Here is a 144,179-nt window from a genome sequence, read left to right as displayed (position 1 = left end):
CATATGGTATTTCTATTCATAATTTTTTGAGGAACCTCCACACTGCCTTCCATAGTGGCTGCACCAATCTGCATTCCCACCAACAGTCCTCATACTTTTCAATGTTTGTATATGAACTAAATAAACTAAAAGCTTTAAAATGTTTGAAAATTAACCAGAAAGCATGTCTGTAATGTATTCAAAGTGTTGTGATTATACATATTTATCAAGAGTATTAAATGAGTAGATTTAGAAGAAGAACAATCACATTACCCGTGAAGTTAATAGGACAGTTCTACTTCCCAACATGAAATCACAGCATGTTATTATTGGTTTTTTATTCCTGACCATAAATTTTCAGTTTTAGTCCATTTCTTTCCTCAGCTCCTCCCCTCTTCTCCCTTCTCTTTTTCCTTAATCTTCTCTCCTTTCCCTTCCTCCCTGTTCCACCCTCCTTCACTTCTCTTTCCTTTCCTTCCCTGCCTAGAGAGAGTTCATGCTATGCACTGTGAGTGTTGTTCTAGCTGTGGGACATGTGCAACACAGACTTAATTCCCACTTTACGGCAATTTTAACTTCCAAGTTGGAAGACTTAGATGAAAAATTGGGAAACTAAATGGGAAATTACAATGGTATTAAATAATAACAGCAATAATAATAATAATAACTAGCAAATGTTCTCTATGTGTCGATGTTGTTCTAACGTTTTACTTGCATTTTCAAATTTGTCCTCACAACAACCCTATGAAACTAGTAGCATTGCTTCCCCTCCTCTACAGAAGGTGTAACTGAGGGCTGGAGAAAGTCAAATGATGTGGCGAGGGGTGCAGAGCTAGTAAGTGGTGGGAAGTGCGACTCAAATGCAGAAAGTCTGACTCCAGAACGTGTAGTCCCACCCTCTAAACTGCACTACACACTAGAGAAGTTCTTTAATTGAAGAGAAGGGAGGAAATTAAACAGTTTGGTTGGCTTATTTTGATCATAAAAATTAAAGAATAATTTTTTCTATGCTTTTTATGTAAACATAATTTTAACATAGGTTAGCAGTTTCATCTTGATTATGTGATTACTATTGGTTGTTTTACTAAAGTTTAGTTCATAGTAGTTACCTTTTTACATATGGAATCCAATTATGCTTGAAAATATTAATATACTCCAAATTTTGACTGCAGGTGCCTCAGCTGCAAATTAGATTGATCAACTAAACCTTCCAAATGAATGACTTTTTAATTGGATTTGGCAAAGGACATGTGTATAGTGAAGATAAATGTCATGTCTAAGCATTGGTAGTGTTCCCTGAGGAGAGATGGTCAATATTGTACAACTACCATTTCCCACTCCAATTTTGAGATAAATAAGGGAACCCTTCAGTTTGGGAACTGATGTGCCATCTACAACTACAGCCTTATCTAATAGCTCATATTTCAGATTCTAAACATAGATGCTTAATTTATAGTATATGTGCGTTATAGATGTATCAAATGGTTTCTAACATTTTTCACATGTAAATATGCTAAATAATCCTACAGGGAGAAAAAGACTTCTTTGTACATTTTGGATAATCATCCTTTTTTTTTTTTTTTTGAATAATCATCCTTTCTTAGATGTGTCTTTTGCAAATATTTTCTCCCAGTCTGTGGCTTGTCTTCTCATTCTCTTGACATCGCTTTTCACAGAGTATAACTTTTTAATTTTGGTGAAGTCCAGCTTATCAATTATTTCTTTCATGGATTGTGCCTTTGGTGTTGTATCTAAAAAACGTCATCTTCATACTCAAGGTCAATTAGGTTTTCTTCTATGTTATCTTCTAGGCGTTTTATAATTCTGCATTTTACATTTAGGTTCATTATCTTTTTTAAGTTAATTTTTGTGAAGGGAATATGGTCTGTGTCTAGATTAATCTTTTGCATGTGGATGACCAGTTGTTCCAGTATCATTTGTTGAAAAGACTATCTTAGCAGCATCGTCAAAGACAAGTTGACTTTATTGACAATATTGAGTCTTCTTATGCATGAATATGGAATATGGAATATGGAATAGTTATTCTTTGATATCTTTTATCAGAGTTTTGTGGTTTTCCTCATATATATCATATAAATATTTTGTTAGATATATATGTGGTTCATTTTTGGGTTAATAAATGGTAAATATGTTTTTAATTTCAAATTCCACTTGTTCATTGCTGTATACAGGAGAGCAATTGACTTTTGGATATTAACCTTGTGTCCTACTATCTTGCAATAATTGCTTTTTTTTTTTTTTTTTGATCTTTTACATAGACAATCATGTCATCCCAGCACTGGTTCCCATGGAGGTTTCTGCTCTGGTAAGTTGTGATTCTCTGTATCTGCCTGTCTGTCTCTCCGATTTGTAGGGCAGTGGTTTGCCCTGTGACTTCACTTCTCTGAAGAATCTAAGAAGAGTTGGTAATATCTCAGTTTGTTCAGCTTCTTACTTGTTGTTAGGACAAAGGGGTGATTTCTTATCTCCTCACATACTGGACCAAAAATCTAGGTTTTCTCATTATTATCTTTTATTAGTTGACTCTTTCTCATATTTCACTGGAGTGGGATTTTAGTTGTAAATATTTTCAAATCATTGCATTCTTATCATTATCAGAATTACCTGTTCTAATAAATTGCTGCCATTACTTATTAAATTCAATTTTAGTGACTCTACTGTTAGAGTGATTTTTAGTACAGACATTTGTGCTGGTGGGACCTATTTGTACTCAAACGTAAGTACAAAATCACATTGTCAGGCTACACATTACTTTGAAGAATCTGTCAACTTTGCTCTCCTATTTCTGTGAACTTTGAATTCACTATAAAACGTTTAATCAATAAGGTCAGATAAAATAATTATTATTCTGAAGTGACTGGAAATAAATGAAGTCTCTCTGTGTTTTTTCTCCTGCCCCTAGGAATAAAAAAAAAAAAGTGGGCAGTATTTTGATATTACTTGGTTATCTACTAACAAGCAGATTTTATTTTAGCAGCAGAAGAAAAATGGCTAGTCAGAAGTTCAAACTACCTGTTTAAAAAATATAAAGTAGGAGTTCAAAATATGCTCCTAAAACTTTTTTAAATGATATCTCTTTTTAAATGTTTGCATAGATAATAGTAGAAACATGCAAAAATCTCCAAAGAACATCCAGTGTAAGCTTTGTTTTCCGATGCCCTTGCCACATCTTTGCTCAGTAGAAACCATTGTAACCAGTTTTCTTACATATTTTTCCAAAAATAGTCTATGAATATTGTATTTTCATAAATGGTGGTAATGATGATGATCACAAATGACAACATTTCTGCAAAACACTCTTCTAAGCATTTTACATAAACCTACTTAATCCTCACACTAGCTGTACAATATGTACTTAACCCCATGATACGTAGACTTTTTAGAAATAAAGAAATGGAGGAACAGAGGTTAAGTAACTTTTCCAAGGTCACATTTTTTTATTGATTTGGTTAAGCCCTTCTGTTACTTGGAGTGATAACACATCAAAATTCAAAGCTGACTTTCATTTACCTAGTAAACATACTGGTGATTCAGAATAAGTTCACCATCAGAGAAAATTGGGCTCTCCTCATTTCCATTTCCCCTTAGGTAGAGAGGACTGACCCGCCTGGCCAAATCTCCTGTTCCTTCCAGTGCAATTTAAGAAAGCTGCCAGAGTGCACCTTCTATGAAGATAAATTAATAATTTCCTAATGAAGTTTATTTAGATAATTTTTATTTTTTATTTTTCCAAAGTAACAAATGTAATTCAAGTTTGTGGTCATTCAAATAATACTGAAGGATATAAGGAAAAAAGTAAAAGCTTCTCTTACTGCCTGACCTATTCCTATTTCCTAAAGATAATCACTATTCAGGATTTATCATAGAGCCTTCTAGATCTGTTATTTATGTATGTGCAAACATCTATGTATATAATATATTTATTATAAATACACACATGTACTATTTTTTCCACAACAATGAGCTCAACCTATTGATCTAAAACGTGGTTTTCCATGCCCACTGGTGATGCATCGGTTTATCATAGATATACTCCAAGTCAACCCAAACAAATCTAACTCATTATTTTTAATGACCATATAATATGTTATATGTAGGTACACAAAAATTATTTAGCTATTATCCTATTGTTGGTAATTTAGATCATCTCCAATTTTTACTATTAGATAACACAGCAAATGGCACATATATGTTTACACACGCCTGTAATTACCTCTTAAAGATAGCTACCAAGAGATGGATTTGCTAGGTCAGAGGGTATGTGCATTTTATATTCGATAAGTATTGTCATAGCATAAGAGTGCCCATTTGCCCACAGCCTACTAAAAAAATTGGAAAGAATTATAAATGATTAATAACAGAGCCACAATAATTATGGTACTGTAACAGATGAATTACACAGATATTAACAAATAGGTGGATTATTGTATAAATACTAAAATGTTAAGTATGAAGGAGGTTTTACAACATCAAAATGTTTATAGCATAATGCCAAGAATAAAAAGTAAAATGTTTTGTGTGTAATATTATGTATGTATAGGGATAAGAAATGAAACAGTACATGAAAAAGTGAAAGCAGTTTATTTAGGTGGCAGAAGTAGAGATTATTTGTTTTTCCTTTCTTGTTTTCTGTTATTATTATTATGTTATTTGTGCAATAATAAATACAATAAAAATCGTAACCTTTAAATAATAAACAGGAAAGGTCAGTATAGAAATAAAACCTTAGATTTATTGGCTTTTCTTAATTTAGCTTTGATTGACTATTTATCCCTTTAAATAGTCAATTTATATGTGTGTTTATGTTGTTGAGACTAGATGCTTTAATAGAGACTGCCATATGCCGAAAAAAAATCACTGGCACATCACTTAGTGAAAATTACTGGTATGGTGCCAACCCTACAGATTTAGCATAGTCTCTTGCATTTGAACAAATGTTCATACCATGTTTCCCCAAAAATAAGACCTACACAGAAAATAAGCCCCAGTTAAGATCGTCAGCCAGATGGACGCAGTTAGTACGTTATGATATTCCAGAAGAAGATGACATGACTGTATTTGAATAAATGTAGATTGTTGTATATGAAAAAATAAGACATCCCCTGAAAAGAAGCCCTAGTGAGTCTTCTGGAACAAATATTAATATAAGACCCGGTCTTGTTTTCAGGGAAACATGGTATGTTTAAATTTTCATTTTGCCTGAAAAGGTCGTACAAGATGTCTTTTATTCAATTTTTTCTTCTATAAGTAGCATTTTAAGATTTAATAATAAAAATAAAGCTCCCAAGATGATAAAATAGCAGAATTATGATAAGAAATGTCTTTGCCAATCCTCAAGCAGGTTTTGAAGGACAAGAAGGCCTTGCCCAGGTATAGAGAAGATGGGCCCAGGTATTCAGGTAATAGCTTGACCCAAAGGATCAAAACAGCCATGGCCTAGGGTATGCATGGTTCTAAGAGATTCATCTAATTTGAACAGAAGGTGCCTGTTTTAATGTAATGGAAAATAAGGTTAGATAGTCTGAGGGCAGGGGAGAGAAAGGCAGGCACTGAAAGCCAGGCAGTAAAGAGTCGTCAGATACTCTGAGTTCCATTTTGAATTTATTTCCAGAAGCCTTTGTTCTCCTGCTCCAGTCTTGACTGGTTGCTTTCTAGACCCATGTTATGATTTGTCGTTCTGTCACTTTCTTTTGCTTTTATCCTGGGAAATCCCCTCATTTCTCTCTGTTGTATTCCTTGTTTCCTGAATTGTGTTTTCTTCTTTATTGGTTTTCTCCCTACTTGTTTGAGACTTTGCATGCCTGAAAATGGCTTTGAATCTGCAGAGTATTCTCAGAAGTCATTCAGTTTCTGCACAGAAAGACACTCAAGTCTTGTGTTTGGGGACTTGGAGAGAGAAAGAGGGCTGGTGAAGGGCTGGAGTGTGCTTCTCTGATAAATATATAGACTGCCACTTAATTTCCCTATTTTCAACCCCGCACCTCCTCTTGAGCTTTCTGTACCTGCTGTCCTTAAGCCCTGGATCTTTTTGACTCAAGGAATCAATCTCAAGTCTGAGAATTTGGGAGGGGACATCATCAGGCTCTTTGAGGTCTTTCAAATGATTCTTTTAATTCCAGACCTCGGCCTCACACTCCGTTTCTGCAAAATCCAATTCTTGAGACTTTGCAGAACCTTCCTTGTTCCAAAGAAACTTAGGTTCAGTTTCCTCTACTCTCCTAAGTCATCAGCTTTTCATTCTTCAAAATGTGTTGATATTTCCTATTCCGTGTTGTATTTTCTACTGTTTTTTTTCCCTTTTTTGTCCTTTAGGCCTATATATTTCAAATATATATTGTCCTTTTAATAGGCATTCAAAAGAGAATGGGAATGATACATCTATACAAATTCACCACATTGAATCAGAAATCCTTATTTCTATTTAAAATCCTGTGATAGTAGTGTATTATTTTCTTCCTTTATCTTTTATTGTGGAATTTATTTTTCAAAGATAATTTTGGCAGAAATATAAGTAATGAATTGAGTCACCCTCTTCCTTTTTCTTAAAACAATGGGGATTAAAATAAGAGTACCATTAGGGGCGGCCGGATGGCTCAGTTGGTTAGAGCGGGAGCTCTGAACAACAGGGTTGCTGATTGGATTCCCACATGGGCCAGTGAGCTTCACCCTCCACAACTAGATTGAAGACAATGAGCTGCCGCTGAGCTGCCAGAGGGGTGAGCCAGATGGCTCAGTTGGTTAGAACGTGAGCTCTCAACAACAAGGTTGCCGGTTCAATTCCTGCATGGGATGGTGGGCTGCACCCCCTGCAACTAAGATTGGAAACGGCGACTGGACTTGGAGCTGAGGCTGTGCCCTCCACAACTACATTGAAGGACAACAACTTGGAGCTGATGGGCCCTGGAAAAACACACTGTTTCCCAATTAAAAAGATAAAAAAAAGTTTAAAAATAAATAAATAAAAAAGTAGCATTATAATTCTTTGAGCTATCTTTGAAAATGTGATTTTAAGTTTATCACAAGTGATTTTTTTTATCATTCTCTTGAAAATCTTTTGCTTTCACTAGTGCCTCCTCATAATCAATTTGTTATATTGGTTTAAATACAACAGTCCTATGTCTCTGTATCATCTCTGTCCATATCCTTCAGTTCCTTTCACATTGCATTGCTCAGGAAATTTACATTAGTATTTATTATAACTTCTCTATATAATTACATTTCTGGAGAACACAGTGGCTGATGTAAAGCTGTCAAAGTAAAAACAACACAATGGTTGTGCTACCAATTCTTGTAGCACATATAAGTCTAAGAATTTTATAGTGAATTTCTTTTAAAATCCGAAGAAAGAATGGATAATACTGTCTTAATGAATATGTTTCATATTGATATAAATATACGGTGATGATAGTTGGTATATAATGTAAATAATTAAAATTTAAGAAATTAAACACTGAAGCAAATAACCAAAAGTACTTCCCATAGTATAGTGGTAATATTTCTAGTGTCTTAGCGTAAAAGATTGTCTTTGTATACTATCTATATTGAAAAACATTTGGGGTTTGAGATGCCAAAAAAATGATATTATTTATTTCCTTCACCGAATTGACTGTTAATAAAGTATAAGCATCATTTCATTTGTTCTACTGTTCCTTCTTTTTGAGTTTAGTTTCATGTAGTATGGTTTTAAATTAGCTGTGTGTATATCCTAATAAAACAATTAATACTGAAAAATTAAATTTTTAATCAATTGTTGTTTGGCTTCTAACAGCTCCTGTTACAGCCCTTACAGCAGAACTATCCTTGAAGGAAGTGGCTGCTCAGTACATATTTACTTGTGGGTTTTTGGGTTTTTTTGGTGTTGTTATTGCTTTTTCAGTTTCGTAATTTGTTTAAGTTTTTTTGGTATATAAAAAGTAGGTCAAAAAAATAGGTAAACGATAAGGGCATTTGTCTAAACTAGATGTATATACTTGTATATCACGTAAGAACTGTTTTTAATTTGATGCAAAAAGAGTGAGAACAGATTCCCTTATTCTCTGCTGAAAAATCATTACAGTGCTAGGTGTGCTTTCATATAGTTTCTAGTCAATCTAGTAAATTATCAGCTCACTTTGTATCTTACATTTCTCCTAAATGGTCTCTCCTTCCTCAAAATTTTAGGTAAAAGAGAGTTTACTGCCTAGGCAGGATGCGCTCTGGCCAGTTACACCTGCCTCACTCCCAGCAGCCGTTCTGCTCCACTGACCTTCCTCTAAGACCTTCCAACATAAATTAGCTGTTTTTTGCCAAGTCTTACTTCCAGACTATGGAATGCAGCTTGGGAAAAACACACAAAGCTCATTGTATCTATAACTATGTGATGATTTCCAACATTAGCTCAATTTCACTCCTTAGAAAACATCCCTACCAATTGACCACAAAGATATTCTAAACCTCTATCACACTGCGGATGTACTCCTCTAATCTCTGCCCTCTCAGAGAAAATAACAACAGCAGCTGCCACTTAATGAGCCCTTACTACTAAGCACTTGACAACAAAACTAACAGTAGATCTTGCATTCCCTTTATATAGGTGAGGAAAGTGAACCTCAAAGACGAAAGGGAACATCCTCAAGGGCACAGAGCTCATACTTACACATAGCTCACTGGAAACATTTGATTCCTGCCTTATTATCTCTTTTCTTTGTTTTTCCATTTATTATCATTTAAAATATAATATTTTATATGTACAAAAATATACATGTAATGTATATATGATTGTTAAAGCTAAATAATAAAATGAATGTCTACAATTCCATGATCTAATTTAGGAACTAGAACATAATCAGTATTATGTTTTCCTCCTTCTCCCACCCTTTGACCTCCCCTCACTCCCAGAGGTAACCACTGTTTTCGGTTTTATTTTTTATCGTTCCCTTGCTATTTTTTTAGCTTTCGATTTCAAAATAAAGCATAGAAAAGCTTAAAGAATAGTACCTGTATATCCTTCACCAGATTCAACAATTTTTACCATTTTGCCACATGTTTTCTCATTCTTTTTCCCTATCCTATGCGTGTCGTTATTTCTAAACCATTTGAAAATAAGTTGCCGATATCATGTCCCTTTTCCTCTAAATATGTGAGTGTGTATTTTCTAAAAACAAGAATATTCAACAATCAAAATCAGAAAATGTAACACTACTACATTATTATATCTAATCTGTAGTCCATTTTCAAATTTCACCAGTTGTCCTAATAAAATATCCTCTATAGCCATTCTACTCCTTCCCTCCATGCCCCACTCCCCACCCCACTACAGTATCAAATCCAGGACCACGTATTAGATTTAGTTGTCTCTCCGGTCTCCCTTAATCTAGAACAGCTCCTCAGTCTATTTTTGTGTTTCTTGACCTTGACATTTTTTAACATTTCAGGCTAATTGTTTTGTAGAATTTTCCTCAATGTGACTTCATGATTTTCTTCATGGGATGTTTCTTCTCAGTTAGATTTAAGTTATAAATTTTTGACAAAAAATACTATGTAAGTGAGGTTGTGTCCTTTTCAATGCAACACTCAGAAAGCATATAATGTCGGTTTTCTCCATGTTTGGTAATGTCAACTTTGATTAGTTGATTAAGGTGATGTTTTCCAGTTTTATGCACTCTAACAGTACTATTTTTCCCTTTTTAATTGATAGGTAATTTGTGGAGAGATACTTTGAGACTATGTAGGCATCTTGTTCTTAATAAAATTTCAACCCAATAGTTTTGGCATCCACTAACAGTTTTGTCTGATTCAATTATTACTACGATGGTTACCAAATAGTGATTTTCCTACCTCCATCATTCCTTCTGCATGAGATTTTAATGTAAGAGAGAACTTTTCATTCTTCCTTTTAATTAATTAATTTATTAATTATCAGTAGAAACTCATCTATTTATTTAATATCAGTATGAACTTTCCTTACTGATCAGCCTTACCACCTCTGTCATATATCAAGTTTCCATATGTTTTGGGGTCTTTCTGGGATCTCTTGTTCAATTGGTCATTTGACCTTCCCTGTGACAAAACAACACTATTTTAATTATGGTTTCGTCATTAGTTTCAGCGTCTGGTTGGCCAAGTTTCCTCTTTTTTGTTGAGGAGTTCCTTGGATATTCTTGCTTTTCCACAAAAATATCAGAATCAACTCTCATATTTCACAAAAACCTCTGTTGATATTTTGATTGGAATTACATTAGTTCTGTAGGTCAATTTAAGGATAATTCATTTTTTTAAATTGAGTCTTTCTTTCCACGAATATAGCATATTCTCCATTTACTTAGGTCTTCTGAGTATCTTTTAATAATGTTTTACAGATTTTTCTAAACCAGTTTTATACATCTTTTACTAGATTTAATATTTCAGATATCTTACTTTTGAGTTATTAATATTTAAATGAAATCTCTTTAAATTATGTTTTCTATGTGCTTAGTTGTTATAGAAATGTTTACTGAGTACTTATTAAATTTTATAGAAAAGCGTGGAATCTAAAGAAAAGAATAAATGAATGAACTAATCAGAAATAGTTTCAGCGACATAGAGGAAAACTGAGGGTTGCTAGATGGGAGGAGGGGTGGGGATATGGGGGAAGGTGAGGGGATTAGAAAGCACAGTCAGTAACCACAAGATGGCCACGGGGATACAAAAGTTAATTTGGGGAATGTAATCAATAATGTTGTAAAGATTTTGTAGGGTATCCGATGGACACTTGTCTCGTTAGGGAGACCACCTCAGGGATGATGTAGATGCCTGATCACTGCACTGTACACCTGAAGCTGAAGCTGAACTATAATGAATGTCAACTACAAGTTTATATGTGTGTATATATATGTGTGTATATATATATATACATATGTATGTATATGTGTATGTATACACACATATATATGTGTATATATATGTGTATGTATATACCCATGTATATATATGCGTATGTAAGCGGAGTACAGCATTAGGAATAGAGACAGTGGAGAAGTAATGGCTGTGTGCGATGTCAGAGGGGTAGTGGACGGGGGGAGTTGAAACAGTGTGAGGGATATAAATGATAAATGTCTAATTATTACATTGTTTTGTGCACCTGAAACTAATAAAAAAATTGTGAAAAAAAATTTTATAGAAATGCAACTGAATTTTTTATATTGATCTTATGGTAAACTTATTATTTCTAGTAAATTGTCTTTTAGACTTTTTCTTATAGACGTCATCACTTGTGAAATAATGAAGCCCTTTGTCTTCCTTCCCAACCTTTTGTCTTTGATTTATTTTTCTTATCTTTCAGTAGGAGATTAATAAAATGAGTAGGAGAGCCTGCACAGTCATGGGGCAGTTGCTTTGCTAGGTGAACCCATCCTGGTCCATACTAGAGTTTGGCACCATCTGGTGGTGATTGTCCATTCCAGCTTACATAGTGATGGGAACCACTCAGGGTCTCAGGACGTCAGGAAAACATAAATGATTCCAGGAAATTCTTGGTTATTTAGCGCCAGTTTTGTTGGCCCAGTTTGAGAATATTGAGTTGGGAGATTACTGAGCAAGCAGGATTCAAACTCCTCTTCTCTTCTGGGTTTTGTGTTACTATCCTGCCTGGCTCCCCCTCCACCCTGTCCATTCTCCAGCCTCAGAAGGTAAGAACTTTATCCTCCCTCCATTCCATTTGTGGGGTTGGGTGGTAGATGGGAGTAAATCACCCATTCTATAATCTCAGAATGCATGATGTCCTGGGTGTATTTTCACAGGATTTTATTGTATTTATTTGTATATTTTTCTCTCTCCTTCCATTATAACCTGAGCTTCCAAATCTTGAGGATTTTTATGTTTTATTCACAACTGTATAATAAATGCGTAGAAGAGTTCCTAGTATGAGGGCACTCAAAAATATTTATTGAATAAAATGGGTGAATGGATATTGAAATCTTCCATATATGGTAGATTTGTTAATTTCTTCCTGTAATTCTATCAACTATTGCTTTATATATTTAAGTCTCTTTTATCAGATACATATAAAATGAAAAGTATTGTAGCCTGTGGCTTAACTTCATCTTCCTTAACAATATTTTGAGGTTTTTGTTTGGTTATGAAACCTATTTCAATACTAACATGCCACAAGCTTTCTTTCAGTTACTATTTGCCAACTATATTTTCTTACTTACTTTTACTTTCAACCTTTATATGTCCTTATGTTTTATTTTTGTTTCTTCTAAATAGTATTTAGTTGGATTTTTAAATATAATTGTACAACCAGTCACTTAATTGGTGAGTTTAATTCATTTATATTTATGTATCAAATTTATTTCTATATTTCTTTAACATCTGTTTAACCTGGTCATTGATTTTTTTAAAAAACTAACATTTTTACATTTCTAAGAAATCCTTTTGCTTCTTTTACAGATAAGGTTATTCCTGTTAGTATTGTTTTACCTGCTTATTTTTACTTCCATTATTTAATTCAATTGTAATTTAAATAATTCCTTTGTTTATTTCCATAAATATTCTATTCCCAATCCTCCATTTTATGGTAAAGTTTTAACAGTTATGCTAGGTAACATTTCTATAATGCTAGCATAACTGTTACATACATTGGATAAACACAAATGTGCCAGGCACTCTTTTTTTAAAAAAAAAAAATAATATATTTTATTTCACCCTGAATACCCAAAGTATTATCAATACAATAAGGAACTCTTTTAAGAACTTTAATTGTATTAACTCTTTTTAACCTTCATTTTATTGATTAACCCATTTTTCTCTCTAACACTCAATATTGGGAGAGGGTGAGGGGTTGGGGAACCAACCATTGTTTTTGGCAAAGGTAATTTTTATTTTTGCTTTATAACATGTTAGTGATTTTCAACCTCCTTCATGTGGCTTTGGCATTTTTTCTTTAGCTTATTATTCATATCCTTTGTCCATTCTTGTCTTAAAGTCTTAAAGGATCTTTTGTATTAAAAGTTCTTTGCCTTAAGTACAATAAAATGCATTTTTATTTAATAAAAATTTTACATGCTACCAGAGATGAAGTCCCAGTTAATATTTGAATTTCCTAAGGAAAATTAGAAGATCTATACAATACCCTTTTCAAAGAAAATGGACCTCTGCTCTCTCTCATCTGTACTATCAGGAAATTCTCAAATTCTCAGCTATTATTTTCCAATCCCTGAGCTCAAATTTCCACGAAGAAAACATGAAAAAAAGAAAAAAATATGTATCTTTCTGTTGTATATATCATGTAAAATATCATTTCTGTATCTATGTGAAGTTAAATGAAAATGTATTAATTATGTCAAAGAACTAATTCTATTTAAAATGTCACAAACATTCATATCAAAAAAGGCACACACAGACTGAAAGTAAAGGGATGGGGAAAATATATTTTATGCAAATTGGAAAAAAAGACTGAGGTAGCAATACTTATACCAGACAAAATAGACTTTAAAACAAAGGCTATAACAAGAGATGAAGAAGGACCCAGTAATCCCACTTCAGGGTATTTATCGAAAAAAACCCAAAATACTACTTTGAGGGGACAAATACATCTATATGTTCATTGCAGTATTGTTTACAATGGCCAAGATGTGGAGGCAGCCAGGGTATCTATGGATGAATCGATAAAGAAGAAGTGGTACATATATATAGTGGAATATTGCTCGGCCAGGGAGGGGAATGGGTTCTTGCCATCTGCAGCCACATGGATGGACCTGGAGTGTGTTGTGCTGAGAGGAGTACATCAGACAGAGAAAGACAGATGCAATGTGATTTAGCTTATATGTGTAATCTAAAGAACAAAATAAACAAAACAAAGTCATAGATACAGAGAACATTTTGATAGTTGCCTGATGGGAGAGAGGTTGAGGGTGAGTGAAAAAGGAAAAGGGATTAAGAAGAACAAATTGGTTGTTACACAGTAGTCATGGGGATGTAGGGTATAGCATAAGGAATATTACAATAATATTGTAATAACTACGTATGGTGTCAAATGGGTACTAGATTTATCAGGGTGATAGATGGGAAACGGGTTGGGGGCAAGGTGAAAAAGGTGACGGGATTAAGAAGTACAAATTGGTAGTTACAAAATAGTCACAGGGATGTAAAGCACAGGGAATATACTCAACAATATGGTAATAACTACGTATAGTGCCAGATGAGTACTAGACTAGTCAGAGGGATCACTTCTTAAATTATATAAATTTCTAACCAGTATGGTATAGACCTGAAATTTATACAAAATAATATTTAATGTCAAAAAATAATAATAAATAAAATATATAAAAAAAGAAATGCCACAAACAGAATTTGACATAATTAATAAATAGACACAATTTATACTTCTGTTATTTTAAGGAAACAAACAACATTCAAAAATAAAAAAGGTAAAGATTATTCAAGTATAAAAAAGGAATACTTTATTTCAAGAATGAGCCACTATACAGTTATTTTATGGAGAGATCCAAAGGCTTATTTGATTTTTAAAACTAAAAAACAAAAAATTCAAGAAATTAAAGGATCATACACTTCTATTTTGAATCTCTCAGCTATCGCTATGATCGAAACGTCTTAGGAAAACAGGACAATTTAAGAATATTGCCATCTAGTGGTCCCCTTTAGTCTTGGCCCCATTAAATTACTGTAACCTAAGCAGATTATTTCAAAATGTAAAGATCTTGACTCTTGGAAACTGGAGCTACAGATCGAGAGAGTTTTCTGAGGTAACTGCACAGTTTTTAAAATTAAGAAAAGAAAGGAGGCAGCTACTAAAGATATATGTGTGCATACATGTGGGGACAGCAATGAATGAGGATAGACAGTAGAAAGAGAAAATGGTAAATACACAGGATCCTTTAGAGTGAAGAAAGAACATGAGGGCTGGCCCGGTGGCTCAGGCAGTTAGAGCTCCATGCTCCTAACTCTGAATGGCTGCCGGTTCGATTCCCACAGGGGCCAGTGGGCTCTCAACCACAAGGTTGCCGGTTCAACTCCTCAAGTCCCGCAAGGGATGGTGGGCTCTGCCCCCTGCAATTAAGATTGAACATAGCACCTTAAGCTCAGCTGCCTCCCGGATGGCTCAGTTGGTTGGAGCGCATCCTCTCAACCACAAGGTTGCCAGTTCGACTCTCACAAGGGATGGTGGGCTGTGCCCCCTGCAACTAGAAACGACAACTGGACCTGGAGCTGAGCTGCGCCCTCCACAACTAAGATTGAAAGGACAACAACTTGACTTGGAAAAAAAGGCCTGGAAGTACACACACTGTTCCCCAATAAAATCCTGTTCCCCTTCCCCAATAAAAAAAATCTTTTTTTTTTTTTTTAAAAAAAGAAAGAACATGAGAAGAAGGTTGAATCTTTGAAGTGTTAGGAAAATAGTGCAATTGGTCATAGAAGTGTATTGGGTGGGAAATTAAAAAATAAAATATTGCACGTTTACAACTTTTGAAAGATTTTTGTTTAGGAAAATAAAAGCTACCATTTGTTGAGTGTTGAGTGAGTGCCAGATATTCCAAATGCTTTGCATGTAATACATATTTGACTTCTCTAAATACTCTGTTAGTTATCCCCATTTCAAAGTTGAGACAATTGAGATATAAAAACGTTACAGAGCTGGTAAGTGGCAAAACTGTGATCTGTCTAAATCAAAAACGCTGGTTCCAATGTCTGTTCTCTTGGGCCGGCCAGTGGCTCAGGTGATTGGAGCTCCAATGTCTGTTCTCTTAATCCATATGTTACACTTCCTTCTAAATTAAATACAGATCTTAGGTTGGAGTCAACATATAACATTAAATAGAAAGTTTACTCAATTATCCAAATAATTTTGAGCAAATTTTATTATTTTTATTGTCTGGATCTGGTGTTTGCACTGATAAAGTTATCTAACAATTGCTGTTTTCCCTCTGACATCTGTACAATGTTCTTGATAAACTCTAGTACACAAACCAGTTTTTCATATAAAAATATTACAGTACTCTGCTTTCATATATAGAGTGTGTATATTAATTTCTTCATTAGTAGTAATGGTAAATTTCTTCTCTTAAACTCTTGGTCCTCTTTCTGATCACCAGCACAAATATGGTAACTATTATGAGTTGAGTTGTGTCCCACCTCCCCCTTCATTTGTTGCAGTCCTACCCCCCAGTACCTGAAATGTGATTGTATTTGGAGATAAGGTCTTTAAAGAGATAATTAAGTTAATATGAAGCCATTAGGAAGGGCCCTAATCTAACATGACTCATGCCCTTACAAGAAGATAAAATTTGGACAGAGACAGTTACAGAGATAAGACTGTGTGAAGACACGGGAAAGATAGCCATCTTCAAGCCTCCAAGAGAGAGGCCTCAATAGAAACCATCCCAGCTGACACCCTCATTTCATACTTCTAGCTTCCAGAACTGTGGGAAAACAAATTTGTTAAGTTTCCTAGTCTGTAGTATTTTATTATGACAGCCATAGCAAACTAATACAGTCACTGTATCAATCAGGGTGTTAGTTTACAAAAACAACAAGAACAAAATCAAGAAACGAAAGAACCCCACTCTTGCTAGTTTAAGCAGAAAAAAAGACATTTCTTAAGGAATATTAGATAGCTCAGAGAATCTTTGGAGGAGCAAAGAGCCAGGTTTGGAGGCCATGTTAGAACCAATACCCAAACTACGTTGTGAGATTGACCCAGTAACTGCTCCAGTGAAACCAGACACTGCAGCGCCCACTGCTCACGGGGGACATGAGATGCCAGGACTTCCGTCTTCTGAACATGGAAGATAAAATTTCAGCTGCTTCCTTTGCAATAAGTAAGTGAAATAAAATAAAATGGATTTTCTGCAGCTCCTGCCTTGTCACGTAACTCATTTCTGGTTTGCCATCTCACGTGGGTGTGTGATTGGGGGAACCTAGCTAGGTTCCATGCCTGTAGCTGAGTTGTGCGTGAGTATGGGAGAGTGCATTTTCTGGCTTCTGCCAGGGAAGGTGGATCAAAAGGTAAGAAATTGCCTAGACAGGGAAAAGGTGCTTGAAGGGTAGTGGTAACCCAGAAGAGTCCGAGAAAGAGAGTCAACTTTAAAACTTCAGCAGAATGAGTCCTTGATGAGCTGCTCTGATGGTACATTTCTCTGAGACCACTTGTCATTCCCACAGTCCTTAAGCTTTTCTTGAATCTACTTTTATTTTCATTGGATAAAACTCTCCCTTGTCTAGAATTCAAGTGACTATCAAGAACAAGTACTTGGACTCGTCACTCCACCTTATTGTTGTACCTTTGTAAGAAAGAAATGAAGCAGCTGAATAGGAAGATGCTGCTTGCCAAGTATTCGTTCCTTCTTATGCTGGTAAAAGAACTCCCAAGTTTCCTCAGTGAATCATCCCTTCCCCCGTCTCTCCTACCCAAGTTCCAGAAGACTTCTGGCTCTACTTGGCCAAGCAGAACACACACACACCATGCCTTCTCCCCAGCCCTGTTCTAGAAGAGGTAGGCACACTCTCCGGAACACACTAGCGAGACTCAGCCCAGGGCACTTCCTAGCACCACAGATTTGCCTCTCTCTCTGGCTCTTCTCTTTCCGCTGTGGTTGCTTGGCTAGGACGTCAGCCTGGAGCTGCCGCTGCCCCAAGTGATCCTCCTTGATTAGAACTTTCCCAGAGAAAAGCTGACACCGAGAAAAGTAGAGCCAAGAGATAGTTAGACACAAAATCGTCATATCCCTTGAGCATGTGGGACCAGCTACGCTTGAAGCTGCTGCATCTGGATTTCTCAGTTACCTATGCCAAGAAAATCACTTGCAGCTTACATCCATTTGAATGATTTCAGTCACTTGCAGAATCTTGACTAATTTTATTGTTTAAATAAAATACGTATAAATTTACCCCCTAATAATTCTGCTTTAACAAACATTTATAGTACCTCTAACTTGATGTCCAAATGAAAAAAACTTGGACTTGTGTTTATACAAGTGTGTCATACCTGCCCCCCTCCCCAAACACACACACACTAAGGAAAAATGGAATAAATATATCAAAGATTTGATTCATGTTGGTTTTTTTCTCTTTAGATAAAATAACTTTTTTAAGGATTTGGTGAGCGATAAAACATACTTGGATATATTTCTTTGTATTTTTTGCTGTATGCAGCCTTACTCCTGAATATAACCGAGAATTATTCTGCTGTTTCCTGTGTACAAGTGCTTGAAGGTCAGCATAGGGTTAAATGCATTTATTTTGTTCTTTTTAACATGTGTGGCTTCACTGTCCTCAAGTTTGACCTTTTAATCTCTTTCGTACATCTGACTGTTTCAGGTTAAATGCTGGGGTGTAAACACATATTTAATAGAGGAGTATTGTAATTTCAGGCTGACTTGCAGCTCTCTGTCTCCCATAAGAATTTATAAGCTCTATCAAGTAACAATAGTACTCTACTTTATTGTGTTTCATATTTTAGCTTGCAGTGCCTAATTTTAACTTCTTTCTCTTCTAATCATAAATTACACCATACTATACCAATCCCAAGAGAAACTGTCTTATCAAAGGAAACAGATCACTATCACAAATTTAAATCCTGGCCTAAATATGGCCTAACACTTGCAAAGACCTCATCTCCAAAACCCATCAACTTTAGGGGTTAGGATTATGACACACTGGTTTGAAGAGCAGAAGCTTTGTCTCTGATGTCCCACAATTCCTTCCTTTCTTCTCGTTCTTCCATTAACAACATTAACTTTGTGTTTTATTGGACGTAACGTCATTTAATGTGTCTTTTCATATAATCTTGAAATGTGTTCCCATAATTCCAAAATAAAAACTTACTCTTAAATATTTAAGTTCTTATTTTACAACTCTGTTTTAGTGAATTTTATTTACTAAAACATCCACATGGAGTAATTTCCAAGTGAATATCTGGAAGTCATATCCAATAAAGTTAACCGACAATACAGCTTTTAACTAAGGATTCTGTGCACCTTATGCCTGCTAGATTGCTCCACCTACAAGGGGGAAAAATCTAAAACTGGGGAAAATTTCTCACTATTACAACATAGTAATGCAACATCTTGGCTACTGACTGGCTATTTTGAAGTGAACCCATGGGTGTCTCAGAACCCTACCCCACAAAAACTCGGACCCGTGTGACCTGCTTAGTACTCTGAACATCTGTACTAGGAGAAAAGGATAAGGGTGGGGGAAGGCTGGGCAGAAGGGAAGTGGAAAGGAGGAGGAGGAAAAAGAACTGTGTTTAACTGGTGCATTTTGCCTTCTGTAGGGTAAATAATTAGCATTCCCAAGCTTGTAAATAGCAGGAGAATGTTCCCTGACTGAAATAGGAACTTGTTTTTATGTTAGGAATTTATAATTTCCTGATTGCTATTGATATTTATTGCAGGTGGAAGGAGCAGATGTGCTTTTAAATTAGATTTTCCTGTTATAAACAAATGGATGTCTCGAGTGCAGTCCAATTTTTTCTTAGTTCCTCATTGTATGAAAGTATTTTAATTGGGTTTACTGAAAGACATATGTACAATTGGCTTCTCTGTGATTAAATATTTCATAATGTTGATTTTTAATTTTTCACTGATAAAGTGGTTATTTTAAAATATAAATGAAGGCAAATGATTGTAGTAAACAGTGAAATTATTTAAGTATTTATAACTAAATATCTAATGTATTTCCTTGTGGACTAAAAAGGGGTTCTACAGAAAGTAACCTCACAGGGTGATCTGATCATAAATTCCTAACTGGGCAGGTCGTGGTAGGTAGTCATGCCCCAGGCACGTAATTTACTTAGTAAAAGGTTATCTTTGCCTTAAGCAACCTCTGTCATTGTTTCTGTGCATCTAGGTTAACACACCTTTGAAATGCCCCTTTTCAGAAGTGTAACCACCCTGAAGAAAGCACATAATCTTGTTAACTGTCCTGTAATCTAATCCCACCTTGCTCTCTCCCATCTTCATGCAATCTTCCTTATGTTCCCTGCTTAATTCCCAATGCATAAAAGAAACTGCAAACTGCCATTCTGAGAAGCATCTTCCTCAGTCTGTTGAGATCTTGTTTCCAGGTATATTGTGAGTTTAACTAAAATATAATCTTATAAAAACTCTTTACAGGTTTAGACATTTCTCACGTCGACATCCTCTAAAATAGGTCATTTCTGAGACAGACACATGCATTTATAAGTATAATTTAGGCACCATGTATGAAGTTTATGCAATAACTTCTCCAAAACAGTTCATATATTTTTTGTTTACACATTGCTACTTAACAAACTACTTGAAAATTAATGGCTTAAAACAACAATCATTTCATGACGCCTCCCAATTCTGTGGATTGGGATGTAGCCATGGCTTGTTTATGTCACTACCAGGCCCGGGATATCCAGGATGGCTTCTTCATTCACACGTCTGCCACTTCAGCTAGGATGGATTGAATAACAATGTCTGGCTGAAACAGTGCTTCTGGGGTCAGATATATGGGGCTTTGGCTCTTCCTGTGGGCTCTTCCTTGTCTTTTCCATGTAGTATCAGAGCCTCTCTGTGTCGATGTGGCTTCTCCATGTAATTCTTTTGGCAAGGTAGCCAGACTTAAGTTGTCAGACTTTAGCCTGAAACTGACGTCCCTTCTGCCACATTCTGTTGGCTCAAGTATGTCCCGGGGTCAGCCAGGATTCAGTGTGGGGAGGACGACACAAAGGTGTGAACACCAGGAGGGGTGGTTCACCAGGGGTGGGGTGACTGGGGGAGACTAACACCACACTGCATATGCCCCTTGACATCATTTCCTAGATCAAGAATAAAATCCAGTTTCTCAGGATGCATCTTTTGTATAATCTGAAGCTTAAGAAGTGCTTTTCAGAAAAAGAGCACTTGGTTTAATAAATTTGGGATTGAAGTATAAAAACCTATTTACTTTGTTTAACCTGGCATTTCCCAAATATTTAAGTGCATAGAACAGTGCCTGGCACTTCCTTTTTATAAGTATTTGTTGAATAAGACTTATCACAGGACGCTTTTTCACAAAACACCACTGACATTAAAAAAAAGTGATGTTTCCAATGGAAGGAACTTTGGGAAAAACAGGTCTATTATGTAAGAGAGGGGTGTGCCATCTGAGTTTCTTCCTGACCTACAACTCCCATCGAGGTGCTCCCTAATGAATTAATTGTTGTACCTTAGACTACATGACCCTATCTCATGGTCACAGGTGACTAGACTCCAGATGGGCACCTGACCTAAAGGCAGCTGTCTATAGGCTGGCCAGCAACTTAAAAGATATCCTGACATGAGAGCTTTTATTAACGGGTAGCCTAAATTATACTGTGATAGGCAGACCAAATTAGATCCTGTCACTTGGTTTGTTTGAATGTCACAAAACCAGACAGTTAGGTGGTAGGGGTAGAAGCAGAAACAGAGAATAAGTGAGTTTCCATTACCTGGAGCCCTAGGTGCTATTTCTTCATTATCATGGTGTGTGGCTGCTGAAAACGCTTTCTTTTTCCCTTTCTTCCCTCATCTTTAGAACAAAACCCCATTAACGGAGGTAGCCTATGTATGTCTCTATTTCTTACTATCTGAAGAGTCTCATTAATACATAATATCAGGAAAAGAGGCCTATGCTCTCTTATTCAGATTGAGAAAAGACTCTATTCAATTGTCCAGCCAGGGGAGAAGTGCCCCTATGACATGCCCTTTCACAAGCAGACAAACTCAGTGGGAATTCCTCCTAGGGTGCCCAGACAACAGGTAGGACAGGGTAGAGTAGGCTGACTGACTGCTCAGGCAGTTTTTTTCAACTGTTGTAGGAAACTCTTTAGTCAACAGCTGCAGAAGAAACTGGCTATCAGCGAGAATTTTTCTTTCAAGGATCTCAGAAATTTATGCTGGACGTTCTAGTCCTGAGCATGTTATTTTTCCCCCTTGACTACCAGAAAGGAATAATGAGGAAGTTAATTATGGAAGGAAGGTGATAGGTGGAAGGAGAGAGCACATGGACAGCAGTGAAGCTGAAATCGTTGTGTCACATTTTGCTAATTACTAAAGCAGAGCTGTTCTCGGCAATAATGGAAAACCAGGAGAAAGGTCTGCAGGCCACTAGTCTAAGTGAATGGGGGAGTCAAAGATGGAGTCACTCCCTAGGGTATTTATTAGGAGAGGGTGTTGAGGAGTGGGGAACAGCATCCAGAAAATTCAGTTTAAGTCCACAGAAATGCCAGGTCTAGAAAGTCAGTGAGAATAGACAGAATATTAACATCCAAACACTATACACTATATCAGAAGCTTGATAAAGAGGAGGAAGAGGGAGGAAAGGAGGAAGATATGACCCATAATGAAAAAAATGAATCAATATAAAGAGATGTAAACACAGATAATAGAATTATTAGATAAAATTATTAAAAGTTATTTTACATGTATTTAAACAGGTAGGGGAAAGATTGCTCATGTTAAGTGGGGACATGGAAGATATACATATATATATATATTTATTTATTTATATACCTATTTTTATATATATTTTATATATATATATTTATATATTTTTTAAAGACCCACAATGAACTTCTAGAGATGAAAAATAAAATGTGTGAGATGAAATATATAGAGAATCTTTAAAACTCATTAATAAGAGAACAAATAACTCAGAAAATGGACAAAAGATTTGATCAGGCCCTTAACCAAAGAAGATACGTATACAGCTAGCAAAAAGGCACATGACAAGATGTTTAACATCATTGGTCATTAGGGAAGGATAAATTAAAACCACAGTGAGTTACCATTGCATACTACTACAATGACTAAAACTAAAAAGACCAATTATATCAAGTGTTGGCAAAGGAAATAGAACAACTACAATTCTCATACACTGCTGGCAGGAATATAAAATTGTACATCCACTTTGGAAAATGATTTTTGGCAGTTTTTCAAAAAATTAAACATATGCCTACCATATGGCCCAGCCATTCCTCTTCTAGTTATTTACCTTGAGGAAAGTAAAGCATTTGTCCACACAAAAACTGTGTATAAATGTTCATGGCAACTTTATTTGCAATAGCCCCAAACTGAAATTACCCAAATATCCTTTAACAGATGATATCCCTATGCCAAGGGTTCAGCTAAGCTACATGGTGTTGCTGCCTCAGCATCCATTTTGTTTGCCCAAGTAGCCTTAATCTGACACTAGTCCCTTCATGCAAGTACATAGCCTAGATAACAGGCTGCAGAGTAATCAGCAAATAAAAGTTCCCGATATGACTTCCCCAGCAGCCTTTGTGATCAAGAATCCTGCCTCCCAAGACTCTCCCTTTGCATGCCCTTTAGATAAGACCCCCATGAAGTTTATCAAACCCCTACTCTTTTTGGTTTGAACTGACCAATCTGGACTTAGACCAGGAAACCCAAAGCAGTCTACCTGTTGACCCTAATAAAGGCCCCACATTTTCTCTCTCTGTCTGCACTCTACCTTGACCTCCCATATGGCCCCTTGAGATGTGCCGTGTCTCTCCTCTAGGACCTGTGGCTAATAAACTTCTTTATTTCAATTTCTCTTGTGGTCTGTTGTTGAATCGCAACTCATTATCCAACACCCTGTGCTCCACTTAACAAATCTTAATTTAACAAAATCATAATGCCATACAGTGGAATACTTGTCATCAATAAAGTGGAATGAACTATTGATATACAAAACAACATGGATGAATCTCATCATAATTATGTTGAAAGAATCTAGGGAAAAAATAACATATGCTGTGTTTGGTGCTGCTTCCCATTAGTTATGACTTAGCTACTTTAGGGACAATAAAGTCAGTCAGGCTTCCCCTAGCCAGCTGGTGACCCTGACCTGGCGGGTCCACCAGTCCAATAAGATGGAATGTCACGCAAGCACCGTCCATCCTGAAGATGTTTGTGGATACGCTATGTAAGCACCTTGGCTCTGTGTCTCTTTTGTCTCTGTATGGTACAAAGAGGTCCGGCCATTCTAGGAGACACAGTAGAGACCACGGGCTGTATTGTACGGGGCTGTTCAGAAATGGGCCTGTGCGGGCCGTGACCAAGGGCTGCTGAGAAATAAGCTGCTGAGTTATGAGGCTGCTGCTGGCTGCAGGTTGTAACCTAAAAATGTCCAGCTGTGTACAGTGAGAAACTCTGGCTGTGTCCAGAAAGCCTGTAAATAAAATATGTCTGCTCTGCCTTCGGCTCCGCGCATATTCTTCCAGCTCCCAGAGTTGCAGACACCTTACACACAGGACCACCACCCACTTGGACATCGACGTGACAGCTACTTTAACATACAGAATTTTTTTTTTAATTTTTATTGGGGAACAGTGTGTTTTTCCAGGGCCCATCAGCTCCAAGTCGTTGTCCTTCAATCTAATTGTGGAGGGTGCAGCTCAACTCCAAGTCTATTGGCCATTTTCAATCTTAGTTGCAGGGGGCGCAGCCCACTATCCCATGTGAGAATTGAACCGGCAACCTTGTTGTTGAGAGCTCCCGCTCTAACCAACTGCGCCATCTGGCCGCCCCTCCAGCAGCTCAGTGGCAGCTTGTTGCCTTTAATCTAGTTGTGGAGGGCACAGCTCACTGGCCCATGTGGGAATTGAACTGGCAACCCTGTTGTTCAGAGTTCGCACTCTAACCAACTGAGCCACCCAGCCACCCCTAGAAAATTTTAACACAATGTTTTACATATGGTAAGGTGCTTAAAGATAATTTGTGGTTTTGATTATTATTCAGGTATAAATGACACCTAAATTAAGAACCTAGAATAATTTTAGAACTGAAAGAATCTTTTGAGATATATTTATCCAACCAAGCCCCACCTCCAGAAGTTACATTAATTGAGATCATATAATTAGAAAACCTAGAATTTTAGCAAGTTATTTCCATTCATTGTGAAGAAGATCTCCTTTGAATTATAGACAAGATCTCCTTTGAATTATTTAAAAATGTAACAATTTTTAGTAACTGGTTTTGTGAAATTCATTATGTGGGGGCTTTTTTCTAGGGGAAAAAATGACAATGATAACCACAAGGAAATGCTTCAGAGGAAATTTGGTAAGTAATGTTTCAAGGATTCTTTCAGCCCTATTTCTCTTATCTTGTTCTTGATTCAATGAAATCCCCTAGATGGAGAAGATATGCCTTTATGTAACTTCATATGTCTTTTGCACATATGCAAAATGTGGAGAAATGGAACTGCCTTGAATATAGGATTTATTTTCACTGCAGACTGACTTCTGGTAAGTCCCAGGGATTTGAAGTGAGTAGGAGGAAGGGAAGTAATTCCTTCCATCAAATACCTCTGCCTGTTTCCAAGTCATCCCAAGTTTCTCAGCTGGTGGGAATCTAACAACAGGGAATGTGGAGGGTAAATGAGATCTGAGTGACCGTTTACCTCTGGCTTGTGAGGCATCTTTTTGATTCTGAACTTCTGAGAGAGATGCTCCAATATTACCTAGGTAAGTAACTTACAACATTATCAAGCTTTTTAACTTAACTATTACTATCTTACTGAGAATACCTGTGTACCTGAAGGATTAAAATACTCTTTGCTCTGGGTTTCCTAATTTTTATAGCTCCTCAGGTTAGCTTAAACTATTTAATTTGCTCTTTTCAGTTTTGATGAATTTTGGAATATACTGGTAAACTATGAGGGAAGAGTATCTCAGTGCCTAAGCTTACTTAGTTATAAATACCTAGGAACGCCCATTTGTTATTTAGAGCAGTCTCTCTCAAAGTATGGTCCTCTCTCATCAATGGCCTTGCCTCATATTTAAATGAGAAAATAAAAGCCCTCAGTGGAAATTTCCTGATCCTCCCACCACCTATACAAATGTTTTGGCATCTGTACCCATGGTCTTTTACTTTCTTTTGCAAGAATTACCTACTTCTCATCAAAGTCCCATCTTCACTTGTGCTCTGGATTCCAACCTTCCAGACTTCCATTCATCTATTACTGTCTTGCTCCCTGTTGGATCATTCTCATCAACATGTGATTTGCTTGAGCTTCTCCTTTCTTTTTGAAATATCCTATCTTCAGGTCCTCTGCCCATTTTTAAATAGGATTGTTTGTTTCTTATTGTTGAGTTGTATGAGTTCTTTATATATTTTGGATATTAGCCCCTTATTGGAGATGTTGTTTGCAGTTGTCTTATTCCATTTGGTTGATTGCCTGTTTGTTTTGTTGATGCTTTCTTTTGCTTTTTAGTTTGACATAGTCCCATTCATTTATTTTTGCTTTTATTTCCCTTGCCTTTGAGGTCAAATTTATAAAATCCTAAGACCAAGGTCCATAAATTCAGTACCTATGTTTTCTTCTATGTATTTTATTGTTTCAGGTCTTGTATTTCGGTCTTTGATCCATTTTGAGTTAATATTTTTGTATGGTGACAAATAGCATTCTAGTTTCATTCTTTTGCATGTGGCTTTCCAATTTTCCCAGCACCATTTATTGATGGGGATTTTTTTTCTCCATTGCATACTTTTGGTGCTTTTGTCAAAAATTATTTGCATGTATGTATTTCTGGGTTCTCAATTCTGTTCCATTGGTCCTTGTGTCTGTTTTTCTGCCAACATTCATGCTGTTTTGATTATTGTTGCTTTGTAGTATAATTCAAAGTCAGAGAGTGTGATACTGCCAGCCTTGTTCTTTTTTCTCAGGATTGCTTTGTCTATTTGGGGTCTTTTGTGGTTACATACAAATCTGATGATTTTTTTTGTTATATATTTTTTAAAAATGCTAAATCAAAATCAAAACCACAATAAGATACCACCTCACACCTGTTTGAATGACTATTATCAATAAGACAAGTAATAATAAGTGTTGGATAGGTTGTGGGTAAAAGGAACCCTCATACACTGCTGGTGGGAATGAAAATTGGTACAGCTACTATGGAAAGCAGGTTCCTCAAAAAATTAAGAATAGAATTACCATATGACCCAGCAATCTCTCTTCTCGGTATCATCCCCCCAAAATTAAAACATTTATTCATAAAGATACATATACTCCTATGTTCATTGCAGCATTATTCAAGGTAGCCAAGACATGGAAGCAACTGAAGTGTCCTTCAGTAGATGTTTGGATAAAGAAGAGGTGGTACAATGGAATATTACTTGGCCATAAGAAAAGATGAAATACTACCATTTGCAACAACATGGATCTTGAGAATATCATGCTAAGCAAAATAAGTCAGACAGAAAAAGCTGAGAACTGTATGATTTCACTCGTATGTGGGATATAAAACTGAAAGCAACAAATAAACAAGACAAACAAACAAACAAAAAACCTCATAGATAAAGACAAGCAGCATAGTGGTTAGAAGGAAAGTGTGGAAGAAAGGAGTTAGAAAAGGGTAAAGGGGGTCAAATATATGGTGATAGAAAATCTGACTTTGGGTGGTGAACACGCAATGCAATATACAGATGATGTATTATAGATTGTATACTTCAAACCTACATAATTTCATTAACCAATGTCACCCCAATAAAATTAATTTTAAAAAAGGGAAGTAAAAAAAAAAATATATCCCAGGTTGATTCTGTATTTTCCTGCAGCTATGTCTCATTTCTCTGCTCCATTTTGAAGCCAAACATCTTAAGGGTTGTTCTTACATGCACACCTCATTTGACCTCTAATTCATTCTTTTAAAAAAGGTTTTCACTTGTATGTGCCAAAATTATATATCTGAATAGCTTAGAGTCAAATAATTCTACAAGGAATTTTAAATGATGAAAGAACGAAGCCCTGGTCATCTTCCCCTTTTGCCCCAATTTTCCTTTCTTAGAGGCAACCACTCTTAAATCTTCTAGTAGCTAATTTATTTGGTATATATCTTCATATCTTAAAATAATGGGCATAATGCTTTTTTTGGTCTTTATGTTCTTGGCAATATCTATTGGTTTCTTACTATGGAAAAATGAGGATTTATCCCTCTTTCTTCTCCTAACACCATCACACACACACACACACACACACACACACACACACACACACATTTTTCATACCTTCAACCTCTCCATCCAGCCATACTGCAATTCTGTTGAGGTTTATAGTCATAGTTTACATTATTATGACTAAGTATGTGTGATCTAGAGCTAAGCCATGCAGTAAAACTATTATCATCCTTGATTTTCAGCAGGATATTTTTCCTCTGGAGGAAGTGTCTCTCTCTCTCTTTCTCTCTCTCTCTCTTTGTCTTTCTGCCTCTCCTTTGTGTGTTGTTTTCTTCATGGAATTCTTGTTTTTTCTTTCCTGATAAAGAAGTACTCTTTTACATGAAAAGAAAGAGTCAGAAATTCACCAATGCTTTTTTTTTAATTAAAAAAGAATACTTCATAAATACTTCTAGTGCCCCACCATATCCCCTCAACTCTTACTATTGTGGAGTATGCCATTCTGACTTCCACTTGTGAATATACCTCCATCATTTTCTTTGGGCCCAGTGTCCTCTCTACCTGTGTGCATTGCAATCCAAAGTACCAGGGAACGAACACCTCTGGGATTAGTCCTTAAATAATGACTGAAGGAAGTTGTATAAATACCTCAGCTTGTCCTTTCAGGTAATCTACTCTGAAGCACATGTTCGACACTGTTTCTCAGAGTTTCCTGGTAGGATTAAGCTCAATGCCCACCACGGCTTCTTGATAACACACTCTTTACTAGCTTCCTTCTTGGTCCTGTATTGCTTTCACACTCCACTAATGGTGCTTCTTGGGTCACCTCCTAAATTAATGACTTGTACTCAAACCCTTCTTTCTAACCCTGCCTCGGGAACAACCCAAAGTAAGACAATTAGTGCTGAATGTTTCTTATTATATCACATTATAAGACACGTGATATCTGGTATCCCAGTTTTAGAGATGCTAAATTGATCAGCGGATGCAGCTGGTATCTGCCTGATTCCTCCATTATGAAATTCCCTTTTCTACCTGTATTAGTCAGGGTTCTCAAGAGAAATAGAACCAATAGGACAGAGATTTATTATAAGGAATTGACTCACGTGATCATGGAGGTTGAGAAGTCCCAAGATCTACAGTCAGCAAGATGGAGACCCAGGAGAGCTGTTCCATTCTGAGTTGAAGGCCTGAGAACCAGGAGAGCTTATGGTGGAAGTTCCAATCTAAAAGCCAACAGGTTTAAGACCGAAGAGCCAATGTTTCAGTTGAGTCTGAAGGCAAGAAAAGACCAATGTCTCAGTTTAAGGCAATAAGGCAGGAGTTGTTTTCTCTCACTTACAAAAGAGTCTCCTTTTTGTTCTGCTCAGATCTTCAACTGATTGGATGAGGACCACCCACATCAGGAAGAGCAATCTGCTTTACTCAGTCTATTAATTCAAATGTTAATCTCATCCAGAAACACCCTCACAGACACAAGTATCTAGGCACCCTGCAGCCCAGTGAAGTTGACACATAAAATTAACAATCATCATACTACCTTTCACCTAATACGTTCAGCAGCCACTAATGATTATTTCCCATATCATTTATGTCATCAGGTGTTAAAATGGTGATTTTTAAATGTCAATATTCCTTCTGCATTTACTACCCAAAATTCTGTCAGTAGGAACTTTCTCTCACCAGCTATTGATTACCCAGAAATACAGTTTGTAGAGAAAGGATACAATCAATATGTCTTTTTTGATGACTTAGTTTTCTAAGTAGTTATCACTATTTTAACCCCAAACTCTGTCAGTTGTCTGAAACATTTTCGATATGGTCACTCCCATCAGCTGCTCTATTGATTTCATCTTCCTTAAAAAAGTTCTCCAAGGGCTTTCCAACCTCTTGGAGAGGTATCTGACTGATTATCCTCTAGACCCGGGACACAGCATTCATCCTGGGATCTCCCTTCACCATCAATCTGGGAATTCCCTTTGGCTGTCTCCTGTGTGTAAACTGCTTTTTGGATGCCACGTCTTTCTCTTTCCATTTTGGTGGAGCGTATCCTCCAATGTTTCCTAGAGAAAGGGTGTATGATAATTCCAAATTCTTGGTTGGAAATACTTTTCTTTGAGACCTCTGAAGATATCGTTTCATTTGTTTTCTAGCTCTCAGTGTTTTTATTGAGAACTTCAGTTCATTTTTATTCTTGGTTCTTTGTAAATTTTCCTCCTTGGGAACTTGTAGTATTTCCAAACAATTTCAGAACACTGGGAAACAGTATTGTGAACTCTTATGCTGCTATGCTTTGTGTGTTTGAGTTTTATCAAGGAAGGACTCAAATCCTTCAGTTCTATGAAATTTTGTTGAATAATTTCTTTCATTATTTCCTCCTGTGACTTTTCTCTTTCTAGAACTCCTAATTTTTGGATGTTGGATTTCCTGGACTATTATTTAAAAAAAATTCTCCTCAATTTTTCATCTTTTGGGATTTTTGCTCTGCATTCTGGAAGATCTCTTTACCTTTACTTCCATTCCTGCTACCTTGTTTTTAATTTCCAAGAGCTCCATTTTGTTTCCTAATATTATGGCCCTGCAATATCTTTGATAAATCTTTTAGCATGTACCTCTAAATTTATTCCTTTAAAATGTATAATGACAATGTTATTATTACACCAAAAAAAGCAAGACTTTAATATCAAGAATCCAAGCACTTCCTCAGGAGGCAAAAAAAGTTCTGATGTTCTTTATTTTTATATTAGCAGTCATTGAGGATCATTGTTTTTATCCATTATTTCGTTAGAAGGAGTAAAATGGTAATATTATAATTCTATCTTTCCTTCTTTATTTTAGCTGTACTTCTACAAAGAGAAACTTCCCCTCATCAACTTTTTCATTACATGACATATAGTTAGCACACGCAGTGCAGAGTAAGTGCTTAATTATTTCCCTTTACCAGTTTTCAAAATAGTAAGCTGGTTCACCAACATCTTCCAAGGGTAAGAATGAGTTCTTTTTAAATTATCATTATTATGAAAACCTATATTTGAACATTTTGATTTAATATCTTTGTTGTTGCCCCGTAGCATTCTAATTGTGTCAGCTTAGATGTGGGAAAGCTTCTTCAAGTTGGCTCCTGAGCTCTTTTGACACAATCCTAGTACTTCTTGATAATTTACTTGTTTCTCGTTTGACAAGATATTTCAGGTTCATTTGCATGACCCATGTTTGGAATCATGAATTTCAATTGATAGTATCAATGACTTATAGTTTACCTTAAAAAATAGCCTTTCACTGAAAAAGTCTAGTAATATGGACCAACTCACAAGCAATGAATACTCCTAGAGTCCAGATTTTAATATTAAATACCATTCCCCTCTAAGAAGAACCAGGACTCCTTCGAGAAATGGCTGATTGCAAATGTGGTGCTATGTTTTCATCTGAAGCTTAGAATCCTCTTCCTAGCTCATTCCTGTTATTGGCAGAATTCATAATTATACTGTGATTCCATTCTATATAAAGACCCCTGGTTAAGAATCCTCTAGAGGGGTTTCCGGTCAAGATGGCGGAGTAGGTAAGTGCTGTGCTTTTCTCCTCTCACAACCATATCAAAATTACAACTAAACTACAAACAACCATCATTGAGAATCGTCTGAAGTCTATCTGAAAAGAAGTCCTACAAATAAGAATACACGGAAGAAGCCACATCATACAGGTAGGAGGGGTGGAGACTGGGAAAGGGCTGAACCCGTACCTGTGTATGGCAGTTAAAAACCAAAGGGGATATCTCAGCTGCAGAGGTCCCCCCTGAGGATCAAGGGGTCCAACCCAACACCAAGGTCCCTAACCCAGGGTTTGTGCCAGGAAGAGATGTCCCCATAACTCTGGCTGTGAAAACCGCAGAGATGGTAGCTGAGTGAGATGGAGGGTAGCTGGAGTCCCAGGTATTCCTCTTAAAAAGCCCATGTATGGACTTACTCGCTGATGGACTCTCTCGCTCTGAGCTCCAGTGCTGGAGCAGCAGCTTGAAAGGTGCCAGGGATATGTGGGTGAGGAACTGAATTGTTGGGATTCAGGCCAAAGGCTGGAGGAGCAGCTTTTTCCCAGAAACCATTGTTTCTTGGTTGAGCCTTCCCCCATTGCTAGCGTGCAGATGCAGGTGGCCACCATATCTGAGCCTTCATCAATCTAGCCCTGCCCTGTTGATTCCCTGAGAACACGCCCCACCAACTTTCAGGCCCTCCCAAGCTGTTTCCAGTGGCTTTTCTATACAAAGGACCTGTCTTAGCTCATGCTGCTGACTTTCCTAAACTCTCTCAAAGGTTCGCAAACCTCAAATAAGCAGCTTCTGGCCTTGGTGTGCCCGTACCTCTTGCTGAGTCACTTCAAGCCCACCATTGGTGGCAGCCAGCCTCGGTTTGAGGCTTAGTCTCTCCTAGGCACTTACACGTCTAGCATGAGTGGTGGCTTTCCGTGGATTGCTTTGTAACGCATGCCAGGTGGCCCCAGGCAGGGCACAGATTACGACTGAACTTGGCCTTCATTGGGGCCTCTCCCAGGAGGCTGCAAGGCCGGCATGCCTGGTGGCCAGCTTTGGACCTAACCAGAGCACCACCCAGCCACTTCCAAGGACAACACAGCCAAAGGGAAGACTGGGCAGGCAACCGAGCCTTGCTAAAATGAATCATGCTCCATGGAGTCAGCCCCTGCACAACAGTTACTCCACTGTAGTCACAGCCAGTCCTCACAAACAACCAGCCCAAGGGTCAATCTCTCCCAAGGACATGCAAACAGCAACCAAGGCTCATCTACAACAGGAGGGCAATATAACCTACACAAGGGACATACCTGGAGCACCCGGCTCAGGTGACCAGGGAGACTGCCATTGAGCCCCACAGGAAACCTACTAAGGCCACTCTAGTGAGACCAGGAGACATAGCAGCTCTACCTAATACATAGAAGCAAACATAGGGAGGCAACCAAAATGGGGAGACAAAACAAACAAACAAACAAACAAACCATATCCCAAAGGAAAGAACAGAACAAAGCTCCAGGAAAAGAATGAAATGGAGACAAGAAATCTACCAAATGCAGAGTTCAAAGCACTGGTTATAAGGATGCTCAATAATCTCAGTGAGAAGTTCAACAAAGAGACAGAAAACATAAAAATGGAGATAGAACACATAAAAAAGAATCAGTCAGAAATGCAGAATACAATAACTGAAATAAAGAATACATTACAAAAAAATTAACAGTAGATTACATGAAACAGAGGATCGAATCAGCAATTTAGAAGATAAGGTAGCAGAAAACACCCCATCAGAACAACATAAAGAAAAAGAATCCAAAAAATAATGAGAATTTAAGGGGCCTCTGGGACAATATCAAGCACACCAACATTCACATCATAGGGTTCCCAGAAGAAAAATAAACAGAGCAAGGAATTGAAAACGTATTTGAAGAAATAATGATGAAAAACTTCCCTAATCTGGTGAAGGAAATAGACGTAGAAGCCTAGGAAGCACAGAGTCCCAAACAAGATGAACTCAAACAGGCCCACACCAAAACACATCATAATTAAAATGCCAAAGTTTAAAGACAAAGAGAGAATCTTAAAAGCAGCAAGAGAAAAGCAGTTAGTTACTCACAAGAAAGCTCCCATAAGACTATCAGCTGATTTCTCAACAGAAACTTTGCAGGCCAGATGAATTGGAATGAAATATTCAAAGTGATGAAAAGCAAGGACCTACAACCACTATTACTCCATACAGCAAAGCTATTATTTAGAATTGAAAGACAGATATGTAAACAGCTTCCCAGACAAGAAAAAGCTAAAGTTCATCACCACCAAATCAGTTATACAAGAAATGTTAGAAGGACTTCAAGAATAAGAAAAAAAGATAAATAATATGAATAATAAAATGACAATAATTACCTACCTATCAACAATTACTTTAAATGTCAATGGATTAAATACTCCAATCCAAAGACATGGGGTGGCTGAATGGATAAGAAAACAAGACCCATACATATATTGCCTACAAGAGACCCACTTCAGATCAAAAGAGACACAGAGACTGAAAGTAAAGAGATGGGAAAAGCTATTTAATGAAAATGAAAACAAACAAAAAAGCTGAAGTAGCAATACTTATACCAGACAAAATGTACTTTAAAACAAAGGTTATAACAGGAGACAAAGAAGGACCCAGTGATCCTACTTTCTGGGTATCTGAAAACACTCAAAACACTACTTTGAGAGGACAAGTGCATCCATATGTTCACTGTAGCATTATTTACAATAGCCAAGATATGGAGGCAACTTGGGTATCCATCAATGAATCAATGGATACAGAAGAGGGGATACATATAAACAATGGAATATTAATCAGTCATTAAAAGAATGAAATTTTGCCATCTGCAATATAATGGATGGACCTAGATGGTATTGTGCTGAATGGAATAAATCAGACAGAGAAAGACAAATATCATATTATTTCACTGTATGTGGAATCTGAAGGACAAAATAGATGAACAAACAAAATAGAAACAAACTCATAGATACAGAGAGTATTTTCATGGTTGCCAGATGGGTGGAGAGTTAGGGGGACGGGTAAAAGAGAGGATGGGAGTAAGTGGTACAAATTGGTAATTACAAAATAATTATGGAGATGTAAAATATAGCATAAGGAATATAGTCAATAATATTGTAATAACTATGTATGGTGTCAGGGGAGTACTAGATTTACTGGGGTGATTTATTTATATATTTATATATATTTACTTATATAAATGTCTAACCATTGTGTTGTACACCTGAAACTAATGTAATATTGTATGTCAACTGTAATTGAAAAAAATGTTTTTTAAAAAAGCATCCTCTAGAAAAAGCTATAGGGAAACATTGATATTTTAACTGATCTAATAACAAGATCTAATTTTCATTTTAGAATTACCACTCTGACAGAAATGTAAGAATGTTGTGGTTGGCAGGTGTATAGAGAGCAGCTGCACCGGTAGGTATTCAGTTAAGGAGCTTAGTTGTAATTCAGGCTGAATACGGGAAAGGCCTAATTTAAGACAGTAGCAGTGTGGTAGCTAAATAGGGAACCCATTTACTAGTTATCAAGAGTTAGCAACTTCAAGTTTTAGAGATTGGGTGTGTGTATTGAGGGGAGAGGTTATTGGGTTATGGAGGAGCCGAGCTTCAAACTACTATCTTGGTGCCAGGCCCAAGCTGTGGAGAAGAGCTCAGTGTAATGGAAACGGGAAAAGAGGTAAGTAAGTCATGGAGGAAGCTTCCCCACCCCCCACCCCCAGCTCATCCTCCTATAATTTAGCCCTGGAATAATGAGGTGAATTTGAAAATGTTGTCCACAGGTGGGCATTCTACCCTGTGTGGTACCAGCTGGCCTCCTAAGCCTCAATTCCAGTCCTCTAAGGATTTCCTGAGGAGCAAATCATATAGAAGCCCCTTTTCAGCTGACTCAGTGAAAAGTACTAGACAGAAATCTCCTGACCTGAAGAAAAGTCTACAAGTGGGTGTTAACCAAAAAGGGTTAGCTTGTAATACAGAAAAGTGTTACTTTGAGCAAAAGAATTGCACTCTGAGGGACTCAGATTCAGGTGACAATCTAAAGTGTGCTCTGGAGAGAACAAAGAAAGGCAGGGTTTATAAGGGCAAAAACCACTGTGTAATTCTTCCATGCAAATGAAAGATTGCTGGCTAGGTTAACAGGGATTGGTTAGTTCCAATGTGCACATGAGGGAGGTGAAAATTACAAGAAAGGAAACAAAGTCCATATTATTTCCATGCAGCATTTGTTGTTCTAGGATGTTTATGGCTCAGCCTCGAACGGAGTTTAGCAACAGGTTAGTGACTTAATAGCAGCTCTGAGAACTGAGCGACAAGATGTGCATAGGCCCAACTTCCTTAATAAATAGCCTTCTGACTCTTCAGTGACTCTCTTAGCAATGCTTATTCTATTTTATTTTCTCCAGTACCATGTGGGAGAGGCACTTTGCAAATAACCACTAAGCCCAGCCGAGGTATTAGTCACTGATGTCCAGAGATGGTACATTGTCCTTTTAAAATTATGCGTCGAGAATTTTAAAGCGAAGGTGAACGTGCGCAAAATGAGTTGTGCAGTAAATCAATTCTTCCCTTTCCAAGGATGGAGAAATCCCATTTTTAAACGTGACCAGGATAACATGGGCACAGACTAAGCCGACACAGGACTGGTGGACGGGTTCACGGAGGAAAAGCAAGAAGGGCGGAACTCCACATCAGTACCTTCTCCTCACTAGCATTAGCGCGAAGAGCCAGGAGTCCGTCATCTTCCTTGCCCTTCACGCAGAGGCACGCGCCTGGGACTCCGGCTCGGCCTCCACGCATGCGCAGCGCAAAGCAGCAAACCCGGCCTCGGTTCCACGATCATCTTCCCAAGCGGCGTCTCTTCCTCAGAATTAAGAAGGAGGGGGAGCGTCGTGGGCGCTCGAAGCCCCGCCCTCAGCTCGTCCTCGGGTTCCTGCCTGCCGCTTCGTCCCTCCCCACATACTCCCCTTTGGGGAGACCCGGCAGACGCACCCGCAGCCGGAGTCGCGAGCACGAGCCCGTGCGTACGTCTGCGCGTGCCGGCCCCGACGCGAGGAGACCCCGCCTCCTGCCCCGCCCCCGCCGGTCCCTCCTCCTCCTACGGTCCGGGAGCTGAGAACCCCTGTCGCCCAGCGCACTCTGCAGCCATGGAGGTCCCCGGGAGCCTGTGCAAGAAAGTCAAGCTGAGCAATAACGCGCAGAATTGGGTGAGTGGGGCCAGAGGAGGCTGGGAGCCTCTGCAGCTGGTTCCAGAGCCGCTGCCTGCCTCCCGCCTCCTCTGCATCCTCCCTAGAGCCCCGGGAATGGGTACCCGAGGCCGCGGCGCCTTCCAGTTGAGGTGGTGGGGGGGATTTGGGGTTGGGCCGCGAATGCGATCCGACCTACCGTCGATGGGAAGGACTCCCCCTTCCCCAGCTCCTCGACTCGGATGAGGCCTCGAGTTAAAAATCTTTCTTGAGTGAGCTGGCGGCTGCCGGAACCTGCACCCCCAACGGAGGAGCCGCACGCATCCCCTGGAGTGGCATGAAGGTCTGCAGAGGAGGCGGAGGCGGGCGCCTTCCGTGTGTGGCTGGTTTTTCTTGGCTTTGCCAGTGCAGTTAGCTCAGGTTTGGATCCGTCTCCAAGTCTTTCCATTTCTGAGTTTCACTGTGAACGGAGACTACCCAACAATGTGGCCATTCATGAGTTGAGACAGCCCTGAACTGAGGTTCTTTGTGGCTCCGTGTTAAATTGGAATGTCTGACAAATAACATGGAGTTTTAAGACTCGATTACTAGAGACTGGAAGGTGTGGGAAAATTAATGGTTTATAACGTTTAGTTAGTAACGATTGCCAGCTGATTTTGATGGTCAAGTGTGTCCTCATTTAGGTTCCTCTTCCTTTCTTAATTGTTCCTTTGATAAGAAACAGCCTTAAGGTAAGATCATAAGTACCCATCAGGGTGGGGGTGGGGTCCAAATTGGCAGTCTGGAAAGGAGCTGGTTTTAGGTTTCAGTGGACATTTTTATTGCACAGTACAACAAAATCACTAGGTTTAAACGCATCCTTGCAAATCATTACCCTTGGTGAATCAAAGAAAAAAAAGTTACTTCAGGCAAATGTTCATTTGCAGTTATTAATTTACCATATCTGTTGCCAAGGATTCTCACTTGATTCCTTTTCTTTCAGTTATTAACTCTTAGGTGACAAGGGAAGGGAGGTACAAGGTGAATTAGAATATTGGAAAGAGCACGGGCCTAAGTGGCCTGGTCTCTGGTTCCAGCTGTGTGATCTTGAGGAAAATCACTTCTTTATACCTCAGCTGATTAGGGGTATGATAGTGTGTACTGCACAGGGTTATTTTAAGGAGTAAAGAATATAATGAATTTGAAAGTGCAGTGAAGCCACTGCCCTGAAACTATTGATACTGCTTCGGCTACCATTAGTATTTCCTGGTTAGGGTAATACGGTGGACTAAATTAAGGTATGTAAAGGTAATTTCAGTTATACCATCCATTGCTCATTTATTTACTATTCTATGTGCCAAATAAGTGCATATTCTTTGTAGAGACCTGTGCTAGACATGGAAAAAATAAAAAAATGAGGGACTCAGTGTGGGGACAGAGCCAGGAGTGCAGTTTCCAGTGGAAAGGTGCTGGCTCAGGTAGTATTAAGCACCTTGACTGTGAGTCGCTGTTGTTCCAGCACAGTACCCTGAGAGGCCCAGAGAGAGTGGCAGTGCCCTGAGAGCCCTGGCTGAGTCCAGAAAGTCTGGCTGTGCCCAGAGAGAGTGGCAGTGCCCTGCCCTGGCTGAGTCTAGGAAGTCTGGCTGTGCCCAGAGAGAGTGGCGGTGCCCTGAGAGGCCCTGGCTGTGTCCAGAAAGTCTGACTGAGCCCAGAGAGAGTGGCATTGCCCTGAGAGGCCCTGGCTGTGCCCGGAGAGACTGGTGGTACCCTAAAAAGCCCAGGAAGTCCGCTGTGCCCAGAGAGTGTGGCGGTGCCCTGAGAGGCCCTGACTGTGCCCGGGGAGACTAGTGGTACCCTAAGAAGCCCAGGAAGTCTGGCTGTGCCCAGAAGGACTGGTGGTGCCCTGAGAAACCCGGGCTGTGCCCAGAGAGCCTGGCTGTGTCCAGGATATTGCATTCACCTCCAGGTTCCTCGCACAGGGCCCCTCGCGGAAGACGCTTGTCGTGTAGATTGTGAGGCGAGACTCTGTAGGGGTGGAGTGTGGGGACAGAGCCAGGAGTGCAGTTTCCAGGCTCTTGGCCTCACGTGGAAAGGTGCTGGCTCAGGTAGTAAATGGCCATCAACTGTGATTGGATGGCCATCAGCTGTGGCTAGCTGGCCGTCAACTGTAACCAGTGAGCCATTGGCCACTAATATAACTGCTGTGGCTACGCTAGCAGCAAATGGGGGCTGGCAAGAAGACGGTGGCTGAGCCTGCAAGCGCGGATTGCAGTTAGGATGGCGGATTGCAGCTAGTGAGGGAAGTGAAGGAGAGTCGAGGAGAGTTGGTCCGTTGGCAGCAAAGCGGACAGCAGGTCGCAAGTCTTGTGAACCCAGCCTCCAGTGAGACCATAGTGGTATGACTCCCCTACCCATGGCTCCGTGGGTGTTCCTTTTTGGCCTCACCATATCCTGTGTTCTTATGTGGGGAGCGGGAGCAGAGACCCCGCAGGCCGCCGTGCACGACACTCAGTGCTTTGCATTCTCGATGCTCATGGCCTGACTGTTGTAAGTGGCATTTGCCAAGTGGTGAATTTATTATCATTATGACCACAGTGAGTAGTCAAGACAAGTTTTTTTTTTCCTAAGTTTAGAGGAGAGATTAATATAGCCTGGGTGTTTTTTTGGGGAGGGTTTACGGAGGAACATGTGCTCAGATTTCTGAGGCAGAGGAGATATGTGTGAGTAAGTGTTGGAAATAAGAATTGTTATTTTTATTCCAGGACCAAGTAAGAATTGAACTACTTTGGAGAGTTTTTGTTGAAGAGTGGAGATAAAATTGGACAGGGTGGGGCTAGGTTATATAGTTGTTAATGTTTGCCTGCAGAGTTAAGACTTGATTCTGTGGGAGAGTTTTGATGAGGCTACGATTTTTAATTTTTTGGGCCTTGTAAATCTTTCTTTCCCTCAATAGGGAACACCCACCATTTTTCCCTTTCAAATACATAAATCAACGGATAGGCACAAGTGTGAAGAACCCATACACCTTTAATATTCCCATTACGTGATAAAATTGGTGTTCCAGGAACACCTGTCTTTTGAAGAAGTTAGACATTTTTAGAGCCCAGATGTGGAAGCCCTGGAGAATAGACAGGGTTATAGTGAGGTTTCAATGAGTTACAAGCATACTTCATTTTATTGCACTTTGCAGATACCGTGTTTTCAGCAGTGAGGCAAGATTCTCCTCCAGCAAATAGATTACGACTCTGACTCACTGAAAGCTCAGGTGATGGTTACCATTTTTAGCAATAGAGTATGTTTTAATCAAGGTATATACATTGTTATTTTTAGACATAATGCTGTTGCACGCTTAATAGAATACAGTATAGTGTAAACATAATTTTTATGTGCACTGAGAAGCCAAAAATTTTTGTGACACACTTTATTGCAATATTTGCTTTATAGCTGTGGTCTGAAACTGAACCTGCAATACCTCTGAGGTATGCCAGTAATAGATTTGAAGCATACCTGGCACATGCCTTTATTCCAGGTGCTGGGGAAGCAGTGGTAAAAACAGAAGAGTCCTGCTCTCATGGATATTACATTCCACTTGGGAGAGAGTTAAATTAAAAGCAAACAAAAAGGAAATAATTTTCCCTTTTATCAGTTCTATCGTTTCTGAACAGTTTGTCCCTTACACTGTTAGATGCCTTTCATAGAAGGATTTTGGGGAAGACTGTAGTGGTCCACAAATGAAAGAAAGATGTAGAAATGGAACACACAGCATATCAAAAGACAACCAAGAGGCCAGTGTATTCATTCTTCAGAGCATTGGTCTGGCTGTGATCAGGGGCAGGTATTGATCTTACTACCCTACAAACTAGGGAGATGCTGCTGGAATTGTCCAAAAAAAGGGAAAAGCTGGACTTTTACTAAGAACGGAATCATGATGTTGACTAACAACAATAAGAAGAATGATAGCCAGGTCTAGATCTGTGTTGTCAATCTGGTAGCCACTAGCCACCAGTGGCAACTTAAATTTAGTAAAATTAAAAATTATTTTCCTTCGTTTCACTGGCCATCACATTTCAAGTGCTCTATTGCTACATGTAGCAAGTGGCCACTGTATTGGAAAGCGCAGTGGAGAAGTTTCATCATCTCAGTATGACGCTCTACTGGACAGGACAGGCCTAGATGGTCACTTTGGTATGGATGCCAACATTTTTTTTCTACTTGTCTATGTATTTACGTATTCACGTTTTTATTTTTACTTTCTTCCCAGGGCAAGGAAATTTTGAGAGATAGTGGCTATCATCACTGTTTTAGGCAATTCTGCAGCCCTGGCTTCTTGAGGGTACCCAGCAATAGTAGCCTGCCCTTAGCATACTTGCTTCTCTAAATGTGAAATAAGCTTCCACAGCCTGGCTCTGTTACATTGAATTTGAGGAGTAGTTCTCTACTCCAGTGGTTCTCAACCTGGTAGAATACCCCCACCCCCAGGGGGCATTTGGCAATATCTGGAGACATTTTTGGTTGTTAATTTGTGTATGTGTGGTGGGTGGTGCTTCTGGCATCTAGTGGGTAAAGGGCAGAGTTGCTGCTAAACATCCTAGAGTGCGTAGGACAGCTCCCATAAAAGATGATCTGGGCCAGAAAGCCATTCATGCTGAAGTTGAGGAACCTCGTTCTCTTGGCTTTGAGTAAGAAAAAGGGGGTAAAAAATTACACAAATCTGAAATGCAAAAGTAGTAATTTAAAATAAATCCAGTTGATAATAGCATTTTCTCTTCTGCCATCTCTTGCTCTGAGATGGGTCAATTACCCCTAGCATACCAACAACAAAACTCCAACTCTGATTTGTTTTAAAAGCACATTAGTTCAAATGAAGAGAACAGTGTTTCTTTTTGGTATTCACCTAAGTGGTAATCATTTTAGTGAAATATCCTTTCCTAAGGACATAGTTCTTTACCAAATAAGTTTTAGCTGAGTAAAATAGTGTAAATATTAGACATTATTTTATAGAAGTCTATTTGCTAACTAGATACTTTCTGAATTTATTTTTCTATTAGGTTTAGGTGTCTCTTTTCTAACTTTAGATGAATGCAGCCATTTATTCAGGCTCCTTGCTCTCCTCTCTAGTTCCTTTGATTTTTGCATCCCTTCTCTTTGTTTTTATCTCTCTTGTGTTAAGTGTACAATTCAGTGTTTTCTTTTGTATATTCACAGAGTTGTGCAACCATCACCAATATCTAATTTTAGATATTTTCATCACCACCAACAGAAACCCTGTACCCATTAGCAGCCTTTCCCTACCTTATCGCTTCCCTGCTTCCAGACCCTGACAACCAATAATACACTTTGAGTCTCTGGATTCCTTCTTCTAGACTTTCCTGTAAATGGAATCATATAGTATGTGGCCTTTTGTGTGTGTCTTCTTTCACTTAGCATAAGTTTTCAAGGTTAATCCATGCTGTCGCATGTATCAATATTTTATCCCTTTATATAGTTGAATAGTATTCCATTGTATGGATATACCACCTGTTGTTCATTTATCATTTGATAGACATTTGACTTGTTTCTGCTCTTTGGCTGTTATGAATAATGTTGCTATGATCACTCCTGTACAAGTTTTTCTATGTACTCTCATGGTTTTAATAGTTAATTTCAACCGTAGAGGTAGACATTAGTGTAGTTTTGGCTGCCCAGCCTCTGAACTGGCCCCACTGTCACTGTAGTCGAGGCAGGGGTCTGTCACAGTGCAGTGATTTCTTTATCTGTTTGTAGTCAGTGCCCTTCCCTGAAGCATTTTGTTCCTTAGCCCCAGTGTCTAGAAGGGATCAGTCAACAATACTGAGTGAATGAATAGGTAGTTCCAGACTCATTTCTATGACTTCTAGGAATCTCTGAAGGCTAGAATCCCCATTTGGAGGTCCTCCAGTGGCTCTTCAATTGAAGGTATTAATATTAAAAAAAAAAATCTGTTAAGTAAGTATTCTTTAAATACTCTTTAATCTTTAAAACAGAATAGTTGGAGAGGCAAAATGCGTATGCAGAGTGTGCATGACAGTTGTTGGCGATCAGATAAGCATGCTGGTAACTTAGATCTGATTCAGGTTTGGGGTGAGCCTGAGGTTTGCTTCCTGCCAAGCAACCAGTGTAGCTGGGCATGCTTTGTGGTCCTGTCGTCCTCCCAAGGTTAAAGTGTAGCCTTCTCAAGTTGTTTTCTCAACCTCCAGGAATTTAATGTCTCCGCTTTTGCTATATGTCTTTGGCTTGCTAATGTTCAAAAGATTAATTTCAGTTATCAGAAACTGAACTAAAGGTTTCAGTTATCAGTAACTGTGAACTTAGGGTTTCTTCACATTGCATTTTATCATCTCTTCAGGTTTATTCAAATATGTCTTGGGACATAAAAGAAATGTGCCTGTTACCATTTCAGGGATTCTCTTTGGAGGGATACACTGGCTTAGCAGTCAGTTTAAGGTGGATTGTGGGATGGGTGGTAGACGTTGAACTCCAGAATTATGCTTGATATTTGATGTGCTCCGTGCCTTTACAAATTTCGCTTAACAATGCAGAGTTCTTAAAATCATAATAAAGTCATAAAGCATGAACTTCTCTAAATAACATCATAGGAAAAGTTAATTTGCCCCGTAGGGAAGTGGATCAAATAACAAAACAGCCATGTGGAAATTAAGGTTCAAACAGGGGCGCAGGGCCATTTGTGTGGATGATGAGGACAGAAGTTTGTAAAATGGGTAGAAAATGTGCAGCATGAATACCAGAGGCCATGTGACTAGCCTAGTAAATAGAACTGATAGTCATTTAGTCCCAAACTTAGAAAGTGAATGAGTTCTTTTGAAACAAATTATCCCAGTTCTGCTAGACTTAAGATTTCTGAATGTCAGTCATCATTTCATTTGCAAGTTACACAGAGAAAACATCATACTTTAAAGTAAATGCCTTGTATATAACTTGTAGTGAGTGCTGGCTGGGCACAAGAAGAAAGGGTGGGTGTTGTGGGAAAAAACAACGGTAACTCATAGTGCTTGACCTGGCTCCCAAGCAAGTCAAAATGTATACACACAAAAAGACAAAGTATAAAACAATCCATAAGTAACAAACAAACAATATGGACAGGAAATGTTGTAGGGACTGTAACACGTAACCAGACCATTGAAGACTGAGAATAGGACTAGCTTCAGAAGGAAATACTGACTGACTCTTGGTCGTCAGTGAGTAAGTCACTCTTGTAGTGTTTTCCGGGCAGAGTTATAGAAAGGATTTGGCTAGAGTGGGTGGAAAGGAAAAGAAAGGGGAAGGGGAATGAGAAGAAGCTTGCATATGAAATTGGCCTTCAGATGCTTATAAAGTTCAGGCATATGCCCACCCCTTTGCAGTTCCAGTAGTTTTAAAAAGTGCTCTTTGATTTACTCTGAAAAACTGGGAGGGAGGAGAATGTGGCAAATCCTTTTGTTCCCTTCTGCCTTTTGTACACCACCCCCCACTCCGGTTCGAGCCGTTGTTTCTCAGTCTAGTTATGTAGGACACAGCTCCCTGGCCCCCGCTGGTATTATGAGCCTTGCGGGGGAGGGGGAGGGGGGCCCCCCCCCAGGCCGTGGGTCACTGGTTGTTGGTCCGCCGTTCACAGCAGTTCATGACAGCCCTCGCCGGCTGCTGGCCACTCACGCTGGCTGCCGGCTGCTCATGCTGGCCACAGGCCGTTCCTGGCAGCACTTGCAGCCCATGCCAGCACACGGTAGCCCGCAGCAGCACGCAACAGCCCATGGCAGCTCACGCCAATCTCTGGCTGCTCACGGCAGCCCAGCTCCAGGGATAGCTCTTGTTCACAATCTTAGCTGTAGGGGGCGCAGCTCACTGGCCCAAGTGGGAATCGAACCGGCAACCTCGGCCTTGGGAGCACAGAGCTCTAACTGCCTGAGCCACCGGGCTGGCCCACAAATCCATTTTTTTAAGTTTATTTTTTTATTTGAAAAAATATCAAACATAGATAAACAATAAGCCTCTTTATATTCAGACTGCCATATTTGCTGCCAGAATTTTTTTAAATGTAGGAGGCGAGAAACCCCAAGGGAGCATTCTTTTCTAGTGATTAAAATAGATGATGTCAGCTTATCTGTATTTTCTGTCAGCCATAGCCTGTCAGCTAATTTTTATACATTTTACTAAATTTACTAAGAAAATCAGAAGACATGTTATAGGGCTAAATTGAATTAAAATTCATCAGACACATGTTTTTGCTTGCCCAGAAGCAAAGTAGCTTGGGAGAAAAGTCCCCAAACAAAATGACTAAGTCAAACCGGTTCTGCAAATGTAGGAAACTAACTTGTCCAGCACAGTCCTCTCTGCTTCCCACATTTCCCTTTTTCAGACTCGGATCCCTTCTCCGCCCAGGCAGCCTGGCTGGGAGCTAAAACTAGTCACCTCAGGGAAGAGATGCCCCTGCTTCCCCAGAGATGCAGATGTCTGTGGCCGAAACCCTGTTTTTTGTTTAAGATATTGGAAATGCAGAACTGGAAAGTTATGTTTGCTTCATCAGCTTATTGAAAAGAAATGGCTCAGGAGACCCATGTTACAATTTTCTTAAGTGATTATTGAACATGTAAAAGCGTAATTTTATTGGAAATACATCTATACATGAGATGATTAGTTGGGGTGGGTGGCTTCTGTGGTATGCCTATTAAAAGAATTGTCTAACTGTGCCTTTGGCCCCAGAGGATTTTCCACTCGAGGGCAGTGAGTGATATTAGTAAGTAATAGATAGTAAGCCTCAGATGGGCAGAGATGCCTTTCTCCGGTACACTGGGAGGCTTGGGAAGCAGGAGGTGTGAGGAGCTATTCTGAGCCTTAGGCACCTTCTCCGGCAGACGCTTGTAGAAGAGACTACCTCGGGAAAGTGAAGGTCTGGATGGGAATGCGTTCCTGTATAAAGCCCATGCTTACATACCTACAAGGGTGTTTGTTCCCCATTTTGAAAACCTCTGGGCCAAACCACAGCCCTGGGTGGATTCGTATCTGAATGTTCCATGCCTCCCCTTGTGGCTGTGGAAAACAGGGTCACAGTGACTTGTTCTTGCTTTAAATTTATGATTGTTGACTTCACATGAGTCTTTCAGGCTGCCCACAGTCATTCGAGATTCCCTAGTCACCTTTCCATTTTGTGCTTGATGGCCTCCTTGGAAAGTGCTTCCCCCAAGGGTCTTAAATGTCATCAGAGGTCTTAAATACCTTCTGTTTGGTGAAGCCTTCGCTGGCCATCCTGTCTAAACATCACTCCTCCTCTGATATTTCTTCACATTTTTTTGCATTATGTTTTCCTCTTTGAGACTTAATCCTGTTTATATAATTTACTTATTTATCTTGGTGTTTTCATTTTCTTCATCTCTCCCCTTCGTCCATTGGTTTTCAAATTTGAACTTACATCAGAATCGTTTGGAGGGCTTTAAACTCAGATGGTTGGGCCCCAGTCCAGTTTCTGACTTAATAGGCCTGGGGCAGGACCTGGGAGTTTGCATTTTGAACAGTTCCCTGGGGATGCCGAAGCTGCCAGTCTGGGGTCGCACTTTGAGAACCGCTGCACTAGGAATGAGAACTAGATAACCCCCATGAGGAGATTTTATTGGTATTGTTCGCTTCTGTTTCATCAGCACCTGGAAGAATGTCAGACATGTAGTGTGGATTCAGTAAATATTTTTGAATGAACAATGAACATAACTGTCTTGAAAAATAAGAGCTGCAAGCAATATAAAATATAAATACCCTATCAAAAGAATGCTGACACCTATTTTATAAAGACATAGTTTCTTGCAAAGAACCTAAAGTATATTTTTGCTCCATAGGAAGAGAAAATGGAGGCTATGTAATTCATTTGTTTTTAGGAAAGCAGCATTATTGAGATATAATTTGCATATTATTCAAATCAATTCACCTGCTTAAAATGTACGATTCAGTGGTTTTTAGTATATTTACAGAATTGTGCAACAATCACCACAATCAGTTTTAGAGCGTTTTAATCAGCACCCCAAAAACCCTGTACCATTAGCAGTTACTCCCCATTCTCCTCTCCCCCAACCTCCCAGCCCGAAGCAACTACTAATCGATTTTCTCTACCTGTAGATTTGCCTATTTTGGACAGTTCGTATAAATGGAATTACAAAGTATGTGGCTTTTGTGACTGGATTCTTTCATTCAGCCTATGTTTTTGAAGTTCATCCTTTCGTAGCATGTATTAATACTTCATTCCTTTTTATTGACAAATGACAAATGATGTCCACTATGTGGATATACCATGTAATGTTGTTTATATCTTGTTTATCTAATTATCAATTGATGGACACTTTTTGGCTTTTATAAATAATGCTGCTGTGAGCATATGTGTAGGCTTTGTGTCCACATGTTTTCATTTCTTGTGAGTGTGTATCGAGGAACTGAATTGTTTGCTCATGTGGCAACTCTGTGTTTAACATTTTGCAGCCCTGCTGTTGTCTGGAGTGGCTGCACTGTTTCACTTTCCCACCAGCAAATGTATGAGGAGTCCAATTTCTGTCCTCACCAGTGCTTGCATTGTCTGTCTGTTTGATTATAGCCATTCTAGTGGGTGTGTAGTTGTAGTCCACTGTGGTTGTGATTTGCATTTCCCTGATGGCTAATTACGTTGAACATCTTTTAATGTGCTTCTTTGCTGTTTGTATTTTTTCTTTGGGGAAATGTCTGTTTGGATCCTTTGAGGCCTATGTAATTTTTGTCCTTTTTGTTCAAGAAGAAGAAAGTATGAGAGAACCATTGCATTTCGCTTTCTTTTTTTGTGGAATAACTACAAATAATAACCAATGCATTCCACTTTTTTTCATTATACATTTCATGATACCTGTGGACATCGCTTTGCACACTTATTCAGGAGGCTGCTCAAATGTCACCGTCTCAGAGGCCTTTCTTGATAATCCTGTCTAAGGAAAGAGGCGCTCATCCCCTATGTCTCTTCCCAGTCTTACCCTGTTTTGTTTTTCTACAGTGTAGTTATCCCTCTCTGATATTATAATTAAGTTGTATTGGTTTGTTTCCCCCAGTGGAATGTAAGCTCTGTGAGGCTGGGACCCTGTTTTGTTCACTTGCTGTTCTAGTAGGGCCTCAGAAAATGCTGGCTGAAGGTTAGTGGTTACAGAGGGTAAGGAAGGTAGAAGAGGATAAAGGGGGTCAAATATATGGAGACGGATGGAGATTTGACTTTGGGTGGTGAACACACAATGCAATATATAGATGATGTATTATAGAATTGTACACTTGGAACCTATATGATTTTCTTAACCTATGTTCCCCCAATAAATTTAATTAAAAAAATAAAGTACTGGTTAAATGAATGACTGAATGAATGAATGAGTGAAAAAACGGGGCTCTGCAGTCCACCACTTACTAGATACGGGAGCTTAGGCAGGTTATTTAACTTTTCTCAGGTTTAACATCATCTGCAAAATCACAGTCATAAGAATTATGTCCTTGGGTATCTGTAGGATTCAATTGTGAATGGAAAGCACTTAACACTGCCAGGTACTCCAAAGGAAAAAAGTTCACTGTTAGTTTTAATCTTTTTCCTTGTGTTTAGCATGTTACATACAGTAGTGACTAGAGTTTGCAAGGAATTTGTGTGTTTACATTTTAAAAGATACAAGTGAACAATAATTCTTTCTTTTTTCCCCCTTTTCCCAGGGGATGCAGAGAGCAACTAATGTCACCTATCAAGCTCATCATGTCAGCAGAAACAAGAGAGGGCAGGTGGTGGGGACCAGAGGTGGCTTTCGTGGCTGCACAGTTTGGCTAACAGGTACAGTCAAAGAGAGATAAACCAGTTTATTTCAAAAGCCTTGAACTCGGAGTAAGCATATTTAAATATTGAGCATAGTTCTTGCATCTGGAATGTCGTAACATGTAACTGACAAAGTTGCTTAATAACAACGTATTTCCTTTTGGTGATTGCATTTGTTCTTTATAGAATTGCTGTTGAAATAAAAGGAAAAACCAGAATGTATCTTAAAACTACCTTCTAGTTGATAACTACATTACATTCTGTAGAGTTTTACATGAAAATAAGACCTGGATTCTGCCTTCAAGAAGCTAATAATGTAAACTACATGAAGGGAAAGAATGAGTGATGAAGAGAATCCATTTCTATATTTCAACTTTTGCCTCTCATTGGTTCTCGTGTTGGTTTTCCCAGAGTCTCTCTTTGGGCTTAGTCATAGCAGGCTGGGGAGATGGTAAATTCGTGCAGATTCTGACAGTAGGTTTAAAAATGATGGATCATTTCACTTCTAGGAATTGTATTTAAAATTTAGATACATCTCACCAAATTGCCTACTTAAATTTTTTACCCACTTAATCTCCTACCTATGGTGTGGGAAGAGGGTCATTTCCAATATCTTTGTCAACACTAGATACTACCAGTCCTTAAAATTTTTGCTGATTGTTAAGAACGACATTCCTATTTTTCATTTTAATATTAAAAGTTTTCTTTTTGTTTCTGTATGAGAGAAGATAGCACTCTCACAATCTTCCATCTCCTCATTCTTAAGTCTAGGTTGTTGTTAAATTGTTGCTTTTACATTGTAATACTTAACATTCTGTTCTCAAATTTTAAATGTCTATAATTGTTTATATTTGAATTCTCTGAGTAAATTCACTACTCACCTCACCTTCAGTTCATTTATTATGGCATACTCACTTGTGAGCTCTTTCTTTGAGTCAGGTTTTGTCTGTGTTTTATTGTTAAGTAGTTTTGGTAAGCTGGTTTATTGTTGTGTTCTGAATTCCCTGAGTTTTTTGTTTTTGAGAATGTCTGTCTTTTATGACTGCTTGTCTAGGTAAAACATATATTTGGTTCATACTCTCTTTGTCTGGAATTCTTAAAACACTACTCCACTGTCTTCTGGTATTAAATGTTGTAAAGAAGTGTAGGACTAATCTGATTTTTTTTTTGTTTTTTCTTTTCTGAAGAGGAGCTTTCCTTTTTCATCTGGATGCCTGAAGAATTATTTCTTTTCTTGTATTTTCTTTTAGAAGTTTGCCTTTCTCATTTAGGCCCTTTATCCATCTATAGTTGATTTTTGTGTATAGTGTGAGGGACAGATCCATTTTCTTATTTTCCATATGGATAATCAGTTGTCCCAAGAGCATATATTGCTGAGGGTATCCTTTGTCTGTGATCTGCAGGGTCAGCTATCATATATCAGGTTTCCCCTTACGCGTGGATTTGTTCCGGGGCTCTCTGATCTGTTCTACTGGTATACTTGTCGATTCCTCTATTATTACCACATTATCTTAATTATTGTATTTCTATCAGTCTTGAAATTCAGTGCAGTAAGTCCTCTTACCTGATTCTTCATTAGAAGTAAGACTTTTTCTCTCGTTGTTTTTGCCTCTTTGCATTATTGTATAAAATTTTAAATCCATTTAACCAATTTCCCCAAAACCCTGTTAGGATTTAGTTTGGGATTATATTATATGTACAGGTCAATCTGGGGGAAAAATCGATCTGTAGAATACTGGATATTGGGTACTCCTTTTCTTGAACATGGTCTAGTCCATTTATTTTACCACTAACAATGCTAATAAATACTATTTATCAGATTTTTTTGCTGCTTTATGGTCCTGTATGTATTCAGTTTTCATAATTGTGTATTTGAAAAGAACGTGTTTCCCTGATGTGTACAATATTCTATATATGTTCATTAGCTCAAGCTACTTAATTATGGTGTTAAATCTTCCATTGCCTTCATTGATTTTTTTTTTTTTTGATGATGTTGGAAATGGAAGTCAAGATTTCTTTCTTTTTCTTGCAATTCAGTAGTTTAACCAGGATCTGTCAAGGTATTGAGTGGTTTGTATGCCGTTTTCCTGGACAACGGTTTGCTTTTTCTCAGATTTTATTTGAGATACATTTTCTTGTTTTGTAATTTCACATTGGTTTGTATATTAGTATCCCAGGACTGCTGAGGCAAATCACTACAAACTGTGTGGCTTCAGACAACAGACATTTGTTCTCTCCTAGTTCTGGAGGCCAGAAGTCTGAAGCAAGGTGTTGGCAGGGTTGGTTCCTTCTTTGCACTCTGACGGAGCATCCGTTCATGCCTCACTCCTTGTGTGTGGAGGTCTCTGGCAATCCCTGGAGTTCCTTGAGTAGTAGAGGCGTCACTTTATCTGTGCCTATCCTCCCACCACACTCTTCTCTCTGTGTCTTCATGTGGCTGCCTCATGAAGACCCCAGCCGTTGGATTTAGGGTCCACCCTCATCCTGTGTGACCTCATTTTAATTTAATTGCATCCACCAAGACCGTGTTTCCAAATAAGGTCACATTCTGAGGTTCTATGTAGACATGAATTCTGGGGGGACACTATTCAACCCAGTACGGTTGGTTTCTCTTCTTCAGGTATCCCATATCTTAGTTTTGGCTTGTCTATCTTGTATTACCTGTAGATTTTCTTTAACTGCTTTAAAGTTTTTGCATTTTTGTCCATGTTCACTGTAATCATTTCAGTGAAAACGTCTGTGTCAGTAATTCAATGTCAGCAATGTCAATTCTGTTTCAAATCAAATATATACATACAAATATATGTACATGTGTATAAACAGACACTTTCGGTGTAATTTAGGTTGTCTTTGTTGTATAACAAGTTGAGATTTTTAGGTTTCAGTTTTTTGTTTTTCTGATACTTGTGGCTCAACTGATAGTGAAAAACAACAACAGTAAACCCGAGAGCAACGCACTGCTCCCCAGCCTCCATCTCTTTGTTCCAGTATTATTGCTGTCGAACAAATTCCCCAAAACCTACTGGTGTAAAACAGCCATTTTAATATGCTTACCATTTTGTGGTAAGGAATTCAGAAGCGTTCCACGGAGCAGTTTTCACTGAAGTCTTGCTTGGTTGAAGTCATGCTGGTGTGGGCTGCGGTCATCCGAGGCTCAGCTGGGCAGGGGTCTGCCGTGACTCACTCAGTTGATGCTTGTCAGCTCGGAGTTCAGCTGGCGGGGCTATTGGCTGGAGCACCTGCTTGAGATCTCAGGGGATTTAATCGCTGGCTTCTCCCAAAGTAAGGGTCCAAAGAGAAGCTGCATAGCTTTTTCTGATCCAGCCATGGAAGTCACAGATTGTCATTTTCACTACATTCTTTTGACCACAAGTGAGTCCTAAGGCCAGCCCAGCAGGGAATTAGCAAAATCTCTTGATGTTATGGCAGCAATGTCACATTGTAGAAAAGCTTGCAGGAAGGGAAATGTCTGTTGTAGCCATCTATGGAAAAGATAATCTATACTCATATTAATGACAGTTTTTAATGTGTAAAGCAGCTAACACTATATTGATCCTCAACCTCTATTCTCTTTTCTATTTTTTTTTCAGTTAGCCTTCTACCATGACTTCTGTAGAGCATAAGTACATTGTACATTAGACGTCAGTGTTTTTCCTCTTGCCTCATACCTACCTTAGTTATGAATTCTGTAATTACACATTCACCCAGGTGGCAAGTAGTAGTGCTCTTGCCTTCTCGTTGTTTACTGAATCAACATCATTGATAGAGGAAAGTGAATTGAAATGAGGATATTCTTTCAAGGTCAATTATATCATAAATTGGATTCCCAGGTACTTTAATCTATGAGAGGAAATGAGCCTGGGCTGTAGAAGTTACTTTCTAATATTTCATTTACTTTTGTCCTTTTATTTCCTTCTCTTGTCAGAAGTAATTTGGGCATATAACTTTGTTTTAAATTGGCATGCGTTTTAGAATAGTGGTAACAAGAAGACAAAGTGAATAGCTACCCAGGCTTGTCTAATATTAAAACTGGTTAAGGCCTTTGAAGTTCATGGGTCATACCGAGGATGACTTTGGGCCTAGATAGGAGTAATTAAAAACATAAATGCTGATTATATTTAAACTATAGATGTTTTTCTAGCTTAGAGGTAAATGTTATAGAGAAATATTTTTACTATTATTACTGAGAGACTGCTATGAATAATGAATGTAATTAAGCCTGTATTAAAATTCTTTATTACTAAGTAGTTATCCCTCTAACTTTACATATGGAATCCGCGTGGACTCTTTAATTTTAGGCTTATCTGGAGCAGGGAAGACCACAGTGAGCATGGCTTTGGAGGAGTACTTGGTTTGCCATGGTATCCCCTGCTATACTTTGGATGGTGACAACATTCGTCAAGGTCTCAATAAAAATCTTGGCTTTAGTCCTGAAGACAGAGAAGAGAATGTTCGACGCATTGCAGAAGTTGCTAAGCTGTTTGCAGATGCTGGCTTAGTATGCATCACAAGTTTTATATCACCTTATACTCAGGTATGCGGCTTTTGTGCTAATTGTATTTATTGAAAATATGGTATCAGGCAAAGCAAATAGTTTAAATGTTAACATGTGCTTTGAGGTTAAATCCAAATTAAAATAATTAACCTATAGCATTTTTGTGCTGCGACTTCCTGAGTAAATTCATTTGGGATAAAACCTGCTGTGACCCTTCCCCCCCAAAAGTGTAACCAAAGTTGTTAACCTTAAAGCAATGGCCAAATTATTTCAAGCTGACTTTTCAACTCAGTAAGTATATAGAAAATACTCAGTCTCAGACACCAGGGAAAATCTTAAGTTTCTTCACATGTGTCCTGCCATGGCTTCTTTGCTCAAAATTCTTGAGTCTTGTCTCTCATCATACTCTTCCTCTTATTTCAGAGACCATAGCAACACAGATTCACTTTTTTGTATTTCTCTGAAAAAATCATATTATTTCCCACCAAAAGATTTTTATTTCCCCATCTGAAAGGCATTCTTCTCCTTCTTGCTACACCCCCTACACAGCATCCTTGACTCCTGTTCATGCTTTAAGACTCAATTCAGTATCTCCTCCTCCTGAGCACCTTTCTTTCCCCCCTCAGGCTTTGTTGGTACCTGTCTTTGGTGTCCTTGTTATTGTACCTTAACGTATTGTTTTATTATATATACCAGTTCATTGGTTGTTGGTGGTAATAGCAGCAGCAGCAGCAGCAGCAGCAGCAGCAGCAGCAGTAAAAATAATAGTGATAATAGCAGCTAACATTTATTGAACACTTACTTTGTACTGGTAATTGTTTTGAAGTGTTTTTATGTGAATTAACTCATTTAGTTCCCATCACCCAATGAGGAGGAAGATGGAGATGAGGAAACAGGTGTAAATTACCCAAGGCCACACACTGTACATGGTGGAGCAAGGATTTGTACCCAGTGTCCCTGGAACACTTGCCCTTGCCGGCTGTGCTTTGCTCCTCCTTGAGGGCTGGGGCCATGTCTTATTTATCTTTGTAACCTTGATGCCAAACCCAGTTCTGGCAACACAACAGGTGTTTAATGTTTGTTAAGTGATAGCATAGTCACTTAGGGAACACAAATATCAAAGAATAGGCAAGTTAGTTTAGTGGTTAAAGGCGGTGGCTTTGGAGTCAGACACAGTGGCCTGAATGCTCAACTCTGCCAATTACTGTTATGACCTTGGCCAGTTCACGTAACCTTCCTAAGCTCAGATAATGCCTGCCTCAGGTTGCTCTGAGCATTGGGTAAGGCATGCGTGCAAACCTCACAGCATAATAGCCTGGAGTGTAAAAAGTGTTCAGTATGTGTAATAAATAATAGCGAGTTCTAGTACTGTGTCATAAACAAATTTGGATGGTGACTTAGACTTAAAAAAATGAAATTTGAGCTGTAAGAGTTATAGATAAGTATCAGGTTTAGTGTTAGTCCTACGGGTTCTCTTAACTGAACCATGGCAGGAGTCCTAAAAGGTTCTGTGAGGAATAACTACTTTTTATTTTTCTTAAATGTTGGGATCTGTGTCAATACATCAGTTTAAAGTATATTGATAATGAAGTGTATAAGCAGATGAGAAATGTTTAGAGTTCCTGAATCCTTGGATATAAACAAGTTTCTTAGATGTAACAGTGATGTTCTTACACATTCTGGGAATCTTTGCAACCGTTGAAAAAGGAGAAAGTCAGTAATACCTGATTTAGAGAGTTGTCAGCTGAGACCTGGTATTTGAAAGTATGTACTGATCTGCTTTCTGGCCCCATTTCCATAATGTGGAGTAAATCTTTTGTTGATCTCATCTCTAAGAGTACTAAGAATGAGGTTTTTACTGAGCTTAGGGCAGATCAGAATCCATGATACTATTTGGATTGAATCATATAATACAGGATATGGGTACTTTTCTGTGTCACCGCTGAACTTGAGCATCTTGGTTCTAAGATAAAACTGACTGTTCTATCCTTAAGGAGTTGGTAGTTTGTTTGGTAGGAACATCTAGATGTGAACAGTTATAATATCTTGAGGCATGTGATTAGGTAAATGTGTACAAAGATGTTATGGAAGATTCAGAGGAGCTGCTGCTTGAAATGAATCAAGAACGATGAATCCGAGTATACCAGTTAGATCTCAGGGAGAAAGCTATTTCGGACAAAGTATTTACAGAAGCATGGAAATGTGAGGCCATTTGGTCTTTGGAGGACTGTAGGTAGTTTGGTAAAATTACTGTGCAGGGGGAGTGCGAGGAGAGATGAAGCTAGAGCGATTTGCAGAGGTCTGAGGATGAACTCTGCACTGCGAAGGATTTCGCCCCACAGGTAGTTAACGGTTTGAGATTGTACCAGGGGGTAGATGATATCATTGAGTTTGCACCTCAGTGAGATCACCCTTGAAGCCTGGACTGAGAATGGCATGGAGATAGAGGACTGTAGGAGTCTTTTGGAGTGGATTCGAGCAGCAGCAATGGGAATAGAAAAGACGGGATACGTGGAAGGACTGTTGAGCTGGTAGCAGCAGCAGGACGTGGGGCCTGGTTGGTTACTGGTTTTGGTGGGATGGGGGCTGGGGACAATAAAGGATAGTGCTTTCTGCATAAAGATGAAGTGATTGAGTTAGAAAATACAGGATGGGAAGGGAGAGGTTGAGTATTTCATTTAGGTGGGTTAGGGTGGAAGTGCTAATGGAGTATCCAAGTGGAGATGACCACTGGGTCGTTGGAATTGGTTCCGGAGCTCAGGAAAGTTGAATGGACATACAGACTTAGGAATCATTCACTGTATTAGTTGAAGCCTAGATGGAGTATACAGAAGAGTGTATGGAATGAGAGGAGAGTCACTGGTGGGAACTTGGAAACACCTTCATTTAAAAGGATAGCTGGAATAGTAAGATCACGATTGAATCACTCTGCCAGACACTAAGGTTATAGAGCTAAGGAAATAATTTCAATATATTTGAATAAGATCTATGGCAGAGGTATGTGGGGGTTACTCTTGAGGACCCAGAAGAAGCAAAGGCCCTCATTCAGCCTGGGCCTGTGTGGAAGGCTTCCTGGAGGATGTTACCATGGAGCCAGCGTCTTGCCGTAGCTAGAAGAGGGGGGCAGTTTTCTGGCAGGGAGATGGCAAAGGCATAAGCCCAAACAGCCAGGTAGACCAGGCAAGCTTAATTATGAATAGAGCGTCAGGTGTACGTTTGAGAATGGTGGGGCCACGTGTGGAAGGCCTTATGCCTCGCCGTAAGAAGCTTGGGTTTTACCAGATGTAGTGGGCCGTTTCTGGAGAGTTGAGTGACATGTCATATTAGCGTCTTCTGTCATCCTGGAGACATCGCAGAGCAGGGCTTTGAGCAGATCAAAGCTAGAAGCCAGCAGGCTGACTTTTATAAGATTGTTACAGCCGTCCAGACAGGAGAAATGAGGTGGAACCTCACAAGTAGGGACGAAGCAGGCATTGGGTTGGTATACTATTGAGGGGTAAAATCTGAAGGATTTTGTGACAGAATGCATGTAGGGCCAAGTGCACGTGGGAACCAGACGACTGTTGGGATTCTGGGTGAACAGTGTTGCCATCGCTTGATTTGGGCAGTATGGGGAGAGTGCAAGTTTGGGAGGAAAGAGGATGGATTCAGGTTTGGACGTGTTAAGTTTGAGGACCTGTGGAGTATCTGGGTGGGTATATTTAGGAGGAAGTTGGAAATGTGTGTTTAATTTCAGGAGAGGAGACAGGGCTTAGACGTAAGTGTCGTGTGTATGGTGTGATTTACAGTGTGAAGGCAGTTGAGAAAAGGGCTCAAGGGCTGCGTAATGTGAGCAGTGGGCAGCACCAGTGTTTAAGGGAGGGTGAAGTAGGAGGAGCCAGAGGGGCCGCGTGGGAAGGATCAGGCAGTGACATTAGAGCAACGCATGGGGTTGGTGGTGTGAACTGCAGCAGAAAGTCCTGCAACTTAGATTGAAAAGTACCCATGATTATGGGAATTTTTGTATAATTTGTTAGTTCATTTGTTTTTAATGAATGAGATTGACTTATACTTGTTTGTTGCCCAGGGCAAAAGCCGGTGGAAAGGGGAGAGGCTGAAGGTTTCAGGTGAGGTTGGGATCGTGGGTTCAGCAAGGTCCTTTAGAAGGAAGGGGATTTGGAATCTTTGGAGAGAGGAACAGCAGGAGGAGGGGAAAAAAGTTTGTTGGGGATGTGGATACATGTCTGTGGCAGAGAGGAGATTGAGAGCATTTGTGCCTGGGGTTTTTCTTTTTGAAATAGGAAGTATGGTCAATCAGGTAAGAGCGGAAATTGGCATGGTTTGTCAGAGGGACCGTAAGAAAGGTGGTGAATGATAAAATTAGCTCTAGGGGAGTAGGATGTCAGAAGCTGCAGAAAATGTTGGCACTGTCTTAGCATATAGAGTATGACCATGGAGCTTGCCCTGGACAATGGCAAGATGAGTGGTGCTCAAGGGAGAGCTTGATTTTAGTTAAGGCCAGAAAGCAGAAGAGGTTGACTTACAAAGGCAACTGTTCCAGAGGACAGGGTGGGGACAGTTTAGACTGAGCCATGAAGGTGATTACCAGAGAGTTCCCCAGCTCTCTGCAGAAAAGTCTTTTGGGGAATGCTAGAGGTGAGAAGTGGCTGCGGGGGTTTGCATGGGGCAAGTGAATAAACTATCGAAGTTGCTTTCGTGCCCACCCAGGCTGAGGTTGAACATTCTTAGTGAGAGGCCTGATGACACCTGCATTTGAGCTGGGTTCTGGTTCAGGTTCCTCAGAAAATTTAGGTGAATGTCTTTATGGAGCAACCATTGTTTTCCCTCCTAAAAATAGTATCTCTTTTAAAACTGTTATGAAGAGTGGATGTGTCAACCTAATAATTTATTGGATTTTTTGTTTATATTTTAAAGCTATACATTAAATTTCGTCTAGTATATTTTCCACTATCTCAATGGAAAGGCACGTTTACTCATCCTTGATATTCATATAGTCCCATTGTTTCTGTACCTGTCTTTTCTAAGGATCGCAACAATGCAAGACAGATTCATGAGGGTGCAAGTTTGCCTTTTTTCGAAGTGTTTGTTGATGCTCCTTTGCATGTTTGTGAACAGAGGGACGTCAAAGGACTGTATAAAAAAGCACGGGCTGGAGAAATTAAAGGTAAGGACTGTGTTTTTTCCTCCATTTCTCTTTGCTTAGATGTTTTATCTTACCGTATCTGAGCCTGATAATCTTTTCTGAGAGACTGGAGTAGTCAAATGACTTGGAGCTCCTTGAGAAGTGAACGTGGGTCTCATCACACTGGTGTAGCTCCAGGCCTAGCAGCCTCTGTGGCACTGTGTACACACAGTATCGCTGCTTGGATCGGAATCCTACTCGCAAGGCAGAATTTTGGGGGCTGGTGCAAACCTGCTTGCTATAATTAGGTGCACAGCAGTAGAGAGGATTATCAGGGGCTTGCAGCTCTCTTTGCTACACTGATTATGTGGGAATTTTCAAAGCCAGTGGGGAAAATGCTTGAATTATAAGCATCTTGAGAGCAAGGACAGTGTCTTTTTTTTTTTTTTTTTAAGATTTTTTTGTTGGGGAAGGGGAACAGGACTTTATTGGGGAACAGTGTGTACTTCCAGGCCTTTTTTCCAAGTCAAGTTGTTGTCCCTCCAATCCTAGCTGTGGAGGGTGCCGTTCAGCCCCAAGCCGTTGTCCTCTCAGTCTCAGCCGTGGAGGGCGCAGCTCAGCTCCAGGTCCAGCCGCCGCTTTCTAGTTGCAGGGGGCGCAGCCCACCATCCCCTGCGGAGTCGAACTGGCAACCCTGTGGTTGAGAGGACGCGCTCCAACCAATAGCCATCCGGGAGCTCAGCAGCAGCTCAGACAAGGTGCCGCGTTCAATCCCAGTTGCAGGGGGCACTGCCCACCATCCCTTGCGGGACTCAAGGAATTGAACTGGCAACCTTGTGGTTGAGAGCCTGTGCTCCAACCAACTGAGCCATTTGGGAGGCAACTCAGCTCAAGGTGCCGTGTTCAATCTTAGTTGCAGGGGGCGGAGCCCACCATCCCTTGCGGGACTCGAGGAGCCAAACCGACAACCTCGAGTGGTTGAGAGCCCACCGGCTCATGTGGGAATCGAACTGGCAGCCCTCAGAGTCAGGAGCACGGAGCCCCAACTGCCCGAGCCACCGGGCCAGCCCCCAAGGACAGTGTCTTGTTCTCATTTCTATCCTTGTGCTTGGAATGGTCCTTTATTCCATTCTGTGTACAATTGTTGAATTAGATGGAATTAACATAGCACTTATGCCATCAAAATATATACACCTTGCTTTTTAGGTTTTGTGGTTTGCTCCCAGAGTTTCAACTATGATGAATATTTGGACATAGAAGGACCTGTCTGTCATGGCCTTTGATACCAATCATATTATTTATCCTTTGACATTAGTCCTGTTCTATTAACAGAAACGGAGGACATTCCAGCGTTTAAAAAAAACTTCAAAGATAGATTACTTAGTCCACATTGTTTAGGAACCACTGATTCATGGCAGTAACTTTGCTTTCCCATCAGGGAGTGGGATAGCCTGGGACAATCACAGGAGCTCCAGGAGCTCTGTGAATTGTAGATTTTGGCATTCAGCTTCTGGCCCTGAAAAGGATGCTTTTGGCATTCGTTGTTTCCAAAAGGAAAAGGTGGAATGGGAGGGAAAATGCTCGTTACTCTGGGCTCTTGTATTTGGACCTGGGAAGGCTTTAGCAGTTGGGTCAAGTTCCACCTGCTGTGGTGAAATCTGGATCCTTGGGCAAGGCTGATATCCAGTCATGCCCCCATCAGTTTCACTCATTAAGCTGGCACTTTCTTGGCTCAGAAAGAACAGGCTGCCTGACCTGAATAATTTACGACAACGGGAGGCAAACCCATGTAGCCTTTAGCCTCTATTATCACCCTCTCTCTGTTGATAGGTAGTTTTCACTTCAGTTTTTTGTACTAGAGATCTGGCAAAGAGAAGCAAAATGCTGTTCCAGGATCCTGAAGTCTAAATCTTTTACTTATTTTAATTGTAGTTGGTTTTGTTGTTTTGGCAAAGCTGGAACCATGACAGAGGTGGATTTGTCGGCCTGGCTGGTGTGAGCTACTTGTGAGCGGGCACAACACCTTGAACATTTTTTCTTTTTATTTTAAGGAGGGCACAGCTCACAGCGGCCCATGTGGAGATCGAACCGGCCACCTTGGTGTTATCAGCACCACGCTCTAACCAACTGAGCTAACCGGCCACCCGAACATTTTTGTATTGTTAGAATTTAGCACAGTGCATGGCCCAAAGTGTAATACTTGGCACATCCAGGGTAAATGTTTGTTAGATGGGTTGGAAGGGGGAGTGGAAATTGAATCCTCAACACACATTTAGTAGTATGTTCTGTTTGCAAGGTACAGGTTAGGTGCTGGGGATGCAAAGATGAAGTCTGCATCCAAAATACCTTGACTCATTTTCAGTTTGCATTCTGTATTTGAGAGTGTGTTTGTATTAGTTTTCCATGTGTTACTTGTTTAATTTCCTAAATGTGTCTAAATTCCTCTGAGGAGGTATTGATAAAATATTCCTCAGGTTAAAATACTTGTGTGTGCGTATGTATGTACACACATTTATTTTGGGTTTGCCATGGTGGTAGAGTTCCTGACTGTAGAGTTGTTTGTCTTTAAAAATTATTTACTTGTCAGATGGTGCTTAAAAAGTTCTCTATCAATACTGTTTCTGAGCCATGATGGTAATTATTCGAGCACAAATGAGATTGCATGCAGTCAGCAGACCTCAGGCTTTTATAGGCCTTCAGATGGCATTTACTAAACTAGAAAAGTATCCCTGTGTCACCCATTCTAATCCCGAGGTTATATGAGCATATATATGCTGCTCATATAATTATTATCTACCTAAATATAAATGTTTTTCTTAACAGCATTTGTGAGTTTTAATCCCTTATGAGATAAATAAGTTAGGAAGAGAATTCCTTGACTTTTAAAATGATAAGCCAAGTCTTCTAACACAGGGATTGTCAAACTTTGCTGCACATTAATTAACATTACCTGGAAAACTTAAAAATCTGGCGCCAAGGCTGTGTCCCCAGACCAGTGAAACGAGGATGTTGTGGGTGTGGGACCCGGTGATTCAGTGTGTAGCTACGTTTGAGAATCAGAGCTTAAGGACTAGTGATTTAACCAGAATTATTTTCCCCCAGCTATTTGGTTGTGACTCACCACTAAATACTGTTGGGAATATTGGTAATGCAGAAATTTCCTTTTGGGTTCGGGGCTTCATGGGATACTTAGAAATATGAAGTAGAAAAAAATGAATAAATAAGAGGGCTGTAGAATTGTAGTGTGTATTTTAGAACTCTTTTGAGGACCGTATCTCTTAATAGCAATGATCTTAAATTCATACTTACCATCCCAACCCAAGGGTGACCTAAGCATTCCAAGGCAGACAGGCCTGGAATGACTTATGCATGGGGATCCTGTCAGGAGTGTAAGACAGGAATAGCACATCTCAGCTCGCCTAGCTCGTTCTGGGGAAACATGTCTTCTTTTGTTCTTGGCAGTTACGTGGCAGCACATATGCAATAGGGAAAATCTAAGTATTTAGTAGTTAATATCTACATTGGTTATATTTGATTGCTCGTAGATGTTAATTTGTCTTGCTTGAACATTCACTCTGGTGGCAGGAGAAGCCTGCCGAGCTTCATTGCAGCCCTAGATAATCCTTGTGACTATAATGGACAGACAGACTGACTTGGTGTCAGTGTTTGCATCGAGGAGGCGTAGGTACTATATCTGTATTCCTGTGGAGAAATGAGATGCTCTGGAACACTTGGTGTCAGTTCTTATGTCTTCACAGGCAGTGCAGGCATTTAAAAGGAAAAAAAACAAAGGTGACAGAAGTATAGCTGATCCTCCTTAATTGGGGGTACCATATTTGCAAATTGGCTAATTAAATTTTATTTGTAATGCCCACGTGAATACTTACGGTGCTTTGGCAGTCATTTTTGGACATGTGCAGAGTGGCGAAAATTTTAGTAACCCAGAGCACACGCTTCGACCTTGTTGAGGTCGAACAAGGTGACTTGCCACTTGACCTTTGTGTTTCACCTGTCATACCGTAAAGAAGTGTCTTTTTTGGGGCTTGATTCCATAGTTTTTGCTCCCCCCCCGCCCCCCCGCTGTTTGTTGATGATTTTGCTCTTTAAAATGGCCCCCAGGCATAGTGCTGAATGGTGGCCCAGTGTTCCCAGTACAGGAAGGCGGATGTGTGCATTATGGAGAAATACGCGTGTTAAATACGCTTCATTCCTTCAGGCATGAGTTCACTGTTAATGAATGAACAATGTTTATTAAATACTGTGCTTTAGACAGAAACACACGCAAAACAGTTATATATTAGTCAGTTGAGAAAAGTTTTGTTGCCAGAGGCTCACAGGAACCTAACTCCATATTTCCCCTATGAGCCGTGTGGCTCAGTATTCACTAATTTGGTGTTTGCAACAACTTTATGGAACACAACTACTGCAAATAATGAGAATCGACTGTGTTTAAAGAAGAAACAAGTTTAGTTAGAAGTCTTCTTCAAGAAAGAAGTTTCACTACTCTAAGCCTATACCTTAGAGGGAGCAGCATAAATATTAACTTCAACATAGCAGAAACTTGCACTGAAGAAACAAACCTAATTTATTTTTAATTTTCATTCTCCTTTCCTGCATGGTACCTCCTATAGGTTTCACCGGGATTGATTCTGAATATGAAAAACCAGAGGCCCCTGAATTGGTGCTGAAAACAGACTCCTGTGATGTAAATGATTGTGTGCAGCAGGTTGTTGAACTTCTGCAGGAACGGGTAAGAGAAGATCAAAGAGGGAGTTACAGACTTTTTCTTTTAGTACTTTAGAGATGTGGCTCTGTGATCCTCTTGTTTGCATTGTTTCTGATGAGAAGTCTGATGCAGTTCTTTTCTTTGTTCCTTTCTTTGTCATGTTTCTTGTTTGTTTGTGTTTTTCTTTTTGGCCCAAATTCAAGATTTCTCTTAATCTTTGTTTTTTAGCAGTTTTAGTGTGTTGTGTCTGGTTCTTTCAGTATGTTTGGGTCTTTTTTCTTCCAGTTTAGTGTTTGTTCTCTGATCTTCTTGGGTTAGTGGTTTGTTCTTTTATTTATTAGTTTGTGAAAACTCTTGGTCATTATCTTTTAAAGTATTTCTTTTGCCCCATTCTCTCTTCTTCTGGGACTCATTGCACATGTGTTAGACAGTATAATATTGTGCCACAGTTTTTAGATGCTCTGTTCTTTCACTCTTTTTGTTTTAATTTTTCAGCTTTGATTAATTTGTATTCACTTATTTTCAAATTTACTGATTCTAACACATTCTCCAGGAGTGATATACTTCAGCTGTGTCCAACATATTGATGTGCCATAGAAAGAATTCTTAACTCTGATAATCATTAAAAGTAATTCTGTCATTATTTGGTGCACTCACTCTCTCTCTCTTTCTTAAATATAGTGTACATATCTATGTTGAAATTCTCTTATCTGTTCATGCATGTTATCCATTTTTCCACTAGATTCTTTAACATAGTAATTACAGTTATTTTAAAATCCTACCTGGTGGTTCCAACCTCTCAGTCATTTCTGGGTCTGGTTTTGTTGATTGCTCTATCTCTTTACAGTGGGTGGTTTTTCTGCTCTTTTTTGGTGTATTACAATTTTTTATTGAATGTTGGAGGAACAGTAGAGATTGGGGTAAATGGTATTTATGCCCTAGGTATTTATGATCTTTTCCTATTTATGCTCAACTGGATATGGACTTCCTTATTCTATAGTAACTCTTAGTGAATACCAGTTTCAAATTTCCTCAATGGTGGGCTGTCCTACCCTGTGCTTAGTGTGGGGCCAGGCCTGCTGGAGGGTGTTGCTGTGTTTCTGCTCCAGCTTCAGCAGTCAGCATTCCCTGCATGCTTCTGCCACAGAGAGAAAGGGTCTCTGTCCACGCGCTTGCTCCTCTCTCCTCAGTAAACCGCTTTGTGTATTACTCGGTGCGAGGCTTGTGATAGGGGGAGCAGTGGTGGTTCTTGGTTTGCTGGTCCTTCAGTCTTAGGCAGCACCTATGCTCCTGGATCTTGGAATCAGTCATTCTCAATGTCCCTTCTCCTCCCTCCATGGTTGCCAACCTCTGCTTTGTACCTGGGAGGCCTTGGAGGTATGTTTTCAGCTGCTCATGTGCATTAGCAGATTCCTGGTTTGTATCAGTTCAGGATCCTGCATCCAGAGAGTTTCCTCCACCTCTCTCCCTTAAGCAGACCATATTTGCAGTGAACTTTTGGAGACTTTCCTGTCCTTCCCTATCAGCTTAAGGCTTGTGTTCTGTGAGCCAAGGATCCACAGAGTGGGCAGAGTTCGGTGCCTGTGTACCACTCAGGAGAGCTCGCTCTCGAGTCTCCACACCTGCTCCTGATCTGAGCACCTGTCCTGGGCCTGGCTGAGTGAGTGCAGAACCCTTTGTGTTTAGGCTCCCATTATATGACTTGTCACACTGGTCCTCACTCAACTTTTCAGAGTGTTAAAAACATGTTAGCTGTTTTTTCTTTTCTGCCTTTATTGCAGCCTCCTCTTCCTTCCATGCACTACGAAAGGGAACAACAGTCATGTGTCTTGTCTTTTCTTGGTGGGATTTGTCACTTTTTAGAAGCAGTTCATGTCACTGCTTTAGGACATCAACTCTGTGATGGGCTTAAGAAAGTTTATGACTTATAGATAAGCTGGCCTTACCTCTTGTTATATGATGTTCTAGTGCAGAATCTTTTGTTTTATTTTCAGCAAATTGTCTTTTTATTCTACTTTTTTTTGGTTGGGGTTGTTTATAGTTTTTAAAATTAATTTGTATGAAATCCATATATATTAATTCTGTGTCATTTTCATTCAAACTATGTTTCCAGTATTTTTCCTTTTTATTTTGATAGTATTTTTGTTTGCATTTTTTGTACATTGACCCTATCTTATTTTACTTGAAATTTGTCATATCAGTGTTAGAAAGTTGTACATACTTTCATTTTCTGTTAGTTTAGATTATCTATTTTTTATGTCTAATTAGTGATTCATAAGTCTTTTTTAACAAAACCTTGGAAAAATACTCTTTAAGAGGGTCATGAATCTCTGAAGCCATTTTATGGACTACAGATAATTCCGGATAATTCCAGATAGTTCAGAGACTTATAAGGGCTTATTAAACTTAATGTGTAATGGGTACCACAGGTCCCTCCTTCCTTTTTTCCTTTCCTTCAATTCCTAATCATTTCTTTGGGGCCCTACTTACGATAGCATTCTATAGAGTATTTTTTTTTTGTTTGTTTTGTTTTTTTTTGGTTGGAGGCAGATGATTTTTTAAAAAAATTTACTTTGAGAAAATTTTGCAACTTTTCGATAAGTCTAGAAATAGTACAGAGCATTCTCATATATCCGTCACCTAGCTTCCTTTATATTTTTATATTACCATCTTACGTGACCATAGAATATTTCTGAAGATTAAGAAATCAACCTTGGGTATGATACTATAAACTAAAGCACGGATTTATTTGATTTCACAAACTTTTTCACTGATGTGCTTTCCTGTTCCAGGACTCAATCCAGGATCCGACAGTAGAGAGCTAAATTGGTTTTTAACCATGATTCTATAAAATGAAAATACAGACTCATGTGGTATCTATAATGCATATGACACTGCATCTTGGTTTGTTCCCCACCCCCTGTGTGGTTAAAAATTGAGGGTCAACTTCCACTGTACAAGTTTAGGCTCATACAACCCAATGTTCCCTTTAACTGGTCACCCAACTTCCAGTTCTGTGTGCCCTTTATTCCATCTTGTATTGTTTGCAGAATTATCTTTCTAAAGTGTAGTCTAATTTTTTTTTAACTTTAAACACATTTATTGATTTTCCCATTGTTTATAGAATTAGGGTGATTGGTGTTCAGGGTTCTCTGTAGAATGGTTCCAAGTTGCATATTTTAGTATTATCCTTATTTAATGTATTCCACCATGGGATTGTCCTTCCTTCTTTCTTTCCTTCCTTCCTTCCTTCCTTCCTTCCTTCCTTCCTTCCTTCCTTCCTTCCGTCTTTCCTTCCTTCCTTCCTTCCTTCTTTCTTCCCCTTTCTCCCCTCCTCTCTCCTGGTGCCATTGCTTGCCTTAGTGTCTATTCTTTAGTCTTAATTAATGCCTTGTTCCTAATTAATGATTATACTAATTGCCGTTTTATATAGATATTAGTCTATACTACGCCTGCTAGATAATCTAATGTGATTGGATAATTTCATTCAAGGTTTGAAAAGAGAGAGAAGAAACTATTAGGTTGGTGCAAAAGTAATTGCAGTTTTTGCAACAATTTTTAACCTTTTAAACTGCAATTACTTTTGCACCAATCTAATAACATTTACTGATTACTTACTATAATGGACATATATGTAGGGCTTCTTGTCTTTTAAAATATTGGTTATGATTGTTAGAATGTGGGGGAAAGTGGCTCTTCTCCTAATTTAGTTCGTATGGCAGGTCCTTGAGTAACACCATTTCGTTCAACATTGCTTTCTGATAACACTAATGCAATGCCGTAGGAACTTAACCCTTGTGTACATCAATTAGCCGAGGATACAACTGGTTTCCTTATATGTCCTTTCACTTCAAGTCTCAGAACCTATTGACAGTGTTAAGTGAGGACTTAACTGTAACCACCTCTCACTTGAATTACTGTGGTAGTTTCTCAAGTGGCCCTTGTGCTGAGTACTTTCTTTATGTTGTCTAAATTTATTCCCATAGTAGACCTTTGAAGTATTTCAGAGATACTAAGTAACTTGCTCATGAACATACTGCCTTCTATACTTAGGATTCCAGGTATATGAATTGCTAGGACACATTTTCGTATACCTTTGCCTTTTACTTTCAAGAATGTTCTCATTCTACTTTAGAGGCATTGTCATTAAATCTACAAGCAGAAAAGTGTTCTGGTTAGATTAGTTTAAGACAGAGAAATTTTCTTTTGGAGTATTTATTTTTATCCTAATACCTTCTTAATGCAATTGTTTTCATTTGGTACCACCTTCCTTGGGGAAAACATTTCAGTTATATGTTTTCCTAAGTAAACAATCTCACTTCCTATTGAAAGTATGTATGTCTGTGTTGCACATGTTGATCCTGTTAATTTAACAAATATTTAGTGCCATACACACTAGGCACTACTGTAAACACTGGGGATGTGGCAGTGAATTAAACTGTAAAAATTCCTGTCTCATGGACCTTGATTTTTGGTCTTTACAACCATAATTTATAGTGACAAACATGACTGACCATATATAAGTTCATTATTTTTTTCTCTTTTATAACATGATGTGGAATTTTAAAATACGATTGAAAACACACACACACACACACACACACACACACACACATACACACATACACATGCACGACTACTTCTGTTCTGGCATTTATCCTCCATTGTTTTCTCACAAAGTTGAATCTTAAATGAATTAGGGTACACAAGGAAGCCTTTGAATACCTGATGTTCAGCTCAAAGTTTATGTTTAGTTAGTGATCAAGGCGTGTGTTTGCCTGCTACACCCTTATTGCAAGGTGACTTGAAATAATGTACACTTTCCATAACAAACTTCTCTCTGGTGATCAGAGGTAGCAAATGCAGTTCAGCTTCTTTGTCATCACAAAGGCATTTGTTAGGTTTTCCAAAAGTGGGTTATGTGAACTTACATAATAGAGTTCAAATATAAATTGGGAAGTGAAGGGGATGAATATGTAGAGTACAGTGGTGTTTTAAAGCAAGGAATAATAACCACATCTGCACAGCCTTGCAGTGTGTGTTTTGAATGGGGATGTGACCACTGGAGGCTCCGTTACCCAGCGTTCTGTGTAAGAACGTAGTGAGTGGTGTATGCTAGAAGCAGATGTCATCGGCAGAGGTGGAGACCACCAGCAGTTGAACTCTTACCTGGTACAGAGCCCTGTATTGGTAGGCGCTTCAGTAGCATTATTGCATTTAATTTGCATTAAAACGCTGGCAAGTGGTGTCATTATCCTCATTTTACTGGTAAGGAAACAGATTCAGGGAGGTGAAGTTGTTTGTCCCAGGGTAGTTCAGTGGGGTAGAGTGGGATTGATCACAGCCCCACGGATTCTGCTGCCCACACTCTTTGTTTTTCTACCACACTGCCTTTCCTAATATTTAGATTCTTTCCATTTCTGGTTTATTTCTGAAATATGAATCTTTTCTATAATTGTCCTTCACATTCCTTGGCCATTTGTTCCCTAAGTTTAGTTGGGATTTAGAAATTGAGAGGAACGGGCATTTCATTGACCTTAGAAAGGCTGTATTTTTAGACTACTTTTAAAATACTTCAGAGCAGATCAAAGACAACACTGTCTGGGCTGGAAAGAATGTTTATTATATAAAGAAACAAACTGCCATGCTTGTCCTTGCTTAGTATGAAATGTTTGTTCTATGTAGTGTGAAAGAAGAAAAGTGTTTATAGGTCATCTGCTTTACCCTGCAAAGCTGAGGTACGTTTTGTCAGGTGAATTATGATTTACTTAGGTCCTAAACCCCAAATCTTCGTGGTGAATGAGTGACTTGAGCCTATTATGCCATATATAACGAAAACTTCATTTCTAAAACAGTCAAGCTAATTAAATTTTATCTCCTTGTCAGGTTAGTTTGTTAGATTTTTGAGGGTTTTTTTCCCCCCTCACACCAATTCTCTGACACCCACTGAATGTCTAACAATTCAATTCAATTCTGACACTAACTATCCAGAGTTAGTTTAGATCCTGCAGGTTCAAGGTTGTCTCTCAAGACAGCCTCTGCTTCAGAGGTCAGCTGCAAATAGAGTACTTACATTTCAATCCAGTGACTGCAGATTGGAGAGTTCCCATAACACCTGCCCCTGGCTTCAATAACTCTACCCACAGAACTTGGAAAAGCAGTTTAGGAACTGCCAAATAGAAGAGATGCACAAGGCAAGGTATGGGATGGGAGAGGCATGGGGCTTCCATGCTCTCCCTGGGTACAACCCTTGATGTGTTCACCAACTCAGTTCTGTGAACCTGTGCTTTAGGGGCGCGGAGGCTTCATCATGTGGGGATGATTGAGTAAATCTTTGTCTATTGGTGATTGATCTCAATCTCTGTCTCCTGCTCCTCCCCTCTGGGGGTGGAGCTGAAAGTTCCAACCCTTTAAAGACTTGGTCTTTCTAGACTGAGACCCTCAGCCTAGAGTCATTTCATTATCACACCAAAACAATCTTATCGCTCCAGAGATTCCAAGGGCTTTAAAAGCTCTATGCCAGGAATTGGGGACAAAGACCAAATATGTATATTTCCCATTGGACCACAAATTTTTATAACAGCAAAGAGGGTAGTATGGTTTGGGGCTTCTAGAGAATGCAGGTGTTTGAATGATTCTGTCTCCATGGTAATAATGGAATTTTTTTTTCCCATCTGGTGCTTGGTATTACTTTGGAGAGACTCTTCTCAATTGTTTTTTTATTGTTCTTTTCTAAGATATGGCATTGGTTTCACTGTCTGAGAAAAATATGTTTTTAGTGTGCTGTATGATGGGTATTTTAGGATAATGGGTATTTTGGTTAGCATAATATCCTCTGTCATCTCTGGATTGTCTTATTTCTCTTCCGATCTGGCATACATAATATAACGGGGTAGGTAATTGTGGTCATTTAAAAAAAGACGGAATTTCTCACTATTTTTGTCAGAGCATCTTTATTTTCTTAATGTGCTTCAGGTAGCATATATTTATTCAAGAAAACGGGAGACACTGAAAAAATACTGAGGATTTTCAGATTAAGAGATTTTTTTCCTAGCCCTTGAATGGTCACTAGATGGCCTGCTGGTATTGCATTTTAACTTGGCGTGTTATGACATGAGGAAGGAGGCTTCTTGCTGCTGGTTTTAATCTAAAGTGATATTTTAAATACTGTTTTTAAATCTACCAGGAACTCTAGATTTATTAGTGCTATAAATTATTTAAAGGTTTGTCTTTTTACGGAATAGTGGTTTAGTGCTCTAAATGGATTTTATACTGCACATAAAAACCAGACTTTGCAGCTCAGTTTTAAAGTGCTGCCAGAATGTCGTTTGGTGTTCATGCTTTGGATGCATGTAGTTTAGATAATAGAAATTTAATAGTTATATAAAAATATGAATGAGCTCTAATGTTCAGATCTGTTGAGCAGATTTGGCTCAAGAAAAAAGGGCAGAAAATACTTTAAGAAAAACTTAAAATATGGAATCACTATGTTTATTAACATGTTCAGAGTTCTTTAAGAAGAGTAAAAAGAGAAGGCAAGAGCTACTACGAATATGTATTTTTAGGTAGTGAACATTGTTCTGCCTGCAGGGTTCCAGATAAAAACAAACAATTGTCTCTGAACAAAGGTGTGGATACAGCATATGTTAGATCTAGAGTGCATGTAGTCAGTCAAGCAAAAAAAGTTTTGAGTACCCATGTGACATTTTCAAATTAATATTTAAACAGTCATAGTATCTAAATATTTCTAGACCTACTTCATTAATTGTTTCCTGACACCCCCGTCAGGAAGGACTCTTAGGGGCACCCCAAAATCCCCTCTACCCTGAAATGCTGGGTGACCGTGGAGCTCTTAAGATTAGGTAAGGGATTTAGGTATGTAAACACTTGCTCTTGGCTTGGTTTGTCATCTGTTTTTGTTTTAAAGTGAATTCCTGAAATAAAGGGTTTTATATGTACAATTTGAAGAACACATTGTTTTCTAATAGCTGACTCTGTCTCTGGAAATCCTGATGAATCCCAAATAAAATGGATAGCTCACGTGGCAGGGACTTCATCCTTTTGTCCAGATACCTTGTCTCACTTTGAGATTGTTTTGCTCCTTTTAGGTATTTAGTAGTGGTTTTGGAAACTGAAAAGATTTGTCACTAGAATGTGCTAGAAACTGGCTATATCTACATTTAAATAATTCTTTTTGTATTCTTGATAGAGTTCTCTTCTCTCTGCTCTGGAATCTATGTAGAACTGGCTTCCTCTGTGCAAATATTCCATGTTCCTGTTGGTTTATGCTGTTATGTACTCATTTTATCTTTTTGAACAAGAGAAACAATAGCAACTTGAACTTTTATTTTGGCATTGGTTAGGCATCAGAAGAATTTTGTGTTTAAGTTGTGAGGCTACAATTCATTTTAAAATATTGCTGGATGTGAATTTTGAAAGGGGAAGAATTTTGTGACATGCTTGTAATGAAAAAGTTATTTTGAATCAAAAATAGGGAAAAAAAATTCCCTTCTTAAAAAGAAAGTAATTATAGCATCTATGTTCATACATGTAAACCAGCACGTTACTAAAAATGCATTCATGCTAAAGCTATGGCTTTATTAGTGCACAAAACAGTCAAAAAATAATTTGGTTGGGCTCGTAGTATAAATACTACTCTTTCATGTTTAAAACCGTTTCACTGCGTTAGTTGATTTCAAGTTTGTTCTCCAGAATGTCTCAGAAAGCCACAGAAAATAATTACAGCATTTATATTTTAAGTAAATACAGTTAAGGTGCTACATTTTATTAAAGTGCATGATTAAAGTATAAGACTTTCCTATTGTTATTCATTCTTGAAAAGCACAAAAATATAGAAAAATGTGCATCTGCTTTCCCAAACTTCCTTTCTGGAACACTGAACTTCTGGGGTAAAGTCGAATGCTGCAGTCAGCAGCCGGGAAATATCATTCAACTATAGACGAAAGTCACAGCGAAAAGGTTAAACAAATTAATTCTCTTGGAGACACTTAGATTTGCTTACAAATTATTTGTGCATTTGTTTTTTTTAACTGTGGGGTATGGTTGGAAGGAAACTCTACACATGATACTACATACAAACATTTGTTAGCTCTCAGTTCTTACTTTGGACATCTCTTCAGGGAGTCAATTTCCTATACCCGCGGACCCTCTCCGTGTTGGGTTGCTGTGGAGAGGGGTGATTCCAGGGTGAGCTAAGGGGCGCAGACCTGCCGTGTTCCTGGGGCGTCACAGTGGCACCGCGTGCTGCTGCTCGTAATCAGCATCTGTGAACTGAATCTAGTGATGCTGGTCAGGAAACCAGCTCACAATGCCCTGTTGCATCCAACAGACTGCAAAAGATTAGATTGTTGGAAGCTCTCCTCTGACTCTCCAAGATTGTGGACAATTATCAGCGGTAAATGTGGGCGAGGAGGAGAGTCGTCAATCTGCAGCAAACATAAAAAAGATATCCTATCCTTACAATAACACAGGTTTCAGAGATGGCAAAGGAAGCTTACGTAGAGTTGTCCTATCATTGAACTTGAGGATGAAATTCTTCTCTTTCCTGGAGTCCCTTTGTCATTAGTTCCCAGACTGTGGATTCTGGTTTCGAAGTTCTAATGAGTCCAGAATGGTGGAGGTTTTCATTTTATTAACAATGAGGGGGTTTGAAACGGTTGGTTGAAAATTGTTCACTTATCCTTCATAGAAATGTGTAGGCCTAACTGAAATGTTAAGTACCTTTACTTTTTAGCAAGAACTTTATCAACAGAGAAAAATCACATGCTGACCGGAAATCCTAGGAATTATAAATGTTTAATGAAATCATGCCAATAAACTAAGAACAGCTTGTGTGACAAAATGTTTCGTAACTGAGTTTTCACAGGAAAAACAATAAAGGTGTTTTTCTTTTTTTTTTTGGAGGAGAATAGTTTTGGGACCTTAGTTCCAACACTTATCAGTCAACTGTACAACTTTGGAAAATAATTTTCTGTGGCTTCAATTCTTCTCATCCGTGAAATGGGAAACAATATTAGTACCTGCCTCAGAATTGTGCTGATGATTCAATTACTGTGTGTAGAGTGCTTAGAACAGTTCCTGACATAATAGCAAACACCCTCTAATTACTATTTATTGAATATTTATTGTGTGTTAGCTGCGTTGGAAGACAGGATGGCAGGGATTTGGGGCAAGTTAATAGCCTCTCCTGAGCCTCGACGTCCTCATCGGTAGGAGGAGGATAGCAATAGTTTCTTTCACCTTCCTAGGTAAAATTGCACGAAGATTAAATGAATTCTCACGAAGCCCTTAGTGTGATGCTGCTAAGATGGAATGCATCCAGTAAATGCTAACCCCACAGTTCAGATACTTTAGTCATTTAATTATCACAAAAGCCCTGAAATAAACAAACAAACAAATATTTTTTAAACAACTGAGAAGGAGGACATTTCAGAGACCTTAGGTAACCTGTTCAAGGTTGCACTGTTAGAATTTGAACTCAGGTCTTAGGTACCAACATCAGAGATAACTGGCCTGTAGACCCCTGTCGCTTTTTTGTATCTCTTTTTAGTTTTGAAGATGTTGTGTCCCTACTGTTTTGTGATTAATGCAAATATTTAAGTTTAAGTCTATTTTGGGGAACTTTATCATACTCTTCCTCCCCAAAGTCCTATGAATGTCTGACTTTTTGTGTAACTTAAGTACATTTTAGCCTTTGTTCCTAGTGCGGAGGATTTTGGTTCTTTATTTTGCAGATGGAAAAACGTGCATGCCTCAAGTCGTCTTTGAGAGCTTTATAGATCCAAGAAGCTAAATGAACCTGCAGGGTGTGTGTGCAGTTCTCTTAATGCACGTCATGCTACTCTTCTGGAAAAGTTGATTCTGAATTTTTATTTTCTAGTTGATGAAGTAATAGGCTTTGCACAGACTGCCGACACTACCAGTTGTCCTGTAATGTACCTATGGGAGAAGAACAATTGGGAGGGAACATTACAAAAATGATAATGATAACCATATATAGGGTGATTTGTATTTCTCCTTTCAAAATTCTCTTTACTGCTATTTTATACTTCAAAATAAACATATTACAAATAATTCCTAGAGTTAGAGGCACAGAATGGATTACATTAGGTTAAGCTAGTTCTCTTGCTAGGTTTAAAGAAGCGTCTTTTCTATATGTGATTCCCTCTTCAAGTGCACAATGAAATCAAGTATTACATATGAATAAATTGCATATGTTTATTTATCACTTCTTTGGCCCCTTTGGCAAAATTTAAGACATGTCCTTTTCAGTTGGGGTTCATTGGAAATAATCTGCCTCATTCATTCAATTTTGCGATAGTATTTATATTTACAAAGAGACGATGGAGACAGCTGGTGGAAGCTGTCTGTCTTGCTTCGACATTGTTCTTTCCTGCCCTCCTGTCATCCTTGCCTTCAGTAAGCAATAAATACCCTCAGCTGTGGGTGCATGCTGGCAGCTTAATTGCAGAAGACAGTCTGGAAGGTGTATGAGATGTCCTGTGGTGCCAGGGTTTGTGCTCCAGGCACACACTTGTCCTATGAGCAGTGGGGCAGGCACTCAAGGGACGAAGGGGTCTCCAGAAAGTACCCTTCGTAGCTGCACTCCAGGAGCAATCTCGCTGACAGAACTTGGCACTGCCACAAGCAGTATTTCTTTATTTCTTTTCTGTCTTTTAGTTTCGTTCTTTTTTTTTCTTTTTCTCTATGTTTGCTCCTCTTAATTATTTGTGGATTTATAATGAGAAACATCAGAGGCCTTGAATTTATCCGTAGGAGGAGCCTGATTTTGGCACATGACTTTGCCCATGCTGAACTGTCTTCTCTTTTGATCCATCTTTGAGGGAACAGAGTGTTGGAGAAATGTGGAATCATTCTTTCTAGATTCTCAGAACCCACAGGGGCTGCTTACGTGGTAGCATCCAGGCCTTTCATGAGATCATCTAGCTTTGATATGCATATCTGATGCTGCTCTTTTCCCGCTACTGAAGGTATTAATGTAAGTCCAATATAAGTTGAAGTTTCTTCCCAGACTTATTCCTCAGGAAAAATAGTAGGGAGTGTCCTTAAAATCCGGGCTCTTTCATTAATATTTATTTTGAATTACCTTTTTTTATTGCTTTATAATTTTTTAATGGACTTGATTTTTTAGAGCAGTTTTAGGTTAATAGCAAAACGGAGTGGAAAGTACGGAGAATGAGTTCCCACATGCCCCCTGCGCCCCTCCCCCACGCACAGCCTATCCTACTGTCAGCATCTGTCACCAATGCGGTACATTTGTTACAGTTGATGAACCTGTATTGACACATCATTGTCACCCATAATGCACAGTTAACATTACAATTGTGTGTTCTATGGGTTTCGACAAATGTATGACATGTATTCACCATTGTCGTATGTACACAGAGTACATTGACTGCTGTAGAAAATTCTCTGTGCTCTGCCTGTTCATCCCACCCTGCCCCCAACCCAGCGCTGGCAACTACTGATCTTTTTTACTATATCCATAGCTTTGCCTTTTCCAGAATGTCACATAGTTAGAATTATACGGAATGTAGCCTTTTCAGATTGGCTTTTTCAAGTTAGCAATGTGCGTTTAAGTTTCCTCCATGTCTTTTCATGGCTTCCTTAGCTCATTTCTTCTTAGTGCTGAATAATATTCTGTGGTCTGGATGTATCACAGTTTATTCATTCATCTACTCAAGGCTTTCTTGGTTGCTTCCAACTTTAGACAATTATGAGTAAGGCTGCTCTCAGCCTCTGTGTGCAGGCTTTTGTGTGGACATAAGTTTTCAGCTCATTTGGTTAAATACCAAGGAGCATGATTGCTGGATTGTATGGTAAAGATTATGTTTAGTTTTGCAAGGAACCACCAAATTGTCTTCCAAAGTGTTTGAACCATCTGCATTCCCGTCAGCAGTGAGTGAGAGTTCCTGTTGCTCCACATCCTCACCAGATTTGGTCTTGTCAGTGTTTTGGATTTTTTGCCATTCTGATAGGTGTGTACCTGATGACATACGCTGTAGAGTATCATTTCTTTTCTTTATTTGTTATCTATATATCTTCTTTGGTGAGGTGTCTGATCAGATCTTTGGCCCATTTTTTAATCAGGTTTTCTTGCTGAGGTTTAGGAGTTCTTTGTATATTTTGGATAACAGTCCTTTTTCAGATATGCATAATTTTCTCCCACTCTATGGCTTATCTTCTCATTTTGTTGAGAATTACTTTACTTTGAATGACATATTGCTTGGATGAGATACATGTATGAAAAACCCTTAATCAGTGTCAGTTTTATATGCTCATTGAGATTACCTAATAGATTTGGCTTAAAAAAAAGTTAAAGTAATTAAATACATTTAGTAATTATTCCTAGGAGTATGAAAAATGTGAACAAGCCTTATAAGGATCACCTGATGAGCGTAAGTGGCTATGTTGTGGTAATCACAAGTATGTATGTGTAGGATAAATGAGGAGAAGTACTATCCCAGTGTTATATAAACAGTTTAGGTAAGTGGACTTCAGATAACTTTTCCAGACTGCAGTTCATATGGGATCAAAAGTGCTGTTTCTCAAACCACAAAGGTGGTTATGAGTAAGGCTGACATACTCTGGAGTACTGTGCTGCATCACTGAAAGGTGGCTTAGGTGACACTAGTGATAAAGATGCATACAAAAGCTGGACTAAAATGGTTTTGTGACATGTTCAAGATAATGATGATGTTTTGATTGATTTTTTTTGTTCGTTTCAAATTCCTTTTATTATTACCTTTTTGAGGTCATGTCTTCTGCAGTTGCCTGATTTTGACATATATGGTACATTCTAGGAATTTCTTTCTCATTAGATAATAGGACATTATGCTTAATGACTTCTTGTATGTGGCATATTATCTGCTTGAAAGTAGACCAACTGACATTTGGAAAATTGGTTGGCGAGGCACAGCATTCAAAGTCCTTTTATACTTCTTTTATTAAGTCTTATTTTGAAATGTTCATTTCCTTCACTAAGATACCCTTTGAAGAACTCCTAAATCGTTGAATCAAACATTTAATTGTACATTTGTTTTTGTATAGGATATTGTACCTGTAGATGCCTCTTACGAAGTAAAAGAACTGTATGTGCCAGAAAATAAACTGCACTTGGCAAAAACAGATGCAGAAACTTTACCAGCACTGAAAATTAATAAAGTAAGTGCTTTGTTGTTTTTCATACCAAGTGATTTAGCCTTATATGCAGTTGGTAATCTGTAAAATTTGTGGTTTTATATCTGTGTTTGAGGACATGGGTAGTTGTGTGTTTCACAATTTTCAGGGATGGGAAATGTGTTTAATTTGTAAAAACATATTCCCAGATTACCATGGCTTTGATTTTCCTTTAGTCATTAATATTTATTTATTTTTAAATATCAACGAACAAAGATTGTGTAAGATTTTTAGGTTTGTCAGAAAGAATGGGTTCTAAAAGGTTAAGAAATACTAATCAGTAATCATTCAAATGAACATTTTTTTCCCTTTAAACATGTTTCCTAATCCCCTGCCAAAACCCTAACTCTCCCTTTCTTATATTGTTAAGAATATTTCTGTTGTATATCTTAGCTCTAATGATATCATTAGGTGTTTATCCAATTAAAAAAACTGCTTAATTAAACTAGATATGATGACAATGGAGACTATAATTTATCATTTTCAAACCTCAGAGAAATTGAAATCATGTCATCAGGTGTACTTTAAAAACAGAAAGGTGAAGGAATAAGAATCTGGACTAGAAGCAGAGTCTCCCAGCCTTTCTTTTAGTATCGTAAAAATCGGACACATGCAGGGAAGTCCCAAATCTGAAAGGAGGAGAAAGGAAAAAAATATCCTCAAAATTTCTGAGCTTGGAGAAAGACTCTTCCAGTAGTTTTTCAAATCCCTGATAGGAGTAGATGATCCAATCTGCTTTGTGTATTGGGTCTCTGAGCAGGAGCCCAGAAACGCTGGGAGCACAAATGTGGTGGAGTCAGAGCAGAGCCACTCAGGAAGCTGACTGCGCAGAGGAACAATGGATTTTGTCACTGACAACTTTGCATGCAATAAAAACACAGGAATGCACGCGCGTGCACACAGACACACACACAGAAAGAATGACAGTGAATGAATATGAATCTAGTTCAGCAATACGTTACAAACCCAGAAAGATAGTAGCTTTTTTAAAATGTGAACTTTTTTCCCATACGGTGGTTTGTTCTTTGCACAGCAGTATGAGAAATAATTAGTTAAAAACTTCATGCTAAGTCAGCTGATGTATTAGCTTGGGCTGCCGTAACAAATACCCTAGGCTGGATGAGTTAAACAGCAGAGATTTATTTTTCACAATTCTGGAGGTTGGAAAGTCCCAGATCCAGGTGCTGGCTGATTTGGTTCCTGGTGAGGCTGTCTTCCTGGCTTGTTGCCAGTCGCCTTTTCACCATATCCTCACAGGATGGAGAGAGGGAGCTCTGGTGCCTCTTCCTCTGCTTATAAGGACAGCCGAGCTGTGGGATTAGGACCCCCTTATGACCTCATTTAACCTTTATCACCTCCTCACTCACATTGGGGGTTAGGGCTTCGACATCATTTTAAAGGGGGCACAAGCATTTAGTCTACAATAGATACCATTTAGAAGGATTCCAATAGAGACAAGGTCTGTCAAAGCTTTAGGAAAAATTAATACGATCAAACCTCAAAAGTGAAACAATTTGGTGCATGAATACAATTTTTCCTGTGAATTGAAGAGGAATGTCTTACCGTGATTTGATTTTTTAGTGGAACACATTGGTCAGCCTACTTTGGGAATAAATAGTAAGCTATGTTTTACTGCACACCACTTGGCCAAATGCTTCATTTGAGAACCTTCGTGAGAACCTCTGTTATGTATATACAGCACCCTGTTCAAAAATGAGCATATCTAGCTTACATTAATGATATGTAGATCATCGATTTTTGAAGGAACATGCTAGAAATCTTAAAAGTCCAAGAAATCATACAATTTTTGTAAAATGAGGGGTATTCATTCATTGGTGAAGGCCTTTTGGTAAATATTTTTATTTGAAGTTTGTTTTTAGTTTAGTACAGTAGTTGTCAGAGTTTAGTTTTCAGACCATCATTGTTAGCATTTCTGCTGGTTAAAAATGCAAATTCTTGGGCGCTACAGCAAACCAACTGAATCAGAAACTGGGGTGGGGGGGGACAGTCTTTAACAAGCTTTCCAGAGGTTTCTAATACTTATTAATGTTTGAGAACCACTGGTTTAAGAGATGCTATCTTTATTGGAAATGCTTGCAAGTCTAATGTTTAAATTTATTAGGAGAAATGCGTATGTTCCTAGTTCCTTTATTCTTTATTAGATTTGTAATCTATAATCATTCTTGAGATGTTTGTAGACATTCTTTTCAAAATTAAACTCCTAAAGGCTATTTTTGCTTTTGTTCGTAAGTATATGAAATAGAAAATTTTCCTTTCCTTTCTCATTTACTAGGTGGATATGCAGTGGGTGCAGGTTTTGGCAGAAGGTTGGGCAACCCCACTGAATGGCTTTATGAGAGAGAGGGAGTACTTGCAGTGTCTTCATTTTGATTGTCTTCTGGATGGTAAGACATTTTACATTCAACGGTACATTGAAGGTGGAAGAGAAATCACACAGTTGCAGGGATTTGTTGATATGTATAGAAATTTGTGGTAACATCTTAATGAAGGTAGCATTTTAAGATTAAGTTATTTCAGTACTGACCATTTGAAGTGGATTCTGAGATCTGTTCTCCATGTTTTGTTTCCCTGATTGTAATTTATTGCAGGGGGAGAAGAAACACCTGGGGATCAGGGCTAAAAATGGATTTGAACAACAAATAGTTTCTCTGTGCCATATCCACTTGATCATGGTTAGAAAGCTTCTCCCCAAAAAGTGCACATATCTACTAGATGTTGCTATACTGAAGCCCATGCTTATTTTTAAGCCAGGCGTTCTAATAGGGAGTCAGGGAGTCCAAGTTAAGGAGTCCTGAAATAGGTGGTTAAATAGGTTCCTATTTTTTTAAAATACTAAAAAAAAACCAAAACAAAAAAAAGAAAAGAATTTACCAAAGAAATCGATGTTCAGTATATTGTAAATATAATCCAGTTAACTTAAACTTTGTATGCTGTTGGTAGGATTAATGTTTCACCTTAAAGGAAATATTGTTAAATGTTACATAACCCTACCACCACGTTTTTCTGTGTTATGACTTCTTTTAACTGGGGAGTGAAACAGATGTTATAAAATATAATTTCTAATCATTCTTCTCGAGAAACTTTATCACAAGAACACAAGGATTAAATATTGCTTTTTGATTTTCTTTCTTGGAACTAATGGCAAGTCTTTGTGGACTGCCTCCTGAGTAATGATTGTCTTGGGTTTGGTGCGAATCTACCTATTAATTTTCCATCTTCCATTGTACCTAGTGGTGGTCATTTTAAAACAGCCAAGCACTTATCGTTGATTTTGTTGACATCTCTTGCCCAGAGGAGTCACGCCATGATTTCCCAAAAAAGTATGGTTTCTATTCAGTATATAAATAAGATCCACATAGGAATTTGACAGTGCATTTTATTCTTCTAATCTGTGCACAATGAATAGGAAAAAAACAAAAAACAAAAAGCTTTTAGAGCATGGAAGGTTGGGATCTGTGAATGTGCCTTTAGTCTCACTGGAACATATTTGGGTTTAAATGGAGCACTGGTTACTTACTACCTTCGTTTTTGGTCGGTGATACTTGGCATCGGTTCAGTTCTGATTAAAAACCAAGAAACAAAAAACTTTTTGCATGTTTTTGTGTTCGTGTCTCAAGGATACCCAAGTATACTCAAGTATACTTAACCAACTTGCTACTCAAAATGTAGTTATCAGTGGGGGTTTAATTTTTTCCTGAAAAGGCCCTGAAACATAGTTCTTTGTCTTATTCATATATTGGAGGTACTCAGTATATTTTTGGTGTTAGACTTAACCAGTTGATTCTTCCTTTTTTTTTTCTCTTTAAATTAAAGTTTATTGGGGCAACAATTGTTAGTAAAGTTACATAGATTTCAGGTATACAATTCTGTAATACATTATCTATATATCTCACACAGTGTGTTCACCACCGAAAGTCAGTTCTCCTTCCATCACCATATATTAGACCCCGTTTACACTCTTCTAGAGCCCCGTTCCCTCCTCCCCCCTTACCCTCTGGTAACCCCTAAACTATTGTCTATGTCTCTGAGTATTCTTTGTTGTTTCAGTTGTTTGTCTTGTTCTTTTGTTGTTTTCGGTTTGTATACCATATATCACTGAAATCATATGATTCTCTACTTTTTCTGTCTGACTTATTGCGCTTAGCATTATACTCTCAAGATCCATCCATGTTGTCACAAATGGTCCTATTTTATTTTTTCTTACCGTCGAATAGTATTCCATTGTGTATATATACCACAATTTCTTTATCCATTCGTCTATCGAAGGACATTTTGGTTGTTTCCATGTCTTTGCCACCGTAAATAAAGCTGCAATGAACATTGGACACTTGTCTTTTTGGATAAATGTTTTCAGATTTTTTGGGTAGATACCCAGGAGAGGGATTGCTGGGTCATATGGTAATTCTGTTGATAATGTTTTGATTCTTCCTTGATAAACAGTTTCTTTTACTTCTGTGATTCAATGCCATAGTTTTCCCCCAAAAAACAGTTTCATGAATTGTTGTGAGTATTGCTACCCACAGTGTTGATTCTCTTTTAATTTTTGTTGTTTGTTTTTTAATCTCTGGGGTTGTTGCTTGTTCTGGCTTCTGATTTCCTGTTCCAGGAAACAGTTCAACACTGTCACTGGACCCAGACATCTTTTATGATTTGAAATGTCCACTGAAGTGAAAGGTGGATGTGTAAGGCCTGTGGAGTTTAATCCAAGCTGTGTGCTCTGTGTTCTTTTGTGCTCTGCAGGGGGTGTCATTAACTTGTCAGTGCCTATAGTTCTGTCAGCAACTCATGAAGATAAAGAGAGGCTGGACGGCTGTACCGCATTTGCTCTGGTGTATGAGGGCCGCCGTGTGGCTATTCTTCGCAACCCAGAGTTTTTTGAGCACAGGAAGGAGGAGCGCTGTGCCCGACAGTGGGGAACGACATGCAAGAACCACCCCTACATCAAGGTCCTGAACAAAAACTGCTGCTCTGATTGACAAATAATGTTTGTGCTGACACGTGGGCCTTAACCTGGGTATCAACTGTTCCATTGGGATTGGTAATACTTTGCAGAATCGAGACTGCAGCTTAGATTAGTGTGATGAGTACATGGTCTTATGGTCTTGTCCTTTCAGGCCAGATAAATATTTGTTCAACAGATATTTTTTAAGCATCTACTGTACGGTAGGCTCTGATACGCGTGTGAATATAGGGCTGAGAGACCTGGGCACAGTCTTTCTACGCTTGGAGCTCTTGGTGGTGGAGCTGACATTAAGCATATTTGCACAAGTAGGATGGAAGGTCAGGGTGCTACAGGATCCGTGGGAGGGTGGTTTTATCTACTGTGGATTTTTAATTGAACATTGTGTTTCCGGTATGAAAGCAATGACATGTAATTAGTGTCCCCAAAGTGCTTCATCTATTTTATGTATTGTATGTGAAATGTTATCATTAAAGTCAAATTTCTGTAAGTTAAGTATTTTACAGTGGACTTTGAGCTTTAAAAGAAACTAATTTAAGTGAAATTCTGGTAGATTTGTCTAGAAAACTTCTGTAACATCTGTTTAAATCATGGCAATGCATTAAATCTCATTTTATTGTCTCATGAAGGACAAAAAAGTGATAAACTTTGAAAAATAGGGGGTATATTGTCTTAGAAAATAAGGAGGTTATGAATAGCAAGTAACGTAGTTTTCAAAACGTGTTTATGTAAATTCGTTAAGCCACAAAGCAAACTTACAGGATGGGTAGCATATCCATCTTACACATGGAGAAGTTGAGATTTATGGGGACATATGTCTCGACCAAAATTATGCAGCTAATAGGTGGGATGAGGGCCTGATTTGAATCCCTGTCACTGGGCTTCAAAGCCATCTTCCATAATCATAGCAGATAATAATTTTTGGTATATGTAGAACTTCACGTAGTAGGTAGCCTGGACCACTACAGAGTACTTTTTACATGAATTCATTTTTCAATCACTGAACAAATGTGAGTGCTGTTCATAGTTTGTACCATTTGTGTAGAATGATCTGTAAGACTTCTTAGTCTTAGCTGGTAGCTAGTCTGCAGCCTTGGGGACTCAGTAGGATTTGGATAGGAGGGAACTGTGAGAAACAGCATTCCCGGCTTGTGGAGCAGGAGGAACACAGATTCAATGTGTTTGAGAAATAGCTGGTTGTCCTGTGGGAGGGAGGACCGTGGAAAGATGGAGGGTTTAACTTAACTAAGATTAGTTAAGACTCTGTTCAGTCATAATAACAATTTACATGCATGTATGCTTTCCAGACCACATTTCAGTCTTTTGGTCCTTACAGTGATCCTTAGAGGTGGAGAAGAAGATAGTTCTCTTTATCGTCAGGAGTCTCAGAGCAAGTTTCACTTGCGCAAAGCTGCGAAGGCCTCAGTTAGGTATCAGATTAGAGTCTGCGTTAGGTCTTTTGTGCTATTTTTTTTTTTTTTTTTTAGATTTTTTATTGGGGAAGGGGAACAGGACTTCAGTGGGGGAACAGTGTGTACTTCCAGGCCTGTTTTTCCAAGTCAAGTTGTTGTCGTTTCAATCTTAGTTTTGGAGGGTGCCGTTCAGCTTCAAGTTGTTGTCCTTTCAGTCTTAGTTGTGTCGGGCGCAGCTCAGCTCCAGGTCCAGTTGCCATTTTTTTTCTAGTTGCAGGGGGCACAGCCCACCATCCCTTGTGGGCGTTGAACCGGCAACCTTGTGGTTGAGAGGACGCACTCCAACCAACTGAGCCATCCTGGAGCTCAGCGGCAGCTCAGCTCAAGGTGCCGTGTTCAATCTCAGTCGCAGGGGGTGGAGCCCACCATCCCTTGCGGGACTCGAGGAATTGAACTGGCAACCTTGTAGTTGAGAGCCCACCGGCCCACGTGGGAATCGAACCGGCAGCCTTCGGAGTTAGGAGCATGGAGCTCCAACCGCCTGAGCCACCGGGCCGGCCCTCTTTTGTGCTATTTTTTACTACACGGCATACTTTGTAGGAATGGAGTGGTCACAGGCAGGTTTGGAGCATGAGAGGACCACAAAGTATTGCTTTAAGGACCTTTACCTGGTTGTCTTGTGCAGAATGTCCACGCTTCACCGCCTGTCCCACCAGCAGCACCCAGTTTATCCGTGTCTCTAGGTTAGTCTCTTGTGATTGTCTCCTGGCTGGAATCCCACTTCCTCTCATACTCGCTACACTTCATTCTCCTCAGAGCAGTCAGAGCAAGTTTTCTAACAATATAAATCTGAGCATATCACTGTACCCTTTCAGACTCGCCAGTGGCTGCTCACTGTAATTAGGATAAAACGTAAGTGCTTGACTGTGCCCTGTGAGGCCCTGTGTGATCCGGCCCTGGCCTTCTGACTCCTGGTCTCCCTTATTGTACCTCTGCCCTGGTCCTTGCTCTGACCTTTTCAGACCTTCTAGCCGTATTAGCCTTCCTCTTGTTTTCCAAAGACAAAAGCCTGTTGCTGCTCCAGGATTTTGTACTTGCTGCCCCTCTGCCTAAAACACTTTTCCTCCATGACTGGTTCCTTTTCATCAGAGAGGCCTTCATTGCCTCCGTTTTCTTAACTGTTACTCACTCTGGGCCATGGGCACTGTATTCCATTGGCCTGTTTTTCTCTGTTAACATTCATTACCAGCTGGCATTTCTCTGGCTTCTCCTGTCTCTTCCACTGTAGCATAAGCTCCATTAGAGCAAGATCTTTATCTCTTTGGTTTTCTGCTGTATATCCCAGTGCCTATTGGAATGAGTGGTTTGATGGACGGGGACAGACCTTCTAGTGAGGAAGACCAGGTAGGAAGTGAGTGCAGCAGTCTGGGTGCATTGTTAGCACACAGACCAAAGCAGTTGGGAGAAAGAGTGAGCTCGAGCTGCTCTGTGAGAAGCGGACACAGCCGAGAGGATAAGATCTCCTCCGTCCCAGATGCAGGGAAAGAGGATAGAGAAATTGTAAGCAATCTGAGGTAAAGCGGAGGTTGGAAAGCATGCGTCTGTGTCCAACTCCATCATGAATTTAATTGCTTAAATGTTTAGGATTGGAGAACACAGAAGGTGGGGTGACCCAGGGTTATAGATCTATTAATCACACAATGATGAAAAGAATATTTTTGTTACTTAAAAAGTCATAGCTATTCATGTTGGTTTTGTTTGCCTTTCGCATGTAATTGTAATAGTTATTTCACAAGTCCATTGAGAAATTATAAAATATATTCTAATTCTGTAGGGTCTCTAGTCTCAATTGAGCTGATAAGCCAAACAGATTTACCATTGACCTTGAGATAAAACTAGTAGTTTACAACTGTGTTTAGCTTGTATAAGTGTTCTTACTTATTTTGCTCTTGGTTTCTGTTTAACACAATCATTTTTAAATTGTATACTTGCAGCTTATGTAGTGGTACTAACCAATGTCACTCCCATAAACTTAATCAATTAAAAACAATTGTTTTCTTTTTCTTCCCATTAGATGGTTATGGAACAAGGTGATTGGCTGATTGGAGGAGATCTTCAAGTCTTGGACCGAATCTATTGGAATGATGGTCTTGATCAGTATCGTTTTACTCCTACTGAACTAAAGCAGAAGTTTAAAGATATGAATGCCGGTAAGACAGGGACCTAATTATCTAATATGGGACTACTTGGGGTCTCTGCTTGATGGGGGAAGTTCTAGAATATTTTTTCTAACATTTAAAAATGTAAAACAGAATGATGAGTACAGGTAAATGTAGCAATGGAATATTATAAGAAAAGCTAGTCAGTCTAAACGAGTCTGTGTTCTGTTTATTGGTATATTGTGTGGAACATGGATACTCGTAACAAATTGACCTTTTACTTATTATAAAACTCACCTGTTAAATCTGAATAGAACTATGGAAGAGAAATTATTTGAAGACCTCACTCATATTAATTTGCTTTATATCTCAGAATGTCTTCTATGAGTGAAATGTATCACTGCAGAAAATACTAGAACAACAGAGCTTTTATCATGTTTGCTAGTCATTCAACAAATGTTTGTTGTGCATTGCTATATGCCAGAGTGCCAAGTGCTGAGATCCATAAATAAAAAGAGCTCACAGTGGAGAAGAGAGATAGAGACATTACACAAATAGCAGAAAAGGTTGTTGAAGAGTAGGTTAATAATGATTTCAGATTTCTGGATTGGGGTGAAATGGAGCAGTAAGAGTAGAGAGTCTGTTCTTTGTAACACTGTCTTATATATTATAAAGTTCTCCCGGGTAGCCTTTTTATATCATATACCTGCTCTTTGCAGGTCTTTTACACAGACTTAGGTAAGTGATGTGTTTACTCTGGTGCACCCGTATTCTTTTTCTCCCTATAGTCACAAGTACAAGGTGCCATGTCAGGGAACAGCATTCGTTATAGATTTTGGGAGGTTATTTTAAGATCTGAAGAAGTTGAAGCATCTTACTATCATGCAACTAATTAATCCTCACCCTCTATAAAGATGGTTAAGCCCTGAGCATTGGTGCTGCTTTTTAAAATATTTTCTGTCTAGAAATCAGCAGATGTGGCTGAAAAATGTCAAGTGAATGTGGTTGCTTTTTAAGGAAATAGCCACCAAGCTATATTTGTTAACCAGAAACCACCCTTCCAAGGGACTACAGAAATCAGGGCAAGAGGACCCATTTTCTCAGTTGGGTTCAGCTTCTGTGCACCCCAGATCCTGGCACTCATTTGGAGTCCTGTGCACACTTGCCCCTGCTCCACCACCTACTAGTTATGTGGTTGTGGGAAGTTGCTTTCATTTCTAGGGCTCAGTTCCCTCAGTTGTAAAAATGAGGACAATGATGGTACCTAAGGCATAAGATTTTATTTTGAAAAGTGAAATGAGATGAGATGCTTACACCACTGTAAACATTACCTGGCACACAGTGAGACGTTAAGGTGTCCTAATTTCTATTATGCAAGTCTGAAGCTAGTTTTTTTCTATTTTTGTGTGAAAGTTAGAAAAAGAATATTTGTTTACCCTTACTGTAATTTGCTGATATTTGAAATGAAAAGATCAAGAACTGGAGGCCTTGGATGGGCTACATGCTCTTCAGAACTCCGCAGATCCCACCCACCCAGCCCGCCTCCTTCATTCACATTTCCTGCTTGGTCCCTGTTAGGGTATTTGAGTGTAGGATTCTCCATCCTACCCCCTTCCAAACTTGACTCATCAGAATTTGAAGCAAATATTTGGCTTAAACTACGTGTGCAGAAACTTCTCTGAATGCTACACTTGGTGCTTGCCTTTATCGTGTTTCTCGCTAACTTTTTTGGGCCCAGTCATGGGGGAATAAGTCAGTGGTGGTGCCTCACTCTCTTTTGTTAACATGTGATTTAAGGGTCTGTATTTAAGTCAGTTCTGGCCATTGAGGTGGAAGGGAGAGGGGGCTTCCAGGAAAGAGTTTCCTTCCTTCCTGACAAGACACTGGCTTAGGACAAAAGGTCGTCTTTCCCCATCCTTCTTTTCCACTCAGGAAATACTTTGGGTGTTGTCACATAAGGACACAGTGTGTGGAGCTCTGGCAGCCATTTTGTGTTTATGGGAATCTTACTCTGTTTGAATTTCTGGTCCAACCCTGGACTCCTCTATCTCTGGATTTCTTACTCAGAGACCTAATGAATGTTTGAATTACTTAAGGCACTTCTAGTTGGCTCTCTTTTTAAATTTTCAACCAGAAGCAGCTGATGGTTTTTTTTATGTGTAGACTTTTTTTTTCCCCTGGTGTGAACAGGAACATGTTTAATGGAGGACTTGCTGAGATGACTTCATTGACTTTAATTTTTTGCCAAAATTGGAATTCATATTTAAAATTCATGTTAGTAAATTAATTGTTGGCACTCCTGAGGAGTCTTATCAGGGAATTATCATTCATAATTAGAGACTTCAATATTACATCTGTTTTACACTCTTTTTAGTGAGCCAAACATTTGAAAGCAGAGAATTTGTTGTATAATGAGCGATTGTAACTTTGTTTAAAGTAGCCGAGAGCCAGTTATTAGACTTATATTATACAACAAAGATCGTGGTGTGTTATTTTGTTTACTTTTCCATTTAGACCAAGGCAAATAAGCAACAGACTGAGGAGTTTCCTTTGTAGTTCTTGTTCACTCTTTTAGGAGGCCAGTAACAAGTCATCCGCTGATGTGTAGGAAACAGTTGAAGGGAGAGAAAACAGGGAATTTTTTTTTCTTTTACCTTTGGTTTTTTTCCCCCCTTACCTCTCCCTCCTTCTCCTTCCCTCGTTTTAGAAGAACTTTGATTATCCCTTATGGGCTGTTATCCTGTGTATACTGATATGGTCAGTTTTGCGATTCCTAGACCATTCTGTAGCTGGAAAGACTGAGAGGTCTTTAATACTTCCATCAGTGGTTGCAAGGTGACTCAGTTCCAGAGGGCAGGTTCTTTGAATCACTGATGGTTGATCATTGCCTTGGAAAGAAAGAACAAATTTCACTTAAGCCAAGTTAAGAGCCAGTTAGTATTTATTACACACAGAATACTGGTGTCTTGCTGGGTTACAAAGGATAAAGTTGACATAATTTCTTTCAAGCCCAGTATGGGTAGCGCAGTGTTGAATAAATCTAAGAAAGCTTTGTAGAGCTGTTGAACTGAAAAGTATATTTTAAATGAATAGGTAGAGACATTAGGTGGGTATCTTAGACAAAGTAGGGGGGTGACACATGAGAAAACTGCGGCCAGAGCAGGTAGTTTGTCTCTGAAGACACTAGGCTTTCTTGACCATTAATGAGGCTCTGAACATAATTTAACAAAGTGAGTATTTAAAGAAGGGTGGTCAGGGTTAAGGAAACCCACAAGGAATCTTCAGGCTTCTAGGGATTAGCAATTTTGGGTAGTGTTACAGCTCCTGAAAGGGTTTGGGAAGGAAACAGTGTTTCTGAAGCTGGATGAGAGGAGCTGGAGCTGTGAGGAGGGGCCACGGGGGCAGAAGCTGGTTATAGGGGATGTCAGCGCAGCCTGCGTCACAGTCTGAGGCAGGATGCTGCTGGGGCCCAGGCGCTCGCGAACTGTGTCTCCCTCCCTCCATCCTCCGGGTGCCTGCTAATGGCTCTCATCGTGGAAGCAGAATGCAGTGCCCTCAGCCCCAGACACACACACCCAGGGAAATGTACACACACACACACACACACAGGGAAAAGGTGCACACACACAGGGAAAGGTGCACACACATACACAGGGAAATGTTCACACACCCAGGGAAATGTACACACACACACACACACACAGGGAAAAGGTGCACACACACAGGGAAATGTACACACATACACAGGGAAAGGTGCACACACACACACACACAGGGAAATGTACACACACACACAGGGAAAAGGTGCACACACACAGGGAAAGGTGCACACACATACACAGGGAAATGTGCACACACCCAGGGAAATGTACACACACACACACACACACAGGGAAAAGGTGCACACACACAGGGAAATGTACACACACACACACACACAGGGAAAAGGTGCACACACACAGGGAAATGTACACACATACACAGGGAAAGGTGCACACACACACACACACAGGGAAATGTACACACACACACAGGGAAAGGTGCATACACAAGGAAATGTGCACACACACAGGGAAATGTACACACAAACGCACACACAGGCACAAGACAGACTAGATGGGAAAGGGGATGGAGAACAAGCAGCACAGAGCCCAGTTGGCAAAAAACTTTATATCCCACCTTATTTTAATTTGAAAGCATTTCTGGTCTTGGGAATGAAAAACAATTCATTGCTGCGTACTTTGGGGTATAAGACTACCAGTTTGTGAAGAATTCTAACTAGTATGTTCATATTTACTCAAGTGACTTATTTCAGGCTTACTGAACTTTTTTCCTCATAAGCGGTTTAAGTGAAAGAAATACTGGTAATTTATGATAGTCTAGAGCAGGGGTGTCCAAACTTTTTTCAACATTTTCACCAAGGGCCATAAAATACACAAACAGCCGGGCCACTCACTCGAGGTGAAGTACGTATTGCCTCACCTGGTTTATTTAAGTAAAATAAATATATTTTTGGAATTTGCTGCGGGCCAATTAACAATGGATCACGGGCTGCAGTTGGCCCGCGGGCTGCAGTTTGGACAGCCCTGGTCTAGAGAGAGGCAGGGAGATCAAAGTCTTTCTTACTTCTAACTCTCTTAAAAAAACTCCCACAAAAACAAACATTATACGTATAAATGTGCACGCGCTCACACACACATACCCACCGACACACACACCCAGCCACCCATCCATACCTAACAACTCTAGAAATACTGTCAGTACTCTCTTGTTTAGCTACTACACTGATTTAGGGGAAATCAGAAATGTTTTTAGAGCTTTGGGGTAGATAATGTGGCAGATATTAAAGCCTGAGTAGGACTGGAAAAGGAGACATTAATTATTGCTGTATGTAGGACAGTTTTACAGAGAAGAAGTTGAAAGCGGAGAAGCAGGAAGATGTTGTAATTCTGGTTTCGCGGTTGGGATGCATACCAGGGCTCTGACTGTGGGCTGGGAGCTAAGCGCAGTTCTGAGAAATTTGGGGAAAGGGTGACTAGGAGTTAGGAGCACTCCCCTGCTCACCACCTTATCTGTTGCTCAGAGCAGCCCTGCTGGGAGATGTGAAGCTGTCGGTGGGCGCTCCGTGAGAAACTGCAGAGCAGGGGTCCAGCCCAAGCTCTTTGGACGGTGCCACCGTATTTGATGCCATGATGCTAGAGTGGGTGGCCCGTGTGCTGTCGTGCCCCGGGAGTCAGTGTACATGCTCTCCCCACCATCAGGACATCTGATGATGGCTTTGTGCTCGCCCTGTCACACATCCACACTTACACAGGAGAGCCCTCTCTACTTTCTTCTTCCCCTTCCACCTGCTGGAAGGAAAGGGTCAGGCTGTGCTTGTCTGCATAGTGTGTTGGCTCCTGGACTAGATGGCATCTAATCCAGAGGAGAGGGGGAGAACCTGTACTACTGGCCACCCCTTTAGGGAGACAGGAAATACAGCGAAAGGAATAGGTTTTGGGGGCCAGACCTGCGTTTGGCTTGGGGTGTGAAGGTGGAAGAAATGAGGGAAGGTGGGGCAGTCATGAGCAATGTATATTGAAATGCTTTCCGTAATGTCTCTTAAACTGCTGAATTGGAAGGTCAGGACTTAGAGATGCAGCTAACAGAAGCCATCTGTATGTGCATAGTAATTGGATCCAGGCAAAGGGTAGGTTTCTTGAATTAGTACGTAAAGAGAGAATTTCATAGGACCCAGCAGTGAACCCTATTGCTTCAAGAGGACTACGAGATGTCAGAAACAGGTGATTAGACCAAAATGGCCAAGCAGAATAGAAAATGTCATGCATATCTGGTTAGAACTGTGTAAAAATAATATGTATAAGAAGAACAACTAGGAGATTACACAGAAAACCAAAAACAGCTATATTAGGATAGGGCATTTGTGGGGGATAATACCCCCCCCCCCAATTTTCTTCAGTGTTTCATGGTTTTCACTTAAAAAAACAAAATAGGCAAATGAAATAGAAAAACTTGGTGCCATGGTTGGCAGGCTTTGAGACTGAGGACAGTGGGGTTTTTTTTTTTTAGGCAGTTGAGAGGTTAGGAGCATTTAAAACAGGAAGTGCCTTTTGGATTTGGCAGCAGTTTCGTATAGTGTGCGACAGAGCAGGAAGGAGTTGGTTGAATGAATGAATCCAGTCCCGTGCTTTTCTTCCATCACTTCATCCTTCACACTGACACTTTGTTCTGAAAACAAAGACCTCATTGTGTCCTGTTGCAGTTGAAGCAAGTATAGTATTCTTCAAACATTTATTTTTCTGGTGAGTGTTGGCTGCTTCTCCTCTAGATTGTAAGCTCCTGGGGGCAGGACACGTTTCACTGTTGTCCTGGGACAGCGTATCTGAAATGGAATTTCCATCCTATCTCAGACTGGCTTTGTCCCTGCCCTTACCTGCGGTGACGTCAGGGTGGAGGCTGGGTGGGGGGAGGAATAGTAGTGAAGGGCTGACGTTGCATGAGTAGTGAAGCAAGGGGAGCTGCGCACGAGGCCTAGGGAACAGGTGGCTCCTTGCCTCTGGAGGATGAGGGTGAGGAAAGGGTCTAAGACTGAGGTGGGTAAGGATGTTTTGTGCTCAGAGGGCAGGCGGAGGTGGGCAGGGGTCGATTCTGAGGTGCCCGTGGCGCGCTCAGAGGTGGTACCTAGGAGTGATGGTCTGAGCTTAGGGGAGAGCTTTGGGCAGCAGACACAGATCTAGTCACTTCACATAGAGCCCTGCCCAGTGACCTCAGCTCTGGGAGCAGGATGGCGAGGGCGTTGAGGCCGAGGGCCGTGTCTGTCTGTGCTGTTGTCACAGTGTGACCCCATCCCCCAGTGTGCAGGTTGTGGTCTGTCCGTGTCCTGGGGGAGGAGTACATTAAATGGGTGGAGACATTGGAAGAGTTGTTGGAAGGGTTATTTTATATAGAAATGTGGGGGAGAACATGTACCTCAGCAACAATCGCCTTCTGATTTTGCTGTCGCTGCACTCTACCCACGTACTCTCTATTCTGCACATCAGTCCTGCACAGTCCTATTAGTCTAATTTTCTGTAAGACATTACGGGTTAACTCATAACTCCTGCTGGGTATGCAGTATCCTTCCTAACCTGGCACTCAGAATTCTTCATGGTAATCTTGTGCCAGGTCTCATACCCATTTCAACACAATGGATGATCCTGTGTTCCTCAGACACGGTTCTGCTTTTCTGCCTCCAGGCTTTTGCTCACATCAGCTGGCTTGGTTAGAATGCTGTTTTTACTTCTGTCAGCCACATTTCATTTGTCTTCCAGAGGTCAGGAAACTACAGCATGCACGCAGAATCTGGCCCACTGTCAGTTTTTGTAAATAAAGTTTTATTGGAAAATAGCCATATTCAGTTGTTTATGCATTGTCCGCGGCTGTTTTTGCACTACTACCTCAGGGTTGAGCAGAAACCTCATAGCCTGTGAAGCCTGAAGTATTCACTCTGGCTCTTTAAGGAACAATTTTGCTTTTTATGCATGGTGTCAGCAGCTTTGCGATATACTTTCTATAAGTCAAGATTATAGAATACCTGGTCCTTACCCCGGAGCAGGGATACAGATGGTTAGAAAGAAATGGAAATCATAAATATTAATAATGAAATTTCAGTCATCTTGTAGATCACCTCCCATTTTCAAACACAGTTGATACCACGATCTTAGGTAAAGCAGTCTTAAACTAAGCATAAGGAATTATAGGTGAAAAGGCAAATACTTTACCCTGATTATGGTGTCTAAATGGGGGAAATTATTGCCCTTTAGAAAATGGGGATGAGAATGTGAGAAATTAATGAAAGTTGTTGTACGTATCATTGGTCTCAGGTCCACAGTGGTCCATTATTCTTTTATTCTGGATGGAAAATAGATGGATGAAAATTTAATAGTGATGCATCTGGGTTATGTTAGTTGGGACAATACCCTGGGAATGTAGCTTCCAATGGATCAGGTACTCCTATTACATTGTTCATCCACTGAAGTTCTCTAGTGGAGAAACCAGATGGTAGAGATGAAAATACAGCCTGGAACTATAGACAGTTAAAGCCATTTGTATAATTCATTGATAAATAGCTACAAGGGATTGAGAAGGCTAGAAGTTTAAGAAAGACCTGGTTCTATTGGCAAGAAAAAAATGGGCAGACAGATCAAATGGTCTTTGGATTTCTGAGTGGAACTGATAGTAAGGAAAGATTGGAAGAAATTTTGGCAGTAAAATCCTTTATATGTTTCTAATGTGAACTTTTAGTAAGTCATCCATCTTAACTTTATCTGTTAAATGTCTAGTGTGGGGCTAGATTAATTCTTTTTGGAAAGAAAGCCTAGGTAGGTAAATTACTAGAATCTGTGAAATATGTGTATTTGAGACAGAGTTTATTTTTTATGTTTCCTTTTGCACATCCTGTCACAGAAATAATTTTGCTAAATGGCGATTTTACAAAATCAGATTTGACCTGATTGAAATCTAGGAATGTAGTCATCGTACACCTGAGATGTATTAACCAAAGGGTCGCAGTCAAAGATAGGCACCTGTTCCTAATTAAGGAGGACACAGGCTGTGTATCCAGCACAGAGCTAACACACCCTCATCTTAGAAACACCCTCATCTCAAAACCCATGTCTTTCATCTAAATATTTCAGTACATGTTTCTTAAAGGTAAAGACTTTAAAAAGCACAATCATGGGCGGCCGGTTTGCTCAGTGGTTAGAGCAAGGTGCTCATAAGACCAAGATCTCCGGTTCGAGTCCCACATGGGCCAGTGAGCTGCGCTCTCCACAATTAGATTGAAATACAATGACTTGACATTGAGCTGATGGGTCTTGAAAAAACACACTATTCCCCAATATTCCCCAATTAAAAAAGGAAAAAGAAAGCACCACCATGATACCAGCATTGCACCTACATCATAATAATAGTTTCCTAATATTATCCAATAACCAGTCAGTGTTCAAATTTCTAATAATTTCATGGTAGTCCCATTTTTTTACAGTTTGTTTGACTCAAGAGCTAAATAAGATCCACACAATGTGATTCGTTCATATATCTCTTGTCATAATTTACTATTTTTTAAACTTTTTATTTTGAATAATTCTAAATTTCCAGAAAAATTACAAGAATAGTACCAAGAACTCTTGTATATTTTTCATCCAGATTTCATAGTTATTAACATTATAGTTTATTTGCTTTTTCCGTCTGTTGGAAAATTGAAGACACGATGACTCATTACCCCTTAGCATTTCCTAAAAATAAGGACAGCCTCCTACCTAACCACAGTATGCTTATCAGACCAGGAAAATACTACTGATGTAGTACTATCTAATGTGTATACTCCATTCGAACCATGCCATTATTCTAATAATGTTCTCTACAGCAAACCAACAACAAAAATAAAGTCTTCTCTTTGCCACCTTTCCTTTCTGGTTCAGGATCTCATTCTCCTTCAATCTGAAACAGTCATGTAGTCTTTATTGTCTTTTCAGGTCATTTGTTTTGTTGAATGTCTCTTCGTTCGGTTTATTTGCTGTTTCTTCACGATTAAATTCAAGTCACACACTTTTGATCAGGAGTACTGTAGAAAGCAATGTTGAATTTTCAATGCATCGTACTTGGTGGCTCACAGTTTTTATTTGTCCTATTACAGATGATGTTAACTTACTTTATGTTACCTTTAATCGCTTAAGATTGTGTTTGCCAGGTTTTTCTGCTGTAATAATTAACTAATTATTTTGTACTCACTGACAAGTATTTTGGGAGGGAGATTTTAGGCCATAAATATGCGGTTGTCATCAAACTTTGACCTGCTCATTTTAGCACACTGCACATGCTGCCAAATGGTGATTTAACAATTACATTATTCCTTCTACATTTATTAGCTGACCTACCATAAGGTAGAATTTCCACGTCTCTCCAATTAGTTTATTCATTTATGTTATTCTTTATGGGCTCACAGCTTCCTATTTTACTCAGCGAGTTACAATCCATTACTCTCATTTACTTTGATATTTAACTTGTCTGGGGTTCGCCAAACTGTTAGTTATATCTTTTGACATGCCATTCTTTGAGCACTTATTTTCTTTATGACGCAAAAAGATGTTTCGGCTCATGTTTGGCAACAGGTCTTTTAATAACTTTTTTTTAAAATCATTTCATTATAATGATGAGATGCTCTAAGAACTTAACTCTCCTTTATATCAATTAGCCTATGATAAAATTGGTTTCCTGATAACGTCATTTCACTTAGTTATGGAACCTTTTGATGACGTTGTTAAATGAAGACTTACTGTACTTTCCTTGCCTTACCCCAAGAATCAGCCATTTTGCCAGGGAGCCCTGGTTTATTTAAGTGGGGAATGGTAGTTAGGATGCAAAATTAGGGCTTTAGGTTTGCTCATTGCCATTGGGTAGTTGTTGCTTGTAGGACCTTTCAGTGGATAGAACCAAGAAATGTACATTTGCACATATATATGGGTACTCACACACATTTATATCTGGCCCTGCATCTATCTCTCTATCTGACAACCATAAGGTCTCCCTGTTTTCAGTCCTAATCCAATACATAGTCTGTTCTAGCCTTTCCCCTTTCTGTGTTTGTGCCTTCCGTCTGTAGTGAGAATCCTGGCTCTCGTTGTCCTCAGTATATTTACTTATTTGCTCTACCTGCTCGTGTGTAAGGGATTGGTGCTGCTACACTGTAATCCAGAATCCCTACCTGGCTTCACAAAGCAACGTAGGGTTCTAGTCAAGCAGAATAATCAGTATAAAGAAGCATATTTGGATAGATAGTCAAGTTTTTGAATGACAAATTTCTCTACCTTACTGTCTTCTTCTAATAAAGAAGTATCTTGGGTCCTATGGAGGGATTTACCAGGTAGGTAATGAAGGCAGACCAACAGTTTATATCCATGTATGCAGTGGAACCAAGATGTTAGGACCAGAAAGTCTGTTCTCAAGTTTCCCATCAATGCAGAAACTAATTGTTATAAACCCATCACTGTTCTATTACACATCCTCATGCATGTAAGATTTGTAAAGGAAAAATATATTAGAAGTATAGGTCCTGTTGCCGTGAGTGAATGGTCAAAATAGTCCAGGTTTTTCTGATTCTGAGAACGGATGTTTGGTTAATCCTAAGTGTCAAGCTTCAAGAATTGTTTATCCTTTGCAAGGTCGCCTGTTAGAAACATGCTACTCTTAACTCTGGAAATTCTCTTTTCAGATGCTGTCTTTGCATTTCAGTTACGCAACCCAGTGCACAATGGACATGCTCTATTAATGCAGGATACCCATAAACAACTTTTAGAGAGGGGCTACCGGCGCCCTGTGCTTCTCCTTCACCCTCTTGGGGGCTGGACCAAGGATGATGACGTCCCTTTGATGTGGCGTATGAAGCAGCATGCTGCAGTGCTGGAGGAAGGTGTCCTGAATCCTGAAACAACAGTTGTGGCCATCTTCCCATCTCCCATGATGTATGCTGGACCAACTGAGGTAGACTGCTTTCCAGATTTTCACTATCGCAGTGTTGAAACCACTCTTACTAACACAACTAGTGTCAACAACAGATCTGTCTGTTGATTTTTCTCTGATCTGTAGGGCTGTTGCAGACATCAGGTGACTCCGGAGTACTCGCCTGTTCTGTCAGCGATGTTCTCTAGTGGTGGCCGCCCCATGGCACCCTTCTTGGGAAAGGGCAGGCAGGGGCATTCTTCCCTTGCTCTTATTGCAGTTCTTGGTCCCAGTTGTAGGGAAAGCTCTCTGCAGGCAGAGGGCTTGGTGGGCTTGGGCAGGTGTGACACAGGTGCTGGCCACGTTACAGACACAGCTCTGACAATATGGATCTTAGCCCTTTAACAAAGTCCTAAGTCACTCTTCCCAGGGGACAGCTTTGCTCTGATTTTCTTTCTTCTGAAATTTGGAAGGGCCAGTGGTATTTTCAGTAGGAAGAGAAGCATAGTATCTTTAAAAAAAAAAAAAAGCTTTCAGGAGACATTCTTCATCTGTTCTTTTATGAAGGACTGAAGCATAATGGATTGCTTCTTGATATTGGGTGGGGGGAGGGTTCTGGAGTTCTATTTAGGGAGCAAAAGGATTATTTTGAGATCTTTTATAACCATACATAAAGAGGCTTTCATTAGGTTTTTATTTCAAGGCAGAGTAGGTTTTCTAAAAATATTTTTTGAATGAATGAATGAATTAATCAATCAATGACCTAAAAAACAGTGTGTGAGAAGTGACTAGCCAGCTTCTTGTTGAGTGTTTCAGATAAAGAATAGATGGCACATTATTACTGCATTCTTTTTCATCCCTACCTTACAGGAAGATGAATTTACTTAGATTTATGTGGGAGGCAAACCCTTTTAAAAAGGATTAAATAATTTAGTTTTATTAATATGTACTCTGTGATGTCTTCCTCAAAAAAAAAAAAGAAGTTTAAAAGGAAATCCAAGCGTGTGTGCTATTGTTTGGAATCAAGCCTAAAAAATTTTATTGGAGCTTAGTTGTGGGGTTGTACACTCTGTTACCTCATTATCCAAGAAAACTAGGCAAGCAACATACAGTCACAACACGCCGAAAGATTAAAATGTATTATTTGCCTCTTCTCTTGGATCCAGCCAGAATAACGTATTATGAGAACTTCCACATTTGGTAAAACTACTCCCATTCTTCCCTTTTTGTTGGTATAAAATGTTCGTAAGAATTGGGCAATGATAGTCCTATGAGTGTCCTGGAGACCACCATGACCTTTAGTTTTTACATCTCAAGGAGGAACTAAGTTGTTCTGGAAATAAAGTAACAGTTCTATGACCATAGCTCCCCAGCCTCTCCTTTGCGGCTGTCTTCCCCTCCCCCGCCCTTCCTTCTCCTCCGTGGTGGTAGTGGCCGTCCAAATCATCGTGGTCCTCATCCCCATCATCTTAAGGGAATCATGTGGTCTGCAGTTCTCCAAAATCACAGGGTGAATGGTTTTCAGGGGGACATGACCCAAGTGAGTCTAGCATCAGGAATGGGTTTGTGATCAATGACCTCGGTAAGAGCCATCAGGGAAAGGGAAGGAAGTTACCTTCCCTATTTAGGGCACATTTTGTCCTCTTTGTGTTTCTCATTCCCTTTAAGGGGAAGAGATAGGACCTTTTATTAACTACATAAACTGAAAACTGCTTTTTAAAAGGTGGGAGTGAGGGGATAGATACGTAATAAAGGCAGCCGGCTGTGGTAAAAGCGAAAATTCTTTCTTGAGCACACCACAAAGGGTCAAGCATGCTGTTTTGTCTACAGTAGAAGGATTTTCATGTCTTCTGATTTCAGAGTCGGTGTAGTTCTTCAGGACGACTCAAAGGTGACGGCACCGAGGTGCCTTTGGGGTGCTGACATTTTGGCGTACATTAGTCTTCCTTCCTCCTTGTAAAGCAAACCCTACTGGTTGGTAACCTGGTTGCAGCAGGCCTCAGAATCAACTTCCTTTGCTACCCATGAGGGCATGGTCTGGAAAAAAACAATACAGCCTTTTGTGGCGGAGGCCAGGCTCGGTCCTGGGCCTGGCTTACCCCCAGCGGGTTTATCATCTCAGGTTAGACTTCTCTGGGCTGTGCTTAAGTGCCCTGTGCGTGGTTATTTACGGGATGCGCAGGAGGCGGGACTGAATGCTCTTTAAGGTTCTCTCCCACTCTGATCATTTTCTATTTTGTCTTATTTTAACTTCATCCTGAAGTGTAATATTCCTCGGAAAAAGCACACATTTCATAGGTATACAGTTAAATGAATTTTCCCTTTTTGAACACAGTCATATCACCCGCACCCAAATTTAAAAAAAACAAAAAAAAATCGAACTCTTATCAGCACCCCAGTTCTCCTTCCTTCCCCTCCTGTTCATTACCTGCCTGTCACCAGTAGCCGCCACAGTCCTCACCTGTCACCTCACATCGTGAATGCACTTTGCGTGGGTTGAGGATTGGGTACTCTGGGAAGCAGACTCAGAGTGGGGTAGGGTTCAGGAAATTTATCAGGGACAGCTTTGGGTGATTGTGGAAGGGAAGAGAAAGGAAGGCAGTAGCATTGGACAGAGGGAAACGTTGATCTGTGATTCAGTCACAGGAGAAGCCTAATTGATACCATGTGGAGTTCTGGAAGGGCCGTCAGAGATGTTCCAAGTTGCATAAGAAACAGGTGTTTATACCCTGCCTGACCAGTGATTGGCTGCCCAGGGAAGGGCATGCCTTTGGGCTGCTCCCGTAGAGGCAATTTCTAAAGAGGGCTGACAGCGGCCGGGTATGTGCTGGCACTCCTAGACGCTGGGGAGTGATCCTTCCTTCCTGAAAGGGACCTGGGCGTTGCATCACAGCATCCATTCCAGCGTGTTCTCACACTTTTTCTAACTGGAACTATTTCTCTAATGTCGGGCTACTTGCGCTTTATGTTATGTTTGTGAAACTCGCCCTTATTGTTGTGTGTAGTTCGTTGTAGGTTGGTCATTCTCAGTCCTGTGCGGTGTCTTATGTGTGATGGCACTCAATACTGTTGATGAGCTTTTGGGCAGTTTTTAGTTTTTTGCTGGTAAGAATTATGCTGGTATGAAGGTTTTAGTGCATGCCTTTTCGTGGAGATTTCTGTTGGTACATAGCTTTGATGGGTCAGGGCGTGTGCCTTTGTTCAGCTTTAGTAGATGCTGTCAGTCAGTTTTCCAGTGGGTGGTACTGTTTTACACCACTGTCAGTAGTGTATTTCCTCACCTATACTCGATTAGTTTTTTCACTTTAGCCATTTCGGTCTTTTAGCCCAGACTATTTAGCCAAGCACTGTGTAATACTTTTATTATTTCTTAACCAACCTCAAAAATGTTTTCATTGAACCAGTTTCACAAAAGAGGAAATGGAGAAGTAGTAAATGAGTTGTACTTATATATAGTGATTGAGAAATAGAATATAAAAATAGTCCCTTTTATTGTGCTCTTACTGTATTTGCCAAGCAATATTGGAAGTGCTTTACATGACTTAGCTAGCTTATCCTTAGAAGGTAGGTACTATTACTGCTTTCAATTATAGATGAGGAAACTGAGGCAGAGAGGTGAAAAACTTGTTGAATCACATAGGAGTCTATAGATAGTCTGGCTCTGGAGCCATGTACTTAACTTTCACAGGATTTTTTTTTTTTAATCTTATTATATAATATTCAAATATTTAAAAAAATACGTAGTTATGTATTTTTTGAGAACAAATTCTTAAACTATCCTGTAGGAGTTCCAAAATAGTGAGTTAGCATGGCCCTAGCTGACATTCATTAGAGGTGGAATCTCTAGTACAGTGGCTTTTACTTATTTTTTGATTATCATAGCCTAGAGTGGTGGGTTACGAGTCTTTGTATAACCTGTACAGGCACACCTCCGAGGTATTGCAGGTTTAGTTCCAGACCACCTCAATTTAATATCACAGTAAAGCTAGTCACATGAATTTTTTGGTTTCCCAGTGCATATAAAAGTTATATTTATGCTATACTGTAGCTTATTAATTGTCAATAGCATTATGTCTAAAAAAATAATGTACGTATCGTAATTAAAAAGTACTTCATTACTGAAAATGCTCACCATCATCTGAGCCTGTTGGGAAAATTATGCTGATAGACTTGCTCAACAGAGGGGTGTCCTAAACCTTCATTCAATTTGTAAAAAAAAAAAAGACCAATGTCTGCAAAGCACAGTAAAGAAAAGGGCAATAAAGCGCGGTATGCCTGTATTCTTTTTTGTACTCTTACGATATCTGCCTTATAGTATTAGTAATATCTGACTGTGGTTTTTGTTGTTGTGAGGAGGGAATAGGATAATGTAAATCATTTAACACATTGCCTAGCTCTTGTTAGTATACGGTAGTTAATATACTAACAATTAATAGACTGCCTTAAAAAACAATAACAAGCTACTTTGTTGCAAGTTCTCAGGATCCCTAGTATTCGGTTTCCACATCCAGGGAGCTGCCTATTCCTAGGATTTTGTTTATGGCAGAGAGCCTGCGATGAACTCCTTAGCAGACTTCATGTCCGAGCATGCATCCTCTGATTTGCAATGTCCTTGGGTGTTCGATAGTGTATAACGCTAATATAAAGAATATAAAAATAAGTAACAAAAAGACAGTGAAAATCACTACTTTTGGAGTGCCTGCCTATGCCTGTCACGCATCGAGCAGATTATTTGCTTACATTAGATAACCTCATCCCCACAACACCTCGGTGAGATAGGTTTTATTCCCATTTATAGAGAGGTTAGTAAAGCTCAGGGAGGCCAGGTACCTTAACTGTGATCTGTCAGAAAAAATCAGAGCTGGTCAGCAGTCACAGCAGTAAAAGCAGATTTTCTTCAGGATCTATTATTGCAGTAGAGGAAAGGAGACTTCAGGGTAGAACTGGACTCAGTTCTGAATATGGCACAGACAGGTGGGGAATTATAGCTAGGGAGAGGGGGTATGAGAGTCTTGGATGGATAACTACTAAGAGGAAACATCAGAAATAACAGTCAAGGGATGATTCCGGTGAAACAGCCCTCGCAGGATTGCTGCTGAAAGCAGGCCTGCCTGATCAAATATCTCTTGGGCGATGGTAGGGGAAGAAGAATTGAATCTGATATGGAGGATGGGGAGTTCTCGCTAAACTGACGTCGTAAGATTTGTGTGACGTCGTAAGATTTGTGCTACAGCGGCCGGTACAGGCCCAACAAGGACGCACACTGAAAGTCGAGTCCCAGAGGCACCTGACTAGCATTGGGTTCAAGGAGCAAGTCTGTGTCAGATGTTAAAACCAGCAAGACACAGAGCTGGGACTGAAACTCAGGCCTGGGTGACCCCGTGGCTTGTGTGTTCTTTTCACCAGTGCTCCTTGCTGCCGGCAAGCTTCCGCGAGGTCTGTGCCTTGGCATTCGATGGGAGGGCAAAGAATTTAGGTGCCCCAGGTGCCTCCACAGAGCTCCCAGGTCTTCTAGAAGGTATAAAGGCACCTCAAAGTTTCATCTGTCTGTTGACCTCTTTCTGGAGTGTCACTTACAGGCTAAGTGGTTCTTGTCAGGAAGTATGGGATCTGGTGCCTGAGCAAAAGGCAATACTTAACTTCTGAACTTTTATAGAAAAAAACTTGAGAAATGCTAGTAAACATCTTCATTTTTTAAACCATTACCTATTTTAATGTTTATGTCCTGGCAGGATTTAAAACTCTGAGATTGAGTGGATTATGAAAACTATCCATTTCTTTTTCTCAAGTGCCTCACTTGTGTTTCTGACCTATTTGGCTTATTCATAGCCTTAAGTGAATATTTTCTTTTGTAATAAAAAAAGAAAAAACACACTGATTTTTGTAGCTTTTCCAGTGACATCAGGAAAAAGTCTGCCAGTAATGCTTATTTGCCAACTAATAATAATAAAATAAAAACAATGACTCTTCCTTTAATCATTTTCTGTAGGTCATTTAGAAGGCATTGGTACCAGATTTGTTTCCCCAGCACAAATGCTTTTCAAAGCAGAGAGCAGCTGTCAAGCCTGTTTGGTTATCAACAGATGTCCCTGGTTTTCCAGTCTGTAAAGATTTAATGGCTTGATCATAAATTCCATTTTAGGCATTGGGTGGGGGGTAGCATGTGAAAGGAGAGTTACTTTTTTAATGCTAAAAAGGTGTTACATACACACATGTATATTTTTGTGAGGTATTTGTGACTGTCGAGATCGTGTCTGTCCCTTCTCACAAAATACTAAGTCCATTTTTGTAAAGGACAGATAATGCTTTCTAAGACCTGTTTCATGAAAATAAGATGTATTTTGGAATGTGGATATGTACAGCTTACAGCTATATCCTGATTTAAGACATTTGAGAATTGCCAGTTGAATTATGGAGAGAACGCATTGTTGGAGGTAGGAAGTTTTCTTTGCCATGGAAGTTATCCATGCACTGGTAAAGGACGCCTTCACAGAGACTGATTTTGTGTAAGTACACAGGTGCCCTTATAACAGGGGTGGTAGAAGCATACAGGAGTCCCCTTCATCCTCAGGAGATATGTTCCAAGACCCCCAGTGAATGCCTGAAACCATGGTTAGTACCAAGACCTTTACATACTGTGTTTTTTCCTATACATATATACCTTTTCACTTCAAGGAAGCACTTACAGCTTCTCTTTGGCATATGCAAATTGCCAGCCTCACTACTCTTACGTTTTGGGGCCATCATTAAGTAAAATACTTAATTTTACTTACCGGGTTTCCCCGAAAAGAAGACTCGGTCTTATATTAAGTTAAATTAGTTTAAAAACTAGGTCTTATATTAAATTTTGCTCCAAAAGATGCATTAGGGCTTATGTTCAGGGGATGTCATCCTGAAAAATCATTCAAGGGCTTATTTTCTGGTTAGTTCTTATTTTCGGGGAAACACGATAGTTACGTGAACATAAGCACTGATAACTGAGACAGCTACTAAGTGACTAACGGGTGGGGAGTGTGTGCAGTGTGTGCAGATGCTGGAAAAAGGGATAATTCATGTCCTGGAAGGGATAGAGTGGGAGGGCACGAAATTTTATCACGTCCGTCAGAACAGAGCTCAATTTAAAACTTATGAATTTTTTATTTCTGGAATTTTCCATTTAATATTTTCAGACCTTGGTTGATGGTGAGTAACTGAAACCATGGAAAACAAAATTGCGTATGAGGGGGGATGCCTGTCTTGCCAGCTGGATGCCTGTATACTTGTTTAATTAGTTCATGCTTTATACCAGTATCTGTCTGGAGCAGTAAACAGGATGTCTGTTAGGATATAAACCTGTTCCTCCCTGTAACACTTGCTAACAACCTAAACGGACATTTTTTTTCTTGAGATCTGAGCCTAATTATAGGAGCCATAGACTCCCAAGTTTCAACTGTAACCTTTGACCCTCTCTGAGGGATTTGGTAATTTTGTCTTCTAACCATTTATTTTATCCATGTTTCTGGAGTAGTGCAATATAGGTTCACAATCTCTTATCCAAAATCTTTGGAGTTATATATTATTTAATTTTCTTGGTGGGTCTGGGACATAAGTAACACTAAAATTTCTTAGCAAAGTAAATGAGTTTTTACACTTAAGTGGGACCAGTAAAACTCATAAATAACTTCATGTCAGTTTTGATCAGGTTTTGCTAAATTAGTTTAAAAACTAGGTTTTTGAATTTCAGATGGATGTGTTAACTAATCATTTCACAGAAAAAAAATACATATCAATTCATCACATTTCATACCTTATACTTACAGAACATTATCTGTCAATTATATCTCAATAGACCTGGAAAAAAATTGGATTTCAGATTTTTGGATAAGCAATTTTGGGTTAGTACCACAAAAACATTTTAAATCTGTTGATTTATTTTGAAAGTAATTTTTGGGATCTGTATAGCCTGATATTTTACATACTTTTAGCTTGTGTGTCTTGAGAACTGAAATGACTAATCTAATTCAGACATATTAGATTTTACAGGTGTTGTAAGATGTTTTTCATGATGGAAGAATGTGCTTTTTTCCTCCTGATTTTTCTGTAGATTCTCAGCTCAGAATCTGTTCCTGTTTCTTACTGAGGCATCATGTTTTAATATTTTCTGTTAGCCTGTGTTTTCAGGTTTTTCTATAGTTAGGTAATATATACTGTTTCTTTCCTAAACATAGTATATCTTGTATTTTCTCTCCTGCTGTGATGTCCTATCTTATGGTAGGGCTTGGCACAGTGTAAGCAGCTCAGTAAGAACAGGTGTCCATGGAGTTGGGGGTTGGAGAGACCCAGGGATAATACCATTCTTAGTTGTTCATTTTTGCAGCCTTGGGCATGTTATTGAAATTCTCCAAGTATCATTTTTCTTATTTGTAAAACAGGAATAGTGACTATCTTAATGACTTGCTGTAATCATCAAATGAGACAATGTTTATAAAACACTTTGTACAGTGACTGGACTGTTAGGAAGAGCTCAGTAATTGATACCTGTTTCTATCTTCTCTCACCCTGGTAAAGGACTTCATTAAATGTTTTCTAAGGCCTTACCACCATGATTGCTTTTCTTTGGTTCCTTAAAATAATAATCGGTGAGAGGGTAAAGAGGAGGAAGAAAATCAAGCAAAATCAATCAAAATTCTGGCTTTTATCAAAAACAAATTTTGAGGTTCTTAGGCTTGGGGGCAGGGGTGGGAGCAGAAGGGGAGGCTGGGCCATAGTGGATTTGCTCTCTCCCCACTGACCCTCCCTCCCACTCTGCCAGGCTGGGCTCAGCCAGGGCAAGGTAATTTACAAGAATAAGATTAGTTTGGTTGCTGGTGGTTCTGAACAAATACATCTCTTGCATTTGAGTTACATCAGTTTGAAGAATGAGATTCCTTGAAGATAAAGGAAATCTTTGGGAAAGTCTGTATTTTATATATCAGGCCTCAATTTCTTGATTTGTAGAATGAAAGATTTGGATTTCACAATCGAAACTGCCTTTCAACTCTTAAGATTGTGTGATGAGGGTAATTGTAAGGTGTTTCCTAATTCTCTTTTACAAGCTGGAGAATGAAACGTCTAAGTAGATTTCCATCATTTTTGCATTGGAAATCAGAAATGTGTCTCTTGGGAGGACTGAGTACTGTTCAGTGTCTGTATAGAGTAGTAGAAATTGGCACAACCACGTAGAATACTAGATGTACAAAAAAGCTAGGAAGCCATCAGTACCCAGACTCCACAGGATGGGCGGGGTGAGCCTCCTCTTTCATTGTCTCTCTAGATTTCCCCAGTCAGCTTGAAGAGTTTAAAATGACTGCTGCCTCTGAGAAATCAAGAGGCAGGCAGTTATGATTTGGGAATTTTAAGAAAATAGATTAATACTAGAGTGATGTGATAATGTACAAAGGAGAGAGGGGTATTTTAACATGGAATTCATGAGATGAATGCAAGTATTGATTTCTTTACTTAACAAAAAATGGTAATGGATATGACTTTCTAAAGAATTTTAGTAATGTGAAAATAAGTACATTTTTGATAGTTTGGAAAAGAAAATGTGCACATTTATGTAAAAAAAAAAAATCTCTGTGCCTGAAGTTCTTTTATAAATCAGTTGAGTCTATGAGTTTTGCCCTATGGAACATTGAATTTAATACAATTTATTACATTTAAAGCAAATTTTGGTGTGAATAAACAAAGAAATAGGTCACTTAAGCTGGACTTATATAATTGTTCTATTCATTATCCTCAGTATTTTTAATTAAAAAGTGAAACTACATACTAATTTGATAAGACAATTTTCAAAACTTAGTTGAGGGTGAAGTGAGATAATTATTCAACCTCAGTATTAGTTAGCATTTGACATTTGTATTTAGTCCTCCTGTCATTCCTACCTTCGTGTTTTTTTTGTTTCTGTTTTTGTTTTTTGTAAGTTTATATTTTGAAGTTTTTGAGGAACCTCCATACTGGTTTCCATAGTGGCTGCACCCATTTACATTCCTACAAACAGCGCACACGGGTTCCCTTTTCTCACATCCTTGCCAGCATTTTTTATCGCTTGTTGTCGTCTAGATAGGCACCCTGACAGGTGTGAGGTGATATCTCATTGTGGTTTGATTTGCATTTCCCTGATGATGAGTGATGTTGAGCATCTTTTCATGTACCTGTTGGCCCTTTGGGTCTTCTTTGAAAAAAGAAACGTCTATTTCCTCTGCCCATTTTTAAATTGGGTTGTTTGTTTTGTTATTGAGTTGTATGAATCCTGTATACACTTTGGATACTAACACTGTATCTGATACGTGGTTTGCAATTTTTCCCTTTCTGTAGGCTTTCTCTGTAGGTGCAGAGTCCCACACAGATGGGGAAGCCAAGTACTTACCCACCACTTTCTCTTTCAGTGTTGTGTCACCTGGAGGGGAGGGTGGCATTGAAAAAGTTCCTCCTACCCTCTCAAATGCATCTTCATTTTCTTAATTACCATGAAGTTCAAGGTACAGGTTTCATTTTTTTAAGTATATGTATCCTCAGACTTAGTTGTTTTTTCTTCATCTCTCTAAGGTGTTGAATTATTTCTCTTGAGTTGTTATTATGCATCATTCTCACTTCTTTCCTTCTTTTTCCTCAAGGAAAGCAATGTGGAAATTCTGACCACACAATGAATCAAGTCCCTGCTTGGGCTTTCATTATTCTGTTTCTGGGGTGGAAACCCTCTCTGCTGTGCTGGGATCCTTCTTGGTCTTTTGGAATTCAGACTCCTGAAGGAGATCCCTCCTTTGTTTTGAGTTGCATGCTTTTGCTGTCATTTCTCTAATAACACTGAATTCATAATTCAGTGAGCAGTTTTCCAAGAACTAGCTAGGTAGGGCATGCGTGACTGATAGAGATCAAAGCCTAAAGCCTTTATTTCATTTTCTCCCAACATTTCTATTATGTATTTTGCATTGTTTTATGAAACTGCTTCTTATACTTTCTATATTATAAATATCTTTTCATGTAAATTTAAATACTGACCTTACTTTTTTTTTTAATCACCTTACAATTTTCTAGTGTTAGGAAATTAATGGAATCAACACTCATACCCACGGAAGGATCTTTGGGTTGTTTTCTGTCTTTTGTTGTTAACAACCCTGTGATGAATCCTGAAGTGAACATCTCTGCATACTTGTCTCAAGATTATTTCTGAAATTGGAATTGCTTTTGACATGCTATTAACATGTCTTTCACATAAGCAGAGTCAGATAGTATAATATTAAGGCAGGTGATCACTGCACTTAAATTTTTGCTTCTTCACTGAGTTTGAATCTCTGGAGCCCGTCACAGGTCTCTGTGACTGTCAAGATGCATACACAGAGAAGCATATTTATTGAGCCAGGTTTTTTCTCTGCAAGCCTATGTCTTTAAGACCTAGAAATACCACAGTGTCCAGAAAAATTTAACAATTATACTGTTTTGGATGATAAGAGTATTTTTTAAGTTTCATTATATAAATGAATATTTATTACATAAATTTTTAGTTCTGTGATCTCAGTGTATAGATTTGTCTTTCAATAGGGTTGAGGTACTCACAGTATATAAATTTGTTAGTGGTTTCGATTATTTTAAAGTGTTAATCCTCTGGTCACTTCTGGTTGTTTCTTGTTTTCATTTCTTTTAGTTTGGCAAATAAAAACAGTTTCTAGGAAGTTGGAAGTATGTAGAAGAAAATAGCCCTTTTTTCTTCCACCTATCTCCTTTAATTAATCTACTTTTAAACGCAGCTTCGGATAGAAGAAGTCTCTTATTTCAGATACTGGATGAGGATCTTCTTGCCTTTTTGTCTAATGGCAAAAAGAGAATAATTTTAGTGAAGACGTTTTTCCCTTTAATTCTCTCCTTTGGCTTATATTAAGTTGTATCCAAATGAGTGAAGAACAGCAAATATATACAGTATTAATGCGTGGAGTTACAATGCAGTCTACGAGTCTTTTTTTTTTTTTCCTCAAGTTTTTATTTCGCTTTTTGTTTTAGGGAGCGTGTTACCTTTTTCAGACAATGAATGGGTTTCCTTAGTTAAAACACTAACTTGCACAAGTCCTGTTAAAGTGGTGTATTCATGTTTTGGTTAAGGACAATAAAATATAAAAGGAAAGGAAAACAATAAAACATTTTAAGAAAAACTATAAAAATGTATTTAGAGTGTTGTGGAAATCTTAGATCTTGTGAATATTTTGCAAAATTTAGACATCCTTTAATTTTCTTCCAGCTTGTATAATAAATACAAAATCTTGTGGTTCATGTAATTTGAAACACATTTAAGCAATGTGAAAATTTGAACCCTATAAGCCACATTAGGTAAAATTTGAGCTACATTTTAAAAATTGTCTTTCCTTTTTTAAGTTTTATTTTAAATAATGTGTAGATACCATATCTGCTTAATTTTGTTAGGAAATAGGAACCTTAATAAAGTTTTCTACCATTTACTTTGAAAAAGTAAAACATGATGAAAGTACAAATTAGTACTGCTTTATAAAATAATCTTGTATGGACCTCAGATGCACAGAATTAGATTTATCAGAATCTGTGGTACATGGTACACTGTCATTGGTCCATGAGTTGCTCTTTTAAATTTTGATTGCTTATATATTTCTTATTTTTGAAAATTGAGTGAACAACTGTGAATTGCCCCTGACCTGAGAAGTATACTTGCATGTCCTAGGTTCTCCTACCAATCCCATCTGGAACTGGAATTGCTTAGGTTTTTGACGTTATCAACATAACTTCCAGAAATTTTCAGTTTTTTGACACGTTATCAACATAACTTCCAGAAATTTTCAGTTTTCATTCACAGAAGCAGAGTAAGTTTAGTGTAATATTTAAGCATGTGATCACTGTGCATTTAAATGTCTGCTTTGTCACTGACTTTGAATCTGTGGAACCCACGAAAGGTCTTTGTGACTGACATGATAAACAGAGAAGCATCTTTACTGAGCCAGGTTCTTTCCTCCGTGAGCCTGTCTTTTAGTCCAAGAAAATACCATAGTTTCCAGAATAACTCTCCTGCCATTCCCCTCCTGTCAGGTAATCACAATTCTTGAAGTTTGTATTTTTTTATTTCCTTATTTTTACGTACATGGACACATATTTTTATCACAGGGACATATGCTTACATGACATATTATTTAGCTTGTTTTCCAACTTTATTATAAAAGGGTATAGTACTTTATGTAGTCTTTGGGGACTTGCTTCCATTGCTGTGTTGCCGCACTTCTGTTACTGTTAAGATTCTTCCATGTCATTGTGTATATAGCTGTAGTTCATTCATTTCACATATGTGACAGTGTTTCATTATGAGAATATAACATAATTTCTTTGTCTTTGTTCCCATTGTTGAATGTTTATTTCCTTTTTTATTGCCTGTGTTCTATTTTTGCTTTATATTTTTTCTATTATGAATGGTGCTACTGTAATTTTTTGGTGCCTGTCTCATGCACGTGTGCAGAAGTTTTTCCAAGAAGTAGAATTTCTGGGTCTGTTGAAATGCAGATATCCAACTATAGATAATAATGCAAAGTATTTTCAGAAGTGTTTTTTACCATTTTACATTTTTAAACTCTCAGTGATACATAAGAGAGCCAAATAATTCACAAGTTCTTCAGCTGGTATAACGTTTTTAGGAAGTGATTTGATAACTTGTAACTAAAGTCTTACATTGTGTGGTTTTTGGCTTTCTCTTTTTAAGGAAATAGATCTCTTAATGTCTTTACATTTCAGCCTTCAAGTTTCCATTCCTCTGTATCCATGCTACCCTCTGTGGTGGTCTCATCCAGCTTCCTCTTTTAGACACCTTCTCTATGCTGGTGATACTCAGATATTGATCTCTAATTCATTCCTCTTTTCTGAACTCCAAACCCATATATGCCACCACCTTGATGTCCAACAACTATCTCAGATTTAACATGTCTAAAATGTCAATTGCCTCTTTTTCATTTTACCCCCTCTAAACCTACTTTATTCTTACTCCCCCTCCACCCCACCCCTTGTCACCATCTCCGTTGATTGAAGTTCCTTCAGAAATCTTGGAATCATCATTGACTGCTCTTTTTCTCTCATAACCCATGCCTGGTCTGTCCACAAAAATGCTGTTCCTTCCACTTTCAAAATATATCTAGGTTTCTGCTTCTGGCCATGACAGAGTAATGGATACTGGGTTTGCCCTCTTGCTGAAAACAGCTATGAAATTGATTAAGTATGTGAAACACCTATTTGAAAGCATTGGCAAACAGGCCGTGCAGGAATCTAATCCCCGAGAGGTGGGAAGCTCACACAGTGTTGACTCTTTTCTGTGCCAGGGGACAATTTCCTGACCACAGTACAGACCGCGGGAATCCAAGTAGAACATGGTGGTTCTTTTGTGCTGAGAAGGCAAAGATTGGATTTTGGGGCTACGGGTGCAGCTGAGAGCTGCAGAGTACTTACGGGAGAGGAGGACGCAGCACAGAGCTGAGGCAGCAGACGATGTGAGGGTCTTCCACGTGTCCTCAGGCGGCTTTTGTGTAGGGCAGTAAGACTCTGCGAGGCCTGCTGGAGAGTGGCTGCAATAATTTAGTGGAATGAGGATACTAGAGGGTGGGTTACACGCTCTAGTTGGAGGATGACATTCCGGCCCAGCTCAAGTGGAGATACCGTGTTAACACGCCAGGCAGTGAATGGAGACACCAGAAAAACGTGCCTTAGGAGTAAAGACCCCTTTATTACTATGCCCTAGACGGGGTATTATGGGTCTGGGTCCAGTCAGGATATGGAAATCACACAGAATTTGATGAGGGCAAGTTTAAAGAATTATTAAACTTTAATAGGGAGTGACTATACAAATGTACAGTGCAGCCTAAAGGGTACCCTGCGGCTGAGGGAGATTACCAAAGAAGGGCCGACTTGTAAAAGGGATCCCCTCCCTAAGGGTGGGCTTCAGACCTCACTGAAAAAGCTGTGGTTTCATTCATGGATGGTAGAGGAAATCAGTGGATGGCCTGGACCACAACTGGTTCACAGAAGCCAGAGAGCAGGAAACAAACCTCCGCTGCACAGGCCAGCTGAGGCTGACAGACTGGTGCCCAAAGTGGGTCAGGGCGTTGGGAGCCCACTTGCTGCCATACCGGTGCACATTATGTGATATCTGTGTTGAGAAGAATGCAGGAAACAGCCTTCTGGGCACAGGTGGGTGGGGAACAGAAGGGAGTCAGGTAGCCCCTCCCTGCTGGTGGGGGTTTGGGGTACACCAGTGTCTGCATTTGGAAGTCTGCAGCGAGCTGGCCACTGGGTTCAGGCTGGGGCTTTGAGGTTGAGAAGGATTTTGTACTTTGGGCTTGCTCATGAAACAGAGTGCTCGAGATGTCCTGTACACGCCCCCCCGACACCCCCTGACACCTTCTTCCTACAGTGTCCCCATGATGCCCTCTACTGATGAAACTTAACATAATGATGACTGTAAAAAAGAAATGCTTCAAGAGTTCAGTCCGTGATCTCAGAGCATGCACTGAAGGGTGACTTTGGAATCGAGAGGCAATTGATTGATAATTGGCCCAGAAAGCTAGAGTGGACCTGCCTAACAAGGCTGAAAACCAAGCCTCCAAAAGATAAGGACAGGTGCTCGTACATTACCTGCCTGCTAGAATGACACTCTTGACACTGTCAAGGAAAACAGCACAATTCAGACCCCAAAACAAATCACCCACAAGTCCAGTATGCAGTAACAAATTGCTAGAAATATGAAGAAGCAGGAAAGTGGGATTTATAATCCAGAATAAAAACTGTCACTAAAAACATGCCTTAAGGTGATGCTCATGTTGAAATTAGCAAATAAGAGCATTAAAGCTTTTTAAAGGAAAATAGGCTCTTATGGATGGGGAATCTCAGAAAAAAATGGAAACTATAAAAACAAACGGAAATTCAAAGACTAAAAACATATAGTGTTTATTGAATGGACTTAAAAGCAGACTAGAGTTGGCAGAAGAAAAGGTTGGTGAACTAGAAGTCAGATCAGTAGAAATTAAAAAAAAAAAAAAAGAAGAAAGAAAATAGATGGGGAAAATGAACAGAGCCCAGTGACTTGTAGGCATTATCAGTCAGGCCATCTAACATACTCTGTGCGTAATTGGAGTTCTGAAAGGAGCAGAGTGGCAGAAAAAGGTTTTGAAAAAAATGACTGAATGTTTTCTGAAAATGGTGAAAAACATCAACCTAGAAATTCAAGAAGCCTAATGAATCTTAGAAAACTAATTGAAAGAAAATCACATGTAGGCGCATAGTCTGTTGAAAATTAATGATATAAAGAGGGACCTTAAAATCAGAGTGACGGAGGGAGAGATAAAGAGGGAACATTAGGGAAATAATAGGGAGGATGGCTGCTGTCGTCTTAGGAGCAATGTGAACTAGAAGCAATGGATGAACATTTTAAAAAAAGGAAAAAGAAGCCTGTTAATCTAGAATTGTGTTTTCAAGCAAACGAAAGTGAAGTAAATACATTTCAGATAAATGAGCATTGAGAATTTCATCAGGGAGGAAAAGCTTTTCAGAAATATTCTATCAGACTTCTCCAGACGTCCCATCATTTCCTTGGGTGCCCACAATAAACAGCTGTAGGCAAGAAACACTGTGACAGCAAGGACTTGGTATTTTCATCCTCTCAAGGAGGAGTGAGGCTTCTGTCATCAAGGAATGGGGAGATCAGGATAAAGAGAAATCAGTTGTGTAGGCAACCAACAGTGTTTGCCACGTTTGAATTAAATTACTTGTGTTATCAGAAAAAAGTGGCAAAGCTAATTTGTTATTTGTTACCTGGATGCAAGTAAAGCAGAAAATAAGTCATTTGTTGTTAGCTTGGCCATTTACTGATTCTTAGAAGGCCTTAGAGAAAACCTTTAGACATCCTGTACTCTTTCAGTGTGTATTCAGTCTTCCAGACATCATATTATCCACGGGACATAAAAAGATAAATAATACACCGTGACCTCTGTCTGCTGGAGAGATGAAGAGGCAGCTCTTACTGGTTTTTAGTGACCATCTTCTACGTGGTGTCATCTTTTTCATAAAGTGAATGAATTTTCTTTAGAAACACTGGCTAGGGAGCAATTAATTCAACTGGGATTGTCCGGGAATGTTTCACAGAATAAGAGTAACAGCAGCAATGTTTGTGACCATCCTTTATTGAGGGCCAGGTACTATCCTGAGTACTTTCAAATCTCCCATCAACCTTAATGTGTTAAGTATTAGCCTTCTCGTTTTTATAAATGTGGAAACTGAGGCTAATACAAGGAAACTGCCTAAGGGAATTCAATTAGTAAGGGGGAAAGTCAGGAATCAAATCTAGGATAGCCTGACTCCCACGCCTGTGTGCTTAACCAGATACAGTGATGGCTCTGGACTGACTTTCATTCTCTTTATTAAAAGATACTTCCTTTTCTTTCTTTTCTTTTTTTTTTCTTCTTCCCCCACCCCCGCCTTTTTTTCTTTTTTTGATACTTCCTTTTCAATAGGTTGTAAGTTAACTCACACCAGGTATTCTTAGAGGAGTTACATGTGTTTCACTTATTCATGTCTGTTACAGTTTTAAAAGCATTGTCATAGGGAAACCATTCACTAAAATGTAAATTAAAATAATTCAGGTCACCTGTAGGAGAATGTCAACTCCATATTTGGTGTTTACCCCTCATTTACTCATGCAACTTCTAGAAGAAGTCAAAGAGCAATTTAATTTACTGATAATTTTACAGGACAAAATTAGAACTGGCTACTGCCACCAACATACTTTGTGACTATAAGGTACTAATTTTTCTGGGCTTCAGTTTCCTTGTTTTAAAAGGGTGGAAGGGGTTGGATGAAATGATCTGAGCTTCCTTAAACACTAAAATTAAGCCATACATTCCCAGTTTATGGACTTTTTGGTACTTGAATGATTTAAACATCTAGACATACATACTTAATGAGCAAAGTAAGTTGACCTACATTCAGAGAACTTAGACTGCCTTTTTAATTGAACTCTGTTTAAGCAGCGGTTAATTTGCATGAGGCAGAAAAGATTTTCCATTTAAGTGGAGTTGCAAAGTGATTAATTGATAAAATTCTGACCTATCCCTTGATAGAACTTCCAAGTCTGAACCAGCAAAGGTCTTCTGTGTGACCACTGTGAAGGGGCAGAGGGGAATAAGCAGAATTTTCATGAAGAGCTGAATGTGAGGGTGGGTGGGGAAAGGGGGAGCATATGTGCCGAACAAAGATCTGTTAGCATCATGCTTTGCCATTTTGTTCAGATAGAACTATTGCAGCTCAGTGCAAGCAGTGGTAATGCTATAGCAGGAAAAGATGTAGTTATAAGACATTGGTGTCTTCTCTACTCAGCTGGCAAATGGAGAAAGAGAACTGGGATAGTACTCAGGATGCTTTCTGATGGTCCATGTTTGGAAGTGGCACACATCACTTTGGCTCTCATTCTTTTGGCCAGAACTCAGCCACATGGCCACACTGCAAGGGAGGCTGGGAGTTGATAAATGGTGCTCGGGAAGAAGGATAGCACAAGGTACATACTCGTAGACACAGAGGTACGTGGAAAACTGAGTAAGTGGGGAAAAAGTCAAGGCAATTGTTAACTCGAGGAAAAACAGTTGCGCAAAGAGGTGAATAAAATAAAGATGATAGTAACAAGCTAACATTTATTGTGTACTTTGTGCCAGGTACTGTTCTGACATGTTTCATATATTAGTTGTCTTAAAACTTTTATGAGATAAATACCTTAAGAATCCCCATTTTACAGATGAATGTGGATTTCACCAAAAATGTAGATATCACTGCATTTATTGGATAAATGGGATAGGAAATGAGGAGAGTGGAGGAGAGCCAAAAATCGTCTTTATAGTAGAAAATGTAAATAATGTGGAAATGAGATCTGTATTATATAATATCTAAAATTAAACAGTCAAAAACAGCAGTATATGCATGCCATTTGGAAATATAGAGGTAAATATAAGTAGAAACAACTGAAAAAAACAAACTCCTCAGAATAACCACTGGAAGTGTGGAGTATAAAATTACCCTCATGTTGTTATACTTTCTAGACTATGTTGATAAATATCTAAGTACCGGGTATAAGAGAAACTATCAAGAGAGATAAAATGAAACTGATGTGTCGTGTTCATTCTGTACTCGTAGACCTTATTTCCATGTGGAATAGAGGTGGTTTGGTAAAAAGCACTAAATAATAGAGCCTTACACTGAAAGGGAGCTAAAGCCAGATTTTTAGGCCTGGGTTTGCGCCATATTTTATTGGCCAAGTCGTTTAACTTTTGGATTCACTTTCTTCAAATTTTAATAAGAATGGTGATCTCTTACAGTTACTTTAACTACTAAAGTTCCGAAATTCTAGCTGGTAGACTAACTTTTGTTTTCAAACAGTAAGTCTTAATGTGAAGGAATTGTCTTCAAAGCTAGTTTTGGATGCAGTATGTCTATTTAGTCACAACCAACACCATGTTTAATTCGTAGCTACTATCTTGGGTTGTAGTCACTTAAGCTACATGATTTTCTCAGGACCAGTTTATGTGAATATTTATATAATTTAAATAATTTTCATCTGGTATCTTTTTAACCTATTAAAGTATAAGAGAAAAAGTGCGTAAGCGACAGTGTACATACAGCTCAGTGAACTTTTATAGTGAGCATGCCCTGATTACCATCACCCACCTCCTGGATCAAGAAACAGAACATTACCAGGAACTCCTAGAATTAACTTCAAAGTGGATTAGGTACTGGCTCTTCTTTCCAAAATTGGTCAAAGGGTACAAGCTTTCAGTTATAAGATGAGTAAGTTCTGAGGATCGAAAGTACAGCATGGAGACTATAGTTAATAATACTGTGCTGTATACTTGAGATTTGCTAAGAGAGTAGATCTTAAGTGTTCTCACACACAGAAAGGTAGCCGTGTGAGGTAATGGATGTGTTAATTAATTTGATTCTGGTAGATATTTTTCAGTGTATACGTATATCAAGGCATCATGTTGTATACTTTTTTTTTACATTTTTTAAAATTAGTTTCAGGTATACAAAAGCCACATGATTAGACATTTATATACCTCACAAAGTGATAACCCTAATAAATCTATTATCCATCTGATACTATACGTAGTTATTACAATATTATTGACTGTATTCTCTATGCTGTACTTTACATCCTGTGACTATTTTTTAAATTGTAGTTGACATTCAATATTATTTTATATTAGTTTCAGGTATATAGCATAGTGGTTAGATATTTATATAATTTATGAAGTGATTCCCCCATGATAAGTCTAGTACTCATCTGACACTATACATAGTTATTACAATATTACTGACTATTCCAAATAGTATACTTTACATGCCTGTGACTATTTTGTATTACCAATTTGGATTTCTTAGTCCCTTCTCCATTCTCACCCAGCCCCCCTGTCCCCCTCTCATCTAGTAACTATCGGTTCTCTGTATCTATGAGTCTGCTTCTGTTTTGTTTGTTCATTTGTTTTGTTCTTTAGATTCTACATATGAGAGCATATGGTATTTGTCTTTCTCAGTCTGACTTATTTCACTTAGCATAATACTCTCTAGGCCCATCCATGTTGTTGCAAATAGTACAGTTTCATTCTTTTTAATGGCAGAGTATTATTCCATTGTATATATGTACCACAATTTTTTTATCTAATCATCTATCAGTGGGCATTTTAGTTGCTTGCATATCTTGGCTATTGAGAATAGTGCTGCAGTGACTATAGGGGTGCATGTATCTTTTCAGATTCGTGTTTTGGATTTCTTTGGATAGACACCCAGGAGTTAATTTCTGGATCATAAGGTAGTTTTAATTTTTTGGACAACCTCCACACTGTTTTCCATAGTGGCTGCACCAATATGCAATCGCATCAACAGTACACAGCGTTCCCTTTTCTCCACATCCGCGCCAACACTTGTTGTTTGTTGATTTATTGATGATGGCCATTCTGACAGGTATGAGGTGACATCTCATTGTGGTTTTTATTTGCATTTCTCTGATGATTAGTGTCGTTGAGCATCTCTTCATATATCTATTGGCCATCTCTATGTCCTTTTTGGAGAAATGTCTTTTTGGGTCCTTTGCCCATTTTTTAAATTGGATTGATTGTTTTTTTGGTGTTGAGTTGTATGAGTTTTTTTGTAAATTTTGGATATTAAGCTCTTATCAGATGTTATCATTGGCAAATATCTTCTCCCATTCAGTAGGTTGTCTTTTTGTGTGTTGATGTTTTTCTTTGCTGTGCAAAAACTTTATAGTCTGATGTAGTAATAGTCCCATTTGCGTATTTCTTTTGTTTCCCTTGCCTGAAGAGACATATCAGTAAAAATAGTACTAAGGGTAATGTCTGAGAATTTACTTCCCATAATTCCCATTATGGTTTCGGGTATTCCATTCAAGTCTTTAATCCATTTTTAGTTTATTTATGTATATGGAGTAAGAAGGTTTCATTTATTTTGCATGTATCTGTCCAGGTTTCCCAGCACCATTTATTGAATAGACTGTCTTTACCCCAATGTATATTCTTGCTTCCTTTGTCATAGATTAAATGACCATATAGGCATGGATTTATTTCTGGGCTCTCTATTCTGTTCCATTCACCTATGTGTCTGTTTTTATGCCAATACCATGCTGTTTTGATTACTATAGCCTTGTAGTATGGTTTGCTATCAGGTAGCGTGATGCCGCCAGCTTTGTTCTTTTTTCCAAAGATTGCTGCAGCTATTTCGGAGTCTTTCATGGTTCCATATAAATTTTAGAATTATTTGTTCTGGTTCTGTGAAAAATATCATTGGTATTTTGATAGGGATTGCATTGAATCTATATATTGCTTTGGGTAGTATGGTCATTTTAACTAAATTAATTCTTCCTATCCATGAGCATTGTATATACTTCCATTTATTTGTATTTTCTTTAATTTCTGTCTTTAATGTCTTATTTTCTGAGTACAGGTATTTTCACTTCTTTGTAAAATTTATTCCTAGGTATTTTTTTTTTTAATGCAATTGTAAATGGGATTGTTTTCTGAATCTCTCTTTCTGATAATTCCTTACTGGTGTATAAAAATGCAACTGATTTCTGAATATTATTTTTGTGTCCTGGTAGTTTACTGAATTCATTTATCAGTTCTAATAGTTTTTTGGTGGATCTTTGGGGTTCATGTTGTATACTTTAAATACATACATGTTGTATACTTTTTTTTTATTAGTTTCAGGTGCACAAGACAAAGTAATACTTAGACGTTTATCATTTATATCCCTCACACTGTGTGAACCCCCCTCCCCAATCCACTACCCCTCTGACATCGCACACAGCCATTACGTTTCCACTGTCTCTATTCCTAATGCTGTACTCCAGTTCTTGTAAGTATATACATACACACACACACACACACACACACAAACTTGTAGTTGACATTCATTATTGTTCAGCTTCAGCTTCAGGTGTGCAATGCAGTAATCAGGCACATATATACTTTTAAATATATTTTTGGTCAGGTATATTCAATAAAACTTCAAAAAAAAAAAGATGAAACAAAACACATTACCACTACCAGTTACTTCCCTCAAATTATCAACCACTAGCCTGACTTCTAACCTCAGAGGTTAAATTTTGAATTGTATGTGTGACAGGTAGTAGTTATGCAAAATCGTGCACGTATGTACTCACGTGTCTTTTATAAGTATAAAGTATAAATGTGTATACGTGAACCCTTGTACAAATATGCTTTTCGGTTTTTTGGTGGGTAGCGATTGCCAATTCTGGTTCTGGCTTCCTAAGGTGGTACATTTAAATTTGTTGTGATTCCCTGCTGATAGATATCGATCGTATAAGAAGTATATGCATTTGTTATCCATTTACCACTTCTCGATAGTAGTCATAAAAGCACAGTTATCTAATATGAAAGCTTTTATTCCAGGTCCAGTGGCATTGCAGAGCACGAATGGTTGCAGGAGCCAATTTTTACATTGTTGGACGAGACCCTGCTGGTATGCCTCATCCAGAAACAGGGAAGGATCTGTATGAGCCAACTCATGGCGCCAAAGTGCTGACAATGGCCCCTGGCCTAATCACGTTGGAAATAGTACCCTTTCGAGTTGCAGCTTACAACAAAAAAAAGAAGCGAATGGACTACTATGACTCGGAACAGTAAGTTTTACATTCTCTAAACAACTCTGCGAAAACACCTTGTGCCCTGATCTTCTCCCAGGGCCTTAACGTATTGTTTCTTTACAACAACTTTTCTGATAACAAGCTTTGTTCCCATTTCAGAGAAAGGCAAACCAAGGAAACTAATTTTTCAGTGTTGCAGAACTTAAAATTGAATCTGGTTTCATGGTTCATGACGTGGGAAATTTTACTGTGAAGGATTTAAAGGCAGTATTGACATTTCTGTGCCTGCCATATCTCCTTTATCTTACTGAGCATATGGAAGTGGTCTGAGGACTTACGGGTGACTAATTATTTTGCTAAGTCTAGGGCATCTGTGTCGTGAGTGAGAATTTAATACTCTAGCAACCACTGTATGATAGGCACTGTCCTAATTGCTTACAGATATTAAATTAATTATTTCCTACAACAATCTTATGTGGGAGGTGCTGCTATTATCCCCCTTTTATAGATTAGTAGTAAGCTGAGGCATGCAAAAGTGAAATAATTATGTAAGGTCACAGAGCCAATAAATGGCAGCCCAGCAGTTGAACCCAAGCACTGTGGCTCCAAAGCCCGCACTCCTGACCCCTAAGAATGTAGCTTCTTTCTTCAGAGATCTTGGGAGGGACAAAAAACTCACAAGCTTTTAGTACAAATTATTGGTAGTGTTGAGGATGGATTTATCTCCCTTTGACTGATGCAATTGTAGTAATTTCTATCTGTGGATGATAGATACCAATAGATAGTACACTCTGTAACTTTAGAGTGGCACTAGAAGAGTGTGAGTCTCTAGAATCTGAAATCATGGGTTCAAGCCCATCCTTGCTATGCGACTTGAAAGTCCTGCAGGATCTCCGGCCTTGTTTCTTCATCTCTAGAATGATAGCCATGGACAAGGTGATTCCCTCTTAGCTCAAGTTGTAGTTGTTTTCATGATCTGTAGCCCTTAGTTATTTTTACGTCTTAGTAGGTACTTGTACATATGAGTTGTTTTCTTGATTGATGCTTATTTAGTATACCTGCTTTTTTTTTAAGTGCAAATTACAATTCTTGTTCAGCAAATAGAATAAATAATGAGTTTTTATTTATGTTTTATCATTGTCGCCTCTACTGACAGGTGCTAATAGATAATTGACCGTACTCTGATAACCTCTCATCTGAGTGCTCTCATTCCTTTTTCCTATAGTACTTTATAGTTGATGCTGTGTTCAGTAATGATCTTGACCCTGACCCTGTATCCTCGTTTGGTGTGGCCCATTTTATAATGGGGACAAGAAAGAAAAAGAAACCTTTCTAAAAATTAAAACATTTTGTTTGTAAAAGAGACAAAGTTTGGTGTCATTTAATTTCTTTGAGATAAATGATAAATAATCTGGATAAAGAAAGACGATTATCAATGAAGTCAGAGGAATTTGTGGGCTTCTCATTTCGTGATGTAAATAATTCTGGAGAAAATGCACTATTTTATGATTGCAGGCTTTTCTGAGTGATGAACTAACTGTAGCTAAAATACAGGAAAATCTTGAATCAATGAACAGAAAAGGCTTATGTAACTGGTACAGGCAAGCATAAAAGAACTAAATGTTCCCTATGGCGTAGGTGTGGAATTCAAGACAGGAGCAACTCTAGACTATTATTTTCTGAACATCTGAAATGTGGCCCAGATTCCAGTATATTTCTGAACCACACCATGAGAAGAATTTGCAATAAACCAGAACATTTTTACCCTTGTACAAAATCAGACTGCCATCACCTAGAAATAGTTCTAAATCGTGGCGTGTTTCGTTTTGTTTTGGCCTTAAAATTGTGTGTGCGTGCGTGTGTGCACATGTACCTATATATGTGTGTTTATATACACACCATTTCTCTGTCTGAAAAAAATGCAGCGATGAAAGTGGTGTGCTAAGAGTTGTAAATAGATTATTCTACCAGAGGTATGCCTTAGAAGCTTTTAAAAAAAGAATTTTAAGAAAAATAAAAGCAATTACATTGAACCTTGAGCTATATTACTACAGAAGGTGATTGAAAGTAAAAATATAAATTAAATAAGTTTTGAATACAATCCTGTCCTTTTGTAGTTTAAATTATGTAGGGTCAAAATGAGAGATTCTAACTTGCAGTACTCCCCTTTATCCAGTTTTGCTTTCCATGGTTTCAGTTACCTGCTGTCAACTGTGGTCTGATAATATTAAATGGAAAATTCCAGAAATAAACAATTCATAAGTTTTAAATTGCACACCATTCTGAGTAGTGTGATGGAATCTCATGCCATCTTGCTCTGTCCTGCCTGGGACGTGAATCATTCCTTTGTCCAGCGTCTCCACATTGTATACATACGCTCCCCGCCTGTTAATCACTTAGTAGTAATCTCGGTTATCACAGGAACCCTTATGTTACTTAATAATGGCCCCAAAGTGCAAGAGTAGTGATGCTGGCAATTCAGATAGGCCAAAGAGAAGCTATAAAGTGCTTCCTTGGAGTGAAAAGGTGAGTACAGTACAATCAGATAATTTGAGAGAAATCGAGAGAATTTGCATCACTTTTGCATAACGAGAATTTGCATAATGAAATTGCATAACTTTTAATTACAGTATATTATAAATTTATTTTATTTTATTGTTGTTAATCTCTTAGTGTAATTTATAAATTAAACTTTATCATACGGATGTCTGTATAGGAAAAAACGTAGTATATATTGGGTTCAGTACTGTCCATGGTTTCAGGCATCCACTGGGGGTCTTAGAACATATCTCCCATGGATAAGGGGGACTATTGTACTTAGTCTGGGGAGTTGCCTACACGTTGGTAATTCTTTTGAAAGCTTCCCAGCTGAGAACCTTTGATGAGGGTAGCGTCCTCTTTCTGCAAGTTTATAAGACGTATTATTGTCAGAGATGGAATACTAGGCCAGGCAACCCTTTGTTTCTCACCCAGCATGCAATTTGTTTAATTGTGTACAAGGCGTTATGAGCATAATTTCTTTTGAAAGTAATAATTAGTCAATTATAGAGTGAAGCGAGAAAAATACAATCATTCAGCTAGTGTCCAAATACTTAAAAGTTAGGTGAGTTTCCACTTTGATGAGTTAAGGAAACAAAACAAAACAGACTTGGAGCTTTTCTTTTATACGTCCCTTGTGCCTATATGTTTCATTACTGTGGCTTCTTTGCAAGATCAGCTGATTTAATCACACGCAGGACTCTAAAATCCATCTGTCTGTAGTTAGTTGACTGATGTGCTGAGAGGCCTTTGATAACTTTCATGTTTTGTTAAATCTGTATAGTATTGCTTTAAGTCTCTCTTTTAATCATTCAAAAGCTAAATAATTACATCAGTTCTCATAAGATTTTCCAATGATGAATTCTATATTAGTTGCATGAGTGGCTCATTTTCTTGGAATTTTTTTGAGTTACCAAATCTTAATAAATTGTAACTTGGGGAGCTTTAAAGCTGCCTTAGTTTTCTAATTTTTTACATTGTGTTCAAATATAATTAAGTTGATGGGAATATGTTGGAAAGTGATTAAAATTTTATGGAAAGGCGATAGTCTTTGATGTAGTGAGAAAACAGTTATTAATTATGCACATATGAGGTTGTCTTATGTTTGATTAATGGACATTATTCAATGCCAACTTTTATGTAATTAATGATTTTGTACCTTTTGATTTGAGTAAATACCAGTGTAAGACAAGGCTTAGGGAGAAAAAACAAACTTCATGAAGATTTAGGCAAGATATTATTGATAGGAATTATGATAAAAATCATCTGTTTGTACTTAAGTAGATTCATGTTAGCTATAATAGTGACTCAAGGACTACAAGATTAAAGCCTGTTCTTTCAGATATTACAAACAAACTTTTAGAGATAATTCTTTCTTTTTTTTTTGTAATTTTTCTCCTTTATGCAGTAAATCTTTGGGTAAATGTAAAACTATGGTTCAGATTATTGAAATAGCAACTAATGAAAAGAGAGCACACGAGTGAGAGTGCCTCGTGGCAATGGGTAAATGAAGGGACAGGTAGGCATAAATGTTTACTTACAGTTATTTCCACATTATTAATATACTATTTCCTTCATATTTTTTAATGCTGGAGTATACTTTAAATCATGTACTATTAGTGTCATTTTTTAAAAACATTCTAATTGTAAGCATCCTCTGAGGCTTTTTCATACATTCTTCCTTTCTTTATATACTTTTCACGGTAGAGCTCATCTATCCCAGTGGTTTCTGTGCCAGGATTCTTAAAGCTATATGAGTATACACTTCAGTGTTTCTAAGTTGCTAGTTGTGTAGCTTTCTATTACTGTGTGACACATTACAACAAATTTAGTGGCTTAAAACAGTATTCATTTATTACCTCACAGTTCTTGAGATCAGAAGTCTGAGTGAGCTAGGCTTGATTCTGGCCAGGCTGGGCTCCTATCTGAACGTTCTAGAAAGAACCCACTTCCAAAATGACCCTTGTCATTGGCAGAACTCAGTTCTTTATGGTTGTAGGACGAATGTCCCTGTCTTCTTACTGGCTGAGGATTGCTCTCTGGTCCTAGAAGTCACTTTTAGGGTCTTCGTTGTGGGTCCTCTCTATCTCAGCAATAGAACCTCCTTTGTGGTGAACCCCTTTCATACTTCGAATCTCCCTGACTTCCCCTTCTACTATCAGCCAAGAAAATTCCTCTACTTGTCAAGGGCTTGAGTAATTAGGTCAGACCGACTCAGATAATGTCACTATTTTAGGTCAGTAGATTAGTAACTAATTGCATCTGCAAATTCTTTTACCATATGGTGACATATGATGGCAGTAACACCATAGGGTGAAGGTCATGAAGGCCATCGTAGACTTTTGTCTACCCCGCTAATGGGCGTTTCTGCTTAGATTTCTTGATATACTTAACATGCCCAGAATCTCCTTTACCTTTGCCTTCATTTATCTTCAGATCCTAAATTTCCTTGGTTACTTGTTCTTCCCATTATGTAGAATCTTGAAGTCCTTTATTCTTTCACCTTACTCTCTTCACATTCAAGTCTTGTCATAGACTTGAAATACTTTTTGTGTGAATTCCTTTCTTGCCGAGTAGTCTTTTTAATACACAAGTATTTCTGTTAGAGTACCGGGGAACTTTCTTTTCCATTAATTCATAAAATGCTTTGTTTTTATTAACTTTGATGTTTCTTCTGAAAACTTGTAGAATTTTGACTGTAATTGCATGAATTTACCAACAAGTCTCATCCTATGTTTGTAGATTTTACACATACTTTACTGTGGGGAGTTACTGCATGACTGTTAATAGATAAGATCTAATTTAAAATCTGTTGTGTTCTTTGTTTTACTACACATTTGAATCAAATTAGGGATGTACTAGTATGTATATCTTTGAAAATCAAAGTATATATTTTATTTAACTGTATCTTATTTGAAAATCAGCAGGGTATATTGAAATTAACAAAACTTTCTGACTTTGCTTTATTCGTTTATTAAGTATTTATTTGGTCTTTACTGTGTACGTGTAATTGCTAGGTCTGGGTACAATAGTTGGAAATAGGCAGATATTGTTGTTGTCCTCATGAGACTTATATTCTAAAGAAGACAGACAGTATACCACTAACAACACAATTAATTCAGTGCTTTGCAAAAGACTTGCAGGAAGCTCTGCCAGCACTTATCTGACCAAATTTAAGTTATCAGAAATGAGTTCCTAGAGTGAGTGACATTTACTCTGAGCTCCAAAAAAGTAGGCATTCCCTTGGTAAAGAAGGAGGTAATAGCATTCTGGACAAAGGGAAAAGCACATGCAAAGGCCCTGAGGTGAGATGACTCATGGATGGTTTGGAAAGAAGGCCAGGGTGGGGTAGAACAGAGAATGAAAGGAGGAGGATGACACAGACAGAGACCAGATAAGGCAGTTCTTTGAAAGGTATGAACTGGAATAGATTTTTAAAAGAAAGTGTTACAGTGTGCATTCATGTTTTTGGTAATTAGGTTAAGTTAGGTTATACAGATTGATTCTCCCAACACATTAACTAAAAATGCTGGATAAAAGAAAACATTTTCATAAGAATGTTACGGCACTGGTAAAATGTTTGTACGGCCAAACTATTAAGTGAAAGCTAGTATTTCAGGTAAGCTGAACATTGAAGCTTTTGTCCTGCTGAACCTAGCAAACTTGAGTATTGACTTTCATGGTCTTGACCTAGGTGGGAGTCCAACAGGAGACGCTCCCACCTAAGTGTAAGGAGAAACCTGAAGGGAACCCAGTCCTTTCCCCTACCCCAAAGGAGAATGGGAGCAGAGCACTGAGCTTTACGCTCAAAAGCTCAAAACTCGGCTCCAGTGGGTCAAACTCAGATTACCTGGGTGGTGTCAAAACAAAACACGCAAACAGCCCCAAAGTCTTCATGCCATGAAGAGCTTTAGGTGGTTCTTGACTAAGCGAGCCTCAAAGTGTTCAGCAGAGGCAAACAGAAACCCGCCCAAGAGCGTTCCACCTTTGTCCCAGGCCTCAACTTACTCCCATAAATAATCATACCAGCTTAATGAACAGTTCAGTCAAAAATGAGAAAGCAAACAAGGAAACAAAGCACCAAAGCTAGAATTACCAGACATAGATTGCAAAAATAACTATGCTTGCTGTGTTTATAAAAACAAAGAAGTTTGAAATGACCTACACGGCACATAAATATATAGAAATTACCTAGCAATATAGAAAAGAGCAAGATGAGAGGGAGGTTAGTGTTGTCAGTAAATTTCCAAGACCCTAGAATTTAAATTGAGAGGTTTCTTCTCAAAAATACGGTTTGCAAGCCAGGGAGACACAGCTTCCAGTACAACCTGAAAGTGCGTTCTGAGGAGGGAGAGTTAGGGCAGGGTATTTAAGGGCAAACCCACAAGAAGCTGCCCTCTAAGGGGATTGGTTGCTAAGCTCTAAGTATACACTGTATATTTTCTGGTTGGTTATGGTGATGGGGCTTTCCAGTCTTCACTAATTTAGCGTCAGCAGGTAGGGTCACAAGACATGGCCAACGGTTGGTATCATAAGACCTGGTCAGCAGAGGGTGTCACAAGACACGGGCCACTACCTCATTTTCCCTTGGAGCTTGGAAAACAAACCTGTAAAACAAGTAATGGTTAAATAGACAATGTAGAGAGTGCAGTTTGCCATGGAGACAGAGTTAGAGTTCAAACTGCAAAGCTGTTTAGGCACTCGAGCAGAGCCAGAGACCAGATTGCAACAAGGGTCCAGATATTTGGTCACAAAACTGTGATATTAAAATCCTCAGTGTGAAGGTGTGTATTAGTGCAGGCGAGAGTTAATGGTAGCTTAGGTTTGGGTAGGTTGCGCAGGGGGATTGAAAGAAATGAATTGACTCAAAACATCTTTAAGAGGCACAATCATTAGGACTTAAAGTATAATTGCTATATTAAATGAAGTCTGATTTTTTTCTTACTAAATGTGTAAATCTAATATCTCCCCATATTCTTCTCCCTCTGTATTTCAAAACAAACAACAACAGTAGTTCAGTATTCTCTGAAATTCCAGAGGTGACAGGTGGGTTTTTAATGGAAAGAATTGGTGGGTATAAAAGTGCAATGGAATTAGTATAGTGATTGTGTTGCTAACAACATCATTATTATATATCTGCAAGGTAAATTTTAGCTTTTCTGTAACAGAACAAATATTTTGATTATGAAAGTGTTCTGATTTTACATTTTATAAAATAGTCATAAACCAAAGATTTTGTGGATTTTGCTCCCTTAAGAGTCATTCATCAACCAATAATGATCGCTTTCTCCCTAATTTTTATGGGAAATTTCCTACTATCAGGAATGAAAGAGATGGCATGGAAATGTACATTATTTGTGTTCATTCTTTCATAGACCCCTCTTTGGAAAACATTCTAGAGAAGTGAAAAGCTTATGTTTTCTAGAAGTGAAATAAAAGTAATCTTTTTTTTTATGGTTAATACTAGGAATGATAGGACATCTTAAGGAGATGTGGTATATTCATTATAAAACCCAGCAATACCCAAGTGTTGCTTTTAATCAGTCATAACATCTGAAAGAGAAAAGGTGGGGGAAAGGGAGAGGGACTGTAAGGACGGACTCCCAGAGAGCAGTGTCCAGGCTCTCAGCCTCACTTGGAAAGGTGCTGCCTCGGGTAGTAGACGGCCATCAGCTATAACCAGTTAGCCATTAGCCACTGATACAACTGCCGGGGCTACACTAGCACACGTGGGTTACATCTAGCAAGTGCGGTTAGCAAGCATATTGTGGATTGCGGATCCTGTTGATCCTACTTCCTGTGTCTTGCCTGGCTGCCAGCGAGATTGGGGTGCGGGAAGACCCACTGTTGGGGTACTGGCGGATGTTTGCTTTTGTATCTTGACCAGCCGCCATTGAGAATATACTGGTATGACTCCCTCGTCTTTGGCTCCGTTGTTGTTCCTTTTTGACCTCACCATATCCTGCGTTCTTGTGCGGGGAGCGAGAGCTGAGATCCTGCTTTACAGGGACATGCATTGAGAAGCAGGCAACAGTGTAAGGGCCCCAATTAAAACGCTGGTGAGCTGGTAGAGACTGTGTGGAAGATTCACTATTTCAATGTCAGGGGAGAAAATTAGCTTTGAACCAAAGCAGGTCAGAGGTCTGCTCCTTCTCTCTCTATCCCACAACCCTGACCAGATTTGACTGCTCTTGTGGGATGAATGGACACACCTATCAGTGCTAGAGAAAAATTAACTGAGGCGGGTTTTCCTTGCACCAATTAAGGGCACCTGTATTGCTTTACTGGGAGATCCAGACCACGCTACCCTAAGCACCAAGCGAAACATTTTCCAGACAACTCTCATTTGCTCCTTTTCATTTTTCTCTAGCACTGATGGGTGTGTCCATTCTTTACCATAAAGGGTCGTGAAATCTATAATCAGCCATAGTATAGGAGAACAGGGTTTTGGTTTTTTTTTTTGTAATTAATATGCAACATTAGCTTCAGGTGTACAACATAATGATTGGATATTGGTATGTATTAGGGAATGATCACATTACGTCTACTTAACATCCATCATCATACAGTTACCAAAAACAATTTTTTCTTCTGATGAGAATTTTAAGATCTGCTTCTCTTAGCAACTTTCAAATATGCCATACGGTATTATTAAGTATAGTCACCATGCTGTACGTTACACACCCTTGACTTATTTAATTTATAACTAGAAGTTTATACCTTTGATTTCCTTCATCCATTCCCCCTGCTTCTGGCAACCACCAATGTGTTCTCTATCTCTGAGTTTGAGAACAAGGGTTTCAAACGGACTCACAAAGATCTTGATGGGCAAAATTTGGGGCTTCTGTGCTTTCAACTGGAAAAGAGTACATCGTTTTTCATCTGCTTCTGAAAGAAGCCTCTAATTACTCATGAACAGATCCCAGTTTTCAGGAAGTTAATCCCAGAAGCTCTCAGATGCCCAGCACCAAATAAAACCGCCTGGGATGAGGCACATGGCTGAGCTCCCTCTCAGCAGACTGCCAGGGACTGTTCTGAGGAGCACGCTGCCATCCTTGGAGACTACTTCCTGTATAAGGCCTGCAGCTAAGACAGGAGTTACACAGACAGAACCAATACGTTTTCAAAGGGGTTTTAAAATTGAGTTGCATGCAGTGACTTCAGGAAACCCTGGCAATTTGACTGAATGTTGGAGAGGAGCTGTTCTCTAACTTTTGTTTATAAGATGGGGTACTGGGAGGAAAACATGATGAATTAAGGATTTTGGTTAATTAGGTTTTAGTAATTAAATTTTCCTTGTATTTCAATTGGTCTTTGGTTTGGAGATAAAAATCATTAAATGTATCACGTCTGATGCCAACCAGTGCTTTTTAGTCCCTGGAAAGAAAACCATAAAAAGCTATTTATTCGGTTTTGAAGAGAAGCTTTTTTTTTACCTCATTCCTAAGAATTCTTAGTGTTTTGATGTACACTGTATTGTACGTAAGCTTTTTTCAAGTTGGATGAAAAGTTAAATAGGACCAAAATAGTTCATTAGATTCATTTATAAGTTACCATCATTATTTTTAGTTCTATTAGGGAAGAAATTCTCCTTTCTTTCTCTGATCGCTTATTGTCTAGTTAGCATTTTTAAAAAAGGTGACCTGATGGAACATGAAGCTTCAAAAATGCGCTTGAAGAGCTATCTGCTGACCCTGCTCTTGTCAATGTGAACAACTTATGCTGGTGGCTCTGATGGCCACATATGTGGACTGAAAGACAGCAGATGGTTGTAAAGATTCTAAAGTTTCAAATGGCCAAGAGTCATTGTACTTTGGACTTAGTCCAGATGCTGGCCCCATGTTGTTAGTGAGTCCCACATGGGACAAGATGCTGGGCCCACTGGGTCCCACACACTCTGCTAGATGCCCTGGTTTTTCCCTCCCTACTGTTCTAACCCCTGCTTTTTTTTTTTTTTTTTTTTTTTAGAGCAGACGTTCTGTCAGCTATGAATTATAAAAATCTAAGACCAAGTGGTTTTGAGGAGAAAAACAAATGTACTTCTTGTGTTTCTTTTTTCAGGTACCATGAGAGATTGGTTAACTAGTATAATTAGATGGCCTAATTAGAATTGCTCTGTAGTGAAAGCCTCAGGTCCTTTATTTAGTAGCGTTTTCAGCTTCTGTCAGATTCCTGATTACTAATAGGTAAAGTTCAGAACTAATTTTAGATCATTCCCAGAATGTCTCAGTTTTCACTTGATTTAATTATTTCTGCTGTGCTCGCTTCGGCAGCACATATACTAAAATTATTTCTGTGAAACGATGCCATTTAAATACACAATTGTGAACACTGTGATTTTATTGCAGGTAGTGACTCTTGTGTCAAGTCCTTGCACTTGACTTCTGACAAAAAGCAAACTCCGTATGTGACAAATAGAAGGACAAGTATGAGGCAGAGGGAAAGAAATGTGTTTTTCGTAGCCAGGGTGGAGTGGAACGACCACCATGTGGAAGCAGAAACTCCAGTTTCATGTGAAGAAATGCTTGTGGCATGCAGGGCAGATGGAGTGTGAAATAGCGTCAGGAAGAGAGGTACCTAGGGACCTTGGTTTTAAAATGCAGTTTCAGAAGGAATGCAAACAAACTTCTGGATTTCAGACAGCTTGGCATTCTGGGGAAAGAAAAGACTTTAATGGGTCTGGCTTTTTTCTTTAATCAAAAAGTCAAGATAGAACCATCCAGCAGCTGCTACTCTCTTGTGTCGCATTGTCAGCAAGAACAAGTACTTTATCATGTGGCACAAGATTTTTTTTGTTGGTTTTTTTTCTTTTTTTTGAAATCAAAATTTAAAATTTATGTGGCCAGAAAGCTCTAGGGTCCTAATTTTCCTCAGTAAAGCTTGTTTGGGGAGCTGATAAGTGAACCTCCTAAAGAACCGAAACATTCAAATCAATGTTGTATCAAATGCTTCTCAGCTAAACTAACCAACTTCACATAGGCTGGAGCAAGGATTTTTAGATACGTTTGGAAAGATCTGGACCCCTCAGCTCCCTGCCTGACGTGAGATCTAGGCTGAGCTCTGCGAACCCTATCCTCAGGTGGAACCTCTCCGGCCTGCAGATAAGTGGACTGTGTTGATGGGTTCAGTTAGCACTTCATTCCCACGTGCTTTCTTGGTACCCTCAGAAGGCAATCTTATGTCTTTAATGAGAAGATTGAAACCATCCTGCATTAAGTGCCCCTTCTTCTAACTCCAAATCATCACTGTTTCTTTTCTTCATTCTTGACCCTCCTCATTGTCCAAACTCCTTTCCCTTTGTTCTTCGTTCCAGACCTTCTTCTCCACGTTTCATTTCTCTCTTATTCCCTCTCCCCTGCTGTTCATCCTTCTCCCTTTTTTCATTTTTTCCATTTATTGTCTTCTGCCTATACACTTCCTGAGACCTCGCTTTTCCGTAAAAAAAAAAAAAAAAAGAGAATCACATCTTTTCTCCACTCTGTCTTTGCTATTTTACCATTCCATCTCTTCTTCATCATACACTAAAAATCAAAGGAAATGTAAATTCTGATTTCTAAATCCAGTGTTCCCTCTCCTCCCCACCATGGCCATCTTCCTTAGCCTCTCTGTGGCCTTGACGTTTTAAATTTTCTTTTTCCATGACCTTCATATAATCATCTTGGTTTTCTTCCTACTCCTTTGACAAATGCTTTCTCTTTTACTGCGTTTGTTTTCTCAAACTTAGTTTTCATTTTAGTTTTGATAAATTTACAAAGTTGTGTTTCTAACCTGAACTTTTTTGAATTCTTTTTGAAATGTCTCATAGACTTGCTTCTTTTCTAGGCCCATCTCACACGCAGTCAGTTTCTTTTTCTCACCTTAAGTTGTAGTCATTCATGTAAGAGAACGATGATCACTTACTTCATGTATCAACTATGATAAGCAGCCCACCTTCGTCGGCCAGTAGATTATAGGAGCTCTGATTTCTCTTGCATATTCAACACATGATAGAAGTGGGAGACACCCTCTGGATTTAAACTATTTGAATTCACCTTGCTTTGAAGCAATATCTGTTACCCTTTTCGTCGATCAGCTTTGAAAATTTGTGTAGACATTTGAAAAGATGTTTTACCTAAGAAAGTGAGAGCTATTGAAATACTGAGTTGAATGTATATGTATATCTTCCTGTCTTTCTGGTCGTGCAGGGACTCGGAAGAGCAGACAGGGTGACTAGGGCAAGATGTCACATGTGTGAATTAAAGAAGTGGTGCCTTCTGCTTCACAGTAGGAGATACAGCATTAACATCATTAACATGGGTATTCCGGTGGCTGATTACATGAGTCACATGATTTTATGTTCATACCCTATCTGTGTAGTATTCCAGAATAAAACTCTTAGACATCGTTCAAAGGGGGCTGGGGCTTCATTGAAGTCTGGGTACCTCACTGAGGAGTTAGAAAGGCCAGAATTGGGACCAGCAGTGAATCTAAGAGATAGACGTAGGACTCGATCTAGGACCAAGAGTTGGGTTGATCTTAGGACATAACAGTCGTGACAGGTATAGGGTAGGCCAGATGCAGGAGGTGTGTCGAGGCTGGTGGTAATCTAACCAGGTCCAAGGGTTAGAAGCCCAGTGAACAGGTAGGTCATTGAGCACACAGACAATACAAGTCAGAAAAGCAGGAGAGACCAGAAGCTGGAGCACCTTTTGGGTCCTGAGGAAATCACAGTACTTATTTGTTTCTTGGCCAAGTCCTATTGAGTGAACAGTCCAAGAGCTCACAGATAGACTAGATGAACTAGGTTAGGAAAATGGTGTGTCCCCTGACTAGTGGAAGTAAGAGAGAAGTGGAGGTGAGTGAGGTCAGAGAAGGCAGATCTGAAGATGATTATTGAAGAGATCATGAAGGGCATGTAGAACTCTCTAGTGTGAATGATCCAGATTTAGAGAAAAGGGGATTTACGAGTAGCTCAAATTAACCACAGCAACCACAAACCCTGTGTCCCTCTTATTTGTCAAAGGATGAAGTAGTGACTCGTTTAAGACTGAATGGTTCTGTATTAAACCAATAAAATTTTTCTACACATATACCTTTTCATTCTTTCATATTTCACGAAATATTTATTGACTACCTAATTGGAAAACTAATAAAGATAATTGGTCAGTAAATATTTATTGAATATGTTCTGTGTCCATAGCACTGTTCAGATATATTCTACTGCTAATGTCTGTCATTTAAGTGTGAGTTAATAGCCAGAGTAGGAAGCATAATGCTACAGCAGCACCCTATTTATCTGCTTTCATCAGGTGTGATGTTCCCAATGATTGAAGTTTCAGGTTAATTAAAGGTTACATTATTTAAAATAATTTCAAATAACTTTGGATAGAAATTTTTAAAAACATATGTTTTTGTTTTTCAATTACAGTTGACATACAATATTATATTAGTTTCAGGTGTACAAAACAGTGATTAGACATTTATATATCTTACGAAGTGATCACCCTGATAAATCCAGTACCCATCTGACACCATACATAGTTATTACAATACTACTAACTATATTCCCCATGTTATACTCTACATCCCCATGAATATTTTGTAACTATTAATTTGTATCCCTTAATCCCCCCCATTCACACACCCACCTTTCCCTTCCCAATCTGGCAACCATCAAAGTGCTGAGCTTGTTTCTGTTTTGTTTATCCTGTTCTCTAGATTCCACATATAAGTGAAATCACGTGACATTTGTCTATCTCTGACTTACTCTACTCAGCACAATACCATCTAGGTCCATCCATGTTGTTGCAGATGAAAAGATTTCATTCGTTTTTATGGCTGAGTAATATTCCATTGAATATGTATACCGCCTCTTCTTTATCCATTTATCCATTGATAGTCATGCAGGCTGCCTCCACATCTTGGTTATTGTAAATAGTGCTGCAGTGAATATATGGATGCACATGTCCCTTCAAAGTAGTGTTTTGGGTTTCTTCAGATATATACCCAGAAGTGGGATACGGGGTCCTTCTTCGTCGCTTGTTATAGCCTTTGTTTTAAAGTTTATTTAATCTGGTATAAGGATTGCTACCCTAAGTTTTTTTTTTGTTTTTTGGGTTTTTTTTGCTTTCATTTTCATGAAATATCTTTTTCCCGTCCCTTTACTTTCAGTCTTTGTGTGTTTTTCAGTCTGAAGTGCATCTCCAGTAGGCAGGAGTCTTGTTTTCTTGTTTATTCAGCCACCCTTTTTTTTTTTTCTTTTCTTTTCTTTCTTTTTTTTTTTTTTTTTGGGGGGAATATTGAGGAACAGTGTGTTTCTCCAGGGCCCATCATCTCCAGGTTGTTGTCCTTCAATATAGTTGTGGAGGGCGCAGCTCAGCTCCAAGTCCAGTTGCTGTTTTCAATATTCTGTTGCAGGGGGCGCAGCCCACCATCCCATTTAGGAATTGAACTGGTGACCTTGTTTTTGAGAGCTCACGCCCTACCCAGCTGAGCCATCCAGCTGCCCCTCCGGCAGGTCAGCAGCAGCTTGTTGCCTTCAGTCTAGTTGAAGAGGGCGCAGCTCACTGGCCCATGCAGGAATCGAACTGGCAACCCTGTTGTTCAGAGCTCGCACTCTAAGCATCTGAGCCATCTGGCCACACCTCAGCCACGCTGTCTTTTGATTGGAGTATTTAATCCATTTACATTTAAAGTAATTATTGATAGATATGTAGTTACTGCCATTTTATTATTCATATTCTTTATCTTTTTTTCTTCTTCTTTTTAAAGAATTCTTTCTAACATTTCCTGTATAACTGATTTGGTGGTGATGAACTCCTTTAGCTTTTTTTTGGTCTGGGAAGTTCTTTATCTGTCTTTTGATTTTAAATGATAGCTTTGCTGGGTAGGGTAATCTTGGTTGAAGGTCCTTACTTTTCAACACTGCATATTTTGTGTCAGTCCCTTCTGGCCTGCAAAGTTTCTGTTGAGAAATCAGTTGAATCAGTTGACAGTCTTACGGGAGCTCCATTGTAGGTAACTAACTGCTTTTTTCTTGCTGCTTATAAGATTCTTTGTCTTTAACCTTTGGCATTTTAATCGTGATGTGTTTTGGTGTGGGCCTCTTTGTGTTCATCTTGTTAGGGACTCTCTGCACTTTCTGGGCTTATATATCTATTTCCTTTGCCAAGTTAGGGAAGTTTTCCATCATTATTTCTTCAAATAGGTTTTCAATTACTTGCTCTCTTGTCCTTCTGGTACCCCTATCATGCAAATGTTGCTATACTTTATGGTCTCAGAGGCCCCTTAAACTCTCCTCATTTTTTTTCTTTATGTTGTTCTGATTGGGTGTTTTATGCTACCTCATCTTCCAAATCATTAATTTGGTCCTCTGCTTCATGTAATCTACTGTTGTTTCCCTCTAATGTATTTATTTCAGGTATTATATTCTTTGTTTCTGACTGGTTCATTTTTATGTTTCCTATCTCCATTTTTATGTTTCCTATCTCTTTGTTAAAGCTGAGTTCATCTATTCTTCCCCTAAGTTCACTGAGCATCCTTACAACCAGTGTTTTGAACCCTCCAGCTGGTAGATTGCTTGTCTCCATTTTGTTTAGTTCTTTTTCTGGAGCTTTGTTCTGTTCTGTCATTTAGGACATGTTTCTTTGCCTCCTCATTCTGGCTACCTCCCTGTGTTTGTTTCTGTGTATTACATAGCACTGCTGTGTCTCCCATTCTTAGTAGAGTGGCCTTACTCGTAGGTGTTCTGCGGGGCCCAGTGGCACAGTATCCCTGGTCACCTAAACCGGGTGCTTCAAGTGTGTCCCTTGTGTAGGTTGTGTGTGCTCTCCTGTTGTAGTTGAGCATTGGTTGCTGTTTGCATGTCAGTGGGAGGGATTGACCCTTGGGCTCTTTGGTTGTGAGGACTGGCTGTGACTACAATAGAGGAGCAGTTATACAGGAGCTGACCTTACAGAACAGGATTTGCTTTAGCAGGACTATGGTGTCTGCCCAGTCTGCCCTTTGGGTGTCGTTTGTGGAGGTGGTTGGGTGGTGCTCTTGTGTAGTCTGAAACCATCAGCTGTGTTTATTCTGAGGCCTCTTGGGAGGGGTTCTGTAGCAGGTCAGTGTTAGCCACTGCCTGTGTATGTGGTCTGAACTGCAAAGTGATCTGCAAATGTTTGCCACTTGGGCTTAGTTTGGAGGTACCTGGGAGAGGCTAAGCTGCAAACCGAGGCTGGCTGCCACTAGGCCAAGCTTGGGGTTGTTCAGCAAGAGGTATGAGGTACACTGAGGCTAGATGCTACTTGTTTGGGATTTGTGAACCTTTGAGAGATTTTAGGAAAGTCCACAGCATGAGCCAAATCAGGCCGTTTGTATGGAAAAGCCACTGGAAGCAGCTTAGGTGGGCCCTCAAGTTTGGTAGGCGAGGTCTCAGGGAATCACCAGGGCATGTTAGCCATGTCCTGTTATGTTGATGTTAGGTTGATGGAGACTTAGATATGGTGCCTGTCTGTGTGCACATGCTAAGCAGGGAAAGGGCTCAACAAAAGAACAGTGGCTTCTGCATTCACGTCTGTCTGGGAAAAAGCCACCCCTCTCTCCCTCATCATGAAGCCAGGCAATTCATTTCCTCCGCATATGTCCCTGGTGCCTTTGGGCGGCTCCCCAGCATAGAGTAAGTTAAGGCAGTCAGTAAGTCCGTTCTGGGAGCCTTTTAAGAGGATCACCTGGGACTCCAGCAGCCCTCCAGCTCACACAGCCGCAATCTCCTCTGGTTTTCCCAGCCAGACGTTATGCGGACTTCTCTCTCTGGCACTAGAACCCTGGGTTGGGGAACCTGGTGTGGGGCTGGGACCCCTCGCTCCTCAGGGGTGATCTCCACCGATGATTTGTACCTCTCAATTTTTAAATGCCACACGTGGGTGTAGGATGTGCCTGTTCTGCATCTATGCCCCTGCTATCAGCCTCAATGTGGCTACCTCTCTATATCCTTAGTTATAGGACTTCTTTTCAGCTAGACTTCATGTGATTCTCACTGTCGGTCATTCTGTAGTTTAGTTGTAATTTTGAGGTGGTTGTGGGAGGAGGCCAGCACAGCATTTACCTATCCTGCCATCTTGACTGGAACTCCTGGATAGAGGTTTTTACAGTAAGCTTTTGTTCATTGTAACAGTTGTTATTGATAATAATTTGATATTTTTTTGATTTAGATATTGATAATTGATAAAAATCATCATTGTAGAAAATTGCATAAAACATGAACAAAATTAAAAGCACTTGTGACATTACTTCATAGACATAACCACTAGTAACATTTGGATATATTTCTTTGTAACCGTCTTCCCCCTGCCCGATACCCTGTATTTTAACAAAATTGAAATGGTATTGTGTATAAAATTTTGTGCCCTGATTATTTTACTTATCATTAATTAAATCAGGAACATTTTATCCCATCCTTAGGTGTACTTTAATGACTATATAATTCTGCTCAGCACTGTGCCATAATTTATTTAGAACCTGCAACTTTTAGGTTATTTATAATATTTTACTATCATAAAACAACTTTCAGATAGCTATCTTTATGCATATTTGTCTGCATTTCTGATTATTTCTTTAAAGTAGATTTCTAGAAATGCGATTATTAATTAAAACGTATCTGACATAACTCTAGAAGGAAAGGTTCTTGGCAGTTTATGATTTCACTGGATCCTCATATTAACTACACAGATAATGAAGTAAGGAGGGAACATACAATTGCTAGGAGTAAACTAGGAGTAAACATGACCTGTGATCTGGTGAATTTAATGACTCAGAATTCTTGCTGGGTCCTGGTCTGCTCTCTAGTTGATTCTCTTGTTCAAGGGAGGAGGATGAAATTACCAGTAGACAATATGTGACATAGCCATAGTTACTGTGTATTTAATAGTGTAAGGGCTTTTTTATGTATGAAGATGAGAAGAACTAAATTACTTTTGTGGTATCTCATCAATGAAATAATAGTAATTATTGCTGCTCACTTGTTATCTCTAATATGAAATTCCACTTTTTTTTCTTAATGTTGCAGTATGCATTTAGCCTTTCAGATTCAACCTTCCTAAAAAGTTTTCAATCTGTGCTAGCTAAATTAGATCTAATTAAAAAAAAATTTAGTTCTAAATTAATACTTGTCAGGGGCTGGGGAGGAGGCAGTGAGCTGGGTATGGCTATAAAAGGGCAACCCAAAGGATTGCCATGGTTTTGGAACTGTTCTGTATCTTGACTGTGGTATAGACATGAAACTTCACATGTGATAAAATTGCATAAAACTAAATAAACACATAGAGAAATGAGCACGAATAAAAGTGGGGAAATCTGAATAGGGTCGGTCGATTGTTTCCATGCTGATATCCTGATTGTGATATTATGCTATAGTTTTGCAGGACGTTACCATTGGGGAAACTGGGTAAAGGATACATGAGATCTTCCTGTGTTATTTCTTATAATTGCATGTGAATCTATAAAATTAATAAAAATGTCAGTTAAAATATTTTTCTAGTTCTGTAATTGGGTAATTTTCAATAGTGTGATTTTTTTCTTTTTTTGCTCAATGAAAAATTTGAAATCACATTGATATTCGTGAGTACTGTTTTGTCCAAAAATTTTTTTTTAGTAAGCTTGTTTACTGTGAACGGAAGGGACACGTGCTTTTTAAAATTTCACTATAAGTTTTTTAAAATGTGAAATAATGTTTTTCTCTCTCTTTCAGCCATGAAGACTTTGAATTTATTTCTGGAACACGAATGCGCAAACTTGCTCGAGATGGCCAGAAACCTCCTGAAGGTTTCATGGCTCCCAAGGCCTGGAATGTGCTGATGGAATACTACAAATCCCTGGAGAAAGCCTGAGCTGCTAACCAGTCCTTCCACCTTTGACACTTCACTGAGTAACCAGAGGGGACCACATAGTTACTGCTGGCATTTCATTGTGGTGGTGTCTGTGTGGACACAATTTCTAAAAACAGACCATTTCCCTTAACTAGCCTCAGTTTTGGTCTGCTTTATGAGTTCTGGTTTGAACTAGTGTAACACACTGTTGGTTTTAATGTATCTTTTCCATTCATTATAGTTAATATTCCTACAGTACAATTTTAAAATCTTGTCTTTTTTATATTTATGCTTCTGTCTCATGAGTTTTTCAAGCTGTTACATTAGTTGTAACCAATAGTATACACATTAAATACCACTTTTCATCCCTTGAAAAAAGAAAAAAATCCACTAAACAACAAACTTGGCTAGACCTTGTTTTGGGAATATTACAAGACATCTGTAGCAATTAGATTTTTTTTTTTCTATGTTGAAAATACAAACTCTTTTCCTTCTTTCTGATAAGCTATTGATCTATTATCTGTTATAATCTAAAGTATTCCTATGATCTGTGTAAGCCCTGAATGAACTTTATCCAATAAAATTAAACCTTTTGACTTCTTACTTAAGTGATACTTCTCATTTTTATTTTATTTTATTTATTTATTTATTTTTACACACTCTCCTTTTTGTGAAAAGTTTCTGGTGGAGGAGGGAAAATACATGTATCTTTCATTGCTGGAATTTAATAATCAGTTTTTAACATTACGTTTCATAGGGACTTTTTAAGTGGGAAAATAATACTGCATTTTCAGCCTATCGACAACCTGAACCTATTTCCCCAAATATCTGTCTGATATTCTTAAACACCTACACACACTAAGATGGCTGTAGCAGTAATAGAGAGTGATAGAGGGAGATGGGGGTGCCAGTCAGGCCATTGCTGAGGGGGGAGGGGCAGTACGTCAGCTTTGATTTTGTGGAATATCCTCAAGTTGATTATTCAAATGCAGATGCTTACTTTGGAGCGGGATACACAATTTTAGTTGAGATGCCAGTGTTTTTTGCAATCATACTTTCTATGTTGAAATTATCTTGTAGGATCTGGCCTTGAAAATTCAGCATTATAAAGAGGTGGCAGACTATACATGGATATAGTATACAAGGTGTGTGACAATTAAGTTCATGAACTTGTTGCCATGATGTTGCTAACCTTTTTTGATATCAGAGGGATTATTCATTATGAATCTCTACCAACTGGACAAACAGTTAACCAAGTTTACTCTTTGGAAGTGCTGAAAAGGCTATGGGAAAAAGTTAGACAGCCTGAACTTTCCACCAACAATTCATGGCTCTTGCATCACGACAATGCACCAGCTCACACAGCACTGTCTGTGAGGGAGTTTTTAGCCAGTAAACAAATAACCGTATTGGAACACCTTCCCTACTCACCTGATTTGGCCCCCAGTGACTTCTTTACCCAAAGATAAAGGAAATATTGAAAGGAAAACATTGGATGACATTCAGGGCATCAAGGGTAATATGACAACAGCTCTGATAGCCATTCCAGAAGGAGTTACAAAATTGCTTTGAAGGTGGGCTAGGCGCTGGGGTCGGTGCATAGGTTCCCAAAGGGAGTACTTCAAAGGTGACCATAGTGATATTCAGCAAAGTGGTTGTAGTACTTTTTCGAGGGTGAGTTCATGAATTTAATTGTCTGACCTCGTATTGTCATTAAGGCAAAAAGGGATAAGATACTACTAGGAAAAGAAAAGGAAAATACCAAGAAAAGATAAAAATGTGTCATACAGGGAACCAATTAGTGAGCAAGTAGATACATAGAACAGAAATGGTGACTGAGTGGATATTTTCTAGTGGATAGATATATTCACTAGTAGATACTGAATAAAAATATTAGCAGGTGGTACAGAGCATGTATGGATGGATACGTTTATGGGAAAAATTAGAGGTGATAGCTTCTTACTTTTTTGGTGCCACATTATCTAGATCTCTTTATTTAGGGATAAGTCCTTTATAGAAGTCTACAAAGGTTGAGGGCACCACAGATTTTCCCTCTCCAACTACAGACTGCTAAGATGTGACAGACAGCACCTCAACTCAACTAATTCAGAAACTCCCACCTGAAATGTTGACATGTAGGAAGTGTTGCAAAGATGTAGAAACAGTAACAATGAATGGTTTCATGGTTTCATGGTCGCAGTCAAGATCCTCGGGGTAGTGAGTGTCTAGTGGAGGTGGCACCTGTGGCAATTGGGTCTCCTGTGCAGAAGTAGTATCCTATCTAGAATATGCCAATGATAAGATATGACCTTGGTTGAGTCATCTGCTACCAATATCCTTTTTGTTTGTGACCATTTTCTAATCCTCATTCTCTTTTCCTATCAATTCTATAAGAGACCCAAGAACCTTCCCATAAATTCCATTGTTATTTAAATTATCTGGAATTTCTTACTGTTTGTCACTGAATGATACCCTGATCATAATAGGCGGGATGTGAAAAAAAAAATGTATTTTACATTAAAACCGTGCTACTGCTAAATTTCAAGACGATTTTTATAGTCAGCAGCATTAAAAGTGAAAAATATAGAAAAAAATTTTTTTATAACTTGGCACTCAGAAAACTTAATATCCTTTCAAAACTGTAAAAATGTACTCATAAAATCAAGATGAGAACATGAAGCGAAATCAAGATTAACAGCTTTTGGGTGAAATGTGGTATGAAAAGTAACTGTGTTCTATTGTGTAATTGTCCTTTTTGAGTCTAGCTCCCACTGTGCCCCTGGCCCCCAGCCCACCAGAGAGGGACATGATGAAAACACGAGTCTAGGTCCCGGTGCTCTTGGCATTGGCTTCCCACTTGTGTGTTCCAGAGAGATGGGGAAGCAAATGAAAGCACCCAGAGATTTCCACCAGCCCCCAGGTTGGTATGTGTATCTTTAATCTACAAATCTGATACAGGCAGAAATTGTTTTTCTTCTTCCCAGTTCATAAAAATGAGCGCAAACCAATCTTTAAAACATTCAATCCTTACACCAAAACTCTCCTGCCAAGTGATCTTGGAAATCTCAGTGCCATTTTAATCTCTTCATCAGCTGGAAAAGTGAATGGAAAAACAATTATTTTTTTAAGGAGGAAAAAGAAAGTGCAATCATCTTGGCAGAAATATAGTGTTTTATATCTGTCAAATCTCTATTCCACTATGATAATCAAGACCACATATTTGAATTTCATTGCCATCCAAGAGGGGAGCAATTATGTCTCTCTCTTGGAAGTCAGCATTCAGTTACTTTATCAGGAAAATTTCGGAAGTCATGCTTCTCACATATGGTATATTTTTATTAGCACATATGTATCCAGGGGTGGGTTGGCTCACAAAGGAAGAATGTGCCCACTGGAACTCTTATGTGTGGGGTGTATTTCTTAGAGGGCCTACAATCCTCTATGGTTATATTTCTGCTGGATTCCATTCCCTATTCCACATAAGTCTTGTTCTGAATGTAATTATATATAAGTTGTGCAAAAAACATGCTGCCCACCTAACTTCTAGCCATTTTTTTTTCTGGATTGAGAGAAAAGCTGGTCTCCTGAAAGATAAGTGCTTGATGACTATAATTGAGCAGGGGTGTGTGCAGTGTGAAGTCTCCTTATCCCGACTCTCCGCTTCCCCAGATTCCCAAGGAAAATGGCAGCAGAATTTGGGGCCTAGATTTAAAGAACTGAAATAGCCCGGAAAATGTCATCATGGACCTTTATCTCTAGACATGTGCCAGCGGTGAACATCCATATGATCTGCCTTTGTTAAGAAAAAGAAAATATCTCCACTGAAATGAATTAGAACACCAACTCCCTCGCTGCTTTTCCTTCAACGGCTCTGGCTTATCCTCCCTGAGAAGTGTTTGTTCTCCCCAAGAGCTTAACTCCTCTTACCGCCCAAGAGCATGTAGGCATCTGTTAAAAGCCGACATCCAGTGCTGCGGCCTTGCTGCACAATCAGGTCCCCAAGAAAAAACAGCTGAGTTGGAGTGATTCAAAGGAAATCCTGAGTTACGTATAACATAGCTGGATCCACTGCCTGGCTGCCCAGCACCTGTCCTAAATGACTTTCAACCTCAGTGTGCGGCTGTGGTATTTTATGCATCTAGGGACATGTATATTCTATACAGGCGCATATGTAGGAATTTGACTTTTGATATGTTGTGAGCAAATTTCAATGGGCAGCCGTTAAAGAATTTTGAGTAAGAAATAAAAGTTTAGTTATCTAGGAGGAATTTTGGCTTAAGCAGAGGCACAAGCTCAAGGGAGAATATAGGTGTGAGGTTAAGTACTCAGGCTCTGAAGACGACCAATTCTTTGTTGGTTGTGTGACCTTGAGGTTTCCTTATCTGTGGAGAGAAGGTTAGGAATTTGTGTAAAGCACTGCTGTAGTGTTATTTCATTTAAAGATGTAGTCTTTTGACCAAGGGACAGTGACACCAATATTTATGAGACTAGACCATGTAATCTTTGCTTCACAATACCATTCTTTGGCCCACTGAGCAAAGTAACTGAATACAGATATGTCAGATACAAATCTAAAGGCAGTCAAAGCACAGTATCCCTGGTTCAGCCAGCTTTTTTTGTGTGTCCAACTTCTGTGTTTCC

General features: G+C 39.0%; 1 protein-coding gene across 2 annotated transcripts; it reads left to right on the top strand.

Moving 5' to 3' along the window:
* Positions 1-36,499: 36,499 nt before the first annotated feature.
* PAPSS1 (3'-phosphoadenosine 5'-phosphosulfate synthase 1) lies at positions 36,500-140,141 on the top strand. 2 transcript variants are annotated; one of them, XM_033106650.1, is made up of 12 exons: positions 36,500-36,653; positions 48,315-48,429; positions 52,710-52,945; positions 57,932-58,070; positions 62,660-62,778; positions 76,846-76,959; positions 79,268-79,379; positions 81,736-81,941; positions 85,442-85,577; positions 96,778-97,046; positions 119,981-120,210; positions 139,421-140,141. In XM_033106650.1, exons 1-12 carry the CDS (start codon positions 36,594-36,596, stop codon positions 139,557-139,559), a joined length of 1,875 nt encoding a protein of 624 aa, XP_032962541.1. In that variant the 5' UTR covers positions 36,500-36,593; the 3' UTR covers positions 139,560-140,141. The 2 variants fall into 2 exon arrangements, with proteins under 2 accessions (XP_032962541.1, XP_032962542.1); XM_033106651.1 differs by lacking the exons at positions 36,500-36,653; positions 48,315-48,429 and adding an exon at positions 48,709-48,883 and having other exon boundaries at positions 52,708-52,945.
* Positions 140,142-144,179: the final 4,038 nt, after the last annotated feature.

The sequence above is a fragment of the Rhinolophus ferrumequinum genome, chromosome 5, assembly GCF_004115265.2.
Source record: "Rhinolophus ferrumequinum isolate MPI-CBG mRhiFer1 chromosome 5, mRhiFer1_v1.p, whole genome shotgun sequence".
Taxonomy (NCBI): domain Eukaryota; kingdom Metazoa; phylum Chordata; class Mammalia; order Chiroptera; family Rhinolophidae; genus Rhinolophus; species Rhinolophus ferrumequinum.
The sequence above is the reverse complement of the archived record's forward strand: the minus strand, read 5'-3'. Positions and strand labels throughout refer to the sequence as shown.

Bases quoted from the DNA above. Each gene is read 5' to 3' on its own strand.
- PAPSS1 (XM_033106650.1), top strand. From the start codon at position 36,594: ATGGAGGTCCCCGGGAGCCTGTGCAAGAAAGTCAAGCTGAGCAATAAC. The intron at 62,779-76,845 runs GTAAGAGAAGAT...GTTTTTGTATAG, and splicing joins TTGAACTTCTGCAGGAACGG to GATATTGTACCTGTAGATGC. The intron at 85,578-96,777 runs GTAAGACAGGGA...TTCTCTTTTCAG, and splicing joins GTTTAAAGATATGAATGCCG to ATGCTGTCTTTGCATTTCAG.